Source organism: Ovis aries, chromosome 11 (assembly GCF_016772045.2).
Source record: "Ovis aries strain OAR_USU_Benz2616 breed Rambouillet chromosome 11, ARS-UI_Ramb_v3.0, whole genome shotgun sequence".
NCBI lineage: Eukaryota > Metazoa > Chordata > Mammalia > Artiodactyla > Bovidae > Ovis > Ovis aries.
In genome coordinates, this window is record NC_056064.1 from 54,631,527 (window position 1) to 54,770,340 (window position 138,814).

Sequence of the window (138,814 nt, forward strand, 5' to 3'; positions counted from 1 at the left end):
CCATTAACAGGAAGAAAGGTGAGGAGACGAGCAGGCCCTGGATCAGGACACATCCCAGAACCCAAGTACTGGACAATCAGCAGCATCTCCTACAGCCAAGCGTGGAGACAGGAGCTCAGATTCTCCTAACAAGGACACCCCTGATGGACTTTACGAGTCCTTCCAGGAGAGGGGGTGGGGGAGGGTGGGGAACAGATGCAGGGGAGCCACTTTATGGTGACAGAGCAGAGGCGGCAGCAAGGCAGAGGGCACTGGCAAAAGGCATAATGACCTGCCGGCGTGGCCAGGGCCTGAAGCCTCCCCTCACCCGGTCCACCCCACCCCCAGCACACAGCGTGCAGCAGCTCAGCTGCACCTGGAGGGCCTGGCACAGGGTGGGGCTGCACCTGATCCCCGCCACGTGTGACAGCTGCCCGGTTCCCACTGCAGGACCCCAGGGAATCCACCTGGGGGAAACTGAGAGCTGGACCCCATGAAAAACTCCAACGATGCCTCTGAGACCCCAATTTTCCCACCAGAGCAACTGAAAGGCCCAGACAGGCAAGGAAGACAGCGTTCAGTTCAGGCACTTGTGAAACTGTAAGAGCTGTGTTGTTTGGTGGTTTTGAGGGTAGCATCTTTCTCTCATTCTTCCCCTGCACTTAAGATCTGCCCTGCACAGAGTGCACAGAGCACATTTTGCCTAATCATATTTACCTTTCCAGCCTTCCCAGGTGGCGCTGTGTTGAAGAATCCGCCTGCCGATGCAGGAGAGGTGGGTTCGATTCCTGGGTCAGGAAGATCCCCTGGAAGAGGAAATGGCTACCTGCTCCAGTCTTCTTGCCTGGAGAATCCCATGAACAGAGAAGCTTGGCGGGCTACAGTCCATGGTGTTGTAAAGGGTCAGACACGACTGAGAGACTGAGCAAAAATTGACCTTTCCAAGCTTAACCTGTCACTAGATGATTCTCCAGGGGATGGAGACCGAGATGGAGCATTGTGTGCAGGAGGGTCACCCGGCAAGCTCCCAGCAGCTTATAAAGGCCTGGAAAACAGAGATTGCATTGAATGCGTGGCAGCGAGCTAGATACATAGACTAGATTCTCTCAGCTAGGTGTTGATTCTTCTGCTGATGAGGATGACGCTTAGCTCCTCGACTGCCTGTGGATTTCTTCTGAAGCCTCCTTTGGATAGATAGCTCCTCTCAGCTGCCACCCCTGACCTCGGACGTGGGGTGGCTGTTCCTTGTGCTGTCGCAGGCTGGCACTCTCGGATGCCGCCCCTGACCTCGGACATGGGGTAGCTCCTCTTGGCCGCCGCCCCTCAGGCATGGGGTCCTCCCGGCTTCTGCCCCATGTCCAAGGTCAGGGGCGGCGGCCGAGAGGAGCAACCCCACATCCAAGGAGTGGTGGCTGCGCGGGCATAGGAGGGCCTAGGGGAGCTACTCCACGTTCAAGGTCAGGAGGGGCGGCGGTGAGGAGATACCCCTCGTCCAAGGTCAGGAGCAGTGGGTGCGCTTTGCTGGAGCAGCCGTGAAGAGATACCCCACATCCAAGGTAAGAGAAACCCAAGTAAGACGGTAGGTGTTGCAAAAGGGCATCAGAGGGCAGACACACTGAAACCATAATCACAGAAAACTAGCCAATCTAATCACACTAGGACCACACCCTTGTCTAACTCAATGAAACTAAGCCGTGCCCTGTGGGGCCACCCAAGACAGGTGGGTCATGGTGGAGAGGTCTGATAGAATGTGGTCAACTGGAGAAGGGAATGGCAAACCACTTCAGTATTCTTGCCTTGAGAACCCCATGAACAGTATGAAAAGGCAAAATGATAGGATACTGAAAGAGGAACTCCCCAGGTCATTAAGGTGCCCAATATGCTGCTGGAGATCAGTGGAGAAATAACTCCAGAAAGAATGAAGGGATGGAGCCAAAGCAAAAACAATACCCAGTTGTGGAAGTGACTGGTGATAGAAGCAAGGTCCGATGCTGTAAAGAGCAATATTGCATAGGAACCTGGAATGTCAGGTCCACGAATCAAGGCAAATTGGAAGTGGTCAAACAGGAGATGGCAAGAGTGAACATCGACATTCTAGGAATCAGTGAACTAAAATGGACTGGAATGGGTGAATTTAACTCAGATGACCATTATATCTACTACTGTGGGCAGGAATCCCTTAGAAGAAATGGAGTAGCCATCATGGTCAACAAAAGAGTCTGAAATGCAGTACTTGGATGCAATCTCAAAAATGACAGAATGATCTCTGTTCGTTTCCAAGGCAAACCATTCAACTTCACAGTAATCCAAGTCTATGCCCCAACCAGTAATGCTGAAGAAGCTGAAGTTGAATGGTTCTATGAAGACCTACAAGACCTTTTAGAACTAACACCCAAAAAAGATGTCCTTTTAATTATAGGGGACTGGAATGCAAAAGTAGGGAGTCAAGAAACACCTGGAGTAACAGGCAAATTTGGCCTTGGAATAAGGAGTGAAGCAGGGCAAAGGCTAATAGAGTTTTGCCAAGAGAACGCACTGGTCATAGCAAACACCCTATTCCAACGACACAAGAGAAGACTCTACACATGGACATCACAAGATGGTCAACACCAAAATCAGATTGATTATATTATTTGCACCCAAAGATGGAGAAGCTCTATACAGTCAGCAAAACAAGACAGGGAGCTGACTGTGGCTCAGATCATGAACTCCTTACTGCCAAATTCATACTTAAATTGAAGAAAGTAGGGAAAACCGCTAGACCATTCAGGTATGACCTAAATCAAATCCCTTATGATTATACAGTGGAAGTGAGAAATAGATTTAAGGGACTAGATGTGATAGATAGAGTGCCTGATGAACTATGGACTGAGGTTCGTGACATTGTACAGGAGACAGGGATCAAGACCATCCCCATGGAAAATAAATGCAAAAAAGCAAAATGGCTGTCTGGGGAGGCCTTACAAACAGCTGTGAAAAGAGGAGAAGCGAAAAGCAAAGGAGAAAAGGAAAGATATAAGCATCTGAATGAAGAGTTCCAAAGAAGAGATAAGAAAGCCTTCCTCAGCGATCAATGCAAAGAAATAGAGGAAAACAACAGAATGAGAAAGACTAGAGATCTCTTCAAGAGAATTAGAGATACCAAGGGAACACTTCATGCAAAGATGGGCTCGATAAAGGATAGAAATGGTATGGACCTAACAGAATCAGAAGATATTAAGAAGAGGTGGCAAGAATACACAGAAGAACTGTATAAAAAAGATCTTCAGGACCCAGAAAATCACGATGGTGAGATCATTCACCTAGAGCCAGACATCTTGGAACGTGAAGTCAAGTGGGCCTTAGAAAGCATCATTAGGAACAAAGCTAGTGGAGGTGATGGAATTCCAGTGGAGCTATTTCAAATCCTGGAAGATGATGCTGTGAAAATGCTGCACTCAATATGCCAGCAAATGTGGAAAACTCAGCAGTGGCCACAGGACTGGAAAAGGTCAGTTTTCATTCCAATCCCAAAGAAAGGCAATGCCAAAGAATGCTCAAACTACCGCACAATCGCACTCATCTCACACGCTAGTAAAGTATTGCTCAAAATTCTCCAAGCCAGGCTTCAGCAATACGTGAACTGTGAACTTCCAGATGTTCAAGCTGGTGTTAGAAAAAGCAGAGGAACCAGAGATCAAATTGCCAACATCCACTGGATCATCGAAAAAGCAAGAGAGTTCCAGAAAAACATCTATTTCTGCTTTATTGACTATGCCAAAGCCTTTGACTGTGTGGATCACAAGAAACTCTGGAAAATTCTGAAAGAGATGGGAATATCAGACCACCTGACCTGCCTCTTGAGAAACGTATATGCAGGTCAGGAAGCAACAGTTAGAACTGGACATGGAACAACAGACTGGTTCCAAATAGGAAAAGGAATATGTCAAGGCTGTATATTGTCACCCTGCTTATTTAACTTCTATGCAGAGTACATCCCGAGAAACGCTGGGCTGAAAGAAGCACAAGCTGGAATCAAGATTGCCAGGAGAAATATCAATAACCTCAGATATGCAGATGACACCACCCTTATGGCAGAAAGTGAAGAGGAGCTAAAAAGCCTCTTGATGAGAGTGAAAGAGGAGAGTGAAAAAGTTGGCTTAAAGCTCAATATTCAGAAAACTAAGATCATGGCATCTGGTCCCATCTGGTCCCACTTCATGGGAAATAGGTGGGGAAACAGTGTCAGACTTTATTTTTTTGGGCTCCAAAATCACTGCAGATGGTGACTGCAGCCATGAAATTAAAAGACGCTTACTCCTTGGAAGGAAGGAAAGTTATGACCAACCTAGATAGCATATTCAAAAGCAGAGACATTACTTTGCCAACTAAGGTCCGTCTAGTCAAGGCTATGATTTTTCCAGTGGTCATGTATGGATGTGAGAGTTGGACTGTGAAGAAAGCTGAGAGCTAAAGAATTGATGCTTTTGAACTGTGGTGTTGGAGAAGACTCTTGAGAGTCCCTTGGACTGCAAGGAGATCCAACCAGTCCATTTAAAGAAGATCAGCCCTGGGTGTTCTTTGGAAGGAATGATGCTAAAGCTGAAACTCCAATACTTTGGCCACCTCATGCGAAGAGTTGACTCATTGGAAAAGACTCTGATGCTGGGAGGGATTGGGGGCAGGAGGAGAAGGGGACGACCGAGGATGAGATGGCTGGACGGCATCACCGACTCAATGGACGTGAGTTTGAGTGAACTCCGGGAGTTGATGATGGACAGTGAGGCCTGGAGTGCTGCATTTCATGGGGTCGCAAAGAGTCGGACACGACTGAGTGACTGAAATGAACTGAACTGAACTGAACTTGGATAGATAAGCTGAATGTGGTCTTGTCCTTATTTAGGGTTTTCAGTATCTGCCATAGTACACAGTTTCCTAAGGAACCTTCCAGACCTTTCTGGAACGGAGGCATCAAAAGCAGGGAGAGATCGCCACCTCCTGGAGAAAGAAGGGACCTACAGCTCCCTAAGGATCTGGAGCCCTGCTGATTTTCCAACAGAAAAATCCTTGGAGCCCCACACATGACATTCAGTTTTCTAGTAACCACATGAGAAGATGCCAAAAGAAACAGGTTAACTCGATTTTAATAGGACATTGTATTTAACCCAGTAGATAAGAAGTATTGTCATTTCAACAAATAACTGATATAAAATTATTACACGTATTTCATATTCTGTTTTTTTTCCTTATTATACTGAGTCTATAGCTTGGTAATAAAACTATCTTGAATCATAAAAAAGAGTACATAGTACAAATTTATGGTATGGTGTGGTGCCAATTATATGTGAATCTATACTTGACCCTTTTGTTTTAAAAAAATATATCATTTCTATAGTATATAATTATATATTTATTATAGAATAAATACAAAATACAGATGAAGGATGACAAAAAAAGTCGTGTGTATTTTATATTTACAGCACACGTCAGTTCAGACCAGCCACATTTTTAAACGATGCCTAAATAACTGTATTTATTTATTGGCTTCACCAAGCTTTAGCTGCAGCACAGGGACTCTTAGTTGTGGCATGTGGGATCTAGTTCCCTGACCAGGGACTGAACCCAGGTCTACCTGAATTGGAGGCACCGAGTCTTAGCCACCAGACCACCAGGGAAGCCCAAGATCAGCCATATTTCAAGTGCTCGAGAGCCACGTGTGCTTAGGGGCTCCTGCAGAGGGCAGCCCAGATCTAGAGACTGAAGTTTAATGAGACAGCAAAATCTTGGGGAAGGGGCAGCGCATATGTATGTGTGTGCATGTGTGTGTAGGGTGAGTGTGCCTGAGTGGGGTGTGTGTCTAGGAAAAATGGAGAACTGGGGACTTGAGCAAAGACAGAGGTATGCAGTGACCTGTTGGCATATTCGGGGCCTTTGAGAGAGGCTGGCTTGTTTTGCACAATCATTTAACATAAATATTTTTTTTAATTGAAGTATAGTTGATTTACAATGTTGTGTCCACTTCCGTTGTACAGCAAACTGATTCAGTTATACACAGATATACCTTCTTTTTCATATTTTTTCCATTATGGTTTATTACAGGGTATCGAATATGGTTCCCTAGGCTCTACAGTAGGACCCTGTTTTTTATCCGTTCTATATGTAAGAGTTTGCATCTGCTGACCCCAAACTCCCAATCCATCCTCCCACCCCTCAGCAACCTCAAGTCTGTTCATTTTCTATGCCTGTGAGTCTGTTTCGTAACAAAACTCATTTGAGCACCTACTATGAATCAGACCTGTGCTAGATTTGGGAATACAAAGGTACAAAGAAGACACAGTACCACAGGAGAGACAGGCATGCAAACGAATGGTCCTAATAGAGTGAAATAAATGCAGTCAGGCAGGTATGATTAGGTAAGTGGAGGAATTAGTGGGCACATGGGGCTCTTGGAAGACGTCATAAGATGAAAAGGAGTTTTTTACGCAAAACCATGGGCTGAAGCAGAGGAATAAAAAAAAGCCAAGCAAAAGCACAGAGGCACTGGAAAGTCAGGATCCTGGCGTGGGCAGCTGAGGCTGCAGCATGGAGGGTGTGAACTGGGTGCAGAGGTGGAAGATGTGATGGGAGGCAGCTGGGAGGAATGAATGAAGGAATTCCTGAAGGGCCCTGAGTACCACTCTCTGAATGACCGTGGAGAACCACGGAAAGACACTAAGCTGAGGAGTGTTTCTATGCCAGTCTTCCGGGAACAAGGTGGTGAGGGGTGGAGATGAACTAATAGCAGCAGCTGACGTTGATCAGGCTCCTATAGTGTCCAGGCACGGGCAAAGCATCTCCGATCCTTCATAACAGTTAAATTCTAACTGCCTTATCTAGTAGATATTGCTAACATTCCCAAAGGAAACCAAAGCTCAGAGAAGTAAAATAAGTTGTCCAAGGTCACCTAGTGAGTCAGCGGCAACACGAGCTTCAAACCCAAGTTCACTTAACTCCAGAACCTCAGCCGTAACCACTGCACCATCCCATCACCCCAGCCCCATCGACCCTTACAGTGAAGCAGCCAGGGGCTATTTGCGTGTGAAAAGGGAGGGTGGAGGGACCAGGTTCTGGGCTTAGCTGACTTACAGAGCTCCATATCAAAGGCTGACCCTCAGGTGGCCAACTTGGTACCTTGGACACTTATCCAGGTAAGTGTCCCTGCCATCAACCTGGATGAAGACTCTGGGAGAAGGAAAGGGTTTTAGGGAGAAGATGCCACTTTGCTCCCGTGGCTGGTCATCCAGGAAGCGCCCATGCTTTGGTGGTGGGGCAGTGGTGGTGAAGAGTGTGGCATGGTTAAGCCACAGCAGCCCTGTTCCTGTTCTGCAAGCTGGTCTGCCAGATTTGCTGTCCTTGGGCCCTGAATCCTCAGGAAGGAGGGAAGCTGGACGAGCCTGCCAATCCTCAGCTCACCCTTTCCACTGTCACCCCCAGCACAAAGGGTTTCACCCTGTGGACTGCAACCCATCCTCATGGTCAGGAGTGAGCGGCCAGCCAAAGACCAGCTGCTCCAGGTCTTCATTCTGATTGTACTGCAGGGTGACCTTGGGCGTGTCCCACGGTTAGTTCACCCAGGGCATCAAAGCAAGGAGGAGTGAGGCTCCAGGAACAAAAAGAGCCTTTAAAAAATTTTTTTAATGATGGTACTGATGAACCTCTGGAGGAGGAAATGGCAACCCACTCCAATGTTCTTGCCTGGAAAATTCCATGGACAGAGGAGCCTGATGGGCTACAGAGTCGGACACGACTGAGTGACTAACACACACACGCACACACTGATGAGCCTGTTTGCAGGGCAGCAGTGGAGACGCAGACATAGACGACAGACTTGTGGACACAGCAGGGGAAGGAGAGGGTGGGACAGATGGAGAGAGTAACAGGAAACATTAACACTACCAAATGCAAAATAGATAGCCAGTGGGAATTTGCTGTACAACGCAGGGAACTCAAATGGGTTTGGCGACAACCTAGAGGGGTGGGAGGTGGGAAGGAGACTCAAGAGGGAGGGCACATATGAATACGTATGGCTGATGCATGTTGGTGCATGGCAGAAACCAAAACGGTATTGCAAAGCAATTATCCTTCAATTAAAAATAAATTAAAAAATTTTTTTTTGCCTGAGCTGGGTCTTTGTTGCAGCATGAAAGCTTAGTTGCCCTGCAGCATGTGGGATCTTAGTTCCCCAAACAGGGATTGAACCCATGTCCCTTGCATTGGAAGGCAAATTCTTAACCACTGGGCCACCAGGGAAATCCTAAGAGCCCATGGTTCTAGAGCAAGCCGCTGGTGGAGCTCAAAGGCATTTCTCCAGCCAGCCACTGAGGGTGTGGGACGGCTCCTCAGGGCCACACCCTTCCTGTCCCCCTTTCCCAACCAAAGACCCCAGTGCTGCAGGCAGCCTAGAGCTCCCAAACACTCATTGCAAGGTGGAAGGGACATCTCTGGGCCCATCTGGATTTCCTCCTACTCAGAGGTTTGGAGAGGCCAAGCAGGGTACGGTTCCAGTAGGGGGCAGCGTGGGGCTCACCATCACTCGACGGTTCTGGAGAGGCAGCTGTGGCCAGTTAAGGCAGGGAAAGACACAGCCTGCTTCACGGGGATCTGTTCACTTGGCTGCCAGTGACTTAGCAGCAGCAGCAGCAGTGCTTACTAGGCACCAGGTTACACATATTAGTGCGAGGATCCACCAGCTTGAAACAGGTTGAGCAAGGGAGGGATCAGCATTTGAAATCAAGGGCTCTTGCCTACAACCTAGCATGTTCCTGGTAGTGGTGGGGGAGTGGGGACAGCCCAGTCTGGGGCGGTGCTTCACAAAGTGGGGCTGATAATTCCTCACTCACAGGTTAAATCTATGTAAAGATGGGTAATCTATGTAAAACACTTATCATAGTACCTGGCATTAAGTTACAGCTCAATACATGGTAGCTATTATTAGCCATTATTGTAAGAAGCTGCAGAATAAACATGGCACGTCTTCCTGGAGTGCTAATTTTACTCAACGATTAGGGAGGAAAGGACATTCTTATTATATTAAAAAAAACACTGGCATAAGCTGGAGAAGAATGCAAAACTCACTTAGATTTTTGACATCAAACAAAGATCTGCCCTGCCCCTTCTAAGATCTTGCTCACCCCCCATCCCTTGATGGATACAGAGACTCTGAAGGAACTCCCCGGCAGTCCAGCAGTTAGGACTCTGAGCTTTCACTGCCAAGGGCCAATGTTCAACCTCTGGCTGGGGAACTAACATTCCGTAAGCCTGGAGGCCTGGCCAAAAAAAAGACAAGACTCTTAACTTGAGTCAGGAAAGCTGGGTTCCAACCTGACTCTACCAGTTGCCCTTAAGGCACTGAATTCCTTGGGCCCTGCTTCTCACTGGTAAAATAGAGTTAATTACACCTGTATTTAGAATTGTGAAAACAAATAAGATCATGTGGATGTGTCTGCCACAGTTCGGGTCAATAATAAGTTATCAATAAATGTTAAGTGATCAGGGGCCAAGGAGACAGAGCTAAAGGGACATGGTAGATGGAACAGAAGCTACTATGTCACTGCTACTAAGCCTCCCAAGTCTTTATGGGGAAAGGAGTAGGGAAGTGTGTCTTTACAGCAATAATTCCAGATGGATATTCTGCACTGTGGTCTGGGATAGGAAGGCCATGACTTGGGAATCAAGCTTTGTCTCGCCATCATATCCTCATTTCCCCTTAAGTCTTTTTTTCCTGTACCTTAGTATGTGAATTTTCCAAGATATATGTCCACTGACAACCACTCCACGCTCAGTAATATATCAATACTCTGTAAGTACTTAACTCAGGGCATCTCAAGTACTCAGGTTGCCATCTGCACTTCATGTGTGCTTTTTTTAAATTAAAAAAAAAGTGTTTTCCCTTTCATGAATGCTCATAACTTTTCCATGAGTATAGTTCTATATCCTCGGTAGCCTATAAACTACCCAGTGCCTTTTCTGAAGAACCTAAATACTGAAATATTGACTTATCTTGCTAATTTACCACTTGTGGTCTTGCAGAAAATTGTGAAAAAAAAAATGATTTAAACTGAGAAAGGTGAGGAGGGCCATATCTTGAGTATTCCTAATTTCCTTTCAACAACCCAGCATGAATCTGTCCTCTGAGAATGTATCTAAATCTTTTGGAAGTTACTTAGGAGAGACACATCAGTATAATTACTTCTGTTTTATAATTACTTTTAATATTTTAAAATGGCAATCTGGAGCAGACTGTAAGTCTAAGAATTCTGCCAGTCTAGAATGTTAGTCTAGGCAGGGGGTTTGAAATATTATAATAATGTAATATATAAAAAATTCCTTTATTGGGGAACTATATGCCAGGCACTGTTCTATTTCACTTAATCCTCTCAACTGCCAGATCACAGAGGTACTGCTATTACCTCTCCAATTTTACAGATGAGAAAATTAAGGTGAAAAGAAGTTTATCAGCTTGCCAACTTTATAAGGTTAGTGTCTATGCCCAAAATTGGAATCGACAGCTTACACTCTTAATTACCCCTCTCTCCTCCTTCTTGCAACACATAAGCCTCAAGGAGCTTTGAAGTCATCTAGATGAGTTTAAAGCCAAACCATAGGGGCCACTAACACTTGCTTACGTTTCCAATCTTTCTCTGGGACTTCACCAATTCCTTGACCAGTCCCTAAGGGGTCATGACCTTCCAGGCTTTGCAAAGAATTCCCTAATGCAGTACACTCTAGATACACTCTATATTTAGCCTTGCTTACAAGCTGCATTGGAGTTGCCTTTAAGCTATTTAATGTGTGTATGTTTCGTCTTCCTAACTAGATTGTAAACACCTAGAGGACAGAGGCTGTATCTTGTTCCTTCTGTATCCCTCCCAGTACCTAGAAGTAGACTGGAGACGTCTAGGGAGCTCATTAAGTGTTGCGGACGGTCTCCGGACCATCCTCCGCCCTGCCTCGACCCCTCCCCTCTTCCTCGGTGAGCACTCCACTTCCCACTCCTGGGTCCCCACCCCTGTCTCCTCTCTCCGTCCTTTTACTCCCTCTGGCCCCGCCCCGCCCTCGTGCAGTGCATCCCTTCCCACCCCGCCCCTCGCCCGCGGCAGAATCTCCAGCGTCCCCTAGCGACCAGACAGTAGCCCCTAGCAACCGCATCTCGGTTCCCTGACGACGGCGGCACGCAGCCACGTCAGCGCGCCGTGGCCCCGCCCCCCGGCGCCGGCAGGCCCCGCCTCCCCGTGCCTTTTTCGCCGCCGCTGCTGCCGCCGTCGCCGCCGCCGCCGCCGCCCGAGACTCGCGCAGCGCAGTTATGGCGGATCCCGCAGCGTCCGCGCCCGCAGCCCCGGCTCCCGCCCAGGTCCCGGACGCGCCCCCGAGCCCGGACGCAGTCCCCGCCCCGGCCCCGGCGCCCGCCGCGGACTCGGGCTCCGGGCCATCCTCGGACTCCGGCCCCGAAGCCGGCTCGCAGCGGCTGCTCTTCTCCCACGACCTGGTGTCGGGCCGTTACCGCGGCTCGGTGCACTTCGGGCTGGTGCGCCTCATCCACGGCGAGGACTCGGACTCGGAGGGCGAGGAGGAGGGCCGTGGGAGCTCGGGCTGCTCGGAGGCGGGGGGCGCGGGCCACGAGGAGGGCCGGGCCAGCCCGCTGCGCCGCGGCTACGTGCGCGTCCAGTGGTACCCGGAGGGCGTCAAGCAGCACGTGAAGGAGACCAAGGTGCGGTGGGCCGGCGGGCGGGGGCCGGGCCAGGGGCCCGGCGGGGAACCGAGTCGGCCGCTCGAGCCCTGGGCCGAGAGGGGAGGCGTGCAGGGCGCTGCCCGGTAGTGGTGCCACACTGCAGTGGGGCCGAGATGGGAGGACAAGCCTCCGCGGCAGGGACGCTCCGGTGCAAAGTCATTGCACCAGCCCTGGGCCACCGGGCCCCGGGCTTCCCCCACGCGAAAGACTGGCAAGCCCGTGCCAGGCTGCTGCGGTGTCGGCCTTAAGATCCTGTATGTGAACCCAGTCCGGTGGGGGAACTCCTGGGGCAGGCACGCTCTCGGCCTTACACCAGTGCGGCGTTCTTGTGACCCCCCAGAGCAGCTACCTACTGCATTGTGCATCCAGAAAGGAAGGCCGTGCCGGTCCGTGCAGGGAGGGGTTGTGGGCATTCCAAAACAAAAGATAGAAGTGAAAATCTCGGCCGACCTGAAACCCCAGGAAGTTCACTGGATTGCAGAATGCGTTATTATGGGTGAAGAAAACCAGCCCCTTTGTGTTTTAGCTTGTTGCCTGGTTTTAACTGCTGCAGGGAACTTTGAGTAAAATCATTAACAATCGGAGCCGTGATATTAATAGCCCTGGTGGTGCAGGGAGGGATGTGGCAGCTACTGACTGGAATTGATGACTCTCTTAAGTATAGTTGGACTTTCTTGGGGGGGAAAAAAATACTATAGAACCCTGGATGGAGAGGAGCCACCCATTTGGAAACCTGAAGGATTTGTCTTACCTGAGGCCATTAAGCAAATAGCAGACTCCCCCGTTCATCATCATAAAATTTAAACCGTGAACCAGGGTTGGTTTGGTGGCTTTTCACATCTTGTTTTCCCCGAGTGTTGAACTCCTATCAGTAATTCACAGACACACACGCCTCTTGTATCTTTCACCCCTTTTTCATCTCCTCCTCCTCCTCTCCTTCAAGAAAACATTTCTTGGCAAAAATCAGGCCTGGACTGTTTTAGCTGCCCGGGATGTTGAGTGGTCTGATTTCAGGGGAGGGCACTTGAGAAGTTAATCAGGGTTTCTGACCCAACGGGAGACGAAGGCGACCTGCACAAGGGTTCTGTGATGACCGGTCTGGCTGGGAAGAAGTCCCCACTCTCTGGAAGAGCCTGTGATCTATTTCCTAGTGGCAGAAGTCACCACTGATACCAGCAGGGTCTTTTTCCCAGCCAGTACATGCGCATCCATGGGCACAGAAATCCTTGCACAGGACCTCTGGCTTCCCCTCAGAAAAATAGGGATCAGGCAGTAGCTTCTCTGAGTCGGAGAGAAAATGATAAGTTCATGCAGAAGTATGTGGAATAGATGACCTTTTGCTGCAGAATGCCAGTTAAAAATCACTACCAGTATTGTTGGGGAGACAAGACTTTTTGCTCTATACACCGCGTTTGTGTGTGGTCACACTAGCGAAGGTTGTCACACTGGTGAAGGGTTGCCACCGTCTTTCCATTGGTTCTTAAAAAACGTTTTCCCTAACCATCTCCTCTAGAGGTTTGTGACTTCTGGGATGGAGCCCGCTGGACTCTGTCAGGGCCTCCTGCCCTGGGACTCACGGCGGCAGGCCCGGCTCACCGCTGGGAGCTGCAATGTTTATCCGTTGTTGTTCCTGTTCATCTTGACTTTGGTGGTTAACTTTGTTTACAGTTATGGTCAGTCTGTCTCCTCCCCCAGTGTGTAATTATATGAAGTTTGACTTAAAATAATCTATTTTGGAATTAAATAGAAAATAAGTTTAAAGCCCCAGGTTGGGTATATCTTGAAGCTGCCCTCTTGCGACTTGCTTTGAATTCGGTGAAGTCCATCGTGGCCCCAGTGGGGATGTTTTCTTTGCTCTTGTAGTTTCTGCCACTTCTGAGCTTGGCGGAACCTCAGGGACTTGGGGATTCTAGGATGGGGTGACACGTAGTGCCCATTCGTGGATGGCAGGACGTAGTGCTTCTGTCTGGACTTGAGAATAGGTTTATTGGTGGGGAAGAGGGGAGTTATACCTGGTAGGTAGCTCTTTATTACCGTGAACCATAGGCACAGATGGCCCTGACCAGTTCTGCTTCTGAGGTTTTGCTCCTGAGCACCCATTGGGTGGTGGGGTGGGGCCTGGGACCGTGTGACATTATGGTTTAGGAAGATTTTCCCTCTCACTTCCCACTGCTCATATACCCATTGAAGTGACAGTGTGCTGTAAAGACCATTAGACCGAGAGTGAGCTTTCAGGTTCTGATTCCTACTCCATCACTAATCTGGTTATGAGACTTGAGAACCCAGTTATTGATAGGATGAAGCAGTGACAGTCTTGGGAAACTTCTTTTTAAAGCTGCCAGCCATTGCCATTTTATAAATAGTGTCCTTTTAATGTGAATTGTTTGGTAGGCTGTGGAGTGTTTTTTGTAGTTTTTGTTAATATGGCAGACAGTGAGTACTCTTAGTTTCTTAATTTCTTTTAAGTTTTTAATGAGCAAATTGAGAAAGAGAGATGAAGAGGACAGTCAACAAGTCCTGTCGCCTCCTGGCCACTACCGTGAAAGTTATCAACAGAAAGATAAATTGTTCTTCCTGGAAACTGCAGGATTTCTGGTCTGACTCCTGAGGCTTCAAGCAGCCAAAGTTATAAGCTTCTTTAGGACTTAAAAAGAGGCACGCAATCTGTGCCCCTTCCTTTCCTTGCGCTCCCGACCCCTTCAGTGTGATAGCTGATTTATCCATTTGAGACTTGTCCCATTGGGCTAGGGGTGTCCTGTGTGGAGACTTCGGCCTTCCCATCAATGGTCATCCTTTGAGTAGGTTTTTGGAATGAAGCCGAGTGCTGACAGCCTCTTGCCCTTCTTGCGCGTTGGCTAAACATGGTGGATCATTCTGATCTCCACCTGTCATGGTTGGACAGAGCAGCCTCTGTACAGAAGAGCGCCAACTGCTGTTTGTCTGAGCAGGTTTCGGGCCTTCCTGTTTACCCTCCTTTGCTTTCCTGTCTCTTGTGCGTCGTCTGTTGCTCTTAGCTGCCACAGTTTTCACGGTCTGTCTTTCATGATCACCCTCCTTTTGTGAGGTGGTGTGTGTTTTTGTGTGTGGCATTCCTGGTGACAGGTCCCTCTGGAATTGGCTGTTGGGTTTATTTTTGGCTCCTCCTCAGGCCAGCATTTCCACGGGGAAAGCTATTTAGTGTAGCATCATAGCGTGTGAGGTTTGCTTGCCTCACTGGTCCAGTGCTGGACCCATTAAAAGCAATTGTTCTCAGTGATGTAATAGGAAGAAGTTATGTAAGGTTAACCAAGGTGCAGGACTGAGTGCATCGAATTGCATTTTATTCAGGTAGGATCACAGTGCTGTGGCATCTCACCACTATGCTGTGATTTTAACCTTTGTCCCTTGGCTTCTGGTTTCTAACTCCTAGGCCCCAGTGTCTTCCTGGCTTCTCTGGCCCACTGCCTAACTCAAGGGCACTTTCACCCGATGAGGGACATGTGTTTGCGTCCTGTGATTGGAAGTAAAAACCTTTGGGTACTTTTGCTGGCTGTCACCTACTCTGAATGACCTTGGTCTCGTCACTGCCTTCTTTTCTCTGTCTAAAATAAAATACAAGGTCTGTCTTTCTCGCCACTGAACTGAGCCTGCACAGGTAGAATAACCAGAAGCTTAGCTGGGTGGTGCCCGGAGCAGCCTCTTGGCTGTTGGCAGACACTATCCTGGTGTCCATCAGACAGGGCCAGCCCTGTCCCTTCAGGAGATCACATCCATGCGTCACAGGGTGATGCGCAGTTTGTTTCAGTGATGTAGGAATTCCTGTTTGATGATGTTGCAGTTTACGACCTGGTGGATTACACCTTTGACGACTTCTTTAAGCCTCTTCTATAAACACTCATGATCTTCACTCTTGTTACTTTACAAGAAAACAGTAATGGACATTTAAAGTAACACCTGGCAAAGTCTGCCAGCCTCCAGGAGGGGGATGGAATGAATGTGTGTATGTAGGTATATGTATCTTCTAGAATCCAGGGGCATCTTTTGAAATTCCCAAAAGACAGGAAATGAGATTGTGAATTACAAGGATGGCAGAGTATTGCTTTTGTATTTAAAGATTACATAATGCTGGTTCTTCTTACTGTGTTACTGTGTGCTGGGCACGCGATAAGTGCTTTATGCGTATCGCTCACTTAAGTGTACAACACCCCTGGGAATTAGGTACTATTATTATTGTTTAGAGGAGGAACCCGAGGAACAGAGTAGTTGTGTAACTTATCTGGTCACACTGATAATAGTGGAGGAACCCAAATACAAGTGGAAGTAAATATAGTTTGCTGTCACCTGAGGTTTCATAGGTCGTTAACTAGAATCGAGTACCCCCATCAAACATGAGTCACTGCCCTGTGGTTGGCATTAATCATCCAGTCTTTTCACACTTGGATGTCCCAGTGGGCTGGGAGGGAGCCACAGGCGAGGAGAAAGGGCAGGGTGTTGGGATGGGTGGAAGGTGGGCCAGTGGCCACAAGGGAGGCCATCTTGGTCAAGAGCAGAAGTGTGGGGGAAACACCCTGTCTGTGCTGCAGGCTGCTTCCCGCCTACTTTTGTCATTCATTTCCTAGCCCCTTGGTCGTTATCCAAACAACTGTCAGAAGACACTTTATTTCTAGAGAACCTGTGAATACCCCTAGATGTTGAGTGAAAGAAACCTGTGCAAATCTGATTCCCTGCCCGCAGGTGACCGGCCTTCCTGTGTTGTCTTAGACGAGGGCGCTGTCAGGAAATCCATCGTGACCTCCTGGCCCGTCTTGCTGCCATCGTCACCCTCCCGCTGGGAATGCTGAGTCACGAGCCAGGTTCAGGTGGACTCCCTCAGTCCCCTCTCCCGGGCCAGCCCCTCCCCCGTCAGGCTGAATCCGCTCCGCACCTGTTTTTGCTTTAGGCCACTGAGGTCCTCTGGTGCTTTCCCCTTCCCCGTATCCCTGGCAGTCCTGCCTTTCTGTTTGTCACTTTCCTGTTCTACTGAGAGGAACTTTTTCTTTTACAACTTTACCCATGGGGCCTCATGGACTCCAGTGGGACATCCATGGGGCCAGCGCTTTACAGAAGGGCTGCGGGTGTAGTGGGTGATGTGCGTTGCCATCGCAACAACGCTGGACCCGTGAGCAGTGCAGCCGACCCTGCGGTCCCCTCGGAGTTGAATTTACGGTGATTTTGGTGATGAGCGGGTTCTCTCTTAAAGAGTCTTAACCCTTGGAAGACAGAGTCTGTGCTCCTGTTCTGATTGAAAGAAGCTTTTCGGAGTTTGCTGCCCAGATCAGAGTGGGAAGATGCTCAAGGGGGGAAATGGCCAGCAGGACCGTTTCCAGAGTGCTTTTCGCTTTACATGATGCTGTCACTCACATCGACTAGCAGTTTGGTGTTTTTAACCGTAGCTCCTCCCTGAGGCTCCAGCGGCCTGGCGGCTGGATGCCAAGCCCTGAGAAGGACGAGGTTGTCAAGCTCCTGAGCCCACAGTGGCAACTCTGACTGAGCTGGAACACACGTTCAGAGTTGCTTCTCTCACTGACATTTCTGCCAGCCTCAGGGGGCTCTATTAGGAGCCACCTGACACGTGTGGTTACCAACAGCGAAGAGCGAAACGCTTACTGGAATTTTTTGTAGTTCAGAATAGAACTGAATCATGTTAGTGGATGACCCTCTGAATGTATCTACTCCAAGGTTATTTGCCCGTGTTTTGCTCGTCAGCTACACCCTGCGGTTGAGGGTTTCATGTCCTTCGACCCAGGCTGACTGATTTGAATGGATCTCTTGGTCCATTGGGTCCGCAGGTCCACTGTGTTCTTCTGAAGCAGGATTGTGAAAAAGGTCTTAGGATTTAAACATTGAGGCAAATGATAGCTGTTCAGAGGGGTTCAGCTCAGCAGTAAGTCCTGGGATGTGTGTCTTTTGGGGGTTAAATCTAGTTGACTGGCTGAGGGGTTTTTGGTGTGTTTGCATATTTTGAAAGACTGAAACATTTTATTTTCTGCAGCAAGATGAAAGGAACTAGACACCAGATCACTTATGGTTTAAGTTGATAGCATAGCTATATCTGGTAAAAATTCATTCTGACTGTGACAATCTGAGCAATTAAAAAAATTCAAGATACCGAGTAGTGCTTTACAAAAACAAAAAAAACAAACTGCAGTCAATCCTATTCAACAATAAAATGAAAACCCCCAGCTCCTGGAGAGATTTCCTGCAGTCTGAAGAGCGTTCTTCATTTGCATCCTGCAAGTGAGAGCTGGTCCTTCACACTCAGCAGCTCTGATGAGGTTCTTCCTCCTAGCTTTAATTTTAATCCTTTTTTGTGGGAGATGCTGCTGTGATGAGGGCTGGCTGAGCTGCCTTGACAGGCATGTCCACGGGACTATACTTACTGGCCCCCTAAGTGCAGGTGGGAAGAAAGACAGACACACACATCTGTGTCTCTGGTGTGGCTTCCGGGAGCATCAGGACCTGACATACTCCGGGCTGAAAGCAGCTCTGACTGTTTAATTACTTGAGGGAGTTTGAGGGCCCTGAAGGCTGATGATGTCATCTTCAGGACAAGGGAGAAAAAGCAGCTCACCCTCCCCCAGAGTGCTTTGGGGGCACCCACCACCCCCGGGTGAGAAAGGGTGTCTGCCTCCATTTCCCCATGACCGGAGCATCCCAAAGCCTTTCTCCTTCTGGCCTCCCACTGAAGCGTGTGAACAGCTCTCCCGAAGGTCACAAAGGCCTAGGGAATTCCTGGTCACGGTACTTACAACTTTTTCTCAGTCCCTGCCCTGCTGACCCTCCAGCCTTGTCACTATGGTCCATCAATCACCCTCTTAATGGAAACTCTCTTCCATTGAGTTCCACTCTTCTGGCTGAAGTGAAGCAGGTAAAACTGCTTTCCTCTCAGGAAATTTTGGAGAGTCCCCGCTCCTCTGGGCTTTTCTTCAGCGCTCTCATCAGCCTGCTCTGCTGTGTGCTGTGCTTAGTTGCTCTGTCGTGTTCAACTCTGGTACCCCTTGGACTGTAGCCCGCCAGGCTCTTCTGTCCATGGGGATTCTCCAGGCAAGAATACTGGAGTGGGTTGCCATGCCCTCCTCCAGGGGATCTTCCCAACCCAGGGATCAAACCCAGGTCTCCCACGTTGCAGGCGGATTCTTTACTGTCTGAGCCAGCAGGGAAGGGCTGCTGGCACCTGCATGTCCGTCCGTACTTGCTCATTCCCAGCTGCTTCCTCGATGTCTCCATCCTGTCATCTAGAACCTCCGACTTTGCGAGTGTTACCTGCCCTCTCCACCCGCAAGTCTGTCGAATTTTAAACATTTCTTTTCCCAACTTTTTATTATGAGACAGTTTTAAACATACAGAGAAGTTGAAGGACTAGGCCAGTGATTACTAATCACCAGCCACCGTGAGTCAGCAGTTCACCTCATGCCAAGTTTGCTTTATCTGTGTCTGCAAGAGTATGTAAATACACTTCCTCCAGAGCCCCTGGTGAGTCAGGAGCAGCCGCCGTGACGCTCACCTCCAAGTACTCAAGTGTGCATCTTCCAAACATCAGAACACTTGGGACCATTTAAAATTCTCCTTTTGGGGCTTCCATTCTGACCCTTTTTCCCTGTCATAAATAATGCTGCTAGGAAAATGGGTGTACAGATATCTCTTTGAGATCCTGTTTTTCAGTTCTTTTGGGTATATACCCAGAAGTGGGATTGCTGGATCATTTGGTAATTCTGTTTTTACTTTCTTGAGGAGCTGCCGAACTGTTTACCCATTGCAGCGATACCATTTTACATTCCCACCTATTGGGCACAAGGGTTCCAATTTGTCCACACCCTACATTTGTAATTTTTGTTTATTTATTTATTTTTTGATAGTAGCCATCATGCTGAGTGTGAGGTGATACCTCATTGTAGTTGTGATTTGCATTTCCCTAACGCTTAGATGAGCGGTGTTGGGCATCTTTTCACTTGTGTGTCTTCTTTGAAGAAACATTCATTCAGGTCATCTGCCCGTCTTTGACTTGAATTGTTTTCTGTTGCTGCTGAGTTTTAGGGGTTCTCTCTATATTCCCTGGTAGCTCAGTCAGTGAAGAATCTGCCTGCAGTTTGGAAGACCTGGGTTCGATCCCTGGATCAGGAAGATCCCCTGGAGAAGGGAATGGCAACCCACTCCAGTGTTCTTGCCTGGGAAATCCCATGGACAGAGGAGCCTGGTGGGCTGCAGTCCACGAAGTCTCAAAGAATCGGACACGGCTTAGCGACTAAACCACCACTCTATATTCTGGACGTTAATCCTTCGTCAGATGCCTGATTGCAGGTGTCTTCTCTCTCCGTGGGTGTTGCATGTTGCTCTCTTGGCAGTCTCTGGATGCATAAAGCTTGTTTTAATTTTCCTGAAGCCCAAGTTGTCTGTTTAGTTTGCTTTGGTCGCCTGTGCCTCTGGTGCCAGGCCCCGTTCTCGTCTGTCATCAGATCTTTGTTGGAAATGCCCCTTGCGTGCCCCACAGGTCCTCTCTCCTGCACTGGTTCTGCGCTCTGACTGCCCCAGCCCAGACGCGCCTCCTGTCCTCCGGACCCCTTTTCAGCCCAGCATGTAGGCTGAGCTCCCGGGTGAGCTCTCCACCCCCAGCCTCCTGTCCTGCCTTCGAGTGGCTTCGGGGCTCCTCACCTACTCTCAACAGTCTTCTGCCCCTTCATTTGAACCCCAGGTCACCTGTGCTGTTCCCTGGAGTTATATGATCATACAGCTGAACACCCCGCGTTCTCTCCCCGGGTGGGGTGCTTCTTGAGAAACGGGGCTTTCTGTGAAAGCTTACTTTCCGAATGACTCACATGGAGGAGTAACTCCTTCAATTAAAAATGGATGTAACCACCCTGTTTACCTGTGGGGCTAGGGGGAGTAGGGAGAGCATGGTAAATGATCCCTAGTCACACCTGCGAAAGCCGATGGCGTGGAATCAGCTGGCTCTTGTTAACACAGGTTCTTCTGACACTCAGACTGGGTTGGGCGGGCCCAAGGACCTGGAGGGGAATGTCCTCCCTGTGATGCAGAGTCTGCTGGTTGGAACTAACTACCCTTTGAGTTGGACTGATGTATAGGTGCTTAAAAACCCTGTTGTAGTAGATTCAGTGTTTTAATCTGCCCCACACCCCAAGTTTTAAGTATATATATATCTGATTTGGGGTCTTGTCTCCCCTCTGCTTTGTCTTCTAGTAATAGTGTTAATGCCAGAGATTGCAAAAGATGGGCCACAGGAGGGAAGGGACATTGAGTTGCCCTCGATAAGCAGGCAGTGCTTTCAGGTCCTAGTAGCAGAAAAACCTGTTTTCCTCCCCTCTACCCTTTCCCCTGGGCTTCCCTGGTAGCTCAGATGGTAAAGAATCCGCCAGCCAAGGCAGAAGACCTGGGTTTGATCCCTGCATTCGAGAAGACCCCCTGGAGAACGGAATGGCAACCCACTCCAGTATTCTTGCCTGGAGAATTCCACGGACAGAGGAGCCTGGCGGGCTGCAGTCCCTGGGTCCCAAAGAGTCAGACCCGGCTGGGTGACTAAGCACACACACACTCCCTTTTCCCTACTGACCGGTATTTATACGCAGCTGTCTCTAAGACGTGTCGTTGGATTTAATTTCTTTTAGGGGTGAAACTGTATGACAGTTGTTATGAGTAGAATGCAGCCAGTCTGAGAGGAGAAGGGCTGGAATTGCTGTCTTGTGTCCAGCCCGTATCCGTGGATTGCCAGCTCTGCGCCAGGCAGCATCATGGTTGCTTTGAGTGTGTCATCTTTCTCTTTACCTAAAGTGTCAGAGACCCGGGTTTCCCAAGGGCTCAAGCAGGTGATGCCCCTCCCGTAACAGCACCGTGGACAGAGTCTTGGTTGTGCTGTGTCTTGGGTGCCTGGAAGCAGCCACGTGAAGAGGGATACCCGCTGTGGAAATGTGTATTCAGCCTGTCCCCCATCTTTCTTTTATTCTTATCATTGTCCTATTGCATGTCTGCATTATAAACTCTCTTGAGGTTTATAGGAAAGTTGTAAGGACCATGGTATACCCTTCTCCCAGCTTCCCCCAAGGTTGACATCTTATGTAATATGGTACAATTGTCAAAAGCAAGAAGTGAGTCCTGGTTCCACACCATTAACTGAAATACGCACTTCTGTTTGGATCAGTTTTCCACTCCTGTCCTCCTTTTGTTCCGGGATCCAAATCTATGACTCCACATTGCACTTAGCATAATTGCCTTTTGAATGTTGGAAAAACCATTCTAATTGCTCTTGCTCTTTATCTAATCCACACTCCATCCTTTGCCCTGAGTCATTGTATTGAAGAATTTTGCTCAACAGCTTTTGATGCCGGAGAGAAGGGGTCAAGCTCTCTAGAAAGAAACAGTTGGAAGCCACAGGAACCATGGACGGCGCCGGAGGAGAGCAGAGGGCAGCCGCGGGTGGACAGGTGAATGCAAGGGCGTGGGAGTGTAGCATCCAGATCAGGTGTGCGGGGAAAGTGCAGGCTCAGTGGCCTCTTGTCAGTCTCTGTGATCATCACTGAAGAAAAACCGGTAGGGTTATTCTCTTATTTGTCTTAGATGACAGTCTGTTTTGTTTTGCTTTTTTTTCTGATTGCTCAAGTTATTTTGAGTTACTTATACATACTTAGTACACAGTTGCAAGAACATACAAAAACTGGTTTACAAAAGTCACCTATAATTCCACCACTCAGCTATAACTGCTACTTATCATTGCAGTGGGTGGTTATTCTAGTCTGTTATGAGCATATCCATATTTGTTTAGAAAAGTGCTTACAGTGCTCAATCCTGGCCCCACGCCACTTAACAGACTTAAAATGGACCATGTAAATAGACCGTTTGCACGTGTCCAGGGGAGTTCAAGTTTGCAGTACTTGGGTATCTCCACAGAACAGGGGAAGCTTTAAACCCAGAGAATCGTCTCCTCTTTGCTGGTCTGTGTTCCGGAACACAGCATTCCCACGACAGGCAGTGCCGTCTGCGTGGAAGCCCGGTCACGTTTGTTGCTGGGCAGGCGACCCCACCTGCTTTGTTTGATGTACACTGATTCTCTTGGGCTCGAACCTAAAGACTTACTCCTAGGTTGTATTTTATGAAGTGAATTTTAAAAATGTATTTGGTTATTTTATTTTTTGCTGCCCTGGGTCTTTTCGCTTTACGTGGCTTTTCTCCAGTTGTAGCCAGGCGGGGGGCTACTCACTAGTGGCTGTGCAGGGCTTCTTGCTGCAGAGCGTGGGGCTGAAGGTGCATGAACTCGGAACTTGTGGCTCATGGGCTTAGTTGCCTCACGGCACGTGGGATCTTCCTGCATCAGAGGCCAAACCCATGTCCCCAGCATTGGCAGGCCGGATTCCTATCCACTGAGCCACCAAGGCAGTCCCCAGATTGTATTTTAGAAACACCACCAGTGACGGATACTTCGGCCGCTTCCACCTTGCTTCAGCCTCGGGGCCTCAGTTCCGAACCTTCTGCGGAGCCCACACAGCGCACCAGCGCCACCGTGGGCGCCTCACAGGCTTGTTCAGCCCTTAAGGGTCCTGTCCTCTGTTGACTGGCCCATCCCATAAACTACATTCAGGTGCAGTTCCCCCTGCAGTTTCTGCACTCTCTTTATTAGAATTGTCGCCCATACCTTGGGGCCTTCATATGCTCCCCGGTTGGGTGTTCAGAGGCAGATATGTTTCTTTTTGGTAGCATTTTCATTTCACAAAGAATTTTTGATACCGTGATTCTTAATGTCCATAATTCCATCCGATGGATGAAGCTGTTTCTTGGATCCGTCTCTGTCAACCAGCTCAATTGTTGTCAGGTTTTCAGTTTTAAATGATGGGACTAACATCTCGTACTTTTTCTCTCTCTTTGTCTGGCTCTGTAAGTTTCTTAGGTTAAATTCGTAAATGAAATCACTGGTCAAGGCGTAGGAGTACATTTTTAAGACTTGATTCACTCTGCTACACTGCCCTCCCCCAAGTGGTCTCCACTTAAACTTCCATCTTAGAACGCCTGTTTCCCAGCATGATGCTGAAGCCTTTTGTAACTTAGGCAGGAGCACCCAGCTAGTTGGCAGTATCTAGAGGACTAGAGCACAAGTCAGCTGACTGTGCCCCGGTTGCCAAGAAATAAGCCCTTCTTGTGCCAGGGGTTGGCCCTGAGCTCTGCAGGCCGGGCGGGCCAGTTTGTCGTGCCTTCAGCTCATGGCGAGCATTTTCTGCAGGCAGAGGGCTGGACGAGGGGGCAGTGGGTAAAGTTGGGGTGCAGGAAGTGCTCCCTGGGGCTTGGAGTCGTCATGGAGACCTGTGATGGCTCCATGTCCACAGCTCGCCCCGTAGACAGAATCTTGGACAGTTTCTGGGACTGGACGAGATCACCCTGAGCACCACTCAGCATAGCGCTGGCTGGCAGCTGCCGCTGCCGGGGAGTCGTTCAGCTCTGCTTCAGTTTTCTGGTCATGTTTGGGAGCCCGCACGGTAAATATGATTGCAGTTCCGAGGGGGGATATTGCTAATTAGCTTGCCTGCCCTTTAAATTGAAATCTTAATGCTCTTGTGTGTGTGTTTAAATAGATAATATATGCAGATGGAACAACATTCAAAAGGCTTAAAGAGGATGTCATGAAGTATTTCCTTCCTAACATTTCTTCTCCCCAGAGACCATCACTATGACCAGACATAGTCTGTTCTAAGCATATATATTTAACAAGACTAGGCATATATTAACACCCCGCTGAGAATGTCTCTGTGATGGTTCTGCAGCAAGACTGAATTAATTAGATTTTTTTTTCTTTTTTCAATATTTATTTATTTGGCTATGTGGGGTGTTAGTGGGGTCTTAGTTGCGGCATATGGGATAAAAATGTTCCCTGATCAGGGACTGAACCCAGGCCCCCTACATTGGGAGCATTGAGTCTTAGCCACTGGACCCCCAGGAAGGTCCCTAATTAGATTTTTGAAACTATTTGCTACTTCTTTCTCCCTGCTCCTGCGTTTTACTGAGATGCGATTGATGTGCAGTTTTGTATAAGTTGAAGGTATCCAGCATAACGGTTTGACTTAAATATATCATGACATGGTGACCAGATTAAGTTTAGTGAATATCCATAGTCTCATAGATACAAAATAAAACAAGAGGATTCTTTTCCTTGTGGTGAGAACCCTTAGGATTCACTCTCAACTCTCATAGGTAACATACAGCATGTTAGCCACATTTGCCATGGTGAACATTGCGTCCGTAGTACTTACTTACCTTATAACTGACAGTTTGTACCTTTGACCACCTTCGTCCAGGTCCCCCTCCGGATTGCCCCTGGTAACCACAAATCTGATCTGTTTTTCTGAGTTTGTTCTTGAAGGGTATTTGACCTACAGCGCTGTTAGTTCCTGGTGCACAACATCCAGCTTCAGTATTTTTGTACATTTCAAAATGGTCTCCGCTTTTCTCTGCTTGTTCTGACGTGTATGTATATATATTTTCCTCCACACCCCCCCCTTTTTTTTTTTTAAATACGATGGCTTTCTGGACAGCTGTCTGCACTTGCCAGGTCATACTCCAGGCCGGCCTGGGTGGGGTTCACCCTGTTAGCTTTGCGATGTTGAGTGATGGACTTAAGAGTGTCCCGTCCCTGGCCTGTACTTCCCCACTTTCTCCTCTCTGCACGGGCAGTGTGCCATGTTGAGTTGGGTACCACAGGGAGAGACCACTGTGCTGTTGGGGACAGTAGGACCAGCGTTTATTTTCTCTTGGCACCTGCCCCCAAGCCCTCTGTCTAGGGTCTTCTCAGTAGCCAGAGGTGCCACTGATGTGAGTGGGGGCTATTGGCGGTCCTTGAATCAGAAGACCCTTGGTGGAGCCCAGGATGGGTGGGGTGCGGAGGAGGGGAGGGGAATGACAGTTGTGGTTTGGTTTGTTTGTTTGTTTTCAAGTTTAAACGAAAAAGCATTCCCGGAAACTTCGTAGTGCCTTTTGTGTCCACTCTTGGCATTTTGCTCACGAGGCTTGAAGGTTCAGGCTGGGGCCACCCCAGAAATCCTTCCAGAAGCCAAGGCTAAATAAACTCTTGCAAGGACCCTCCACAGCCCCAGAGCAGACCGTGCCACGGGCAGTGGGCTGTTGCTGTCTCCAGGGCAGGCCTGATCCTAGCGCCCAGGCTCTCTTCCCTGTGGCTCCAGTGAGACGTTGCCCAGGTGGCGCAGCGCACAGAAGCATTGTGTCCTTGGCAGTAGTTCCCAAGGTCGGCGTGTGTTTCCTCCATAGAGGGGCTTCCAGCTTCCCCGCCTCCCATGGACACTCCTTAGGTTCCCCTCTTCTGTGCTGGTGACCCTGGACCACAAGGGCGTGATCAGTGCAGGTGGGTCGGCTGAGGCCTGGGGACGGTTGCTATTGGCTGCATCCGGGTTTTAGGGTGTCGAGGTCCATGGCAGCAGGGAAGGGACTGGAGGGGTGATCAGATTTGGTTTGACTCCTTAATTTTGTAATCGAGGCACTAAGACCCCGAGGGGCTAAGTGGTTGAGATCAAGGTTGATGGGAGCTACAAATGGACACCAACACTAAGCCTTAGGAGAGAGAAGTCCACAGGGGGCACCCGTCTAATTCTGAGTAGAAGTCGAGGGGGTCAGTGGTGTTGATTTTAGTTTTCTGGTGATTTTAGTTGTAGTGGAGACAGTTTCTGGTTTTTGACTTGGAAAATAAAATCTATAGTACAGAGGATTTAGGGGATTTACACCATGACTCAAGAGACATATTCCAAGAAAACTTTCTACTCAAGACCATACAACCAGGCAGCTTAACCTGGGCTTGGAAAAAAAAAAAAAAGAAAAACAACAGCCACCAGCTTTCAGTTCAGTTCAGTTCATTCACTGTCATGTCCGACTCTTTGTGACCCCATGAATTGCAGCACGCCAGGCCTCCCTGTCCATCACCAACTCCTGGAGTTCACTCAAATTCATGTCCATCGAGTTGGTGATGCCATCCAGCCATCTCATCCTCTGTTGTCCCCTTCTCCTCCTGCCCCCAATCCCTCCCAGCATCCAAGTCTTTTCCAATGAGTCAACTCTTCGCACGAGGTGGCCAAAGTACTTTATTGAGATATAACTCATATGCCCAGGTGGCACTAGTGGTAAAGCACCCGCCTGCCAATGCAGGAGACATAAGAGATGTGGGTTTGATCCCTGGGTCGGGAAGATCCCCTGGAGGAGGGCATGGCAACCCACTCCAGTATTCTTGCCTGGAGAGTCCCACAGACAGAGGAGCCTGGCAGGCTGCAGTCCACGGGGTCGCAGAGTCAGATGTGATGACGCAAGTGACTTAGCTCACAGACCATAAAATTCACTCTTTAAGGGAAGACAGTTCAAATGGTTGTTAGTATATTCAGAGGTTTGTACACCCACCATTACAGTCTAAATTTAGAACACTTTCATTACCCCCCAAGAAAGAAACCCTATACCCATCAGCAGTTACACCACATCCCCCTCTCCTCTCAGCCCCTGGGAATAACCAACCCCTGGGAATAACCACTTTCTGTCGTTGGGGGTTTGCTTGTTCTGGACGTTTCATATAGTTGGAAACATAAAGAGCCAGCCTTCTGTGTCTGTGTGGCCCTGTGTGTCTGACTTCTTTCCCTTAGCCTGTTTCCGAGTTTCCTTCACGTCGCAGCACATAACAGTGCCTGCGTGCTCAGTCATGTCTTCACAAACCCATGGACTGCAGCCCGCCGGGCTTCTCTGTCCGTGGGACTCTCCAGGCAGGAATACTAAGAGTGGGTTGCCGTTTCCTTCTCCAGGGGGTCTTCCTGACGTGGGGATCAGACCCACGTCTCCTGCATTGGCGGGAGGACTCTTTACCACCGAGCCACCTGGTAACGGCACAGAACAGTGCTTTGTTCCTGTTTACAGCCAGGTGGTCATCCACTGTGGGCTTCCCTGCTGGCTTGCTGTTATCAGGCTTTGGATGACAGCCATCCTAGTGGGTATGCAGTGGTGCCACATTATGATGCCCTGTGCATTATGACTAATGATGCTGCGTCTTTTCATCTCCTTGATCGCCGTTTATGTATTTTCCTGGGAGACATGTCTGTTGAGGTACATCCTTTGCCCATTTTTTAGATCGGGTGATGTGTTGACTTGCCTCTGAGACCCTGCATTTGGGTCTTGTCTCTCCTTTAGACCCTGGCAGGTGGGCCCCCTCCTGTGGTAGGTGCCCTGTCTGTGTCCCTGGGGTCTGTGCGAGGTGTCTTGCTTTACACTGGGATCTAACTTCCTTTCCTGTTTAAGTAGCGTTAGGTGATTGAGACCCGTATTAAACTGAAAGATCTTTAGGTTCTGCATCTTTCTAAGAGCAAAGTTCTGATTGCGGTGCCTCTGGCGCTGCACAGTCACTGTAGAATGAGGGTGAGGTTGTTGAATGGGGCGTCTTAGACAGCGGGGCAACCTTGCACATATGTTCCAGTCACTTGGAATATGCATAGTATGCCACTTACAATTGAAGGTTTTCAAAGGCATAGATGGTACCATCTTTTCTTCCCCCTTGACTCTCTCGTAGTACAGATTGTAATATTTCTTATGCGGTAGGTGATGAAATGGGGTTCTCCGGATAAAGAATTCATCTGCCAATTCAGGAGACGCAGGTTTGATCCCTGCATTGGGAAGATCTCCTGGAGAAGAAAATGGCAGCCCACTCCAGTATTCTTGCCTGGAGAATTCCATGGACAGAGGAGCCTGGCAGGCTACAGTCCATGGGGTCCAAAAGAGTCGGACACAGATGAGTGAATAAACAATAGCAACAGTGATGATGAGATGCTTGTTGGTTGACGTTAATGTGCTTTGGTCCCCGTCGTTTCTGGAGCCGTTTGGCAGGTGGCCGTGCTGAGACAGTGCAAGGATGCCTGTGTGTGACACGGGCCTTTGTCTGCAGAGGCCCTGGGCTTTCCGAGCGTGTCTTGGCTGCCGCCGCTTCACAGATCCTCCCTCCTCGAGCGGCATGGCCGGCTGCCGAGGGGCACATGTGCTGCTATTTATGCCCTGCGACTTTCTCAGTGGTTGTTTTGAGGTTAGCATGTAAGAATCTCATCTCATTTTGTAAGTGTGTGAAGTGTTGATTCCCCACGCCTGTTGGCTAACAATGACTGCAAGTCCCTCCCTCCCAGAGCCCAGCTTTGTCCTGGATCAGTTCTGATTGGAAATCACAGCCATCTATGGAATTTAAAGTTTCTTTGACATTTGAAACAGAAGCCGTTTGTAGGAGCAGACAGGTGGCCCTTTCAGAGCATCAAGGGAGTTTCAAGCGGAGTTGTGCTTTCTCTTCTTGTCCCCCATTTCGAATCTTGGCGCTGCCATTACTGGAAGAGCCTGTCAGAGATGCCCTGGTGTCCAGTAGCTGGTGTGCACGTACTTGTAGGGGAGTGTTGAAACTGGAAATTTCTAATTTGAGTTTGTGATTTCTCGTTTTTGTTGGCATGTTACCATCTCTCCATCTTCACACACGTCCCATTGTTGCTGCTGTTCAGTCGCTGAGGCATGGCCGACTCTCTGTGACGGACTGCAGCACGCCAGGTCCCCCTGTCCTTCAGCCTCTCCCAGAGTTTGCTCAAGCTCGTGTCCCTTGAGTCAGTGATGCCATCTAACCATCTCATCCTCTGTCACCCTCTTCTCCTCCTGCCCTCAATCTTTTTTAGCATCAGGGTCTTTTCCGGTGAGTCAGTTCTTCGCATCAGGTGGCCAAAGTATTGGAGCTTCAACTTCAGCATCAGTCCTTCCAACGAATATTCAGGGTTCATTTCTTTAGGACTATAAAAGTGAAAGTGTTAGTTGCTCAGTTGTGTCCGACTCTTTGAGACCCCATGGACTGTAGCTTGCCAGACTCCTCTGTCCATGAAATTCTCAAGGCAGTAATACTGGAGTGAGTAGCCTTTCCCTTCTCCAGGAGATCTTCTCAGCCCAGGGATCAACCCTGGGTCTCCCCCCATTGCAAGCAGATTCTTTACTATCTGAACCACCAGGGAAGCCCTTTAGGGCTGTGGTTGTGTGTAAATACTTTGCAGAATTCAGGTTAAGGAGCTGTAGTTGACGTGGCATGCTTGGGTTAACATGGGTGATTGAACACATTCATTTATTTCCACTTCCTCCAGAAACCCTTCTAAAATGACAGTAAAAGAATTATTTAAATGTCTAAACCCAACGAGGACCAAGAATAGGAGAGAAGACAATAGACAGGAGGCTTCCAGCTGTGGAAGATTGTTGGTGGAAGGCAGCAGAGCAGGCGCTGAAATCCGCAGCTACCTGCCCAGGGGAGCAGTATGGAAGCCTGGGGTCCCTCAGTGCTGGGACTGTGTCTGGGCCTGAAGATGGGACGATTCGCTGACAGTCTCCATGGGAGGAAATGAAGCTTCCCAAGTTACCTGTCTGCTTGTACCAGCTAGAGAATAATTATCTCCTCTGCTCATAAGAACAGAGGCTGATGCTCTGGAGAAATCCTCAAACCAGACACTCTGGACGAGGCACCTCAGCAGAGCAAAGTGGGCAGCCAAACCCTGAAAGGGGATTCAGGGAAGTCTGTCCAGTTGAGGGGAAATCCCAGAGCCTGAGTCCAGGCAGGGCCCGGGGTTGGAGGACTCCCCTCTGGAAGAAGAAGTGGCGTCGGAGACAGACCTGTGGTCGCTAGCGCTTGGCAGGCCCACAAAGCAGGAGCTGGATGCGTCAGCTACATGATCAGTACGACTCCAGAGGCTTGCTTGTGTGCACAAAGCTTCCATCATCTTTTTATTGCCTCAGCTTTCCAATTTTTTTATTTTGAAATAAATGTAAATTCCTAAGAAGTTGCAATAAATGGTCCAGAAAGGTCCCCTGCACCTTCCATCCAGTTTGCCCCAGTGGTTACATCGTACGTAACTACGGACAAAGCCAGAAAATTGCCATGTCCCGGATGCTTGTGTATGTAGCTTCACGTAACCACCACAGCAGTCAAAGTACAGGCCTGTTCCATCATCACAAAGAATTCCCTGATGACTCATTTAAAGATAGGGATGGACAGCAAGGATCACTGCCTGTTTTCAAAAGGTTCCCAGCACGAAGGGTAGAGGCCAGAACAAGCAAAGACAAAGATATATCAGAGGAAACAGCTGATAACTGCAAACAGAAAAGCCCTCAAAACACATAGTGAATAGCCTCAGAGAAATAAGAGTCAGTATTTTGTCAGGGAAATAAAACAGGATGCTATAAAAGTCAGAAGAGGAAATAATTCTTAGAAATTAAAAACACAACATTAGAAGGGGAAAAAGTGTTGACAAAGACTCCCAGGAAATAGACCATCTGACATCTAGGCAATCTGTAAAGAGAGGGAAAACAAAGGGCAGAAATGTATCAAAGAAAGGAGAAATGTTTCCAGAATTGATGATCACAAGGTTCCAGGGTGGTGAATGGGAAAAGTCCTAACTGGCACATTCCTATAATTCCAGAACACTGGGGATAAAGCTTCCAAAGTGACCAGTCACTAAACAAGTCTGGGAATGAAGATGCATCGGATTCTCAACTTCATGGGAAGCCAGAAGGCGACGGAGTAGATTTCCAGTCTGACGTGGTAGATTAAGCTAATGTACAATAGAACCACTCTTAAGTGCAGTCATTTAGAAGTGCTGTGTAAAATATAACAAAGGTGTTAAATATAACTGAACATATAAGAAAGAAATGAGATAACAAGACACAGAATCAAAGAGGGAGCCTGAAACCACAGCAGGCTGGTAATGGCATGGCAGCTCTGGGGTGGGGGTGTGTGTGTTAGTCACTCAGCCGTATCCAACTCTTTGAGACCCCATGGACCACAGCCTACCAGGTTACTCTGTCCATGGAATTTTCCAGCCAAGAATACTGGAGTTGGGTTGCCATTTCCTTAGTCAGTTCGGTTCAGTTGCTCAGTAGTGTCTGACTGACTCTTTGTGACCCCATGGACTGCAGCACACCAGGCTTCCCTGTCCATCACCAACTTGCTCAAACTCATGTCCATCAAATCGGTGACACCATCCAACCATCTCATCCTCTGTCATCCCCTTCTCCTGGTTTCAGTCTTTCCCAGCATCAGGGTCTTTTCCAATGACTCAGTTCTTCACATCAGGTGGCCTAAAATATTGGAGCTTCAGCATCAGGCCTTCCAATGAATATTCAGGGTTGATTTCCTTTAGGATGGACTGGTTTGATTGCCTTCCTGTCCAAGGGCCTCTCAAGAGTCTTCTCCAGCACCGCAGTTCAAAAGCATCAATATCTTCAGTGCTCAGATTTCTTTATGATCCAACTTTCACATCTGTACATGACTGCTGGAAAAGCCATAGCTTTGACTGTAGGGACCTTCATCAGCAATTCCTTACCCAGAGGTTAAACCCACATCTGTGTCTCCTGCATTGCGGGCAGATTCTTTACCCGCTGAGCCATCAGGAAAGCCCCGGGGATGTTTACTGGGCCCTGAAACAAGCCCAACAATAATGTAACTTTGGATTCTTTTAAAGATGTGTAGAATTGGAATAGAAATCCCCATTAAAGGGCTGTTAAGGGGGAAAAACAGACATGAGAAAATCTCCCCCATGGAGCCAGAGAAACGATGAGGAAGTTTATCACTGTCTTGCACTCAGGTGCTGGGGGAAGTCTCCTGTGAGTGATCGAAACATCCGAGTCTGAGGTCTGTGTTATAATCCCTACGTGATTTAGGAATCCCCAGGCCCGCACCAGGCTGGTGATACTCCTGGAGCCACTTGCCGAAAGAAAAGCAAAGAGTTTGTAGAACAACCCTTGCACAGCTCAGGCCACCTGGAATCCTACAATTTCTACAAATTATGAGCTCATGCCAATAAATTATTAAACATATAGAAATCATAAGCTAGAGTCAGGTGTCACAACAAACAGGAGGATTTCCAACATTTTACAACTTCAGATGATAGAAGAGATCTTAATATAATGTTTACGGTGATCACAGGGCTTAAAGAAAGATTAGAAATCAAGAAAAGATTAGGATACAGTACATTTTAAAGAGGCTGTTTTTTTTTTTAAGGACCACATACAATCTCTATGATAAAAACTCTAGCCATTGCATATAAAACCCAACAGAGATGTTAACCAGCAAAATAGACACACCCCAGGAGAGAATTATGCATGAGCCAGAAAAGAGATCTGAAGAAGTTAAGTGGACTTAAGCACAGAGATCCAGAGAGGTGGTGCAGAGGGGAGGACGCAAGGAGGACCCGGGCCGGCTCTGATGGAGTTCCCAGAGGGCTCAGCCACATCTTAAAAGCAGCTTGAGAGGAAAACAGAGATCGCTCCCAAGGCTCAACAGTGAAGCTCAGCAAGTGTCTACAGAGTAATAGGGAGGTCAGTCCACGGTGGAAGAAAATCTTCACGAGGACGGTAAGACCAGCATATCATTCTGTCGTGAGAACAGAATGCAGGCATTGATTCAGGAGAGAGGGACATGTGTATGCCTGTGGCCGACGCATGTTGGAGTATGGCAGAAACCAACACAATACTGTAAAGCAACTACCTATCCCCCAGTTAAAAATAAATTAATTTTTAAAATATATAAGCATTTTCATAGAAAAGAAACCCAAGTTGATTCACTCACAGACTCTCACTGGACTTCAGGAAGAAGGAAACTAAACCCAGGTCAGAGACGGCAGAAACTCGTGGTCGAGCTGAATCATGGTCAACGTGTAAAACTGGGGTCGTTACTGACTTGAGGAGAGTTAGAAACTAAAATGCTGACACAGCGGTCAGTGGAAATGCAGGAGAGGGTCATGGGAGTGAATACGAAGATCTTTGAACTGTTAAGGAAGAATGGGAGGGCAGCTGGTTTCCTCTAGACTTTCTGAGTCGGTCGGACACGTTAGAATGTTCATAGTAGAAACAGGATCAAGAGCCTTCAAGCCAATAGAGGGAGAATGTTCAGAATTATAAAAACTAGGTCATCTCACTGGAAAAAAAGAGGAAAGAGTGCGGTAGACAGAAAGACAGGTAACGGAAGGAAATCCGCACAGATCACAGTGAATATAATCGGAGCAGCATCGCCAGGTCACACCGGAGGCTCTCAGTTTGGACGAGCAGAGCCCTCGACGCTCTGTGGGAGCATCACAACCAGCCAGTCGCCTGGCAAGTGTTTCTGCCCAGCCCACAAGGACTGGAGGGGCATGCTCCCGCGGACCTTCCTCCAGAAGCTGGGGGGAGGTGTGCTGCACCCAGACCAGGGGGTGTCCTGGGATCCAGGCCACGAGATCCATCCAGGCAGGCATTGGAGAGGGGCTGGAATCTGCAGGAGGGAGAGGGACAAGACCAGAGCCGTCCTGTTAGACGGGGCCCCCCGGGGGTGGGGTGGAGGGCTGATCCCTGGGCCGGGCCGATGACCACAGTCCACGTGTGACGGGACCCTGCCCTTGAGCAGTGGCTGTTCTAGTTGGAGGAGCAACTCACATGTTCAGAGGTGGCTGCCAGCAGAGGGTCTCTCGCTGGCCATGCACGACATTTATGAGGCTGAAGCCTAGCCCTGCAGCCTGCCTGAGCTGGCACAAGGCTCGGCTGCCCTGTGGGACAGCCAGCCTTGTGGAGGAGGCTGGACCGGAGGCGCCGCCCTGGTTACCTCACAGGCTGCACTCTCGAGAGCCTCCCTGGGCAGCTCCCACCAGACCTGTCTTCGAAGTCTTAAAGAGAGGCCCTTCCCCAGCCCATGTCCCCTCCCTGGTCCCTCCTTCCAGCCTAGTTCCTGAAGGAGCTGCCACCCTCCACTGCCTGCTTCCTGGGGGGCCAGTGGCTCTCTGGTGGGGGTGCTGCTGACCACTGCCTCTGTCCCCAGCCCAGTTCCCACGGGTTCCCCCAACGCTGTCTGCTTCCAGGGCGGGGCAGGTGCTGCGGGAGAAGGAAGCGGGGCGGTCAGAGAAGGCCTTCCTGATGGGGTGACGCCCAGGCAAAGACTGGAGTCAGCTGTCTGGGCCCGTGTAAAAGCCGTGACTGTCACCGTGGAGGTGCCTCGTGTGTGACTGCTCATTGCACTTCATGCCCCCGCCTCCTCCTGGCTCCTCCCAGCCTGATGTTTCGTTAGCACCAGGCACACGCAGCGTCTGGCATCCTCGTAGGTGTGCAGACTGTCGTGTTAGTGTGTGGATAGATGGATGGCTGGTGCACAGTCGCTTGAGCAGCCTGTGACAGATGTCAAGGGAAGCCAGCCCAGGCTTCTGCAGGGCGGGCTCTGTCCCTGCCCCGCCGCTGGGGGAGGAGAGGCGGGTCTGGAGCCCAGGCCTGAGGGAAGCGGGGTTCACGCTGGGTGCCCAGTCGCACCTTCTCCCTGTGTGGTTCACTGCACAGCTCTGTGCTTCACATCCCGTTTCAGGGCCGTTCAAACTGACCAGTGAAGTAAGCCCTGCAATCGTTGGCAGAGCATAAGCAGGGGCGGGCAAGAGAGCTGCCATTTCCATTACTCGCCACATGCCACTCGTGTCCTGGGGGCTTCCGTCTCAGAACCATCACAGACCTGCCACCTGCCATCACCCTCACGTGACTCAGCTGGGCCTTGGAAGGATCGTGGCAGAGTGCTTGTTCCATCTTCCCCCACTTAGATTGATGGGGGTTCCTGGATGCAGCCTGCAGGAGGTGGGGAGGATTCTTCAGACGCCAGCCTGGGGTCGTCTTCTGGTTCTTCTTCACACTTCTGGTTCCGCGGCCTGTTTGCCAGTGATGAGGGCCCAGGGATTAAGAGAAATAAGGCCAGCCCTGGTCCGAGGGGTGGGCTTTCCTGGTGGCACAGTGGTGAAGAGTCCCCCTGCCAATGCAGGAGATGCGGGTTCAATCCTTGGATCAGCAAGATCCTCTGGAGATGGAAATGGCAACCTCCTCCGGTGTTCTTGCCTGGGAAATCCCATGGAACAGAGGAGCCTGGCAGGGTACAGTCCATGGGAGGGCAAAGAGTTGGACACACCTGAGCAACTTAGCATGCATGCAGGTTGGAGAGAGAGCAAGGCTGAGACGTTTCTCGTAAAAGGTATATACCGTGTACCCTGGCAGGTCTCCAGCCCTTCTCAGGCAGGGGTGCTAACGCTCCAGGGCGTCCACCGAAATGTGTTAATGCATTTTCATCGATGCTGATTGCTCCGGTCCCTCAGAGAACAGAAAATAGTCACCTTCTGTGCCCTGAGGGTTCAGGTGACATGACTCTGGCCTTTCTGTCTTTGGAGGAGTTGGGAGCTTGCAGGACCGAGCTGGGTCTCTGGCACCTGTAAGTGTTTCCTCCTCAGTGGATGGTGGCGAGCCCTTTCCTTGTTCCCAGCCACGCCAGTTACCACACGCTCAGCCCAGAAGCCGGCTGCTCAGTAAGCATTTGTGCTTCGTTCTGTTAGAAATCTTTGCCCAGAGGGCAGGCTACCCGATCCTCCCCTGGTCTAATTCTGGTGACATGGGGTGGCTGAGAAAGGAAGACGTGACTGTCGAGGTGGGCGCTGGTGAGCGGTGAGGCCAGTCAGCTGCTCCCCGGCGGGGGCAGCCTGTCTGTAGGGCTCCGGGTGGCTATGCCGTGGACTGAGGGCATCAGGCCAGTTCAGAAGGCCGTCAGCACTTTGGGAGCAGCTGGCTGTGGGACCGTTGTTCAGGGATGTGAGGCCCTGGCTTGCTTTCCATCCCAGGGCGGGGCGGTGCTCACCTTGCTTCCTCCTCGTCTGTCTGTGCCTTGGCCAAAGCTCTTGCTTCCTAGGCGGGGGGCGGAGAGAACATGTTTGCAGCCCCCCACCCAGTTTGTGTTAGAAACATGGAGTTTGGGAGTTGAGGAAGGCAGAGGATCACAGTTACTCCGGGGCGAGTCCTGGAAGTCCCTGCCCCCTGGTGTGGATCTCCCTTACCTGCCCGCTGGGCGGCTCAGGGAGTGGGTGGGATGGGGGCACAGAGCCCTCACGGATGATGGAGACAGAACTGCCCAGGAGGCCAGCCCCCCGCCACCGCCCAGCCCACCTCAGTGAGAACCTGGCCCTGGAGGAAAGACAGCCTTGGACCAGGGCTCTGGTGTGTATTTTTACTGCCTTTTCCTCCTGTATCTGCATTTTTAAAAATAGCAATGCTGAATGAATCCCTGTCAGTCTGAGTCTGCTGTGGAAGGTAGGATGCATTTCGCAGGGAGTGTGGCTGTTGATCAGCAGCAATTCTCAGCATTTGGGAGCATGGACCACAGGAGCTGTGGGCTCTCCTGGGGAGAAGCGTCCCCAGCCTACCACTGCAGGAACAGGCCCAGCTCTGCCGGCCAGCAATGACATCATCTTGAAGGTGATGTCACTTTTCTTCGGGTTTGAAAGGAGGGAGGTGAAGAGAAGGGGGCAGGAACATCTGGGAGCTGAGGTCCCGGTGGTCATCCCTGAGGACTGGACCAGGCAGAGACTGGGCTTCCTGCCAGGATGGTTCTTTCTCAGACTCGGGGTTCTTACCTGCAAGGAGAGCTGCGTTCAGTGCACCAGCTCCTGCCCGTCCGGTCACCCAGCTCTAAAATCCGCGTGGTTTTTATGGCTGTAGTGTGGGGCCCGGAGCTGCCTTCCTGCCTGGAGGTCTCCACCGTGGGAAAACCAAGTCCCCTGGGTGTCCGGGGACACGTGCTGGCAAGTTCCGCTCTTTGCCCCCTAGGCAGCAGCCCGCCTGGGTCAGGTCCCAGGGCTCTTGGCCCCCAGGGTCTAGGGCTTTGTTCTTGGCATCTGTCTGGAAGCTGACAGAGGCCAAGGTCTGGACCACCTGAACAGAGGTCAGAGTTGGGGCCACATCATTTAGAGAACCTGGTCCCTGTGTGTGCTCAAGGGCTGACCCACTGGAGTGTGTCAGGGATACTGGGGGAGGTGTTGGGGGTGTGGGTGTAAGCCCAGCCTCACTTTGCTTTGCTAGTTTTTGTAATCCACCTCACTTTTGCATCTTGATCCCCAGGTTTTTTATCTTTAAATTTAAAAAGTTAATAACAGGGACCTCCCTGATGGTCCAGGGGTTAACTACAGGGGACAAGGATTCGATCTCTGGTCAGGGAACTAAGATCCTGCTCAGGCCATGGTGTGCGGCCAAAGAAAAAAAAAATCTAAAAACAAATGTCCCTGAGTAGTCAGGGCCCTCTTTTGTTTTAGAAGAAAGCAGAGCTGTTTTAACCAGGCTGGTAATCGGACTCGCCCAGGGAACATTAAATAGATTGCTGGTTTCACCTAGAGGTCCATTCAGTAGGTTTGGGATATCAGGAATCTGTATTTTTGAAAGCACTCTGCAGATTCTGATGGTTGCTTTAAAACTTAGTCCTCCTCCCAAGGGACCTGCCAAGGTGGCATCCGCTTTTCTTCATAATCTTTTGCTATTTCAGCACTGCTGGGTTAAATATATCTAGACTTCTCCATTGTGTTTTTATGGGGCCATTGGTTCGTTTCTACCAGTTGCCCTTCAGAGATCAAACACAGTGGTGGGTGTTCAGCCAAAACACTGCCTTGCTGTTGCTGATTTTAGGGCTTGGCGTCTGCAGGTGGGTGTCCAGTGGTTGAGACGCATTTTGAATCCCTCACTCTCAGAATCGTGTCCTCCTTCAGACCTGTGATACTGTGAATTCTAGCTGAGACGTCCTTCCTGTGTGAGACCTAGAGGAGCTCAGAGGAAAGAAGTTTCGTGCTTCGTCAGACAGAAAAGAAAATCAGGCCAGGGCCTCGTGTGCTGGCATCTGCTCACTGGTCACCCCTTCTCCTTCGACAGCGCAGGGGCTCCGTGAGGCTCCAAGGCTGGTCCTGGTGGGGGCTGGGGACGAGGCTCACTCCATGAGTGCCAGCTCTGGGACCACCCCCTGCACGCCATCTCCAGGCCCTTGGTGCTGAGCGGGCCCTGAAGACTCCTTCCCTCCCACCCCCAACCTCACTCCCCCGGGCCCGAGAACGCCCGTGCTGACCCCTGGCCCGGTGCCGTCTTCTCCTTACCGGGTCCCTGGATCACACCTCTCCCAGTGTAGTCATCTCAGTGCCGCCGTGCCACCAGCTGAGCTCTCTGTCTCCTGCGCGTTCTGATTCACCCTCGGCTGACTCTCCTTGATCCACCTCACTCTTGAGTCATGGAGATGGGTGTGTCTGCTCTTATTGAAAGGGGAGGAGAATTGTGACCATATAAACAAGAAGGTGGTGACTGGCAGACTCCGTGATTTCCTGAGATTTTCTTTGAAAGAGCTCCCTGATACTGAGATCCTTTCAGTTTATACAAGACTTTTTAGAAATGCCCTCTAAATCAAAATGCACCTGTATGTTAATTTTTCCCTCTGTTTCTGTCTTTGTAGATGTTAATTTCGTGTATATGTTTCGTGTATATGTTTCCTCCAGCTGAGGTCTGAGTTCACGGGGAGAAACCTTCAGGGGTCTGCCTGTGGGGTTCCCAGCCTGGGTCATCGTTCTGGGAGCTAAGCTGACATCAGACACGTGGGGGTGGGGGAGGGGTCTGGAGAGCAGCGCTGAGCCCTCTCTGGGCCTGCTCTCTATGCCCACTCAGGGATGCCCAGCAGCCTAGCCATGAGGACAGGCCTGAAACCATGCTGCTGACTTCTCCTTTATCTCGAGGAGGGAGTTCTTCTCACTCTGAAGCTTCCTGTCTCGTACCCTCCTCCTGAATCCAGGAATCCTGGGCTCTTTGGACCTTTTTGGAGCCAGGCTGATCAGGCTGGGGCCAAGACACTGAGGGCAGTGCTGAGTTCTTGAAGGTGGGCGCTGCCCTCCCCCTGATGCTGTAGCATGAGAGACCCAGCTCTGCTGCCTGGGCTTCCGCTGGTCCACTGCCAGGCACAGCTCCCCAGTCCTTCCCTCCCACTTAGCAGGCGCTTGGACTCGGTCCCCTTTCTCTGTCCCCTTGGGCACGCTGCGCCTTGGGCCGTCTTCGCAAGCTGGCAGGCCACAGCTGCAGTTTCCAGGCAGTGATGCAGTCATGATGGATTGCCTGGCCCTAATTGCAGGCTTCTGGTCTGCGGCATGCCATCAGAGCAAGGGGGCCCTGGGGACAGGGCCACCACCCTGGGAGGTGAGAGTGTAGACGCCTGGCCAGCATAGCTTTCATCTGAAGGGGTGTGTGTAGGGGGGTGACCTTTGCCTACATCTTTGATGGACGTCTCCTCTGCAGCCTGGCCCTTCCCACCTGCCCTTTGGCTACAGGAGTTTTTGTGTTATTTACTCGTATAAGTGTTTTTCAGGTATTTTCATTTTGTTTCCCCCCAACTAAATGTAAGTTCTGTAAAGCTGGGACACATACCTTCGTATTTGTACTCTTATCTTGTTCTGAAATCTATAGGAAACACTACAGAACTATTGCATTGATCGCCCTCAGTCTTCAAATTCGGCGGAGCTTCTGCCGAGTGGTTTCTGTAGCATGTGGTTGACAGAATTTTCCAGCGAGGGGCACCAGTGTTGGTCTGTTCTCCCACTGCCCAGCCGTTTCCAGCTTTTCTCCTGCAGGCACGTGAGGCCCTCTGGCCATTTGTGTTTGCTAGGATCGAAACCTTCAATCCTCAGGTGGGCAGCTTGCTGATGGCTGGATTTTTAGGGACTTTCAGTCACATGATGGTCAACTGCTGTGAGAAAGTCATTACTCTGGCATTCGCTGGGCTCACTGGCCAGTCAGGTCCCCAGATCCATTCAGAACTGAACGCTGGCAGTGGAGCCCGGCTCCAGCCCATAGTTAGTACCATTCGCTGCCACGCCCAGTGGGACTGTTCTGAAAGCCAGCATACTGACATTTTAAGTAAGGTCAGAAAGAGTTAAGAGTTTCCCCAACCCCACAGTGTCTCCGTGTAAACGTTTGGATCCTAGGATTTTTTATCGTTTGCTTGGTTCTGGCTCTGGACGAGCTTCTGACTAGAAGAGATGTCTCCCTCCGCTTGATATAACTGGCTGAAACCCAAGCCAGAAAGGACCCAGCCAGAGAGGATCCTCAGGGCAGCTGGGTAGGGTGGGGGCTCTCAGACGCCTTGAAAGTGACCCACCATTGACTACACCTTTTACGTCGTGACCCAGGACTCATGTATGTTATTTATGCAACTGGAAAAGTTTTCTCAAGACAGTACTCACCCTTCCTGTATGTGATAAGCCCAGTGTTGGCCATGACCCACTAAATTGATTTCATAACCCACTAACAGGTCCGAACCCTCGGTTGGAAACAGTGTTACTCAGGAATTCCTGGCGGCCCAGTGGTTAGGGCTTCCCACTTTCACTGCCGACGGCCGGGGTCAGGGATGGGGATCGCACAGGCGTAACTGCATGGCAAAAGAGAAGAGAAATCTCTGCTCTAGGGAGCATCCATTCTAGGGTTCCCAGGGCTCTTTCAGGGTTCTGCCCCGAGGGGCAAACTTCCAGTCTGCCAGCACAGCTTCTCTGGCCTCCAGATTGCATTTGTGTTGGAAGGAAGGAGTCAGTATCCCTGGGCCTGCCCTTCTTCTTTCCCCACCCATCTCTGCACCAGATCCTTCTACGTCCTTAAAAGACTGTGTACATCCCTCGTTTCACATTTTGTAATCTTATCAAGCCTTGAATCCATAGGAACATTAAAAAGAGTTTCATTAACCTCAGTCCTAGGTTTTAGCAAAGTTCCTATTGAATAGTTTTCCTCTAGTCTCACCCCCCAAACTGAGCTGGGCTTCTCAGCCAGTGGCCAGTGTGCCCCGCCCCTGTCTCTGCAGTGAGCCCGGGCTCTCACAGCCAGGTGGACCCAAGGGCAGCTGGACTGGGACCTACTGCAGCCTCTGTGACCTTGGATGAGGGAGCGAGGGGAGCTGGTTAGGGGACCCGAAGTCCCTCACCCCGCAGTGATCACTGTGCTGGCTCAAGGGGCAGGAGGGATCATGTGTCTCGGATTGTTTTTACCCCTTGGGAATAGCAGGCCTTTAGAAATTTCCAGCACTGGTCTGACCTCATCATATTTCTTTGAGGAATCGTTCTTTGAGTCCTGGCCTAGGTAAACAGCCTCATCGCCCAAGTGTGTCTGCTGGACCTGCCACTTCCCCACACCACCCTACCCCCCCCCAGGAAGGGCCTGACTCAGTCCATTGACTACAGCCCAAACCGGGGTCACAGCGGGCGCATCCCCGCCCCCCAACACACACGCCATCTTCCACGTCTTCCACTCACTCGCCAGGGGCGCCGTGTGGGGCTGGCAAGGGGCTGGCCGACAGCTGGTCCTTGAGCTCCAGGTTCAAAGCTACCCGCATTATCAGTTGAGGATCTGGTGCGGCCTACATCACTAACCCCTGGAGAAGCCCCCATGGTTCTCTTGCTGTGGGTCTGAAGGACACGTCTCTCCTCCCCCATGTTTTGGCCTCCAGAGTTTGACAGGACAGTGGTGGGTGGGTGGCTTCCAGCCTCAACACAGACGTTCACGCTCCTTTCAGGGCCCTCCTTTGCCTGTTGTCCAACTTCCTACTGCTTCTCCTCTCACGCTAGGGGCCCCGTTAGTGGGTGCTGATCTTAGGGACCAGGCACAAAGGCCCCTTTTATCCCTCGAGCATGTGCTTGGCCCCCACTGAGCATGCCAGCCCGTAGGACCACCCAGTCCTACAGGATGTGATGTTCAGATCCACTGGAAAGGAGCATCTTGTTTCAGCTTCCTTGTGTATTCAACCAGTTGATCAGCCTTAGTTTGTCTTTTTCTCTCCTTAGAACATTTTTATTCAGTGATTTAGGTTCTTCCAGGTCAGCTGGGAGCAGTGTTGTGATTGAGGGTCTAGACCCTGAGCTGCGCCAGCATCAGAGCTGTAGCGCAGGGGAGCTGTGTGCGCCTTGAGCGGCCCAGGGGGAAGGGCCAGAGCCCCTGGGAGCCCAGAAAGGGGTGGGGTGGGCATGTGAAGCCTCCCTGCAGGTGGCGGTCCCCCGTGGGGCCCCCTCCTGTGCCACCACACTGCTTTCCAACTTGAAGCTCCCCGTTAGTTCTGACCTCAGGAAGCAGCCGGAGAGCGATCCCTTAACCCACCCCCGGTGTCCGCACCACCGCACTCCCCTGGGGGCAGCCTCGGGGCTCCTCAGCCTCCGCACCGATGACGCTTTGGGCTGATCATTCTCCGCCGTGGGCTGTCCTGTGGTTTGTTGGATGTTTAACAGCATCCCTGGCCTCCACCCACCAGGAGCCCCTTCCCCCAGCCTCAACAGCCAGGTATCCCCAGACATTACACGTGTCCTCTAGGGGTGCAGTTGCGCAGTTGAGAACTCTGGGCTGCCTGGTCCCATTGCCTGCTCTGCAGCTTCTTCTCTGCCCAACTGCCTGGTGATTCTCCCAGCATGCCCCGCTGCAGAGACCTGCAGGGGCTTCCGCCTCGCTCAGGGTGGACTCCCCCCTGTGCTTTCTCTGAGGCCCAAGACACCCGGCCTCGCCTCCTGTTCACTGTTGCTGTCACAGCCTCTGCTGGCCATTGAACACTCTAGGCACACGCCGCCGGGTCTTTGGGGCAGTTCTCTTGTCTGCTTGGCAAGCTCCCTCCCTTAATACACTCAGACCTCTGGTCACACGTCACCTTGGAATGGCCTTTCCTGATCACCCACTTAAATAGCTTACTCGTGCTCACCTCGTTCCTGTGCTTCACTGAACGGAAGCTGAGTCAGAGCAGGACCTGTCTCAGCAGTGCCTGTTCTCCTGAAGCCTGGCTCCCCCACCCCCAAAGGTGCAGGAATCCCGCCCCCCCCCCCAAGGGTGGCAGGCATGTCGTTTGCTACTCGTTTCCAGAGGAGGCAGTGGAGGCAAAGGACGTATGTTCTTGGATTCCACCAGGCACATCCCTCAGACATGTCCCAGAAGTGTCTAAGCACAGGGAATTAATTATTATACCCAGGATCTTATAATAAAATAAATGTACCAAGGAAAAAATCTCACAAAAACAAATTTCCATGCTATACACTTGAAACTAACCCAGGATTGTAAACCAGCTGCTGTTGTCGTTGTTCAGTCGCCAAGTTGTGGCCGACCCTTTGCAGCCCCATGGACTGCAGCGTGCCAGACCTCCCTGTCCCCCACCATCTCCCGGAGTTTGCCCAAGTTCATGTCCACTGAATCAGTGGTGCGGTCCAGCCGTCTCATCCTCTGTCGCCGTCTTCTCCTTCTGCCCTTCAGTCTTTCCAAAGTAATGCGTGTTCGTTTTAGAAACCACCTGTAGCCCCTCTTCACTCAGACACTGTGTCATTTTGGTGTGGTGTCTTTTTTTTTTTTTTTCTGTTCAGAAGCTTCTGACAGCTACAACTCTCCTCCAGAAATGTTAAACCATAGTTGACCACCTCAGAGCTCGTTCAGAATTCTAGAGCTGATCATGATAAAAACTACGTCAGAGTGCACCCAACAAGGAATGAGACTGTCTGGCTTAGTCTTCCTGTGATCCTGGCCGTTTCCTGGAGCAGGCACAACGCCCCCTGGTGTCAGCACCGTGTCCGGCACCTGTGGTCTGGGTACTGGATCTCTGGAGGGCGGGAGGAGCAGAGGGCACTCTGCTGAGAGAGACCAGGAGGCTTCCCCCACCTGTGGCCTTGGCCTTGGTGGGTGTTCAGGGGCCCTCATGACGTCCACCAGCTGAGGCCACGACAGCTGCCTGCCATGTGTTCCAGAGATGAGCAGAGCAGTTACTGCTTTTACAACCAGGACAAGGATTGCTGTCTTGCAGAGTGCATGGAGCTGCCAGAAAGGTGGTCTGCTCCGTTCTTGTCTCTACAGCTCTGGGAAGGGAGGAGCTTTTTCTGTGGTTAAGAGAATGGACTCTAGCTGGACTGCCCGAGTTCAAGTCCAGGCCGCACCACTGTGGAGCCGTGTGCCTCTGCATGCGTGACTTCTCTGCTCTTTGTCCCGGTCTCCTCTGTAAGGCCAGGATGGTGTACTGATTCTGCGGGGTTGTGGAGGATCTCTCAGGTTAAAACATGTGAACTGCTTGAAGACCGCGTGGAGCGTGACACACACGAGGTGTGCTGTCGCTGTGGAGAGGCCTCCAGAGCAGGGGTTCCTTCTAGAGCCTGTGAGATGCCGGGAGCACATGCCCGGAGCAGGGAGAAGTGAGGAGGACGAGGGGAAGGCCCGGTCCGTGGGTGGCACCCGGCAGACGTGCAGAGAGCCGTGCCTGGTGTGGGGGCATGCGGGCGCCCAGGAGGCAACACTGTGGAGCAGAGAGGAGAGCCTGGCAAGTCATCCTGCCCTCCCGGGCGTCTTGTGCTCTTCTGGGATTCCCAGGGGAGGGCACAGGGACAGAATCGTGGCTCCGGCGCCCTGCTCTCCTCCCTGCTGTCCCTGCCACTCCCACTCGGCACGCACTGTGTCATTGTCATTGTCCTGCAGGATTAGAAGAGTCTGGAGACCCAGCTTCATGGTGGGAGGGAATCCGGCTCTGGCAGGAGGCCGAGTGCAGGTCGGGAGAGCCCCACCCGGGGACACGTTGGCTCCCCAGCCCTGCCCCTCACCCCCCGGGAACTGTGTGACCTGCCTGCCCCGCGTCCTGGCAGCACTTCTGCAGAGGGAGGAAGGAGAAAGCCCGGCCCTGGCCTGGCCGTGATGCCAGCTTTCATGAGCTGTGGCATTCTTGCTTGGGCCTCCGAGCAGCAGCCTCAGCGACCCCTCCGCCCACAGGGGCAGCAGGGCTGGGCCACGTCCCTGCCAGGACTGCAGTGACTCAGGGTTCGCCCCGGGCCGCTGCCATCCTTTCCTCAGGATGCTCTCAGGGACCGACCCCGACGTGAGGTGGGGCTGCTGTGCTTCACGGCCAGACGCAGGGTCACCTCCCACCCCTCGCAGCACAGCCCCTCTCCAAGAGGGCTTCCCCTCGCTGCAACTCCTGGTTTCCATGGCAACTTGGAAAGACCTGTAGTTGTGGTTTTTTGAAGTCTGAAACGAGAGCCGAGGTTTGAGACAGAGCAGGACGGCACGCTGAAAATACCGTGTCCTCCCCGGGCGTCTGGACCCAGAGAGTTAGAGGACGGGAGGTTGGCTAAGTTAGCAGAACGGCACCATCGTTCCAGTACCTTCTAGGCAGAGTTCCACATGGACCCTTGAAGCCTCCTGGTGTCTCCCAGGAGACCCCTCCTGGGGTCTCGGAGCCTGAACTTGGGGTCATCAGCCTGCACCTGGCGGCAGCGGAGGCGGGTGGAGGCATCATAGTGGGCGTTGGCTGAGCGCTTACTGTGAGCCAGGCCCCCGGTGGCTCTCTGTGTTTTCACCACCTTGTGAATCTTCTGAGCCCCCGGGGGCTGCAGTGCCGTCTCTCAGATGAAGGTCCGCTGTGCCTAACCCGGGGCTCCCTCCCTGTGGGAGCATCTCCGTCACCTGTTGGTGGCAGGCCCGTTGCTTCCGCTTTCCTTGTTTCATAAGTTACATTGCACGGATGCCAGGGTTTTGGTGACCTTGAGTGTGTCTCCCTTCTCAGTACCTCAGGCCACCTCATGGAGGTCACCTTTCCAGGCCCCAGGTTCTGCGGTGGTGAGAGTAACCCTGAGGGTCTTCAGCTGGGTGTCTGTGGGAACAGCTCTTCCCCCCTCCTCATTTGGGGTCTTGGAGGTTCTGAGCTAGGAAGGTGGGCAGTCCCAGAGCCCCTTCATTCCCAGGATGCAGTGAAGAACCCCAGAGGAGCTGCCCCAGGCTTGGGGGCCCAGTGCAGAAGGTGGGCTGGCTCAGTGGAGAAGGTTTGGGCTGTTGTGGGGATCCTGTGCCCAGGGGCGGGTGGGGGGACAGTCGTGGAGGGAAGGGGTCAGCGCTTGCTGTGCAGCCGGCCAGGCTCCAGAAGCTGGCGTCCTGAGTTACTCAGCAGCCTGCAGTGCTCCGCCAGGCTGTCGATAAGGAGCAGGCTCCGGCTAGCTGTGCAGGATAGCCCAGATTAGAAGGTGGTGCAGCTGATAGCCGCCTCGGGGTGTCCTCTGGCCCTACGTCATGCTCCTCCTCCAGCCCACCCTCCCCAGCACTCAGCGGCAGGGGCGCGGGGCAGGCAGAGGTGGAGGTAGGACTCCGCTCGTAGCAGAATGTTTTGCTCTCATTTAAGTGAGGCTGTCCGTGGTCTGTCGCTTAGCCACCCTTTCCAGTGTGATCAGTTCCCTCCGATGAGCCCGACTTTCGCCTTGGACCGGGGAGGCTGCCCCTGGTCTGTCCCTGATCAGAGTGCGGTCCTGTCCCCTGATCCGGGTGCCGGGGAGGGGCACGTGGGATTTGGGAAAGCCTGGGGGAACTTGGGGTTTTTGTGCTTGACTGCAGCTGGGAGGAGACCATGCCCCATGTGACTGGAGGCCGAGCTCTCACTCTCTGCCCTCTGTTCCAGCTGAAGCTCGAGGACCGCTCCGTGGTGCCCCGCGATGTGGTCCGGCACATGCGCTCCACTGTGAGTCCCCATCCCACCCGGTGGGCGTGGCCTGGGGCAGGTCGGGGCGGGTCTGGGTGGGCCCCTAGGGTGCCTTCCCTGGGCCTGGATGCCTTCCCGCCTGCAGGACAGCCAGTGCGGCACCGTGATCGACGTGAACATTGACTGCGCTGTCAAGCTTATCGGCACCAACTGCATCGTCTACCCCGTCAACAGCAAGGACCTGCAGCACATCTGGGTGAGCCCCCCGCCGGCCTCCCCCCATGGGGCTCTAGCGGCCAAGCCCAGCACTCAGCCTCTCCTTGCAGCCTGGTGGCGCTTCTTGCGAGTCAGCCATCCGGACTTGAGGTCAGGTGGCGCTTTATGTCTCTAGCAGACAAGGCTGGTTTCCTTTCTCTTCTAAGACTTTTTGTCATCATTTTTGAAACAAATTTTTTTCCAGTAGTTTATTTATTTATGCGTTTACGATTCCAAACTTGCTGAAGGTCGTAGGTGCCGTGTCTCCCGCAGCGGCACATCTGGTGCGTGTCAGCACCTGCTCCTGTCTGTTCTCCCTCTTGCCCACCCCTCTCTCCCCCACTCTCTTTTCTCCTCTTTTCTGAAACTTTGTTTTTAACCTTTTTTTTTTTTCTTTTGCACCACCATGCAGCATGTGGGATCTTAGTTCCCTGACCAGGGATCTATCCCGTGCCCCCTTGCATTGGCCATGTGTTAACAACTACACGGCCAGGGAAGTCCCTGCTTTTCTGAAACATCTGAAAGCAAGCTACAGTTACGATGCCGTCTGCCCCCTGAGTGTGTATTTTCCCAAAACAGAAAAACTCTCCTATTTAACAACCATTCAGACCCCCACATTAGGACCTTGACCTGTTACTGTCCATCCGCAGACCCCACTCAGTTGTCCCAACAATCTCCGTTTTCCCCTTCTGACCCGGACTCCATCAGGAGCACACACTCAGTCGTCAGCTCTTTGATCTCCCCCAGGCTGGAGCGGTTCCCGGTCCTGCTTTGTCTCCCTGTCTCTGGTGACCCTGAGCATGGGGCCATCCGGTAGTGCCCATGACAGCCTCGGGCCCCACGCTTTTGGCAGAACTGCCCCAGAAGTACTACTCAGCTCTTCCCTGGCCCTGGAACGTGCCTGGGCCGCAGTGTGGGGATGTTCTCTTTGCTCCCCAGTCGTGCTGAGCTCTGCTGAGCTGCCTCCCAACAAAGTCAGAATTCATCCCTTTGCCAGTGATCATATTGGTTTTGTGGGGAGATATTCCAGGATTGTGTCAATAAACTGGTGCTTCTCAACCCCCATCCACCAGCCTTAGCCTCCATTAACAACTCCCACCTGACCCAGCCGGCAGTCTGATGGCTGCTAAATGGTGATTTCATGACACCATCACTGCCTGCTTTGTTATGAGTTTGGCATTCTACCACATGGAAGAGCTGTACTTTCTGTCCCATTTATTTCTTCATTTTTTACATCAGATGCAGAGACTCCTGTTTTAGTCATTGGTTGTAATCCATTACTTGTTTTGTTGCTTCAGTGATCCCACCCAGATTTGGCCGGTAGGAACCCCTTCAAGCTGGCATCTGTGCTCTTTTGACATGTCTCTACCATTTTTTAAAATAACACTTTCTTACTTTCCCTATTGTATTATTTCTGATCCAGCCTAGAATCAGCTGTTCCTTTAGCAAGCCCTAGTTTCTTTCAAAAGCCACGGTCTGGGTGCAAGCTGGGTGTGCTAATTGCTCCTGGGCCCCATTCAGGGCAGCACTAGGGAATCCACGTATATGTACGTAGGTGGATACGCACACATGTCTGAATATGCCTGTGCCCATCCTGTGTACGTATTGAGATGTGTGAGTTCATCTTGATGCCTCTGACCCCAGTCCAGCTCCTCTGTCTTCCCTTGCCTGTGTTAGTGACTGCTGTCCCCAGCAGGGAGAGACTTGGCTCTTGATATCCTCCATATAGTTATCTGTTTATTTAAATCATTTTACTGTGTAACCACCCACCCCAGCCCACTCCCACTCACGTGTCCTGTGTCCTCGGAAGGCTGTCCAGCCTCTGCCTCTGTGGGGGCAAGCAGCTGGGGACTCTTGGGGCAAGCTTGCTGCACAGTTACTGGGTCCGACCCACATGGAGCCTTCCTGCCCTGTCTGTGGGGCCAAGAGGAACGGGGGTTCCGGACACCAGAGTCCTCCGTCGTCTCTCACCGCCTGTCTCCCTGTCTGCAGCCCTTCATGTACGGAGACTACATCGCCTACGACTGCTGGCTGGGCAAGGTCTACGACCTGAAGAACCAGATCATCCTGAAACTGTCCAATGGCGCCAGGTGCGGTCTCCCCACCACTCAGGAGCCCTCGCAGGGCGGGGCCTCTGGGGAAGGGGCCGGGGTGTGTCCTAGGTCCCCCGAGGGCCATTCCAGGGGCTGCGGGCCTCGCGTCTTAGGGCCCGACCGCGGGCTGGTCTCCTTGTTAGCCTGGCTGGATTCTCTGGCTCAGTTCCTGGTCTTCGCTCTACCCTGGCTTGGGGAGACCCTCATCGTCGCATAGGACCCCCAAGAGGGGCTGATGCTCTCCTTTAGGCACTTTAAGGGAATGAGCGCTGAGATCTGCTGGCTGAGTCCTGTTTGTTTTAGAGAGTTCCTTGTTCCAGTGCAGGGACTGAGGTGTGGGCGGAGGGTGAATTACCCATTTTAAGGCCCGTGGAGGCACTGACGCCTCTGGACAAGTCCTGTAGACACTGACCAACCCCTTCTGGGGTCCTGGCTGCCTCGCCTCCCCTGAGACTCAGGCTGGGTCAGGTGCCCACCAAGCCCCCGCCCCCTATTGCAGGTGCTCCATGAACACGGAGGACGGCGCCAAGCTTTACGATGTCTGCCCACACGTCAGCGACTCTGTACGTTGGCTCCACCCCAGGAGCCTGGGAGGCGGGGGTGGGGGGCACATCTCCTGTTCCCCAGCCCTGGGCTCCGCAGGAGGGAGCTTGGGCTTCTCGGCAGAGTGTGGGGGGCTGGCCCGGGGCGACCAGCGGTCTCGGCCAGTGCTTTCCTGGAAGGAGGGGCTGTGTGGCCGAAGGTGAAAGCTTGGGTGTTTGCAGGAAGCAGTAGAACTTTCTTTGCATTTTGTAAACTTTTTATCTCATCCTTTTAAAATCTTCCTTTTTCTTGGAGTGTATGCAGTATTTTACTGTGATATGACATTTTAGAGCAGTGGTAAATGACAGTTTGTAAATAACACTAGGAGAGTGTGTGTGATCAAGCAGGTTTGGGGACCCCCGGCCTTAGAGCTTTGTCCCCCCAGACCAGCAGCATTGTTGTGGCCCGAGAGCTTGTTATAAGCAGAATGGGTCAGCCATGCCTTTTAGTGAGTAAAACCCCTGGTGGTTTGTGTGCATCTGAGGTCTGAGAAGTGCTACTCTGCAGTCTTGGGGGTGTGGAGCATGGAGGCCTGGGGTGGACGGCAGGTGCCCAGTAGGGGATGCAGGTGTGAACACTGCTCCCCCGCCCCCGAAGAGGCAGCGCTCACGGGCCCCCCTCTGGCCCCCAATCCTGCAGGGTCTCTTCTTCGACGATTCCTACGGCTTCTACCCGGGCCAGGTGCTCATTGGGCCTGCCAAGATCTTCTCCAGCGTCCAGTGGCTGTCAGGCGTCAAGCCGGTGCTCAGCACCAAGAGCAAGTTCCGCGTGGTGGTCGAAGAGGTAAGGAGAAGGCGTGGTGGGGAGTGAGGCCCTGGCACTCCCGCCCAGCCTCCCTCGCCTGGAAGGGGGCTGCTCTGAGGACAGGGGGAGCCTGGGCTGAGCGAAGGAGGGAGGTGGCCAGTGGCAGGTACGCTGGGCCCATCTGGAGGGGAGGAGGCCTCCGTGACCTCTGGGAGGGTCTGAACTACGATGAGGACCTGCTTCTCGCTCTGGAGGACAGCCGTGGAAAGCGAGAGGCAGTAGGGTCTGCTGACTGGGGCCCTGTCCCACCCCCCTTCCCAGGTGCAGGTTGTAGAGCTGAAGGTCACCTGGATTACCAAGAGCTTCTGTCCAGGGGGCACGGACAGCGTCAGCCCCCCACCCTCTGTCATCACCCAGGAAAACCTAGGCAGGTGAGCGGCCCCAGCACGCCCCCTGCTCCAGCACCCCCAGAGGTGGTCCCCAAGCAAGTCTCTGGGCCACAGGCACAGATGCCAGGGGGGCTGCCAAGGACCCCCTTGCCCAGCGCCCGCCTCTCCCCTCTCCTGCTCGCCTCCCAGGGTGAAGCGTCTCGGATGCTTTGACCATGCTCAGCGGCAGCTTGGGGAGCGCTGTCTGTATGTCTTCCCAGCCAAGGTAGAGCCGGCCAAGATTGCCTGTGAATGTCCAGAAAAACACTGCGCCCAGGGGGAGGGCTCTATGGCCAAGAAGGTATGTCCTCGGGGTTGGGGCTTGGCGGGCGTTTGAGGAACTGGCCTTGAGCCATTTCCACAGCAGGAAGGTCTGTGCTTTAGGCCTTGGGGGGCAGCCCTGATGACCCTTGCAGGCCAGTTAGGTGTATACAGCCGTCACCCCTCGAGCGAGCTGCCTGGAGTCAGCTCTCCATGGCACCCACCCTCCCCTCTGCCGGCAGGTGAAGCGCCTCCTGAAGAAACAGCTTGTGAGGATCACATCTTGCTCCCCGGACGTCCAGTGCTCCAGGGACCATTCCATGGAAGACGCAGGCAAGAAGGGGGTGGCCAAAGCCAAGAGCGAAACGGGCTCCGCCAGCCCCGAGGAGACGCCCGATGGGTCCTCCAGCCCAGTGGAGATGCAGGACGAGGGCCCAGAGGAGGCCCACGAGGCGGGCGAGCAGCTGCCCCCCTTCCTGCTGAAGGAGGGTGGGGACGACAGGCTGCACTCGGCTGAGCAGGACGCTGATGACGAGGCCGCCGACGACACGGACGACACCAGCTCGGTGACCTCCTCAGCCAGCTCCACCACCTCCTCCCAGAGCGGCAGCGGCGCAAGTCGCAAGAAGAGCATCCCCTTGTCAATCAAGAATTTGAAGAGGAAACACAAGAGGAAGAAGAATAAAATCACGCGCGACTTCAAGCCGGGGGACAGGTAGACTTAGGGGCACCCTCTTTCCCGGCTGGGTGTCCAGCCTGAGACCGTTCCCTGGCACCCGCACGCAGGCGGGCTTACGGGTGCACACGTGGTCTGAAGCCCCATGCGGGCTCAGGGGTGCCTGGGGTCGGCCAGGTGGGATGGAAGGATCTGAGAACAGGAGAGGGAGAGACCAGGGTTGAGGGATTCTCCGGAAGGAGATGCTGGGCATGGAGACTGCAGGGGAGCAGCGCTGTTTCCTTCCTCCTGCCTGAAGCTGAGTTCCAAGTTGCCAAGCCCACAGAGGGGGAGGGAGAGTCCCTGGCCTTTGCTCACGGGCCCGCCTGCAGGGTGGCTGTGGAGGTGGTGACCACGATGACCTCGGCGGACGTGATGTGGCAGGACGGCTCCGTGGAGTGCAACATCCGCTCCAACGACCTCTTCCCTGTGCATCACCTGGACAACAACGAGTTCTGCCCGGGAGACTTCGTGGTGGACAAGCGAGGTACTGCCAGGCGGGGCTCAGGAGGCAGGGTCATGAGGTCTGGCAGCAGGCCTCCCCTGGGAGGTGGCTCCAGCTTTTGAGGACAGCGCAGCCTTTCTGGGTTTCTCTGACCAAGCCAGGGAAGCAGTGGGTCCTGGGCCCCTGTGCTTGACGTGCAGCCGGTTGGGGTGGCGGCCGGTGCCCCCACCGGGGTGCCTTAGCTCACCCCTCGCCTGCACTGGGTCCACAGTCCAGAGTTGTCCGGACCCCGCTGTCTACGGCGTGGTGCAGTCTGGGGACCACGTGGGCCGCACGTGCATGGTGAAGTGGTTCAAGCTGCGGCCGAGCGGGGATGACGTGGAGGTGAGCAGGGGCCGCCCCCGTGTCTCCTTCAGGGTGGGCTCTGTTGAGCTGGGCGTAGAGCCCCCGGGCTCACGACCGCCCATCCCGCCCTAGCTGATCGGAGAGGAGGAAGACGTGAGCGTCTACGACATCGCCGATCACCCTGACTTCCGGTTCCGCACGACCGACATCGTCATCCGAATCGGGAACACTGAGGACGGAGCCCCGCACAAGGAGGACGAGGTAGGGCGTCCTGCGCAGCCGCTGCAGTACCTGTCGTTGCCGCCAGGGGGCCTGCGCGTCCACCCTGCGTAGGAGGCGCCCTGCCCCGCCCTGCCCCCTGTAGGGCCCGCCTGCCGGTCTGCACAGCTGCTCCCGGAACTCCACGGGTGGTTTCTTGGGGGCGCCCAGCCCTGTCCTTAGTGCTGTGAGCGTGGTGGCAGGTGCCGTAGGAGCACAGGAGAGGCCTGGGGAGGTGACCCTGAGCTCGGCGCCAGGGAACAAGTGGGGACATGCAGTGAGTGCAGTGAGGTCAGGCAGATTCTGGGCAGGGGAAAAAGGGGTACCAGAGTCCCAAGGCTGGAGCCTCATCCTGGGAGCATCCAGAGAGACCAGGCTCAGTGGACAGCGAGCATTGGCGGTGTTTCAGCCGGAGGGCCGTGCTCTCAGTGCTCACGGTGGCCTCTGGGCGGCGCCCACATCGCTTCCATTCTCACGGCCCTGCCTCTGCCCTCACCCTTGGAGAGCTTCCCCTGACCCTGTCCTGTTTGCCCTACAGCCATCGGTGGGCCAGGTAGCCCGCGTGGATGTCAGCAGCAAAGTGGAGGTGGTGTGGGCTGACAACTCAAAGACCATCATCCTGCCCCAGGTGAGACCCCCGCGAGCCCATGGTTCAGCTCCAGACTGTGACAGACAGGCTGAGAGCTCAAGGCCTTCCTGGCAAAGGAATCTTCTTTTGGGGAGCAGGGTCTTGGGGAAAGGAAGGGCAGTGTTACACCCAGAGCCCTGGATGAGAGTCGGGAGAGCGGAGAGGCTTCCCGCAGCGGGCCCGACCGTCCCGCCCCGCCCGGCAGGCTCCTGGTTTCCAGACATGTCTAGGTTCTCACAGATCTACCTGGATCCCTATCTCACTGCGCTCGGAATGCGCAGGTTGTGCCCTGTATCTTACAGGGCCTTCCCCCAACACTTCTAGGAAACTATCACAGATCGGGGGGGAGGGAATGGACGGGGCTTTTGCAGCTCCATTTCTGTGCCCCCTTGTTTGATCTGATGCTCACACCCCAGCTTCCCTCTCCAAGCGCCAGTACAGGATGGACGAGGGGGTGGCTCCCCCTTTGTCCAGGAGGCCATTCCAAGAACAGGAACAAGAGTCACAGAGTCTGCCACGGTCCAGCGGACCAAGTGCACTCAGTGACGAGGCGGCTAGAACTGGCATTTGCTGGGCCCTGGACCCATGGGCTGGGCTGGGGTGCCTCCCAGAGGCCTAGGGACCACCTAGCGCAGAGGCCTAACTGCGAGGCCAGAGCAGGAAAGGGAGGAAGGGTGGCAGGGCCGCTGAGGCCTCAGGGCCCCCAGTCGGTGTCAGCTCTGAGGCTCGGGGTCCCTGGCAAAGGGCCTCTGCCCAGCCCACATCCCATCTCCCCTCAGCACCTGTACAACATCGAGTCTGAGATTGAGGAGTCGGACTACGACTCGGTGGAAGGCAGCACCAGTGGCGCGTCCTCGGACGAGTGGGAAGACGACAGTGACAGCTGGGAGACGGACAACGGGCTGGTAGAGGATGAGCACCCCAAGATAGAGGAGCCCCCCATGCCCACCGCCGAGCAGCCGGCAGCCCCCGAGGAGGACAAGGGCGTGGTGATCAGTGAGGAGGCTGCCACGGCCGCCATCCAGGGGGCTGTGGCCATGGCCGCCCCCGTGGCCGGGCTGATGGAGAAGGCGGGCAAGGATGGGCCCCCAAAGAGCTTCCGGGAGCTGAAGGAAGCCATCAAGATCCTGGAGAGCCTCAAGAACATGACGGTGGAGCAGCTGCTGACAGGCTCGCCCACCTCCCCCACGGCGGAGCCTGAGAAGCCCACGCGGGAGAAGAAGTTCTTGGATGACATCAAGAAGCTGCAGGAGAACCTCAAGAAGACCCTGGACAATGTGGCCATCGCCGAGGAGGAGAAGATGGAGGCGGCGCCGGAGACGGAGCGCAAGGAGGAGAAGCCCGAGGGGCAGTCGCCGGTGAAGGCTGAGTGGCCCAGCGAGACGCCGGTGCTCTGCCAGCAGTGCGGCGGCAAGCCTGGAGTCACCTTCACCAGCGCCAAGGGCGAGGTCTTCTCGGTGCTGGAGTTCGCACCCTGTGAGTTCGCCTGGCCTCATTCCAGGGCCAGGGCACCGTGTCCCTGGAGGGGCCCCCAGTCCCCATGCCAGGAGAGGGCGGCGGGGCAGGGGGGCTCTGTCCACCCGTCTGGGGAGCACGTTCAGCTGCTGCTGCCCCTCCAGTTGGCGTTCCCAGGCCTCGCCTAAGGGACTGACTACCCTCTTTCCCCCTCTAGCGAATCACTCTTTTAAGAAAATTGAGTTCCAGCCTCCAGAAGCCAAGAAGTTCTTCAGCACAGTGCGGAAGGAGATGGCGCTGCTGGCCACCTCGCTACCTGATGGCATCATGGTCAAGACGTTCGAGGACAGAATGGCAAGTAGGCGGGCGTGGGCGGGCACAGGCATCCAGGTGGGCGCTCAGGAGGCTGCAGCCTTGGGCCCTGGGCCTGCAGGCCTGGGGGCCACCCGTGGGGCTGGCTGCCTGCCTGCAGCCCTTCCTCACAGGGCAGGAGAAGCTCTGACAAGACTCCCACAGCTGTCTCTAGACCAGACGGCCATCCTTTTAAAGCTTAGTTTAAAATTATGTGATACATTACTTGACTTTTTTCTTTTTTTGAAAAATTAGAATGTTACAGGAAAAGCTGTATTATCTTTTGACCAGTCCTTGCCCCGCCCCCAGGGGCAGTGATTTTAGGAGGCTCACCTCTGGCCCAGCCCTGGAGAAAGGGGCCATGGGAAAGGGACCACAAAGAGGGATGCTGTGGGAAGGGGCCTGCCGGCACGCCCGCTGGTCCACTCAGCCCCGGCAGTCACTCAGCTGGTGGCTCACCCAACACGTTGCCCTGGCGATGGTACCCCTGCCCCAGCCCTCAGCCTGGGTCTCTGATGTTTGTGCGGAGTCTACTTAATGACTGACAGAGCATTTTCCTCGAGTCCAGATCCTCTTACCCCTCCAGTTCCCTCGAAGCCAGTGCAGTCTTGCCATCCTGGAATGATTTTTTCTCTTATTGGCCGTCACTGTTGCTGCCTTCATGGGGTGGGGGGGGAGCAGGGGGGAGGTCACAGTGGTGTTTTGAGGAATGCAACTTACAAGTAGTAGTTTATTTAAAAAAAAACCTGGTAAGATAAAAACCAATTTGGAAAATTCCTTTCACGCCAGGAGTTAAAGAGGTGCCAAGTGGGTCTGTACAGAGGTGTCTGCATTCAGCTTCTCTGTTGCTGTCTGCGGGTGTCTGGATCCCAAGGCCGCTTCCGCTCCCACCACAGCCACACGGCGCCCTGGAAGAGACTGGAAGCGGGCTTCACGTGCGGGTGCCCGCTGCTTGCGTCAGCCTCCCTGCTCTCTCCCTGTACCCCCCTCTAGGACCTCTTCTCGGCCTTGATCAAGGGCCCCACTCGCACCCCCTACGAGGACGGCCTGTACCTGTTCGACATCCAGCTCCCCAACATCTACCCGGCCGTGCCCCCCCACTTCTGCTACCTCTCCCAGTGCAGTGGCCGCCTGAACCCCAACCTGTACGACAACGGGAAGGTGTGCGTCAGCCTCCTGGGCACCTGGATTGGAAAGGTGGGTCGGCGCTGGTTGGCAGTGAGGGTGGGGGCGGGCCAGTCCCGGCAGGTGTCTGGGACACAGCTGATCAGTTTGCACCATGTGTGTGTGCTGCAGGGGACAGAGAGGTGGACGAGCAAATCCAGCCTTCTCCAGGTGCTCATCTCCATCCAAGGTACGGTGGGCGGGGCGCGGCTAGAGGGCACCGTCACTCTGGCCGTGGCTCCCCTTGACCTCCCATCTGGGGGTGGAGGTCGGGCCGGCCCTGAGGGACTTCCCCTTCTCTCCCGCAGGTCTAATCCTGGTGAACGAACCATACTACAACGAGGCGGGCTTCGACAGCGACCGAGGCCTACAAGAGGGCTACGAAAACAGCCGCTGCTACAACGAGATGGCCCTCATCCGCGTGGTGCAGTCCATGACCCAGCTGGTCCGGCGGCCGCCCGAGGTCTTCGAGCAGGAGATCCGGCAGCACTTCAGCACCGGTGGCTGGCGGCTGGTAAACCGCATCGAGTCCTGGCTGGAAACCCACGCCCTGTTGGAGAGGGCCCAGGCGCTGCCCAATGGGCTCCCCAAGGACAGCAGCTCGCCAGAGCCACCGGCCATGGCCGAGCTCTCAGACTTCGGCCGAGAGGAACCTGAGGACGGGGGACTGGCCCCTGGGGAGGCCTCCCAGGGCTCAGACTCGGAGGGCCCGGCCTCAGCCCCCAGAGACCGCACGGAGCAGGCCTCAGAGGCCCCACCCGATGCCTCGGTGCCGCCCAGCGTCAAGCCAAAGAAGAGGAGAAAGAGCTACCGGAGCTTCCTGCCCGAGAAGAGCGGCTACCCTGACCTCGGCTTCCCCCTCTTCCCGCTCTCCAAGGGCTTCGTCAAGAGCATCCGGGGAGTCCTGATGCAGTTCCGGGCCGCCCTGACGGAGGCGGGCATGCCCGAGAGCGCGGGGGACAAGTAGCCAGCAGCCCCGGAGAAAGGCACGTGGCCGCAGGGAGAGGCCGCCCCCCTTCCCTCTCCTCTTCTGTCCCCAGTGCAGGCCCCCCGCCCCCCGCCCTTCGCCCCCTCCTTCCCAAGGTGAGTTTGCTGCTGACGTGCAGGAAGTTTCTTGAGATGCTGCCATTTGTATTCCGAAGCAATCTTCCAACAGGCGGGTGCCCTGTGGCAAAGGAAATCGGAACCGCGCGGCTGATTTTCCCCTGTAGTCCCAGGCAGGGTGCCCCTGCACTTCCTTCCGCGCCTTCTCACCCTCAGGACAGGGGTGGGCTCTCCCTGGGGTCTGACACAGGAGAACACGGGCCGCGTGGACGTGCCTTGCATGAAGTGTGGGTTGCCACGGCGGTCGCCCCGGTCGACTCTCGAGTCCCAATGACGCTTCCTGGTGTCCCGGGCCCACCTGTCGCCACCGCCTGCCAGGTCTTCCCTTGCCCCCCAGCTCCACCACCCTCCCCCAGAGCGATGCCGATGCCGCTGACCCCCGGCTGGGCCCTGGCCTGTTGAACTTGCTCTGTGCAAGACGTGGGCACCAGGCCAGGTGCAGTGAGACGCCCGGGAGGTGATGGCCCTCGCATGCTGCCACGGGGTGAGGACAGGGAGCTGCTGCTGGGAAGACACGGCTCTAGGTGCCTTGCCCTTCCTGCCCCTCAGGGCGAGGGGGACCACAGCTCTGGCTTTGAGGTCCCCGGAGGCGGGGGCAGCAGCACAGATGAGGGCCTCTCCCGTGGAATCGGGCCCTCTCCCCTCCTGTGTCCAGTGCTCACGCTGGCAGGGGTGGCACGCAGCTCACGGAGCTCAGAGCGGGCCAGCCCTCTCCCCGCCCCGGACAAGAACACAGCCTGTCAGCGCTGCGCTTACAAACTGCAGGCTCGACGTGGCAGAGTGGCGGCCAGCAGGGTTCTCCCTCGCAGAGCTGGGCCCAGAGGTTTACAAGTTTTCTAAGCGTTTGATAATGTGAAGCTCCAGGTGAAGGGGATGCCGTTGAGCACATTGCAGCTATGTAATTTTTGGTGTATGTAATGTAATATTTAAGGTTGAAAGAATAAAAAAATATTAACTCTTACTAGGAAAAAAAAAGAGACAAAATAAGAAGCCAAAGCATGACGTGTCTTGTCCGCCTTACGCTGGCTCCACACCTGGGCCGCCGCGAGCACGCAGCCGGCGGCAGCGCGGGGAAGGCCAGGGGCCAGGCTGGGGCTGCGGTGATCGGAGCCCAGAGTCGGGGTCTTATTTGAGGATCACCCAGAGTGACTGGCGGGGCTGTGCTTCCCGGTGCGTTGTTCACGTGGAGATGTGAATGCCTATTGCTTAAGATATCTGTATAAAGTGCTGTGTGATTAAACTTTTTTTTTTTTTTACTTGCATTTTTTTCGGTTTGGCTCATTACAATGTACAAAACAGACAAGGTGGCACCATTAAACCTGCCTCTGCCATTCATCTGGGCTCTGTCGCCTTTCTTTCCCTCGGGGGCACCTCACACACCCTCCCCAGGGGAAGGAAAGGTCCCTGTGGCTGGGGGGCAGGGGGTGGGGGGCATCTCAAGGCAGCAGCCCCTTCCCCACCTAGCCCACTCCCAAGCCTCTTCATCTCCCATCAAGGACTCACAGGGGCCGGGAGGTGAGGGTCTAGAAGTTCAGTGGGTGGGTGCTCTTGCCTCTGAGCAGGGCCTGGGTCCTGGAGCCACCTTTCAGCAGGGCAGCAGCAGCATCTCTGGTCCCCGGGGGCCTCTGACCAGGTCCACCAGTTCAGCTCCTTCCAGATGCTGGAGGGGGCTGGCCTGGGCTCAAAGCCACTCTGGATGGCTGGAATCTGCCCCTCCTCACCGCTGCTTCCATTTAAACCCCAGCCCACTGCTCCCCAACAAGGACAGATGAGGGCAGGGGAGCCCCAGAGCCTGCCCTGGACAGACGACAGACTCCTTGTAAAAAAGGGGACAGCTCTCTGCTATTTTGACCTCTGTTGCTCCTTGCCAGTTTTCCCCAGTGCCCCTAACTCCGGGACAGTCTCCCTTTTGGCTGAGATGCGCTGGCTGTATGGCCCTAGGTAAGACTTGCTCTAAACCTCAGTCTTCCTACCTGTGCCAAGAGGCAGTTGGCTCCAAACCAGACAGGGTATAATCATCACTGGGGCAGGGCCCCAACTCCTGCAAAAGCAGCCTGGACCAGCTCTGGTCCTGTGCCCACTACCAAAATGACTTCCCAGGGGCTAGTACCACACACTGCCCCATCCAGGAGGGACCACTGGGCTGGTCATCAGGTTAAATTCTAGAGCCACGGCAGAAGCAAGACCCCACTCTCTGCACCCCCTAGGATAAGACCAGCAGGCTGGGAATGTCACTTTATTCAGATCTGATTTGAGGGTGGCTTCCCTGCTTCTACCCCAACACCATCTGGCCTTTGGTGGGCAGAGCCGGTCTTTCCCACCCTCCTCCAGCGTCTCCTCCTCCTCCTCCTCCCAACTCACCACGTGTGCTGTGGACAGGCCCTCCAGTCCTGGGGGAGGAGGGAGAGAGGGGTGGGGGGCCTGAGCACAGAGTAAACCAAGTAGACAAAGGCACTGGCAAAGCCCACGGAGTCACCGGCGCTCTGCTGGGGGCGGCCTCTGCTGAGACTTCCTGCGGGGTGAGGGCTGCGGTTTCAGAGAGGGTGGGGACTCCCTGTAGCCACTGACCATCCAGAAGTAGTTGGGGAGAACCTGGCCCTGGACAGCCTCACTGATCAGCAGTTCCCCATCCACAGCAAACACACCCTTCCCATCCTTGGGCTCCAGGCGGAAGGCAACCACGGGCACATACACCAGGTGGGGGCAGTGGCACTCCATGTGCCTGCCTTTCTCCATGGCCAGGAAGAGGCGCAGCAGCGTGGCCCGGGACACGCCGGCGCGCACGTAGAACAGATGCATGGTGCCGGCTGAACAGCGGCCCATGGGGGCGGTGAAAAGCTCACTGGCCAGGTGGGAGTGCAGGAGTGCCAACACCAGCACGAAGTCCTGCTCCGGCACCACCGTCCAGTGAGGAGGCACTGGCTGCTCCAGGGGCACCACGTGGGTGTCCGCGGGGGCCTGCGGGGCCCAAGCCGGGGAGGGGCCCCTCCTGGAGGCCAGCGTTTCTGCGGGCAGGTAGGCCAGGGTGCCCCGGTAGGTGCGCAGGGCCACCAGGCGCAGGCAGGTGCCTAGAGTGAAGCGGATCTCGCCCAGGCGCCGAAACTTCTCGCTCTCCAGATCCACATCGGCGATGAAACCCCATGCCAGGCTGAGCACGGAGAAGAGGCGCTGCCCGCAGGCGGTCTGCAGGGATAGCAGGTCCATGGGTGCCAGCAGCCGGCGGCACAGCAGCTGCGTGCAGTTGGTCAGGAGGTCTTCCTTAGTCACCTGCTCATACCTGCAGGGGAGGGAGTCAGATGAGGAGGGCCCTCACACGACCTCCCCTTCCTCCTCCCGGGGAGCTGGGGCAGGCCAAAGTGACCCTGAGCCCCTGGAGGGAGTTGGGGAGAGAGAGAGAGAGAGAGAGAGAGAGAACCCTGGAACAGAGGCTCAGGGCTCCAGAGAGGAGTGGTGGTTCGCGGGCACTCATAAAAGAAAGCCCTGAGGGGAAATAAGGCCGCTTGGACCCTGGCTCTCACCCGGCGTAATAGTTCAAAGAAGCGGCCACCGCATTGCCAGAGCCGGCCGGGAGGCTACACAGGGGCTTCTGGATGGCGGTCTCCCAGTCAGGCCGCTCCATGAGCCCGTTCACCACCTGTTAGAGCACAGGCGGCCTCAGCCTGGGAAGCTCCCCCCACCCGCCTCGGCGCCCCCACGACCCAGACCCAGGCCCAGCCTCTGCTGGGAAGGCCTGACCTCATGGATCAGCCCGTCCCCGGACATGACCACCAGCGCGTCCCAGCGTCTCAGGTCCTCGGCGCGCACCAGCTCCCGGGCGTGGTTCCGCCGCTCTGTGCAGAGGGCGCGGCTATCAAGGTGGGAGGTTGGAGGGGCGGGTCCCCTGGCTGGGGATGCTCCCCGCGCCCGCTCCCGGGGAGACACTCACCAGTGAGCATCAGCGTGAAGGAGACGTCGGCCTGGGCCAGCAGCGGCTGCACGTGGCTCCAGAAGAGCTGCAGGGCTTTGCCCTTGCCCCCGCGCGGATTTAACAGCACCAGCACGTGGCAGGGCCTTGGGAGCGGATTCCGGGAGCCTCCCGCTGTAAGCATAAACCAGAACCCGCCACTAGGGGCTGAGGATCACAACGCGGGCACCCGGGTGGAAACGCAGCGCCTGAAATCCACGGGTAATGGATCCAACTGAGCCTGGCCAGCGGCAGTGGCCTCCAGCGGGGCGCTCCAGCGGGAGCCCCACGCTCCACACCCAGCCAGTTTGGCTGGACTCAGACTCCCAACCAGCTTCTGGTCTCGTGGGGAAAAGGGCTTCTCTCCAGGGTCCCCAGCCCCTCTTTTGTTCAGTTGACTCCGGCCAACTTTCCTCACCGGGGAGAGAAGGGATCCCCCTACAGGCCTTCCCCGCCAGGCCCCCACAAACCTGCATCCATGACCTCGCCCCCTGGCCCCCGCTGCCGAGGGGTCCCCGGCACTGTCCGGACGCTGTCCGCCGCGGCGGCTCCTGACTTCAGCTCCTTATCGGTGCTGCCCAGGCGGGCCTCTCGGTGACGGCTGTGGGGCTCGCCCTCCCCGCCCGCGTCATTCCCTGCGGTTGCCGGATCTGAGGGAGAGGAAACCGCGCTGGTGGAGTCTGGAGCGGCCCCCTGAGGTGGGGGGCGCCCCGTTAGGTTCTGGGACCACGCTCTGGGAGTCGCGCGCACCGGCATCGCCTAGTTTTCCGAGAGGTCCAGAAAGCCGAGGTCCAGTGCCACCAAGAGCGCTCGGGTCCTGGAACTGAGCTCCCACCCCCCCAGGGGGAAAGGGTCTTTTCCTGAGAGCCTGTCTTTTCTAGGACCTCAGGTTCCGGCCCGACGATGAGTCAGAGCCCGGGCTCTCTCCGTGGGATCGGGTCTTCAAGCCCCTCCCCGGGGGCCGCCAGGGGGAGGGGAGTCCAGTTGCGTAAAAAAATCCCAGAAGGTAAGTGGCCATCGCCGCGAGCGAAGTTCTGGGAGAGGGATCCTCGGCCCGAAACAGCCGGGTCGCCGTGTCCTCTACCCCGAGCTCTGGAGCTGCCCGGATCGCCGCACGCGTTTCCAAGGGCCGGGCTCTGCGGTGCCGCGCGCAGCGCTCGTGGAAGCGGCGCCGAAGTCGCGCGGAGGCTGAGCCGGAGCCGGGCCACCAGCCACCACCTCCCTCAGCCAGAGCCGAGTGGGCGCGGAGGCCATGTGCTGCACGGCAGCTCCCCCGGCCCCCCCAGGAAGCCAAGAAGGGCGAGACAGCAGGGCAGGCGGCCAGCCCTACCCAGTCGGTCCAGTTTCCTGGGGAAGCGCTACCTCCGTTCCCCACAGTGGCCTAGGGCAGAACACAGCCGGTCCCGGGCTCAGCCTCGCATCTGCGGAGCAACCGGAGCGCCGAGTAAACGCTGACTGCGCGGCCTCGCTGCCTCCAGTCTCAAACTTTTCGCTCAACTTCGGGGAGGGCGCCGTGCCTAGCCTCCCGGCCTGGCCACGCCCCGCGGCCCAGGCGTTCGCGGGGGTGGAACCCGCGCCCGGCACGGCGCAAGCCAGCCGGGCCCCGGCCTCGCCGCTCCGCCCCCGCCCGGTCCGCGCCCACGGTTCGGCCAAGCGCGCAGCCCTTTGGCTAGGTCTGGGGACTCTCGGACCCAGAAGGAAGGCGAGCGACGCGGCCTGGCGGGAGACCTGGAGGCTGCTGGCGAGGCGCGGAGCCCCAGGCCCGGCCACTAGCGGCGCGCCGCGAGCGCAGCGTCCCGGGCGCGCGAGGGTGAACGCGCATCACAGGCCGCGGCGCGCAAAATCTGAGGGGCCCCCTGATGGGGCTCCAGGCGCGCGTGGCTCAGGGCTCTGGTTAGACCCTTGCCTGTCATTGGATAGTCTCCTGGTGGAACCTGCCCCGCTGCCCGCGCCCCCCAATCCCACCCTGATTTCGAGGTCCAGGCCCCGCCAGGTACCCCTCACTTCGTGCTGGGGTGTCGCTGCAGCCGCTCCCATCCCCCCCCCCCGAGTTATTTTTAGCCTCCTGGACCGCACGGCCACGGAGCCTGAGACAGCCGGAGGAGCCATCCCCGGAGTGAGGGCCAGCAGCGCGGGGGGGACGCAGTCCGGAGGAGGGGGCCTTGGAAACCTCAAAAGTTGGGTGCTTTTCCCAGAGGACAACATCGAGGCTCGCCTGAACCAGCGAGCGCTCCAGGCCCCGCGCCCCTCACCCACCTGAAAGGACCTTGGCGGTGTAAACAGGCCTAGGCGACCCCATTTGGATTGGGGAGCCAAGCATGGGGGCGTGTCCTCCGTCGCCCCCGCTGGCTCAGCGGGGAGCTGCAAACTGGCCCGGGCCTCGGGTGTCAACGGGGTGTGATAAACACATCACCGGCAAGTAAGTGTCCGACCTGAAAGTGTCCACGACCCGCTCGAGTAGGCTCCCTGTGCCGGAGGGGTGGGGGGGGGGGTGGGTAGTGTGTGGCGACCCAGAGGAGGAAGTTGCCAAGGTCAAGTTACCAAGTTTCTAACTCTCTAACCAAAATTAGAAAAGAGCAAACCGCTGTAGGAGGCTTAGCTGGTGCAGGCCGGGGCTGCAGGGTGCTCACGCGCCCACACCTGCCCCCACCCGACACCCATTCGCAGACGTCTCGCTTCCCATCGCCCCTGAAAGTCGAGAAGAGGCAGGTCTCGGCACGACTCCGAGGTACCCCTTTGCGAGAGAACCCAGGCGGCCCTGTTCCCCAACACCTGGCGGGGCGGGGCCCCGGGTAGGGGAGAGGCTCAGGTTGGGACGCGTGGGTCCCAGGGCCGTTGGCCTGGCACACGGCCGGGTGGTGGCCACCTCCGCCCTGCGCAGCTCTGGGGGCTCTCCTGGCTGTGTCGTGAGTGTCCCGAGCGCGTTCCGGGAAGGTGACTCAGCGATGCTTTCACGGGTCGAGAAACTGCGAAACTAAGAACCCGAGCGGGGAGCGGGGCGGGGCGTCATCACCCTCTAGTAGCGCCGCGACCGGAGTCCACCGAGGTCTGATCTTGAACCTCCAGGCTCCCCACCCCCCGGCCAGGAATCCGGCGCCAGGAGCCGAGCGCCGCGCTGCAGCCGCAGTGCCGCGGTCACGCGACGCGGGGACGCCAGCGCCGGCGGGAGGAGGGGGCTCCTTGCGGGAGCCCGGGCTGGATCCCTCGGCTCTCCTCTTCCCCTCCTCCCTCGCCTGCCTGCTCCTCCAGCCAGGACTACGGTCAAAGTCAGGGCTTTGGGCGCCTGGAAGACCCAGGACGCGGCGTGATGCTCCCGGGGATCTCGGATCTTGGAGGGGGGCGGCCTCCCTCTTCTCCCCGCGAGCGCTTCCATCAGTCCTGAGAAGCCGCTGCTTAAACCTCGGAGTCTGGTGGGACTCAGGCCCGGGAAGCGAGGACGTGGCCGTGCACGAGCCTAGTGAGAAAGCCCACCTGCCGCAGGGTCCCTACGCCTCCCTAGCTGGAGCCCCCGGGGTCGTGCGGCCGCGCGGGGGCGGGGTTAACTGGAAACCCAGCGGCGAGGGAGGCGGGGCGGCCTGCTGGGCTGTTATCCGGCCTCCGAGAGCCCAGTGGGAGGGAGGTGAAGGGCAGAGCCCTCTGGCCCCGGTTCCAATCCGCACAAAGGCTCCTCTGTCCTCCCGGCCGCCTCTCCCCAGCCCCCGTCCCCACCCCCAAGGTCCCTGCTCTGCCCGCTTCATTCTCGTCTGTCACCTCCTCCCTCCGGCCTCCCTCCCTCCCGGCCCGCCCCACCCCCAGCCCCTCTCTAAAGAGCTTTATTTCATCTCCAGAGACCCTCGTCAGTACCCATGGCCCAGGAGACCGGATTGGGCAAGAGGAAGATGCTTTTCCCCTTTTGATAACTGGGGGAAGTGAAACCCTAAGAGGTGAAGGGTCTTGCCTAGCTAAGCCACTGAACAGCTCCCTACAGAGCTGAGAAGCAAACCCAGAACCCAGCCCCCAGCCCGGGAGGCCCAGCTGACCCCAGGCTTCTAGCTGGCGTTTGAGTATCCATCCGCTCCACGTGTTGCTTGCCACAGAGCTGCCTCACCCACCCCGCTGCTCAATCGCTCTGAGAAAGAGGAAGCATCTGGAAGCCCTCTCCAGGCTTCATCCTCCAGGTTCTGATTAAGCAACTGGCTGCTGTGGCCACAGGCCTGGCATGAGGCTTGATCTGTCTCGGTCACCAACCATCAGGTACACCTGTCTCAGAGGGGAAAGAGACTGCTGTTCCAACTCCCCCAGTCACCCTCCCTCCTCCTTGAGGGCAGCCTTCCCAGAACACACCTGATCCTTTTTTGTTCTTTTTTTTTTTTTTTAGAAAAAAGCAAGTAGGCATGCACTGGGCCCAGCCCAGCTCTCTGGAAACTTGGAGCCAAGGCTGCCAGATGGCAAATGACTTGCTTTTATTAGGAGAGGTTTCCTGCCATCTCCTTGACTACCCACTCCAGTATTTATTCTTGTCTAGTGAATTCCATGGGCAGAGGAGCCTGGCGGGCGACAGCCCATGGGGTCGAAGAGAGTTGGACACGGCTCAGCAACTAACATTCATGTCTTCATTCCTGCCATCTCACCTGTTCCTGAGGTTCCAGCTCCCAGGCTGAACTGCAGGACCCGGCCGCCTGCCTTGACCTCAAGGGCTTTCTGCCTGGAAGGCTGCCAGGGCAGGGAAAGGGAGATGTCCAGCCTGACAAACTGTTTTTAAGACTGGTCTCCTGGGATGGACCCAGATGTGGTTTTCCATTCTGAAATCCCAGTGACCCTGCCACGCATTGAGGGTGGCAGGCTGTGGGTGGAGAGGTGTGCCCTGCACGGGCATGCAGGAGACCAGACTGGTCGCATGAGATTCCTGACTTGCAGGCAGTGTTCCAAGTTTCTGTCTCCGTGGTGGTTCAGCTGCTCCAGGTGTGGTGGGGTGAGCCTGGCTTTACCTCGGAGGTGGCCTCCTCCTCCTCACAGGCGTCCTTGTCGAGGCTGCCAGCCAGCGTCTCCTCTGGGTCTCTGGACTCTGCCTCCCACACACCCCGCATCTGAGCCGGCCTGCTCAGAGGGACACATCCCTTTCAGGGAAGTTCACTAACACAGCCTCCCCGAAAAGACCTCACCCCCACCACTCATTTTAGCTGCTGGTCTGGCATCTGAAGGCATCTGTGTTAGTTTCCTCGAGTTGTCATAACAAGGTACCACAGACTGAGTGATTTAGAAATTTACTGTATCACGGTTCTTAAGAAATCCAAGATTAAGATGTCAGCAGGGTCGGTTCCTCTCAAGCCCTGTGAGGCAGTGTCTTGTTCCAGGCTTCTCCCCTAGCTACTAGTGGTTGACTGGCCAACTTTGGTGTTCCTCACCTGTATGTGCTGGCTTCCCAGGTGGCTCAGTGGTAAAGAATCCACCTGTCAATGCAGGAGATGTAGGTTTGAGTCCTGGGTCTGGAAGATCCCCAGGAGGAGGGCATGGCAACCCACTCCAGTATTCTTGCCTGGGAAATCCCATGGACAGAGGAGCCTGGCGGGCTACAGACCATGGGGTCACAAACTGGACGCGACTGAGCACGCTCCCATAACCTGTGCATGCATCACGCAAGCTCCGCCTTGGCCACCGCGTGGCCCTCTTCCCTGGTGAAAGATCTGGCTGAAATTTGTTGTTTCAGGGTCTGCATTATCTTCTGCGGGCATGTTCTTTTTCGAATGCAAATTACTCTGGGAGGAAAACCCAGTTAGTTATGAGGACTCTAGTGTAAATGGATGTATCACTTTTTAAACTAAAAAAAAAAAAAAAAACAGTACTAGGTGTCTCCAGAGAGGGCAACAGTGTAGGCTCCCGTGGGTGTTGCAGGAAAGGGATCTGGGAACTGGCCCTGCTCGCCTCCCACTGTTGGGGGAACTTGTTTACACCTGTGCTGCCGGGTGGCCTTGCCCAGGCTTGCACACCACCCCAGCTCCCCTGACTTTCAGATCTTACCCTGCACCTCGGCTTATGGCATCTCTGGTTTTCTGAGCAGATGGGTTTCTTCCGCAGTCCTTAGAAGAACAAAGCTGGGTTTTGTGTTAGTGTCCTGGGCTCTCATTGCTGCACCGATTTCTCATCTTGCAGTTCTGGAGGTCACAAGTTTAGAATGGATTGGCAGGGCTGAGCTATCTTCCTGTTCTAGCGTCTAGAAGCACCTGCATTCCTTGGCCGCGGATCCCTCCTTTCACCTCCGTGCTGGCAGTCTAGCATCTCCAAGTCTCCGTCTGACTTTTGCTTCTGTTGTCACATCTCTGACCTTCCTGCTCTGTGCTAAGTCATTTCAGTTGTGTCTGACTCTTTGCGACCCTAAAGACTGTAGCCTTCCAGGCTCCTCTGTCCTTGGGATTCTCCAGGCAAGAATACTGGAGTGGGTTGCCATTTCCTCCTCCAGGGGAATCTTTCCCACTCAGGGGATTGAACCTGAGTCTCTTACATCTCCCGCGTTGGTACGAGAGTTCTTTACCACTGCTGCCACCTGGGAAGCTCCCAGATCTTCCTGAAAGTGAAAGTCGCTCAGTCGTGTCCAACTCTTTGCGACCCCAAGGACTATACAATCCATGGAATTCTCCAGGCCAGAATACTGGAGTGGGTAGCCTATCCCTGCTCCAGGGGATCTTCCTGACCCAGGAATCAAACTGGAGTCTCCTGCACTGCAGGCAGATTCTTTACCAGCTAAGCTACCAGGGGAACCCCCAGATCTTCCTGCCTCCCTCTTGTAAGTTCTTCCATCTGTGATGACATTGGCCCCACCTGGCTAACCCAGGTTGAGTTCCCCTTCCAAAAGCCTTAATTTAACTTGGTCACAACTGCAAAATCGCTTTTGCCATATAAGGTAACATACTCATGGGTCGCATGGAACTATGACACAGACATCTTTGGGGGCTATTATTCTGCCAACCACAGTGGGGTAGGGAATGTCTGGGAATCATGTCCTTACTTGGCGCCAGAACCTTCTTTCTAGCATTCCGCATATCCGCAGTGGTACCAGCTGAACACAAACCAGGAACCTGGTTTCCCTCAATTCGCATTCGTCATGGTGGGGCCGAAAACATTCCTGCTGAGGTCATTGACACATGATTCTGTAGACTTTGTGGTCTTTGACTCATCAGACAGAGGCCCCCGCAAAGAACACCGGTTTCCATTTTTTAAAACTGCACAGGAGGAAAAAAAGAAATTGCCCGAGAAGGAGCAAGTGGCATATTCACTAAACATAGTAATTATAGGATTGCAAATGACTTTTCACCTGAGGAAAGGGTGGGGCGCAGACCTGCCCATTCATTTCGAGTTTGGCAGAATTCCCCACTCTGCAGGAAGGGCTTGCCACCGGCCCAGCCCACTGGGTACCACACAAAAGACGTGGTCCTCACAGCTCCTGTCATGAAGCCTGGCAGTCCAGCTACTTTTACACTCTGTGGTGAGGCTGGACCAGGCCAGCCACATGGAGAACGGTGGCTAGGAATATTTCATAGGTTCTTGCTGACATCAGCTCTGGTTTGGGCTCTCTACAGCGAGCTCTGGCCTGTCTCCAGCACTCAGTCCCACATCCTGGACACGCGTGAGGGGAGAGAAGTTCCCCTTCTGAGGCTGCAGCCAGCCCCTGCCCTACCCAACTGTGCTTTTCTTTTTAAAGAAATAATTTTATTTTTCTGTGTGGATCTTTATTCCTGAGCAGGGACTTCTTTCTCTAGTTGCCACTCCTAGTTGTGTGCAGGCTTCTCATTGCCGTGGCTTCTCTCGTTCTGGAGCACAGGCTCTGGAACACACTGGCTTCAGTAGTCTGGGCGTGTGGGTTCAGCAGCTGCAGCTCCCGAGCACAGGCATTACAGCTGTGGAGCATGCGCTTAGGGGCCCCGCGGCATCTGGCGTCTTTCCAGATCAGGGATTGAACCCATGACTCCTGCATTGGCAGACAGACTCTTTACCACTGAGCTACCCGGGAAGCCCTCAACTGTGCTTTGAAATCACTTACTCATTTATACTGGTTCGGCTTCCCTGGTGGCTCAGACGGTAAAACATCTGCCTGCATTGGTGGGAGACCCAGGTTCAATTCCTGGGTCAGGAAGACCCCTTGGAGGAGGAAATGGCAACCCACTCCAGTACTCTTGCCTGGAAAATTCGATGGAGTGAGGAGCCTGGTCAGCTACAGTCCATGGGGTCGCAAAGAGTGGGACACGACTGAAGCGACTTCACTTCACATATTGGTTCCGAGAGACGCTGTGTGACTGGTCGTCTCCTTCAAGGGAAGAGCAGTCAGCAACCGTGTCAAACTGCTATGGGTGATTCCCAAAAGGAGAACTTCTGGAAAGCAGGAAGAGAGACCTGGCCGCTCTGCAGCCAGGCAGCAGGAACGCTGAGCCGCTTTTATTTGGTCCCCCACGTCCAAGCCAAGGGGATGGGTGTGTACACAGGTTTCCGGGCCTTTTTTGTTGTGCAGAGTGTTTTCCACTTTAACATCACTCCAAAGCTAAGCCGTGTCCTTGGGTTGTTCCCAAAGCAAACAGGCTGGACGCAGCGCTTTGGCGCTAATGGTCTGGGGTGGTTTCCTCCTACCTGGGAATGGACCACTTCCACAGAGCAGAGGTGACATCCTCTCTCACCCACCTCCGGAGATGGGGAACGCCCTTTCAAGGCATCCTGCTGGCCCCTGGTGGGCACCTGGGGTTGCATCCCTCTAGCCTCTCAGGCCTCCTTCACAGAAGCCAATTCACTGGAGGCCAAAGAGGGGCCAGCGCCCTACTTTGCCAAGCTGCAAAAAAAGATGGGTGCCTGGAGTGGGGCTTGCCTGCCCCTGACGCTCATTATCCACATCCCGAAAATAGACATTCCCCTTCCCTGGAGGCTGGCCTCCTGAAGGTCAAACCCTTCGATTCTTTCCAGACAGAACCCTGGTCATTTAAATAATGATTACACAGGATGGGCTGGACAGCTGGGGCTGAGGAGAGGGGCCCTGGGGCAAGGGACATGGTAACCTCATTCTACACGTGTGCCCCCGAAGCTTTGTGCTGCCAAGGGAGTGATGCTGGGCCGATCCGACAGGAGAGCCACTTCCAAAAGTGGCTTGTTGTCCTTTTTGCTCCTTGCCCTAAAGTGCTGACCACGGCAACGTGACCGGCATCTTGAAAATGAGTCGAGATGTCATTTCTCCTTCAAGGCACCATCAGATGATCCTAGTAGCCTCCTCTGAAACTCCCTGTCTCAAAACAGAAGAGGGAGCCGAGTGATTACCTATCAAAGCTTATAGACTATAGGAGTAAAGTTATTTTTAAAGAAAACAAAAGATGGAATGGGCTTGGGAGGAGCATATAATGGGAAGCATATACGAAGAAAGTATCCTTTCTTTTCTGTGTCCGTCTCCTTCCTAGAGCTGCCATGAGCATGGTTCTGTACACAGAAGTCCTCGAGAGAAATGCTTGTGGGCTGACCCCTCCCAACCACAGCAGAGGATCCAGGGGAGGGAGCCCCATCTGGGCGCCAGGTGGCTGTTGCAGCGATGCAGAGAGCCCAGGAAGGACACAGTCAAACACCCCACCTCCTCCTGGCTCTGCGCAGCAGACTGATGGGTCCCGGGAGGGAGGGACAGACAGACGGCTCTGATGAGAGTTTAAAGGACGTATCCATCTTCTGGACTCGGCATGACCTAGAAAAATCCACAGCATCAACTTGGCATTTGCCAACAAGCGCAAAGGTCCTATCATTTTAGGCTGAATTCCAGTTGCCACGTGACAAGTATCTGTGACCACTTGGTTCGCAAATTGAGGACTTGGAGCACTTAAGAAGGGAAGACAATCTAACTGTAAAACAGGATTAGCATGGAATCAGATCTGCCACCTGCATCTCTTGGCAGGAGTGCTATTCCTAAGGGGAGAGGCGTGTTGAGTCCTTGGGGGTGGATCCGTGACCCCGATTTGCAGCCATTAGCGGTGCAGGAACCACACTGACTGGGGGAAGGCTGGCTGGCCGCCAGGAGCCAGGCAAACCCTAGGACAGTAAGGGCTCAGGCAGGACCCTAAGTGGAAGCGCAGGCTTCAGGCTTCATTGTACTCAGTTGCATCTGGCTCTCTTCAACCACATGGGCAGTAGCCCGCCAGGCCCCTCTGTCTACGGAAACTTCCAGGCAAGAACGCTGGAGTGGGTTGCCGTTTCCTCCTCTGGGGACCTTCCTGACCCAGGAATGGAGCCTGCGCCTCCTGTGTCTCCTGCATTGGCAGGTGGATTCTTTACCATTGAGCCCCCTGAAAGAACAGCAACATCATTTTAATTCTAAACCGAGACTTGGATATTATGTGTACTTAACAAAGACAGGCTGGTCACCCATGAAAAACTGGTCGTAACAGATGTGGAACAGGGTCTTCCCTGTAGCTCAGATGGTAAAGAATCTGCCTGCAATGCAAGAGACTTGAGTTCAAACCCCAGGTCGAGAAAGAACCCTGGGGAAGGGAATGGCTACCCACTCCAGTACTCTGGTCTGGAGAATTCCATGGACAGAGGAGCCTGGCAGGCTACAGTCCATGGGGGTCACAAAGAGTCGGATAGAACTGAGCAGCCAACGCTACTACTACTAATAGATGTGGAAAACGAATCTGGAGTACCCACCCGCCCTTGAGGAAAATATATGTTAAAAAAAATTTTTATTGAAGTATAGTTGATTTACAATAGTGTGTTAGTTCCAGGTGTATAATCAAGTGATTCAGTTATACATATTTTCTGTTTCAGGTTCTTTTCCGTTCTGGTTATTATAATACATTGAATATAGTTCCCTGTGCTGTACAGTAGGTTGTTATTTTGTGTATATATCGTGGTAGTGTTATGTATCTGTTAATCCCAAGCTCCTGATTTAACCTCCCCACCCTGCCCCAGGGCTTCCCTGATGGCTCAGTGGTAAAGAACCCTCCTGCCAATATAGATGTGGGTTCAATCCCTGGGTTGGGAAGATCCCCTGGAGAAGGAAACAGCAGCCCAACTCCAATATTCTTGGCCTGGGAAATCCCATGGACAGAGGAGCCTGGCGGGCTACAGTCCATGGACTCACAAGAGTCAGACATAGCGACTGACCAACAACAACCCTGCCCCAAGAAAAATATCTTTTTTTTTCCCTCTCTTTGGCTATGCCGGGTGGGTTATGGGATCCCAGACCCTCAGCAGTGGAAGCCTGGAGTCCTAATCACTGGACCACAAGGGAAGTCCCAAAAAATCTCTTTTACAAAGGAGAGACCTGGGACTTCCTGGCAGTTCAGTGGTTAAGGTTCTGAACTCCCAATGCAGGGGATAGGGTTTCAGGAACTAAGATCCCGCATGCCACACAGTGTGGCCAAAAAAAAAAAAAGAGAGAGAGAAACTCAAGGTTCCTCAAAAAATTAAACATAGATTTACCATGTGACCCAATAATTCCACTCCTAGGTATTTACCCAAGAGAACTGAGAACATGTGTCCACATAAAACCTTGTACACGAATGCTCACAGAAGCTCTGTTCACAATACCCAAAAGGCAGAAACAACCCAAGTGTCCATCAGCAGATGAATGGCTAAAAGAAACGTGGCTTATCTACATTAAGGAATAGTGTTTGTCCATAAAAAGGAATGACATCCTGATCGGTGCTATACTGTGAGTGAACTTTAAGAACACGTGAAAGAAGTGACAGAAGGCAGACAAAAAGGCCATATATTGTGTGATTCCATTTAAATGAAACCTCCAGAATAGATAAATTCACCAAGACAGAAAGCAGGTTGGTGGTTGCCAGGAGGACAATGCTTAATGGACATGGGTTCTATTGGGGATGATTTTATTTCTGGTGATAGTTTTATTGTGGGTTTTATTTTGAAACCAGATAGAGCTCATTGTTGCACAACGTGAATATGCTAATTGACTTGTTTATTTCCTGTTATATGCATTTCTTCCCCTTTTTTTTTTAAAAAATGAGGGACTTGAACCAGCAATGTCCCTTTCAGGATCATTCTTCTGTGATGCACAAAAAAGTCCATTTCTAATGATGCAGTTTAAATTATGATTTGACGGGCTGTTAAAGAAAAACATTTATTCTGTCATGCCCAGAGTCCGAGTCCCCAAAACTGAGAGAATAAGACGTCCACAGCAATGCAAAAGCATGAAGGGGTTTTATTTCTAGCTCGAGCTAGGGCTCCCGCCACATCCAACACAGTGGAGTGGAGCAAGGAGCCCCGAGCACAGATTTACAGCAGTATTTATAGGTTTTAGAACAGAGCATCGGCAAGGGCTGATTGGCTGCAGGAGTTTCCTAGTATTTACTAATTGGCTAATCTTTATTGGCTGCAGGGGTTTCCTGGTATTTACTAATTGGCTATTGGCTGCAGGGGGATGTCTTTTACATCCTGATAAACTCAAACCAGGTTCCGGGGAGTATGCTGATTAGACAAGTCCTGGCATCCGCAGGGATGACCTCACTGGGCAATGACTCAGCTTTTCCCGTGAGTCCTACCTTAGTCCCTGAAGCCTATCATGGCGTTTGTTAGGTCCCAACAATTCCAGGCACTTGTTAAAGAAGGGTAAGCTGGGCTATATTCAGACCCTCTGTGATAGGGGCAGGGACCACTACCTTGGAGTCTTACAGATGGGTGGGAGGGAGCAGAGATTGAGTTCAACTGTCAATACAAAGACAAGTGGGAATATAAGCCAAGGAGTAGGGTAGGCATCAGTGGGTGGAAGATCACTAAAAGGAACCATCAGGGATCAGGGTAGATTCTCACTAAACTGACCTGGCAGAACTTCCAGTGGCTAGGATGCCACACTCCCATTGCAGGGGGGCTGGGTTCGATCCCCTTTTAAGGAACTGGATCCCACATACCGCAACTGAGAGTTTGCATGCCACAACTAAAAAACCCACATGCCTCAACTAAGACCCGGTGCAGCCAAATAAATTAATTAATTTAAAAAAAAAAAAAAAACTTGCTGAAGGCAGGCCAGGAGGCTCAGACATCACCCGAGGATGCTGGACAGTGGGGAACCCAAATATTTTGAAGGTGACCAGACCTGGAGGATGGGGGTTCTGGCTAAACTGACTTATCAGGATTCTTGTTACAACTGGACTTTGCATGGAAGGACAAAAGGGCCCAGGGTTTGAGACCTGGTCAAAGAGAGGGCTCAGGTGAGCTGGATTAGATCAAAGAGAGAATCTTGCTCCTTGGCACTGAGTTATTCGGAGTCCAGTATGTCAACTTCATGGAACCTCCCAGGGGCTCCTTCCTTCTCCTTACAGGGTGAGAGGTGGCCACCAGCACTTTGGTGGCTTTATTTGGAGGGACTTACCTTGTCTCAAAAGTTGTATCACCTTGTGGAGGCCCTAAAGGGCAAGCCTTGGTTTTCACTGGTTCTTTTTTTTTTTTTTTTTTCATTTATCTGTATTTCCCTACATAGTTATGAAGTATGTGTGGGGTTTTTATTTATTTTAGTTTTTAGGGGTTTTTGGACCCCTGCCGTCCAGCATGTGAGATCCCTGACTAGGGATCAAACTTGTGCCCCCTGCAGCAGAAGCACAGAGTCTTAACTACTGGACCAACAGGGAAATCCCTTGGGTTTTTTTTTCTGAAGAACGTACATATCTGTATAACTGAATCGCTTGGCTATGTGGGGTTTTTATTGAGGTATAACTATGTACAGAAAAGCACACATTATAAACTATGAATTTATGAACCAACACACCCGAATCAATAAAAGAACACATCCTAGAAACCCCTCGTGCTCCCTCCCAGCTCCTCCCCACCCCCCAACCACAATAACTACTCACGAATGTATATTGGGGAAAAAATACTTAAAATTTAAACAAAGCAAACACATATTAGAGATGGAAAAAATTTTAATCCAGCACTTTTTATTTGTGAGTGAAGTCGCTCAGTCGTCTCCGACTCTTCCTGACCCCATGGACTGTAGCCTACCAGTCTCCTCCATCTATGGGATTTTCCAGGCAAGAATAGTGGAGTGGGTTGCTATTTCCTTCTCCAGGAGATCTTCCCAACCCAGGAAGGGAACCTGGGTCTCCCGAATTGTAGGCAGACGCTTTATCGTCTGAGCCACCAGGGAAGTTTATTTGTGAAGGATCTTCCAAATGGCTTAGACCTGGTAAAGACAGAGCTGTCAGTTTGGCCTCAGGTTGCTCCCAAGGGAAAGCAGAAGGAGGCAGCTGGTAGTAGCCGTGGGATCAACTGATGGCCCCATCGCCTTCCCAGGTCAACTGGGCAGCACTTTGGCACCCCCCCCCCCCCCCCCCCACACACACACACAGGGAGGCTTCCGGACTACAGATGCCTGAGCTCCATCTGCAGAGATGGTGATTTCACTGGTCTGGGCTTCAGAATTTTTCAAAGCTCTCCAGTGATTCTAATACGTAGACAAATTTGGGAACCACTGACTTAGCTTACAAGGAGGATGTGAAGCCTGCCTTCCAAGCAGGTGGGCAGACTCAAAAGCCTCCCAGAGATTCTGTAACTACCACAAAAATCCATCTTTTTCAAGAGCATCATGAATTGTCATGGTCCCCTTGACTATTTCACTTCTGGAAATGAGTCAGCTGTAGTACACAAGTGACACACACTCTTACAGCCTCTCCCCACATCCTCCCGGACGCCGGCGTGGGACTATGGGAACAGTGACAAAGCTGGCTGCCACCCAGGCTCCAGGAAAGTGGGGCGCCCGTGGGGGCTGGGAGGGTGGGGAAGGGAGGCTCTACTGTTATTACAGTCACTCCCACTAGGTGGCGCCAGATCAGATGCTCTTGTGAATATCTTAAAAAAAAAAAAAAAAACTCAATTAAACCTTATTTCCCTGTGCTCCTTCTTAGTATTGAATTAGTATTTAATTACTGGTGGGATTCTGCTTTCCCTGAAAGGAAGATAAAGTTGCCTTACTCTCCCCAACTCCTCCAACCCCCCACCCCCTGAGGATTCTCACTGGCGGGGGTCGGGGTTAACCTCTGATATTCCTGTTCCTCCCACCTAGACACACTATACCTTCATGATATGGGTCAGATTTCTAAGAACCTGACCTTGGCTCTATAGTGGTTGTTTGGAATAGTGGTTTAAAATTTACGGAAGAATGGGAAAGGCTTGACAGCAGGAAGAAATGGGCAGGGAGGGGAGAACAAGGAGTGGGGGGCTGGAATGCTTTCATGTCACCCATCTTATCAGCTGATACTGTGCCTAAGCTACAACTTGGGATTGGAAGAGTGTTTGGCGTGTATCTTTCCACCAGCCTGGATATGCCATTTATGCAAACCCTTCCTGGACAGTCACTAGAAAGACAATTAATTTTTCGTCCAAGAAAGCACCATATGTTTCTGAGAGTTCTTGACTCCCTAGGGAAGTGTTCTAATTACCTGTTTCCGAGTGATAAATCACCCTAAGATGTAGTGGCTTGAAGCAATAATTTACTGGGTCCTCTGCGGTATGGATGTGAGAGTTGGACTGTGAAGAAAGCTGAGTGCCGAAGAATTGATGCTTTTGAACTGCGGTGTTGGAGAAGACTCTTGAGAGTCCCTTGGACTGAAAGGAGATCCAACCAGTCCATTCTAAAGGGGATCAGTCCTGGGTGTTCTTTGTTTTTGTTTTTTTTTTTTTAATATTTATTTTTATTTATTTGGCTGCATAGAGTCTTAGTTGTGGCATGTGGGAACTAGTTCCCTGATCAGGGATCGAACCCAGCCCCCCTGTATCGGGAGCACAGAGTCTTAGCCACTGGACCACCAGGGAATTCCCCTGGGTGTTATTTGGAAGGAATGATGCTAAAGCTGAAACTCCAGTACTTTGGCCACCTCATGCAAAGAGTTGACTCATTGGAAAGGACTCTGATGCTGGGAGAGATTGGGGGCAGGAGGAGAAGGGGACGACAGAGGATGAGATGGCTGGATGGCATCACCGACTTGATGGACATGAGTTTAGGTGGACTCCGGGAGTTGGTGATGGACAGGGAGGCCTGGCACGCTGCAGTTCAAGGGGTCGCAAAGAGTTGGACACGACTGAGCGCCTGAAGTGAAGTGAACTGCAGGATGACTGGACTCAGTTGGGTGGTTCTCACTTAAGGACTCATGTGGTTGCATGTCAATGGTCTGAACATCTGAGATGGGTCCCTCCCGTGGGACCCTTGAGGGGGGCTATCAGCTAGTTCAACTGGGGCCGGTAGCCAGAGCTCTTGCGTGGCTCCTCCAGGTGACATGGAGCCTGGGTTCCCAGAGCGACTGTCTCACGGGCATCATTCCAAGATGCCCAGCGGAAGCTGTGCGGCGTCTCATGCCCTGGCTTTGGAAGTTCCAGGCTGTCACTTGCATCACATTCTACAGCTCAAGCAAGTCACTAAGGCCAGGGCAGATTCCAGGGAAGGGAGCCAGGGCCCCTCCCCCTCGGTGGGGGAGGACGGGTCTATGGAGGCCATATTTAGGGACTCAGTTACTTATCTCAGGAAGTGGGAACTGGGACAAATTTAGGGAACTGCTTCACCCTGAAGGAAACTGTTTTTCAGTTTAAGAACAGACACCTTCAAATGTATTTTCAGGAACCCCCAGTGCCTGGTTGATCAAACCCCAGCTTCCTTGAGTGTCCGTACTTTAACTGGAACCAGCTACCCAGCCAGACAGCATTCATCCTTAAGCCCTCTCTCTCCATTGGAAGCTGCTGATTTTCCACTTCCTTCTTAATACAAGTGCTAACATTCATCACGCTCTTATTTTGTGCCAGACACTGTGCTGAGCAATGCATGCACTTAGCCCGTTCCATTAAGAAGACTTGTCTTGTTGAAGTGCCTGTTAGGAAAAGGTTGCTTGCTTGCTTGTTTGTTTCCAATAACTACCACCAGCTGTGTTCTGTCCAAACCCCTTGGTCACTTGAGTGTAAGGCTCCCTCTTAAGGCACCTCAATCTGATTCCACTTTTCCAGTCATTTTGTTTTTGTTGTTGTTATTAAGGCAGCCCCACTTGGGAGTTTAAGGCTTGTGCATTTAAAAAGTTAAACTTGGGACTCACATGTAGAGAACAAACTTACGGATACCAAGGTGGGAGAGGGGGGATGAACTGGGAGCTTGGGATCGACATATGTATACACTAGCGATAAAACAGATAACTAAGGCGCACCTACTGTATAGCTAGGGAACTCTGCTTAATGCATGACGGTGACCTGAATTGGAAAGAAATCCAAAAAGAGGGAATATATGTATATGCATGAGCTTCCCAGGGCTTCCCAGATGGTGCTAGTAGTAAAGAACCCACCTGCCAGTGCGGGAGACATAAGACATGCGGGCTCAATCCCTGGGTCGGGAATATCCCCTGGAGGAGGGCATGGCAATCCACTCCAATACTTTTGCCTGGAGAATCCCATGGACAGAGGAGCCTCATGGGCTACAGTCCATATGGTCACAGAGTCAGACATGACCGAAGAGCCTTGGCACACATGATCTGCCCAGGTGGCTCATTGGTAAGGAATCGCTGCCAATGCAGGAGACAAAGGGGATGTGGCTTGACTGCCGGGTCGGGAAGATCCCCTGACGTAGGAAATGGCAGCTTACTCCAGTACTCTTGCCTAGAGAATCCCATGGACAGAGGAGCCTGGAAGGCTACGGGCCTTAGAGTCGCAAAGAGTGGGACACAACTAAATGCCTGAGCACAGGCATACGTATCCTCAGAGCCGATTCACTTTGCTGTACTGCAGAAACCAACACGACACTGCAAAGCGACTCTGCTCCAATAAAAATTAAAGAGTAAAAAGAAATTAAAAGTCAAACTCGGGAATTCCCTGGTGGTCCAGTGGTTAGGACTCTTCACTTTCACTTCCGGGGCCACAGTTTCCATCCCTGGTCAGGGAACTAAGATCCCAAAAGCCACCTGGTATGGCCAAAAAAATAAATAAATGAAGTCAAGCTTGTCTCAGATTACCCCTACCCCTGCCAAAGCACAGGCCTGAGGTTTCAGCAGTGAAGCAGGGACCAAGCATACCTCTCACACCACCCTGCTCTCTGCTTACTTGAGGCACTGGGGAGAGAAATGGAAAACAGAGGTGCTTCCTGTGGTCACTGGCCTGGGTCTTTACTGCTGACCCAACTCGTTCTCTGGAGCAGGGTTTCTCATCCTCAGCACTACTGATGTTTAGGGCTGGATTATCCTTTGTTGTGGGACCCTGTCCTATGCATTGTTTGGCAATATCCCCGGCCTCACCCTATTGGACGCCAGTTGTTCAGTCCTAAGTCTTGTACCACTCCCCAAGTTATGCAACCAAAAATGTGTCAGCCATTACCAATATGCCCTGGTTGAGAACCAGTGCTCCTTAGACTTGGTGTGCCCAAGGGGGTGCCCCATGGGCCTACTGACAGAGACTTTCTCCCACGGGGCTCCCCTGGTTACATATTCTTGCTGACCCTTGGCCTCATGTCATATTGCTCTGAGGTGTTCCCCTGCCCCCAAACCCCAGAATCCAATTCTAGACTGCCCTGGTGGTCCAGGGGTAAAGACTCTGCCTGCCAACGCAGGGGATGTGGGTTCGATCCCTGGTCTGGGAAGATCTCATATGCCACAGAGCAACTAAGCCTGTGCACCCCAAGTACTGAGCATGCGCTCTAGAGCCTGTGTGCCACAACTACTGAGCTGTCATGCCTAGAGCCCGGACTCTGCAACAAGAGAAGCCACCGCAACAAGAAGGCCAAGCACGAGCACCAGAATAAACCGTAGTCCCTGATGGCTGCAACCAGAGAAAGCCTGCATGCAGCAATGAAGACCCAGTGCAACCAAAAGTAAATTTTTTAAAAAGCCTCAAAAAACCACAAAGACTCTGCAATTCTGTCCGTACTCTGGATCCAGCTCTGGGGCTGTAGGGCAGTGGGGGTGGGGATCGCCCCAGTCCTTCACCTCCTGGCTGACTGCCCACCACCCCAGCTCCCCTGAACACTCTCCAAACTTCAGGAGCCCTAGGACAGAGCCACCAGCCCATGGCCAAGTAGACAGCCAAGTGGGAGACAAGGTGTTCCTCTCTGCTGTCCCATCCGCTTGACAATGACTCCACTGTGTCCCCAACCCCCTTCACTCCCACCTGTTTCCCAGAAAAGCCTGTCAAGTCTTCATGAAGAAGCAGCCTCTCACCCCTCCTCCCTCCCTTTTCCTTTGGAAGCACCAACTACCCAGGGTTGGGCCAAACTTCACAGGTTAAGGGCTCCGTCCTCTGAAAGACCGTCTTCACTCAGACACCAGCCGCCAAGTCTGGGGGGTCCCCAGGCCACACTCACTTTTTACCATTTTGCTACAAACCTGGGGGTTCCCCCTACTCCCTCAGGTTTAATAATTCACTAGAGTGACTCACAGAAAAGTGCTGTACTTGCCATTACAGTTTAATGATCGCAAAAGGATACAAATCTGAACCAGTCTCGAGCAAGGGCTGGTGGGGGGGTGGTCCCAAACTTGAAGCTTCTGACATCCTCAGGGACATGTTACGCTCTTGGCACACCAGTATGTGACAGTATGCAGAGCGCTGCCGACCGAGGAAGCTCGCCAAGCTGAAGTGTCTCGAGTTTCTATTGCTGTTGCTGTCACTGTTGTCCAGTCCCTAAGTTATGTGTGACTCTGAAACCCCATGGACTGCAGCATGCCGGGCTCCCCTGTCCTTCATTATCTCCCGGACTTGGCTCAAATTCATATCCACTGAGTTGGTGATGCTGTCTAACCATCTCATCCTTTACTATTCCCTTCTACTTTTGCCTTCAATCTTTCCCAGTGTTTTTACTGCAGTTTCATTATATATGTACCCCATTGACTGAATTCGATCTCCAGTTCCCCTCCCTTCCCCAGAAAGTGAAAGTAAAGTCGCTCAGTCCTGTCTGACTCTTTTGGACTGTAGCCCACCAGGCTCCTCCATCCATGGGATTTTCCAGGCAAGAATACTGGAGTGGGTTGCCATTTCCTTCTTCAGGAGATCTTCCCAACCCAAGGATTGAGAACCCGGGTCTCCTGCATTGTAGGCAGATGCTTTACCATCTGAGCCACCAGGGAAGTCTCCCTTTCCCCAGAGATTGAGCTAACAACACATGGTTTATCCTAAACCAACAGGTCAAGTTGGAGGAGTCCAGTGTGAATACCAGACACTCCCATCACTTAGAAAATTCCCAGGATTTAGAGGTGGCCTCCCAGGAACCAGACAAAGACCATCCAAATGCCAGGTTATACACAGGATTCACAGAGTCCGTGTTGCGTGGCATCTCCCAACCAGCCCCTGGCTGCTAGTTCTCTGAACGTACAATGTGGGGTGCATTTCACTCTTGGCAGTTGTTGTTGCTAAGTCACTTCAGTCGTGTCCGTAGGCTCTGGCAATTCTTGGAGAGCAGGAAAGATCCTGCAGGGTGCCTGCCTCCATCTTGTTGCATATACATCAGCTCATTTAGTCCAACCAGTCTCCCACCCCCATGCCCCTAGGCAGGTGTTATTGTGATCACCCTTCCACAGATGAAGAAACGCAGGTGCAGGCTGAGAGACTCCCCAGGTGAACCAGCAGAACAGGACTGAGTGCAGGTCTGTCTGACTCCAGAGCTGCCCACTCACGAGGAGCGGAGCTCTGGCTCCCCCCAAACCCCTCATCCCCTGCCCCCCTGGTGTAGTCGTGCCAGCTCCCCTCACGGCCTCCAAAACACCTCCCTTCCTCCTGCAAAGCCGTGTCCTGACCCTCTGCTACGGGGCTCACCACTCCGAACCCTCCGCCTGTGGTCACCCACTCTTCGTCTGGGGCGTCTCTGGCCTCTGCTCTTAATCTTCCTAACTCCAAGTTCCGAGAAAGTGTAGAACATTAGGTTCTGGGAGCTGGACGCCTGCCATAATCTCTCTCCGATCTAGAGCGTTTTCCATCCGCGTCCGACCTCAGCCTTGACTCTCGCGGCCGCCCCGGACCACCAAGCCCTTCTCCAGGGCTGAAGTCCACGTGCCAGGCTGTCCTGCTCTCTCCCTCCTGCGGCCGCGCTGTCATTCAGGCCTACCTTTAAACCCTTGAGCACCTCCTCTCACTCCTCCGATCCGCCGCCGTCCTGAGGCTGTGGGGAGGGGGAGGAGGCGCAGCGTTTAAAGTTGGGGCCACAAGCGGCTCCGTGATGCTGCCGGGACTCCGCGAACCCCCGTTTCTCCTCGGCCACGGCTCCCTTCCAGCCTCTGCCGCCAGGGGCGCTAGCCGGGCCCACAGGGCCGGCGGAGCGGGTAGGGCTGTGGCTTCCAGTCGGCTCCCTGATCAGGCTCCCGAGCATCACCCTGATGTTTGGTTCCAGGCTCCAGGGTCCCTGTGCTCGAGAACCAGCCTCTGTGCCTCACAGAGATACCGCACCAGCTGAGCAGTGACCCCTCGCCAGAGATCCGAGTCCCAGCTCCCTGGGACCCCCTCTTCCCGGCTTCTAAGGATCTCATAACCCCGACCTGTCCTCTTGGTTCCCCAGCCAAAGGGGTGGGGTAGCTGCTTCCTGTGGTTCCCCCAGAGTCTGCTTTCTGCTGCTTCTGTCCTGCAATACCCATTTAACCAATTCTCTGTTCTAAATTCTTTGTTAGAATAATGAATGTGCTTGTTTTCCTGGTTGCCCGTGACTAATAAATACGTATGAACACTTCCCCTCTCCCTTCCCTGGGAGCTCAGAATCCACCAGTGCAGGAGACCCTGGTTCGATCTCTGGGTTGGGACGATCCCCTGGAGGAGGGCATGACAGCCCACTCCAGTATTCTTGCCTGGAGAATCCCATGGACAGAGGAGCCTGGCGGGCTGCAGTCCATGGGGTTGCAGTCCATGGGGTTACAAAGAGTCAGACACAATTGAGCCACTAATACTTTTCACCTAATTACCTCCAACATGCCAGACCCTGTTCTGCTTGACATGGATGGGCTCACTTAACTCTCACAAAACCCTTCTAAACAGCAATTACTATTATCCCCACTTCAACAGGGGAGAAAACTGAAGGGCAAAGGAAGACAGAATTATTTGCTCAGGGTCACACAGCTGGAAAGAGTTGGGCCCAAGATGGCACACACGTATGTACCCTCTCAGGGTGTCCCTGGGGCATTAAGTGAACACACAGTTTCCCAGTTTATGGATGGACTAGAGCTATTTTGGGATGTTTATATCATGTGGAGGTTTTGGCTATTAGAGATCCTGAATCACCTTGAATCTGATAAATTTAGTTTACTTGAGCCAGGAATCTTGCAGCTTTCCGAATTATTTGGTCCATGATTTGTTGCAACCTACCTCTTTAACATTTGTTTGTTTTTAATAAGGTTGTTTTTGTTTATTTACTTGGTTGTGCCAGGTCTTAGCCCTGGAACATAGGATCTTCACTCTTCATTGATGTGGGATCTAGTTCCCTGACCAGGAATTGAACCCAGGTCCCCAAACTCCAGTACTTTGGCCACCTCATGTGAAGAGTTGACTCATTGGAAAAGACTCTGATGCTGGGAGGGATTGGGGGCAGGAGGAGAAGGGGACTACAGAGGATGAGGAGATGGCTGGATGGCATCACTGACTTGATGGACGTGAGTCTGAGTGATCTCCCAGAGTTCACTGGTGATGGACAGGGAGGCCTGGCGTGCTGTGATTCATGGGGTCGCAAAGAGTTGGACACGACTGAGTGACTGAACTGAAATGAACTGATCCCCTGCACTGGGAGCTCTGAGTCTTAGCCATTGACCACGAGGAGAGTCCGCTGTCTCCTTAATGTTTATCTTCTATCTTATCAGCCCCTACTGACCTTTTTCCTCCCTTCATGTCTTTCACTATGAGCTCCCCCACCACCTTGCCAGTGCTGCTATAAATCTGGAGATATGGGCAAGGAAACATCTCGTTTGGCAGAACTCTAGAAGGCACTATGGTCTCACCTTGAACCAAAGTCTTCAGCAAGTATGGGTATTGGTGATGCCCTGAAACGTCTCTGACTTCCCAGGTAGAGCTAGTGGTAAAGAACCCACCTACCAATGCAGGAGACATAAGAGACACTTATGTCTTCACAGGTTCGATCCCTGGGTGGGGAAGATAGCTTGGAGGAGGAAATGGCAGCCCACTCCGGTATCCTTGCCTGGAAAATCCCATGGACAGAGGAGCCTGGTGGGCTACAGTCCATGCGGTCACAGAGAGTTGGACATGACTGAAGCTACTTAGCACGTATCTCCAAAGGCCTTCACCATGAGTTCCTGAAAACCCCACAACAGAGCGGTTCTGTCCTACTGAGACTCCACGCTGGATTCCATTTCAGACTTCCCAGTGGCCGTCAGGGCAGCTGCTCTCCATCACTGCCCTTGCTCGAGTTGGGAAGGGTCACTCCCGGCGTGCTTGGCTCTGTCTATGCAGTACTTTGCCCTCGTCCCCAGTGTGGTTTCTGGTGTCCTATGGAGAGAATCAGCTAAGAGATCCAAATCGGTATTATTTTTAGAACTAAAAATCATTTGGTCTCAGCTTGCTTAGTCCTGTTCAGGGAATGAAAACAGGGGGAAAATCTCAATTTTTTTCAAAGTTCAAGTCAGAGTAGTGCAACCTGGAGGCAACACTTCTGAATCGCTGCCTCAAATGTTTTCCTTTGTTGCAGAGACTGACCTTGTCTTCCAAAGGATTCATTCCCCGGGGACAAGGCTGAGTCTTTTGAAACACACCCCTCTTTGTCTTTGTCTGCCTGTTCTCTCGGACAACTCTTTGTGTCAAATCTGAACCTGTGCTTTCTCTTCCAGTTTTTAGAATAGATGAGATTATGTTTCCATAATTTATGCTGAACCTGCAGCCCAGTTAACAACAGGTTTTTTTTTTTTTTTAACTTGAAAACCGAAATTGAGTTGAATGCGGAAAATGTCATCTTGCATTGGACAGAGAGAAAGCTGTTTTTTTTTTTTTTTTGCAGGAAGTGTCCAGCAGATCTGGAAGATCAGCCTGTTCTTATAGAGAAAACTTAAAAAAAAAAAAGAACTGGGCAAGAAAAGTCTCATTTCAAAAAGAAAAAAAAAATTATCTACAAAATTGAGCAGAGGTATTTTTTTCCCTCGGTTCAGACCTTGTATTGGTCAGGGTTCTCCAGAGAAGAAACAGAATTGATATGATTATCTATCTATCTAGAAAGCAAAACAATTTTTAATATTTATTTATTTGGCTACGCCGATACTTAGTTTCAGCATATGGGCTCTATTATAGTTCCTTGATCAGGGAACAAACCTGGGCCCCCTGCATTGGGAGAGCAGAGTCCTAGCCACTAGACCATCAGGGAAGTCCCTAGAAAGCAAATATTAAAGAACTAAAAGGAAATATTAAAAACTCCTCAATCAGATAACAAGCAGATGAAGAATAATTAAGGTAATAAAGAATTTGAATACAACTAACAAACTTGATCTAACCAACAGATATAGGACATGCACTTCCAAACTGCCGAACACCTGTTCTTTTCAGGTGTAGGTAAGACATTTACCTACATAGATCACGTGCCGAACCACCAAGAGTGTCTCAGCACATAGCAGAGGACTGAGTTCACTTAGAGTGTGTTCTCTTACCAAGTGGAATTAAATTAGAAATCAGTCATAAGTCTCTAGAAGTTTCTCAGAGTTTTAAAGTCAAGCAACACACTGCTAACAATTCACATGACAAAGAAGAAATCATAGTGAACATTCCAAAGATTCTCAGATGTAAAAAACCACATCATTTTCAGTAAATGGCAAAGAGTTGAGAAAGCCACAGACCCAGGGCGTGGCCTATGGGGGGAGGGGGAGGGGAAAGCAGGAGATGGAGAGGGAGGCTCAGACCATGTCAGACTAGGGAGTCTAGCCTTGTAGGCAGTGGACAGCCCTGAAGGCTTTTTACCAGGAAATCTGCTGTGTGTGTGGAGGGTGGGCTAGAGCCATTGGAGGGAAGGAAGGACAGAATGTGAAAGCGTGAGGCCAGCTCCGAGACCTCTGCCCAACATCAGAGATCAATAGCTATTTGCTGTGTCACATGTCAGGTCCATAAATACAAGCAGAGCCCTTACTACGTGCCCGAAAGGCACTACCGATCCCTGCTCCAAGTGGAGCGGGTGAAGCATCTTGGCGCCACGTAGATTGTCATACACAGATCGCTAACTGGGAACACTTCCAGCAGTGTAACCGAAATGTTCATTCTTTATGAAGCGTCACATTAAAACAGAGCATGTAGTTCTTGATGCCAGGCTAAGAGTAAATGCCTAGCTTGACGGCACTTCCAAAGACATTCTGTACATAAAGCCCAGCCTCCTCCCTCCATGCCTGAGGCAGTCTGGGAGGGCAGCTGTTTCTCATCAGTAGCCCCCCAAATAGTTATTACAAATTCATCTCTTTTTTTGAAGGCTGTTTTTGGTGTGGACCATTTTTAAAGTCTTTACTGAATTTGTCACAACTGCTTCTGCTCCATGTCCTGGTTTTTTGGCCATGAGGCACGTGGAACCCCAGCGCCCCAACTAGGGATCGAACCCAGACGCCCTGTGCTGGAAGATGAAGTCTTAACCGCTGGACCACCAGGGAATTCCCCCTAATTCATTTTTTACAACCCTTCCAGCCTATCACTGGAGAAATAAGAGAAGTTTGTAGGAATTTAGACATTGAGGCTTTGTGAAGGTGAGGACTTCCAATCTCAAATTTTGTACATTTTTTTCATCAGAGACTTCTAAACATGAGATGTGCTGGCTAAACATGGTCTGTCTGGTCGAGAGACATAAGGATGAAAGAACACAGAGTCATCCGTGCCTTTTGGAGCTAACAGTCTGGTGGGGAGATAACTAATCACCCCAAAATGGGGACCGGCTGGGGACAGGCTAAAAGGCTCTAAGAGAAAGCTCCTAGCATACAGTGCTTTAAATTAGATAGATGGTGATCTCCTGTTCTCTGTGACCAAGCAGAGGTGGATGGTCCAGACCTGGCAGGGCAGGTCTGCTGGGGTCCAGCCCCGGTGGATCCAGGGTAGTTCGGAGGTGGGGACGGAATCGGCGTCCTGGAAAAAACTTATTTAATTACAGATATAGAGAGAGATTAGAAACAGATAGTGTAGTAGGAGAATTAGTGGAGAAAAGAGGCTGAATAACTGGTTTACATGGAATACCAATCACCACCTACGTAGGCCACTGGCGTCTTTCCATTCTCCCAAAGGAGAGGAGGCACTGAGGCCTCCCCGGTCCGACCTCAGAAGCCCAGGCAGAATTAGCAGGCTTGGTGAGTACCCACATTTCAGATGGGAATTCAGCCAGGAAAACGGGGAGCGAGAAAGAAACGACACGGGGGAATCAGTCTTTCCAGAAACGGATCCGATTTCTTTATTTTTCAGGTTTGTTTATATACCTTTTTGTTATACATAGGGATGAATACAGAGTCACGTGGGGGTCAGAGGACCTGACCCTTGTCACAATCAGGTGCTTCATATAAAATTATACAAAGATCTTATGAGTTTCATCATCTTTTAGCCATGAGGTCTGCTGACATTTTATGGCCCTTTCTGATGTCGGTCAGTTAACCACAAAACTTATTTTTCCAGGGGTGATTTTTTCTTAAATCAGGCGCCACCCTCCAAATAAAGTTGCATTCCTATAGGGTGAGGGTGTAGTGAGTTACAATCAAGAAAGGAATTTACTTAACCTAAGGTTTAACATGATTAATCTTAAAGGTTAATACTTATTTCTCCCATACGCTGGTTATATTCATTATAAGGGCAGGGAATATGGAGATTTAGCAGCAAATATTGGCTCAACAAATGTAAACCCTTCACCAATGTTTCCCTTAAGATCTATTTTGTCTTATGATAGTGATAAAGTTACATTTTTGCATAGCAAGGACACAGTGATTTATAACAAAGTACAGTGGTCTATAATAAAAGAGAAAATTCATTAACTCAAAAAGTCTAGTATTGCTAACATCAAAAACTACTGTATTTCCTTTTCTATATTCCAAATACATTGATTAATATATTCCTAGGTGCCTAAGGATATGGAGGCCTGATGGCAATCATTGACTCATCAATGAAAAAAGCCCTACGTTAATACTCCAAACTCTCTGTGCTGTTTATGATTGAGGGGTTGTCACACAAGCTAGTCTGTCAGCAGAGAGGTTTGACCTGAGACATCCTTGTCACACCCAGGGCAGGGAATTAGCAGTAATTATTGGCAGGACAAATGAAAAAACCCTTCACCAATATAATTCTTAATCAACCTACTATACTATACTAATGATCTTCTAACTTCTCAAAAGAGTCTGTATTTAGAAAGTTTTAAAACATCCCGTGCCTCTCACAGTTGGGAGGCTGTAAACAATCACATGCGGCCGGACGAGCCTGATCAGGCAGGCCAGGGAACCCTCAGAGTTTGTAAGTTGAAACACTCTTATCACGCTCAGGAATTTTTATTAACTGGAGCTGCAAGTTAACTCCTTCTCTGAGAGAAATGGTTATGGGGGAGAGCTCCCCGTAAAGTACTCTGGTTTTGGGGGTAGATGCTTGGGAACGGGGTTTCCTGAGGCTTGATCATGCCTCTGTGTATGCCAAGCTTCCTTCCTGATGACCTTTGCCATGGGCGGAGTTCCTCGCGCTGGCTCCCAACACAGGTCTGCTTCCTGAGGTCAGCCAGCAACTCAGGTGATAAGCTGACTCAGCCGTTCTCAACACACGGCCTCCACCTCCAGGTCCACGGGGGTTGCTACAGTGGTTGTCATTTCCCAGCAGTGAAATGACAGACCAGGGGCACCAGATGCCAGCACATTGCACACATTGCTTCTATTCTCATTCCCTTGGCCAAATGTGTTCACGTGGCCACCCTAGCTGCAAGGGAGGCTGGGACCTGACACTCGCTGGGCTGGTTCAATACTGAAAGGAAGAAGGGAGATTGGGTACAGTCTCATGACTAGTGATCCTCACAATATACACATTTCTGAGTGTGAGTTCAGTTCAGTTCAGTTCAGTTGCTCAGTCGTGACTGACTCTGTAACCCCATTAACCGCAGCATGCCAGGCCTCCCTGTCCATCATCAACTTCCAGAGTCTACCCAAACTCATGTCCATTGAGTCTGTGATGCCATCCAACCATCTCATCCTCTGTCGTCCCCTTCTCCTCCTGACCTCAATCTTTCCCAGCATCAGGGTCTTTTCAAATGAGTCAGCTCTTCGCATCAGGTGGCCAAAGTATTGGAGTTTCAGCTTCAACATCAGTCCTTCCAATGAACACCCAGGACTGATCTCCTTTAGGATGGACAGATTGGATCTCCTTGCAGTACAAGAGACTCTCAAGAGTCTTCTCCAACACCACAGTTCAAAAGTATCAATTCTTCTGTGCTCAGCTTTCTTTACAGTCCAACTCTCACATCCATACATGACTACTGGAAAAACCATAGCCTTGACTAGAGACTTTGTTGACAAAGTAATGTCTCTGCTTTTTAATATGCTGTCTACTTTGATCATAAACTTCCTTCCAAGGAGTAAGCATCTTTTAATTTCACGGCTGCAATCACCATCTGCAGTGATTTGGGAGCCCCCCAAAATAAAGTCAGCCACTGTTTCCACTGTTTCCCCATCTATTTGCCATGAAGTGATGGGACGGGATGCCATGATCTTAGTTTTCTGAATGTTGAGCTCTAAGCCAACTTTTTCACTCTCCTCTTTTACTTTCATCAAGAGGCTTTTAGTTCTTCTTCGCTTTCTGCCATAAGGGGGATGTCATCTGCATATCTGAGGTTATTGATACTTCTCCCGGCAATCTTGGTTCCAGTTTGTGCTTCATCCAGCCCAGGGTTTCTCAAGATGTACTCTGCATATAAATTAAATAAGCAGGGTGACAATATACAGCCTTGATGTACTCCTTTTCCTATTTGGAACCAGTCTGTTGTTCCATGTCCAGTTCTAACTGTTTCTTCCTGACCTGCATACAGATTTCTCAAGAGGCAGGTCAGGTGGTCTGGTATTCCCATCTATTTCAGAATTTTCCAGTTTATTGTGATCCACACAGTCAAAGGCTTTGGCGTAGTCAATAAAGCAGAAAGAATGAAGGGACAGAACCAAAGCAAAAACAACACCCAGGTGTGTATGTGACTGGTGATAGAAGCAAGGTCCAATGCTGTAAAGAGCAATATTGCATAGGAACCTGGAATGTCAGGTCCATGAATCAAGGCAATTTGGAAGTGGTCAAATAGGAGATGGTAAGAGTGAATGTTGACATCTAGGAATCAGCAAACTAAGATGGACTGAAATGGGTGAATTTAACTCAGATGACCATTATATCTACTACTGTGGGCAGGAATCCCTTAGAAGAAATGGAGTAGCCATCATAGTCAACAAAAGAGTCCAAAATGCAGTACTTGGATGCAATCTCAAAAACGACAGAATGATCTTCTTTGTTTCCAAGGCAAACGATTCAATATCACAGTAATCAAAGTCTATGTCCCAACCAGTAATGCTGAAGAAGCTGAACAGTTCTATGAAGACCTACAAGACCTTTTAGAACTAACACCCAAAAAAGATGTCCTTTTCATTATAGGGGACTGGAATGCAAAAGTAGGAAGTCAAGAAACACCTGGGGTAACAGGCAAATTTGGCCTTGGAGTACAGAATGAAGCAGGGCAAAGGCTAAAAGAGTTTTGCCAAGAGAACGCACTGGTCATAGCAAACACCCTATTCCAACAACACAAGAGAAGACTCTACACATAGACATCATCAGATGGTCAACACCAAAATCAGATTGATTATATTCTTTGCAGCCAAAGGTGGAGAAGCTCTACACACTCAGCAAAAACAAGACCAGGAGCTGACTGTGGCTCAGATCATGAACTCCTTATTGCCAGTTCAGTTCAGTCGCCCAGTCGTGTCCAACTCTTTTCGACCCCATGAATCGCAGCACGCCAGGCCTCCCTGTCCATCACCAACTCCCGGAGTTCACTCAGACTCATGTCTATCGAGTCGGTGATGCCATCCAGCCATTTCATCCTCGGTCGTCCCCTTCTCCTCCTGCCCCCAATCCCTCCCAGCACCAGAGTCTTTTCCAGTGAGTCAACTCTTTGCATGAGGTGGCCAAAGTACTGGAGTTTCATCTTCAGCATCATTCCCTCCAAAGAAATCCCAGGGCTGATTTTCTTCAGAATGGACTAGTTGGATCTCCTTGCAGTCCAAGGGACTCTCAAGAGTCTTCTCCAACACCACAGTTCAAAAGCATCAATTCTTCGGCGCTCAGCTTTCTTTGCAGTCCAACTCTCACATCCATACATGACCACTGGAAAAACCGTAGCCTTGACTAGACGGACCTTTGTTGGCAAAGTAAATTCAGACTTAAATTGAAGAAAGTGGGGAAAACCACTAGACTATGCAGGTATGACCTAAATAAAATCCCTTATGACTATACAGTGGAAGTGAGAAATAGATTTAAGGAACTATATCTGGTAGACAGAGTGCCTGATGAACTATGGATGGAGGTTCATGACATTGTATAAGAGACAGGGATCAAGATCATTGCCAATAAAAAGAAATGCAAAAAAGCCAAATGGCTGTCTGAGGAGGCCTTACAAATAGCTGTGAAAAGAAGAGAAGCGAAAAGTAAAGGAGAAAAGGAGAGATATACCCATTTGAATGCAGATTTCCAAAGAATAGCAAGGAGAGATAAGAATGCCTTCCTAAGGGATCAATGCAAAGAAATAGAGGAACACAATAGAGTGGGAAAGACTAGAGATCTCTTCAAGAATATTAGAGATACCAAAGGAACATTTCATGCAAAGATGGACTCAATAGAGGACAGAAATGGACCTAACAGAAGCAGAAGATATTAAGAAGAGGTGGCAAGAATACACATAAGAACTGTACAAAAAGATCTTCATGTCCCAGATAATCATGATGGTGTGATCACTCACACTCACCTAGAGCCAGACATCCTGGAACGTGAAATCAGATGGGCCTTAGGAAGCATCACTACGAACAAAGCTAGTGGAGGTGATGGAATTCCAGTTGAGCTATTTCAAATCCTGAAAGATGATGCTGTGAATGTGCTGCACTCGATATGCCAGCAAATTTGGAAAACTCAGCAGTGGCCACAGGACTAGAAAAGGGCAGTTTTCATTCCAATCCCAAAGAAAGGCAATGCCAAAGAATGTTCAAACTACCTCACAATTGCACTCATCTCACACGCTAGTAAAGTAATGCTCAAAATTCTCCAAGCCAGGCTTCAGCAATACATGAACCGTGAACTTATGTTCAAGCTGGTTTTAGAAAAGGCAGAGGAACCAGAGATCAAATTGCCAACATCCGCTGGATCCTGGAAAAAGCAAGAGAGTTCCAGAGAAACATCTATTTCTGCTTTATTGACTATGCCAAAGCCTTTGACTGTGTGGATCACAATAAACAGTGAGTGTGAAGTGAAGTTTTAGTCGCTCAGTTGTGTCTGACTCTTTGCGACCCCATGAACTGTAGCCCACCAGACTTCTCTGTCCATGGGATTCTCCAGGCAAGAATACTGGAATGGATCGCCATTCCTTTCACTGGAAGATCTTCCCGACCCAGGGACTGAACCCGGGTCTCCTGCACTGCAGGCAGATTCTTTACCATTTGAGCTATGAGAATGTGACCAAGGTATATTGCAGGGAGAGGCAATGGGAGGAGACTTTGACCTTCTCAGAGACGTCAGAGTAGACTCTCCAGGGCTGAAAAGGAATGAGTGCTGACTGGGTGAATAGAAGGAGGCAGAGCTTCCCATTAGAAGGAACAGCACATGTAAAAATCCTGCAGCAGCAGGGTACAGGACCAGAGCAGGGCTGGAAGAGAGCCAATCAGGTTGATGCCAAAGGGAAGAATATAAGGCATGAAACTGAAGCCACAGGCAGGGATCAGACCTTAAGCTTTGGCTCTATTCTAAAAGTGACAGGGAAACTCTGATTCCTTCTGGGAGGAGTCACTATCAGATCTGTATATGTAAGTCCCAGGCTGGCTTATGTGGAGAACAGGTGAGCATAAAGAAGTCATTATGAATGGAACCCAGTAGGAAGGAGCTGGCTACCCTAGTGAGACACCTATCACAGGGCTAAGAAGGTGGGAGGGCTTCCAGAACTTTTGGAAAGTAGAAAACACAAAACTTGGTTGGTACCCCACCCCAGAACCCTCTTCTTCTGCTCTTTGTCCTATTTTTTTTCTTCTGTGGTAGCAAGGATAACATTCCTCCAAAGATGGTGACCTCCGGATCCCCTTGTCGATGAAAATAATCAATAAAGAATCTAAGGGACTTTCCTGGTGGTCCAGTGTTTAAGGCTCTGCACTTCCACAGCGGGAAGCAACGGTTTGATCCCTGGTCAGGGAAGTTCCATATGCCTTGGAACAAAACTAAACGGAAAACAACAACAAAACACTATAATAGGAAAAGAAAATAGTATTATTTGAGCCAAACTATAGGCTGAAAGACAGCCTCCCAGATAACTCTGAGGAACTGCTCCAGAGAAGCATGGTTTTCAGCACAGTTTTTTGTCTTATTAGGACAAAGAACATCAAACAAGTCAGCAAGACATTCTTTCAAAATTGAAAAAAAAAACCAACAGATCAGCAGGAACACAGTGACTCATGGCCTTGTGCCTGGGAAGGGAGTCTTAGCATCGAAAGAGTAACCAACAGTGGCATCCCAGAGGGAGGCATTCAATCTTTACTTTTAACATGTACATTCTTTACTTTACCCCGATAAAGAATCTGCAACGTGGGAGGCCCGGGTTTGATCCCTGGTTTGGGAAGATCCCCTGGAGAAGGAAATGGCAACCCACTCCAGTATTCTTGCCTGGAGAACCCTATGGACAGGAGCCTGGCTGGCTACAGTCTATGGGGTCGAAAAAAGTCAGACACGACTGAGCGACTAACAGTTTTACTTTCATTCTTCTGGTCAGTGTGCCCTTTTCCTTAATAATTAAAACAGATGTACACTGTAATTTTCCTAGGCCACTAACAGACTGTTACAGTTAGTATAAAATTCAAGTTAACTCATGTATAAGCCAGAATGACTTTCCATGCCTCAATATGTGAAAATTTATTTTATCATCCAAAACCAGCGAGTCGATTACGGTAAAAGTGACTTCACAGATGAGATGAGGTTAGGTCCTTGAGATGGGGAGATTTTACTGGATTCTCCAGTTGGATGCAATGTCATCACAAAAGTCCATAACATGGGGGCAGGGATGTCAGAGTGGGTAAAGATATGTGAATGGAAGCAAAGATGAAAGAGAGAGATTGGAAGAAGATAGGTTGTTGGTTTTGAAGATGGAGGATGGGGACCACTAGCCAAGGAGAGAAGTGGTTTCTAGAGAGTGGAAAAGGCAAGGAAATGCATTCTCTTCCAGAAACTTCAGAAGGAAATGAGCCTGCCAACACCTCCACTGTAGGACCTTTGACCTCCAGAACTGTAAGATGGTGTAAGTTTGTGTCATTTTAAGCCACTTCATGGCTCAGATGGTAAAGAATCCACCTGCAATGGAGGAGACCCAGGTTTGACCCCTGGGTTGAGAAGATCCCCTGGAGAAGGGAATGACAACCCACTCCAGTATTCTTGCCTGGCAAATCCCATGAACAGAGGAGCTTGGTGATCTATGGGGTCGCAGAGTCAGACACAACCGAGTGACTGACACTTCACTGTTTTACTTTTAAGCCCCTTTGTGGTAATTTATTACCGCTTCAATAGGAAATAAATACAGCTTCTAACATACTATATAATTTACTCAATTATTATGTTTATTTTTCAATTTCTCTCCCCATGAGAGATGTTCCTCTCCAGGGTAGGAATTTTTGTCTTTTTTTTTTTTTTTTCCTCTTTGAAGAATCCCAAAATACTTAAAATGGGCCTGGCAAACAGCAGATGCTCAGTCCATGTTGATAAATGGATATAGAAAATGAAGGAAAGGAAAGTGTCAAGGCTTCTCTGGCGCTTGATTGACTAGGAACCTCATGTTATGTTTACTCACAGAAGGAAGAAAGCAGCAGGTCAGTTTGAAGAGAATCAAGAAAATAAAGATGGGTTTAGTTTGAGGTTTGAGGGCTTCTGTGGGAGATATAAATAGACAGATATGACCTGAGGGACTTCCCGGCTGGTTCAGTGGCTAAGACTCCGAACTCCCAATACAGGGGGCCTGGGTTCACTCCTGGGTCAGAGAACTTGATCCCACATGCCTCAACTAAGAGTTGGCATGCCGCAACTAAAGATCCCAAGTGCCACAACTGAGACTCAGTGCAGCCAAAATAAATAAATATTTACAAATATATATTGCTTAAAAAAAAGAAGAGAAAAATGTGTCAGTAATTCTGCAGAGGCAGCTGGAATGTGAGTCAGGCTGCTAACAGGCCCTGGGGCAGTTCAGTTTCCAAATCCTGAAGCTTGAGGCTTGGGAGGCTTCACAAGAGTCACAATCAACTGATCCCTCAGGCTTAATGTCACAACAGGGAGAGTCCTCAGAATAAGAAACAGGAGATCAGCCTTCCTCCCCAATCCCGGGGCAACTGATAAACAGTGACTCAAACGTTTCCTCATCCTTTAACTTTCTTCTTGGATCTTAATTGACAGGGATAGATTGTGTGCCTCTGGAACTCATAACACCGCCCCAGACACTGGGAAAGACAAGCACTAAGTGGTACACGGTCTTGCCCTAAGAGGACTTACATCCAGACATTCACAAAACTAAATTAAAATAGAAGCAACTATACACGGTGTCATGCATGGTACGGTCCAGCCGGCGAGGGTGGCTTACTGTGGCTGAAGTACCTAGAAAGACCCAGTGGAGCAGATGTCACGTGACTGGGTCTTCGAGGGACAGGGGCACAGAGAGCAAAGACTGCCAAGAATGCTTTGACTTGTTCAGATAGCCTTGCCTAACGTACAGATTCCAGATTGCAGTCTGTTTGGGGAATAAACACTTGATACACCACCTTTTGGGTATTTTAGTATCCCAGGCAACCTCCCAGCCCAGCGCATGCGCCTCGCAGGGCTCTCGCGCAGTGTTACCATAGAGGCTCAGGGCTAGATCGTCAGCCAGCGCAGAGGCGGACATTTTGGGTCCTGGCAGGGAAAATTTGGACAGGCTGGCACCATTAAAAAGTCAGGCTGCACCGCCCAAGAACGTGAGAGCAAAAGAACCCCCTTGGGGCGACAAGATCAAAGTGGCGAAACGAATCTTTAATGTCTTTCTAGGAAAAAAATAAGCTTGTGGAGAGTTGCCCACCGCCCTGCCCTCATCTAAGATGGCGACCGTGCGGGCGCTCTAGCTGCGCCCTTCAGATTCCCAGAGGGGGCGGTGTCCTCGTCGCTATCTTTGAGGTGATCGGCGGCGCAGGTTGCTTCGCTCTCTCGTCGCGCCTGATTCCTCAGCGAGTGGCCTTTGGTACGAGGAGGCTGGCGGTCTCGAGACTCTCCCCGTCCCCCGCCCCCCGTGCCGTTTTCTCGGCGCCTTCGCTGCGCTGGCCTCGCGGCCGCCTCCGTCAGAACCGCTCCTCGGTGCAGCCCCGCGCGGGCCGGCTGTAACCGCGCCCCCGGGCCGGACGATGCCTAGGAAGCTGCTGCTGCTGCCCCCGCTCTCCGTGTCCTCCGCTTTCCGCGCCCCGCGAGCCTGCCCCGCCGCCCGCCCCGCCATGAACGCCGCCCGCAACGGCTACCGAGTCTTCTCTGCCAACTCCACGGCCGCCTGCACCGAGCTGGCCAAGCGCATCACCGAGTAAGGGGCGGGGGACGCGGATGTCCCAGGGGCCCCTTCCTTTCCGGGAGACCGTCCTTGCTACTCTTCCCCTCCGCATCCCCCGACTGGGGTCAGGGGTGATTTGGTCCCTTCACCGTGCCGCCCCCACCCTCACCCCCCACCCCAACTCTGCAGCTGAAAACACGTTGGGCTGGTTGACTCTTAACTGACTTCTCCCCCAGCCCACCCCTCGGGTCCTTGGAGCGCCCTCCCTGCTTTCGGCTCCCCACTCCCACCTCCCAGGCGGTGGACCCCCCCCCAGATTAGAGCTTTGTGGGAGCGGGGGCGGCTCTGGGTTTGGCTGCTTTTCCCACGGTTGGAGTTGACCTCTGGATCTGATCGCTGCGGTTCCCAAGTCTCCCCACCCCGGGAGACGGAGGCCGGCACGTAGTTACAACATCGGGTGCAGTAGATGGGGGTGGCAGGGGGCGGCCTTGCAAGTGAAAGACCCGAGAGGCCCAAGATGCACGGACTGAAGCAGACGTGTAGGGGAGGGCCGTGAGAACAAGGCAACCCCAGGGGAGCAGATTTATCGCAGCTGATGATTGAAACGACAGGTCTAACCGTAGTCTGTAAGTCAGTTAGGTTCGATCAGTCTTAAGTCTTTGCTCTTTCACCTGTTCACCTAAGGAAGCCTCCAGCCTCAAGTGGCCTTTTGGAGTCTTAGGACCTTGGCCGTCTTGCCCCTGGGCAAGGGACTTGATTTTCCTGAACTTCATTGGTAAGATAGAGACAGTTCCTTCTACTGGACCCAGAACATTGTGAACATGAACCAGATAATGGTTCATGCATTCAAGCGTCTAGCAGAGCAGAGGTTCATAGTGGCCCTCTGAATAATACATGCTTGCTAAATGGCCTCTTTTCTAGTTGGCTCTTGTAGAGAGTTTCAGAGCCTATTGTAGAGAAAGAACCTTCTGAGCCCTTTGCAAATAAAGTTGTTTAAAAAATAAGCTTGTTTTTTAACTTGTAAAGTCATTTTCACGTTTTAAACAACTTATTAGAATTCTGTGGGGTTTTCAGAGTTTATAAATCATGGCATGAATATATTTTAAAATTCTAGATGAAAGATGTAGAAGAAAGGGGAAACTTTAGTCATATTACCTCAGTAATGCCTGTGTTCTTTTTAGTTAGCTTTAAATGAGATTAGAAGAGTGTAAAAAAAACAAACAGTCCTTTTGCAGTCTACTACCTGGCTTCCATTCCTGACCGCTGATTATTTGTCTTTCTTTTTGAGGCCAACTAAAACACTAATTTTAAATATAAAGCTTGTGTTTGTTTATTTTGGGTCAGATTTACCACAGTGGCCTTGCTGAGAGAAACCAGAGCGGGGAGGGCAGAATTAAATAGTCCGTGGTTTTGCCTTGGTCTTGTATTTGGTTCTTGAAAAAATTGTTCCAGAAAATTTTTAAGTTTTGACCATTTTTAAGTGTGCAATTCACTGGCACTAAGTACATTCACAGTGTTGTGTGATTATCAGCACTGTTCATTTCTAGATCTTTTTAGTCATTTCAAACAGGAACTCTGTACTCCTTAAGTACTAACTCCCCTTTATCCACCCATCCCAGTCCCTGGTAACCTCTGTTCTATTTTCTGTAGCTGTGAATGTTCCCATTCTAAGGTCCTCCTATACATGGACTCATACAATATTTGTATTTTTGTGTCTGACTTTTTTACTTAGAGTCTGGTTTGTTTTCTTTTTTTTCAGTCGAGGTTTATCAATAATGTGAGCTTCCCTGGTGGCTCAGTGGTAAAGAATCTGTCCACAATGTGGGAGACCTGAGTTTGGTCCCTGGGTTGGGAAGATCCCCTGCAGGAGGGCATGGCAACCTACTCCAGTATTCTTGCCTGGAGAATCCCTATGGGCAGAGGAGCCTAGCCGGGCTGCCATCCAGGGGGTCGCAAAGAGTCAGACACGACTGAGCGACTGAGCACACGGCACAGCATCTGTATTGTAGCATGGACCAGAATTCATTTCTTTTTAAGACCGAATAATGTTCTGTTGTATACTTGGCTGGAGTGTTTTTGAACAGATTGCAGAACATAACAACCATTATCAACAGCCCTTATTTCACTCATAAGAATGGTAATACTGACCGATAAGAACTGAAAACAAACAAAAACCCATCATGAATTCCTTTGTCTACTCTCTTGTCTAGTCCTAAGGTATTTCACTGTGTGTGTTAGTCACTCAGTCATGAATCTTTGCGACCCCACAGACCATAGCCCACCAGTCCATGGGGACAAGAATACTGGAGTGAGCTGCTGTTTCCTTTTCCAGGGGATCTTCCCAACCCAGGGCCTGAACCTGGGTCTCCTGCATTATAGGCAGGTTCTTTACTATCTGAGCCACAAGGAAAGCATATTTCCTAGTTTGTCTCGGAAATGAGTTTTCCACTTGGTTTGTTCTAATCAGGATCCAAACAAGATTCATACTGCGTTTGGTTAATGACATGGAAGTCTGATGCTTTTGACCACTGAGGCATTTACCTATGGCTTGTGTTTTTGGAATTATTGCTGCTAACCACGTATTTGTTGGCATCGATTTTGCAAGACAATTATTATTCGAAAAATGATGGAACTAGATGTTAAACTTTGGTTGTGGGCTTTTCCCAGTAAAGCGGTGTGTTACAGAATGGTGAGCGCTGGAAGCTGCTCATGGAATGACAGCGGATTTTTAGTTCTTAATGAGTTAAATTTTCTAAATTTTTTTTTTTGGTAAGAGAATGCTGATGTAGTCGGAGAAGGCGATGGCACCCCACTTCAGTACCCTTGTCTGGAAAATCCCATGGACAGAGAAGCCTGGTAGGCTGCAGTCCATGGGGTCTCTAAGAGTTGGATATGACTGAGCAACGTCACTTTCACTTTTCACTTTCATGTATTGGAGAAGGAAATGGCAACCCACTCCAGTGTTCTTGCCTGGAGAATCCCAGGGACGGGGGAGCCTAGTGGGCTGCCATCTATAGGGTCGCACAGAGTTGGACACGACTGAAGTAACTTAGCAGCAGCAGCAGCTGATGTAATTATTGTAGTCTTTTTGTTAAACACATGCCTGTGAACTGGAGTTTTTCTAAAAAGAGCCTTCATTCTTCTTTTTCAATTAATCTGTTTATTGTTTGGCTGAGTTACGCAGCATGTGGGATCTTCGTTCCCTGACCGGGGATTGAACCCCAGTCCCCTTCACTGGACTTGTGACTTCTCTGATGGTCCAGTAGTTAGGACTGTGTGCTTCTAAAAGGGCCTTAATTGCTTTTTTTCTCCCTTTAGGCGTCTTGGTGCTGAATTGGGGAAGTCTGTGGTTTATCAAGAGACCAATGGAGGTGAGTTAAACTTAAACGTTCTTTGTCCTTCAGGCTCTGTTTAATTGACTGGCATGTTTTTAAAAGGCTAGTGTTACTCATCTTTAACACAGAAGTCCGTTGCTCTTTAATAATAGGGTTGGAAGGTTTTCAGTACTTCTAAACCTTGACTGGCGAAGGCGATGGCACCCCACTCCAGTACTCTTGCCTGGAAAATCCCATGGACGGAGGAGCCTGGTGGGCTGCAGTCCATGGGGTCGCTAAGATTCAGACACGACTGAGCAACTTCACTTTCACTTTTCACTTTCATGCTTTGGGGAAGGAAATGGCAACCCACTCCAGTGTTCTTGCCTGGAGAATCCCAGGGATGGGGGAGCCTGGTGGGCTGCCGTCTGTGGGGTCACACAGAGTCGGACACAACTGAAGTGACTTAGCAGCAGCAGCAGCAAACCTTGACTTCTTGTTTTCTCCTTAAGTCTTCTTTCCTGTTGTTCCAAGGTAATACAAATATCTTGTCATTTTAGAATGAAAAAAGCAATGGGAGGAGATTTTTCTTCCTTATTTTGCTGTATTTGATACATACATTCTATGTTTATCTGTCTCACTAAGTCATCAAATGGTGTTAAGAGCCATCTGTACTAGACTGGTAATGACTTACTTTAAAAACCTCTTGGAGTTAGTTTTATCTCTCATCTTTTCTCTCAAGTCTTGTCAAAGCTCACCACTCTTTTGTTGCCACCTAAGTTTTTTGTTCCGAACCAGGAGTAGGATGTGGGGCTCTTTAATTCCCAGCCCAGGGATGGAACCCGCACCTCCTGCAGTGGAAGCATCCTGGACCTCCAGGGAAATCCCCTGCCTGAGTTTCCAGGGAGAGCTGGAACATGAAATAATACTGCTTGAAGGCTCTTTGTTGATAGCCGTGTTCCAGGAATAAACCCCCAGCTGGGAATTATTTTTGCAAAGTTGAAAGCCTTGGATTCATGTTTCTGTGTTTGCTCAGGAGATAATTAAGATGAAACTGATGTTTGGGGAGCTAGAAAAGCAAAATATTGGGTAGTAATGTAAAGCATACGTTCTGGAGTGTGTACAAGTTACATCTGTGTTATATAATTAACCCCCAGAAACCCTTAATCCAGCTTCCACACTCAATAGCTGTTAACTTGATGACTTCAGAAGCTTTCTTGCCAGGGCAAGTCAGGAGATGCTTATTTTGCTGTTGTTAAACACATGCCTGTGAACTGGAGTTTTTCTAAAAAGAGCCTTCATTCTTCTTTTTCAGTTAATTTGTTTATTTTTTGACTGAGTTGTGCAGCATGTGGGAATCTTAGTTCCCCGACTGGGGATTGAACCCCAGTCCCCTTCATTGGAAGTGTGACTTCCAGTGAAGGTGAGTGCATATAGGTGAGATAACTTATTTAACAGTAACAGATTTGGTTCATTGTGATGGCATTTGGGGGTCTCATAAATGAACCATTTGAGGAAAGGAGGGAGGTTTAGGGAGGGCCTTTTTCTCCATCTTCCCATCACTGTTCTAGGCCTCCTCTCTCTTTCTCGTCAAAGTAGCTTCTTAACAGGTCTTCTTACTTGCGTTTTCAGCCTTTAGTTTGTTCTGCTCCCCTCCAACAGGTTATTTCCACAATGCAAACGTTTTTTACTTACCTCTGTTTCGCATTTTATAGGCTAGAGTTCAGTCTCCTTAGCAATCATGTTGGGGCCCTTTGGGACCTAGTTTCTGCGCATCTCACCTGCTTCATCTTTGATCACACCCATCAGCATGTCTCGTGTGCTCTGATCAGGAATCCGTTTGGAATCTGCCTGCTTCTCTCACCACCTCCACTCCTGCTGCTCTGGTCCAGCGCACTGTCTGTCACTTGCCTAGGCTCCTTAAAAAACGTCTTGGAGTGGCTCTCTCCAAGTAGCCACTCCTGCTTTGCCACCATTTTCTTTACACAGTAGCCAGTGATCACATGAAGCCTCCAGTGGTTCTCCTGTCTACTTTGGAATAGAGTCCAGACTCTTGGGAAGTCTGGTCACGGTTGGCTCCCTGCCCTCCTCTCTGTGTCCTTCTCTTTCAGGCTGTCTCCAGATGCACAGTGACACCCCTGCCCCCGCTGTTCCACACTTGCGTTCCCACTGCATGGTCCAGCCTGTGGTGAGGCCATCGTTCCCAGGCCTTTTCTCCTTTCTCATGGCTGGGCTTTCTCCTGCACGTTGGCCTGGAGCGTTTGCCAGTCTTTGGCATTGCATTGTCTCTCCCGGGTCAGGATTTGTCCCCTTGGTCCAGTCCTCCTCTTTGGGACCCCAGCTCAGGGCCTGACACAGAGGAGGCCACGGCCTTGGTAAAAGAACAATACGGATATTAACCTTTGGCCACCTTAATTGCTGAATACTTTTCCCTGAGCATCTTGTGTTTATTTAGTGATGGATTTTCTTTTCTGGACCCTGAGATTTTACATAGACCTGATTATTGCTTTTGCCTTCTAGTCTATTTTTGGCTTATTTTCCCCTGAGCTTGACTTTTTTTTTTCCCAGTACATGTCATTCCCAGATCTATTAAGAATTTATTTTGGTGCACTAAATGAAGTGTTGATTTCAGTTCAGTTCAGTCGCTCAGTCGTGTCTGACTTTTTGTGACCCCATGGACTGCAGCACACCAGGCTTCCCTGTCCATCACTAACTCCTGGAGCTTGCTCAATCTCATGTCCACCTAGTCGGTGATGCCATCCAGCCATCTCATCCCTGTGGTGCCCTCTTCCTGCCTTCAATCTTTCCCAGCATCAGAGTCTTTTCCAGTGAGTTGCTGTTTAGATTCCCCTTTACTCCCTCCAATTGCTGCCCAATTCTTACAGCATTCTTACAACATTCTTACAGCATGAAGTACTTTTCCTTAAAACTATAGAACATTTTTATTTTTCAGAAACAAGAGTTGAAATACAAGAATCTGTTCGTGGCCAAGATATTTTCATTATACAGACAATACCCAGGTAAGAGCACGACTTTATCCCTTTTCCTCTAAAAATCTTAGTGATGTACCTTGCTGTCTCTTCATGTGAATGTCAGTTTTCTCTAAATTGTAAATGTGTTTGTATGTTAAATGCTTTCTAAAATACGATATGTATGTATGTGTTTGCATGTATACAGACACACATATTGGGTCTTCTGGAATTCTTTCCATGCTTGTCACACTGTACTTAACTGCTGTGTGTTTACTTGATCATCTTTTCCAAGCTTGAAGCTCCTCAAGGACAAAATATCCTCCCTGCATTTGCCAGGGTCTGTCTGTTCCGCTCTACTGAAAGCCTTTGTTGTTGTTAAATGCAGTGCATAGCTGCTCTGGTTCATATCCACTGAGGCCCGTTTTTGCACTGCATTTAATTTTGCACAGTGGCTGGTACCCCCGACCATCTCTGTTGCAGATACCATCTACTGCTGCTCTCCAGGCAGGAGGACAGGCCCTGGGAGAATCCTGGCATGCCTGAGTGTGAACTTCCCCCGTGGGCTTGTCTCCTCTCAGCTCCTCACTGGGAATGGGGTAGGCGTCTTTGAAAAATCCAGAGCTTCACGTCTTGATCAGTTCAGTTCTTGAGATTGTGCCCAAGCAGGGCACTGGGTGCCGCGGCACACAGGCGCAGTACACGCATCGCTTTAATCCTCGTGTGTCAGTCCTACATGGCCGCTCTTGTTTGGCCTCTGTGATTCTGAGATTTATAATAAGAAATATGGATTTGGTCTTCCTGTCCTGGCACAGAGCTCCTAAAACTGTTGGAACTTCCTCCTTAAGAAAAGCAGTCAAAGTATCTCCGTTATTCAGAACAAGCCCCCTTTAGTTACTCCTGAATTATGTTAATGCAGGGAGTTTTGGAAATCCCCTGGATAAACCCAGGATGGGGGCTGGTTCCTAGGGGCATCAACCTTGTGATGAGAGGGTGGGTACCTTCAAGCTAGCCCCCATGACCTCTGGGGAGGAGTTGAATCCATCTCCAGTGGCCAGTGATTTGACCACTTAGGCCGGTATCATGAAGCCTCCATAAAACCCCCAGAAGGCCTGGGTTGGTGAAGACGAGGGTGCTGGGAGGTGGGTGCACACAGAAAGGGTGGGGATGCTCTGCACCCTTCTCCCATACAGCATGCAGGATCTTCGTTCCCCGACCAGGGATCGAACCCGTGCCTCCCTGCAGTGGAAGTACCAAGGCCTAACCGCTGGGCCTCCAGGGAATTCCCTGAGTTCTTTTATTATTATTATTATTAATTTGCTCTAGCAAGCTAATCAGAGCTGAGGAGTGGGTCCTAGGAACCTCTCAATTTATAGCAGGTTGGTTAGAGACAGGTGACAGCCTAGACTTGCCCATATTTGAAGTGAGGATGGGCGGTCTCATGGGACTGGGCCCTTAAGGACACCCAGGTGATGTCCCCAAGATTCTGAGAATTACGTATCTATGGGAAAACCCCTACACATTTGGTGACCAGCAGTATTCAGTGTTGTGAATGTACAGAGAAGGAAAAAACCTTTTTCTTACAGTCCCCTCTGAAGGGATTGAGAAAGTTGGGCCTGAAGGAAGCTGAGGACCACAGGGTCATGGAGAGAGTGATCTGAACCCTAGTATAAAGAGTTTCCTTGTACACTGATAACTGGTAGCTACTCAGTATTTCATTTTTAATATTTTTTTCTGATTATAGAAGTAATATTCATCTCTAAAAACACAAGCTTTATAGAAACATGTATCAGAAAATAAGAATTCCCCAGCCCTCATCCACCCCGCTAGTCTTCTGAGATAACTAGTTTAAGCAGGTGTTTGTTCCTGTCTGTTGGATATGTACAAATTTAGGCTCCATCATTCAGGCGATCCTCAAAACCAAAATAAAAGCCATTTTAATTTCTCTGCATGGTTCAGATTTCAAAAGGGTGTGTAACGAGGCCTGCCTCTGCCCTCAGCCCCTCCGATTCCCTCCCTGGATGTGGCAGGTGTCACCAGGTTCCTAGGCATCCTTTCAGAGACTCTGTGTGTTCAAGCAGTTGCATGTATGTTTTTCTTAATTTTTTGCGTAGAAGGAGTTCCCTAGTGGTCCAGTGGTGAGCACTGTACCCTTCTACTGCGGGGGGGTATGGGTTTAACCCCTGGTTGGGGAACCAAGATCCTACAAGCCTGGTGATATGGCCAAAAAGAAAAAAAAAAAAAATGCTGTTGCACATTGCTGAACTTAAACAAATAAAGCCATGTATCATATCAACACAGAAAGAGCCACCTCATCTTTTAAAGATTCAGATTTTGAAACAGTCATAGACTTAGAGAAAACTTGCCTGTGCAGTACAGCCGCTTTAGACAAGCTTGCCAGTCTCATATCCCCGCCCCACAAATCACACAGTGTGTGATTCCTACAAAGGAGAGCTTGCTTTCTCTCTCCCCCCTTTTTTTTTTTCCTGCATCACATGGTCTGTGGGATCTCAGCTCCCTGACCAGGGATCAAACCTGGGCCCATGGCAGTGAAAGCTTAACCACCGGACCACAAGTTAGTCCCCAACGAGGGCATTCTCCTATACAGCCACAGTGCTGCCATCAAAATCAGGATACTGAGACCTCTATGTCATTATTACCTAAGGCTCAGACACCATCCCCAGTTGTGTGCTGTCCCCCTGGGCTCAAGCTCAGGCTGCACTTACTTGTCATGTATCTTGTAGACAGTCTGGAACTGTCCCTTAGTCTTTCCTTGACTTTCAGAACTTTTGACACTTTTGGAAGATGTTGACACTTTGGGCAATTGATTTTGTTGAGTGCCCCTCAGGGTAGGCAGTTCGTTTCCTTGGTGGCAGGAAGTTGTGCTTTATCTAATTATTGGTTTCCATACCTCATGGTAACCAAGAAGGCAGTAGAAATATTAAGACATGCAATCCAGGGTGAAGTTGGGGCAGTACTATAGACTGACCTTTATAGAAGTGGACGTGTTTTCCAGGGGAAGGACAAAATGAACGTGGAAAAACATGTTGGTTAATAGCTTATTGGGAAATATTTGTTGTTTTTTTGTTTGTGTTTTTTCTACTCATGCTTAGTTACAGTGGGGAGAGTGACTCTTAAAGGATAATATGACAGTAATTTTACATACTCACCATGTGGAAAGGCTTCTCTTTGAAGCAGCAACACAGATACGCGTGATGCTTTTAGAAACCAGAACCCCGTCCTGAAGATGGTGCTGTTCCCTGTGTGTACTTGTTTTGAGATTATTTTAGAAGCCACAGTTGTCTTCCCTGGGGTTCAGTTTGGTGGTATCAAAGCAAAAACACCTTCACCGGACAGTTCCTGTATCTTTCAGGATGATGGGGATGGGAGAGGAAATTTGGAGAAAAGACAAAGAGAATATGTGTGTGTGTATCCCATGAAGAGTTATTGGGTTTGTCCCAATAAACAGTGTAAAACAACATTCTGTTGCCTAACTATAGAACATTTGAATGACAACAAAATTTAGTTAATTTAGTGGGGAATTTAGTTTTTTAGTCCTATCTGCCACACGTGGTTATATAGATTGCCAATCGGTGCAAAATGCACAGCTTAAAAGTTGCAAGTTAAGTTTTATTTGAGGACCTTACTCAGGACTATAGCCTTGGAGCCAGTCTCAGAGATGATACTAAGGAACCACTCTGATGAGGTAAGAGAGGAACCAGGATATGTGTGAGTTTTTTTCCAGGTTGGGGGCGGGGTGGAGCAGGGGGAAGAGGGTAGGTGAAACATCAGAAGATTATCACTGATCAGGAAGCAGAGACATCACAGTGACTTTAGTGCTTTTCTGTACTTGGGAAGACAAGGATTTGGGGTCATTGAAATTAGCCCTTAGGTATGCATCTTTTTATCTAGGGCCTGTTACCCAAAGCCTAGAGAGCTACTTGTTTTTCTCCATCCTGAATTCCCCTCAGGGCTTGACTCTGGTGGAAGTCAAGAGGTGTCCTGGGCAAGGCATGCAGGAAGGGGTCTGGGGCGTTTGCCTGCTCTCTCCCCAGCTCTCCAACCCGGAAGTTCTCTGAACCCCCTCCTTTTTGGGTTTTTACGGAGCCTTCATTACAGAGGTATGATCTATTAAATCGTTAGCCTTTGGTGATTGATTGAATCCAGACATCATGGGGTAGGACTGAAAGTTCAACTTCTCTAACACGTGGTCTGTTTCCCAGGCAACCAGTCTCCTTCAGGTGCAGTCCAAAAGTCACCTCATTAACATAGCTAAAGACACCTTTACTTGTCTCAAAGCTTAGGAAATTCCAAGGGATTCCAGATGGAGCCTGAAATGGCAACCAAATAGGTATTCCTTACCATAAATCACACTGTCACAGGGAGGTACTCAGGGAGTTCCCGGGTAAACTGAGCACTGGAACCAAGTGAACTAGATGGTAAGCTTTAGAAAGTGTTGTTTGAAGGACAAGTTTTCGTGTTTTATGTCACACATTCTAGTTTGTTGATATAACTGTTGGTGTTTAGTCGCTAAGTCATGTCCATCTCTTTGCGGCCCCACGGACTCTGTGGAATTTCCCAGGCAAGAATACTGGAATGAATTGCCATCTCCTCCAGGGGATCTTCCCCACTCAGGAATTGAACCCATGTCCCCTGGATCGGCAGGTGGATTCTTTACCACTGAGCACATAAGACCACGACAGCTTACTTGCTGCAAGTGATTAATTGTTGGAGGTGGAGGCAGCGTACATCCTGCTCCCTGACCCTGTTCTCAGTACTTCCATCTGTGTTGCTGGTCTGTTTTTGCAGTTTTAACTGATAGGTATAGACGGTGTCCTTACGTTGCACTCACTTTTTGCCCATTGAAAATGAGAGAGCAGTAAGAGCCAAGGCTAATAGATGTGATAGTCTTAGGGAAGAGAAAAAGAGTTGGTAAACAATTAAGATTGTTCTGCTTAGAGATTACAGGCACTAGCCAGAATGTGCTGGGAACAGATAAACAAAGCAGAAGCTGCCAGCCAGTTTCTCTTGGCCCTGCTAACTCACACAGTACTGCCTGGGATCCAGTTTGTCCGGCGTCCCTCAGAGAATGGGTAAACCCCCTGTGACAAAGGCCCTTTTGTCGCCTTCCTGACCGAAAGGGAGTAGGTCATGGGAGGCTTTCCTTAGCCTTGATGTAGAGAATGTTGAATCCCCTGGCGCGTAGGTCATTAGGAAACGGAAAAAGTAAAAAAAAAATAAAAACCTCATGGGAGAGATTTAGTAATTAGTGGAAAGAAAGTTACTCTGAAATCAAGGCTTCTCCAAAACTTTTGTTCCTCTTGTTACACTCAATGTCTTACCATCCAGCCCTCCCTTAAGTGGTGCCTAAACCTTGTGGTGGATGGTTGTGTATTGTAAATGCTGTCACAAAGACAGCTGAAAACCCATGACCCAGATAGATATCCTTCCAGGATCTGTTTAATTAACTTCAACTCTCCACGTATTGTTGGCATTGGGATCTGGTATAAGAAACCACCACATCCAGTGAAGCTTTTTTAATGCCACACACTGCACCACACCAGTGGAAGGTTAAGAAAGCTTATCTAACGTCAGCAAGCAGTCTGTATGTGGAAGAGGCTTTTGATAGAGGGTATATGATGCCTGATGTTTACAGACGAACTCCTGAGTTACCTATGTTCTATCCTGAGTGCCGTGCTGGCTTCATCTGAATCCCCAGAGCCCACGGGCATCCATTGAGATGATCTGTTGTGGACTGGGAGCTCTCTTCTCTGGGCTGAAGGATCAGAAGGGGAAGGGGACGTTCTCAGGTGAGTTAGTGTGCTCCTTCTAGGGACAGATTATTCCAAGGGTGATGGTGGGGGAGAGCCAGAGGACTCCCCCACCCTCAACAAGATGAGGTCAGCCTCTTTTACCATGTTACCTCCCCACCTAACACAGTACCTGATGCAAGGTGCTCAGTAATTATTTGGTAAATGGATGATGCAGGATGAAAATTGTTGAAGAGTGTGGAAAACTGACCGAATATTATGAATTCCTAAGTGTTAGGTTGATACAAATGTAATTGCAATTTCAGACCATGAATTTTAAATCATTATAACTGGGTTCAAACACATCTTTATTAATCAAAATAGGAACCATTAAAATCAACACATTTTTGTCAGAAGAATAAGTTGCCAGGAATAAGTTGGTATATTCCTGTAGTGTAAAAATCGGTGCTTTGGGATTCTACAAACTCTTGGAAAGCATTTTCTGCCTTCTGCTGGTCGTGGAAACTTTCCCTGCAGAAAGTTGTCAGGATGATTAAAGAAGTGGTTGTTGGTTGTCGAGAGGTCAGGTGAATATGGTGGACGAAGCAAAACTTTGTAGCCCAATTCATTCAACTTCTGAAGCGTTGGTTGTACAATGTACGGTTAGGTGTTGTCGTAGAGAAGAAATGGGTCCTTTCTGTAGCCCCAGCTGCAGGCGTTGCAGTTTTCGATGCATCTCATCGGTTTGCTGAGCATACTTTTCACGTGTAATGTTTCGCCAGGATTCACAAAGCTGTAGTGGATCAGACTGGCAGCAGACCCCCAAACAGTGACTATGACATTGTTTTGGTGCAAGTTTGGCTTCGGGAGATGCTTTGGAGCTTCTTGGCCCAGCCACTGAGCTGGTTGTTGCTGGTTGTTGTATAAAACATACTTTTCATTGCATGTCCCAATCAATCCAATCGAGAGATGGTTCATTATTGCTGCACAGAATAAGAGAAGACATTTCAAAATGACAGTTTTTTTGTTGTTGGTCAGCTCATGAGGCATGTACTTATTGAGCTTTTTCACCTTTTCAGTTTGCTTCAAAGGCTGTTTGATCATAGAATGGTCATTGTCGAGTTCTTTGGCAACTTCTTGTAAGGATCAGCTTCGATGATGCTCTCGGTTGGTTGTTGTCAACTTCCGATGGCCAGCCACCGCGCTCCTTGTCCTCAAGGGTCTCGTCTCCTTTGCAGAACTTCTGAACCACCACTGCCCTGTACGTTGTTAGCCAGTTCCAGGGCCAAATGCATTGTTGATATTGCTAGTTGTCTCCACTGCTTTATAACGCATTTTGAACTTGAATAAGAAAATCGCAGGAACTTGCTTTTTGTCTAACGTTGTCATTTCCCTAGTTTAAAATAAATATAAAATACACAGTAATATGTTATTAGCAAAAAAACATAAAGTGAGAAATGTGCATTAAAATGATGTATAATATAACCACATTTATTTAAGGAAGTATTCCAAAACAGTGAAGTTCAACAGTGCAAAACTGCAATTACTTTTGCACCAACCTACTAACCTTGAAAGTATTTGATAAGTGTATTGTCACAATTATACCAAAAGGTTGTGTGTCTTCTGACCTTTTGATGCCAGACGTGGGATGTTATTAACTTGGGAATATGAGGGAGAAGAAGACTTCAGTTTATTTCAGAGGAAGGAAATGATAACTGGAAAATATGTAACCTGTTAGCAATCCAAAAGGAATGTCTCAGTTGACAGTTGCATCTTGAAGTTGAGCCCAGAATCAACTCTGCCTACCCTGTGGGAGAAATAAACACAGAAGCTTGTGACTGAAGCTTGAAGTAGTCGTGAAAAGTCCAGACTACAAAGGGGAGGTAGGAAGCCCCCCCAGTGAGCGTGGGCGCAGAGATGGTGTCAGAGTGAAAGGGTGTCTTTGTATCGTTAACTCCCAGGTGCTATTATTAAGTTTCTGCTGTGTTGATGGCAGGCCTTTCCATTTTGATCAGGTGATTCAAGAACTGAATAAATAATCCAGGGATTTCCCTGGTGATCCAGGGGTTAAGACTCCGTCTTCCAAATCAGGGGTGCAGGTTCGGTCCCTGGTCAGGTAACTGAGATCCCACATACCACAGGGTATGGCCAAAAATTAACATAAATAAATAAAACTTTTTTTTTTTTTGTAAAGTATAATCTGAAGAGCCTGTTCCTCACTTGGGTGGGAACTTGGACATGGGAAATGATCTTCTTTATCTTGGAAAGGCAAGGGAAATACACTCCTAATGCAAAAGAAAGGGTGTTTGAGGACACTTGGACAATCCCAAGAAGAGCTGGGAGGAGGCTCGAGAGGGGGGTGAACTTTGGAAGGTCATCCTGAAGGATTTCAAGGCCCTTTAAGAGCAGAGCCTTACCTTATACTTGATCAGTCTTGGCAAAGGGTGGCACTCAACATTCATTAAAATTTGGAAATAGCCTTTCCTTTGAATACCTTTCAGATTCACATTTCCTTCTTTGTCTGGGTAATCTTTGTATCGCAGGAGGCTCAGTGGTAAAAGAATCTGCCTGCCAGTGCAGGATCCACAGGAGAGTTGGGTTCAATTCCTGGGTCAGGAAGATTCCTGTGGAGAAGGACATGGCAACCTGATTGGGGATTCTTGCCTGGGGAATCCCATGGACAGAGTAGCCTGGTAGGCTATGTCCATACCCTCTGCCTGGTAGGCAAAGGGTCTGACACAACTGAGCGACTGAGCACGCACGTGAGTCTGTATCTCAGGGAAAGAAGGAGTGGGGGAGATTTGGGGAAATTAACACCCAAGACCTTCCTGCCCCGCTCACCCTTCTCTTCACCCCAAAAAGAAAACAAACAAACAAACTATTTCAGCTAAATAGAAGGCCTGGTGGATTTTCCCTGGTGTTCCCAGGAAAAAGAGGTGCCAGCACCCTGGCCCGAGTTCAGATCCTGGGCATGGTACCAGCAGGTGTGGGTTAACTCTGGTCATCAGCAGTCAGCATCTGCTTCACCTGCCACTCCCATGACCGTGTCACTGACAAGATCCAGGCAGAGATGAGTGTGGATGATGGTGCTGTGAATGTCAGTAACCTCAGATGCAAACTAGAGTTCACGCAGCTCAAAAGAAAAGCGAACCAGCTTCTCCCTCTATTCAGGAGGTGCCATCCTAAGCTACTGAGATGATTCACATTAACACCCATCTTGGCAACCCAGGTCAGGTTGCTGGGATTGAGATCCTTGCCAGGGGTTAATAAATGACATTAATAATCCCAAAGGACAAATCTCACCTGTTTCAGAGACGTGAACACGGCCGTGATGGAGTTGCTGATCATGGCATATGCGCTGAAGACCGCCTGTGCCAGGAACATCATTGGTGTCATCCCCTACTTCCCCTACAGCAAGCAGAGCAAGATGCGGAAGAGGGGCTCCATTGTGTGCAAGCTCCTGGCGTCCATGCTGGCAAAAGCGGGTGAGTGCGGCCCACGCCCAGGGCCCTACACAGGCGGTTAGGACCCTCCCCAGGCCAGAGTAGTCCACACCCCACAGCCATAGGTGGTTGGTGGATACCTATTTCTCTGAGTGTTGTTGGGTAGTTTCTTTGTCTTGCTTGCTTTTGCATAATTCTGGTTAGGGATCGTGAGCTTAGGTGTACATTTTTTTTCCTCTTTGTCCCGCTTCAGAGTGACCTTGCTGGCTTCAGGATTCTTTTCTCTCAACTTGGACTTTTTCCTCATTCTGCGTCCTGTTCATCTTATCATCATTGAAATTTTGGCTGACAGTCTTGGCATTCAGCTGTGATCTTTTGAGCTTCAGGTCTAGATTTTGTTTAAACCTTAGCTACCAGGGGGATCAGTGATAAAGAATTCCCCTCTGCCAATGCAAGAGCCGCAGGAGCCACAGGAGACGTGGGTTCAGTCTGATCCCTGGGTTGGGAAAGTCTGTTAGAAGACGAAATGGCAGCCCACTCCAGGATTCGTGCTGGAATAATCCTATGAACAGAGGAGCCTGGCGGGCTACAGTCCATGGGGTCACAAGAGTCAAATGCAACTGAGCACGCAATTCTGTGCATACATAGTAGTAAAGCTGGGGTTTTCTTTTACCATTTCTTCAGCTTGTACTCTCTTCTTCCTCCCTGATTGTCTTTCTGTACAGCAGATCATAGCAGGGCATTTTCATCGTATGTTTTTGTAGTGACCTACTTTCTGTTCAATGTAACAGCCTTTCAATTGTTGGGATTTTATTTGCTTCATGTTTATTTAAAAACTCAAATATAGATCTGAGTCCTCAGAAAACATACTTGAATTCCATTCTTTAAAAATGTGTAATGTTTTTGGAAAGAACAAGTAATTCTGGTTCTTTCCAAAGAAACCAGAAATTTTGCTCTGGAAGTTTTTCAGTGAGCTTGGCCGCTTGCCATGAATGTACGTTTTCTTTTGTTTAGCGCTGTTGATTAAAAGAGTATGTTTTCACTGTTTTTCTGTAAGCGTACTTCCTAACCCGTTCTCGTAGGACATAACACAGATTTTTCTGGACTCTTCAGTGTCTTATCCTTGTGTTTTGTGGTTTCTTTCTTTCTAGTATATATATTACTTTGCTTTTGCTTTCCTGCTCCTTCTGCATTTACCTACACCCCTTCAACATTTCTTCCTAGATTCTTTAATCAAGGCCTTACTTGTTTTTTACATCTATTTTTGCTCCAGTATTTAATGCCCTATTCATATTTTTGCTTCTGCCTGATTTTTCTTTTCCTGGTTTTCAGGCCCAAGCTAATGGTTAGAGTAGAAGAGAGCACTGTTTTTTCTAGGTTTAGTTTTCTAATCCACTTGGAAGGTTATAGGCTCCTTTACATCAGGCTTACCATTGTCTTTACTAAGTTTCGTTAAGGTTGCCAATAAGGTATAGAACCGGCGCACTTGTTCACAGTAGCCCCTGCCTTCAGTCTTCCGTGAGGAGGCAGGTATTGGGCATCTAGTTTGTGTCCACTGTAGCTGTCAATTTGTAGGGGTGAACTTTGTAATTTTGTGTTTTAAAATTTCAGGTTTAACTCACATTATCACTATGGATCTTCATCAAAAGGAAATACAAGGCTTTTTCAGCTTTCCCGTGGACAACCTTAGAGCCTCACCTTTCCTGCTTCAGTATATCCAGGAAGAAGTGAGGAGCACCAGCAAATACCCCCTTGTCCTCAAAAGAGACCCCATGTAGTTCTTCTCTGGTACCAGGTTTCCATGTTGGAAGGCGCAAAGGGTGATCACATGATCTCTTGCTGAAGTCTTAATGCCTGAGGCAGCCAGCCAGGGTTAGCGTTGAGGCACAGAGGATCTTTTATTTTTTGAAGACATTAAAGACAGATTTCCTTTTAAGTGTCTTTAGCCATTTGCTTATGTTTTCTAAAATGAAGGTTTTAAGAATTATTTTTTATCTTCTTGATGTAGCCTACTTTGGCCATGATGCTAACTGATAGGGATTAAAAAATGGTAACTGTGTGAATGAGATTCTAGCATACTTATTTGCTAATATGGATCATTTTTATAAGAGGAAAAAAGATGTAGTGCCAGCACCCAAGTATTTTTATTTATTTATTTTTTAATACCTTTTCAGTATTTTCTTATTTTTCCTCCAAATCTAGATTCCAAATTACAGAAATGCAGTCATTGTAGCTAAGTCGCCTGATGCTGCAAAAAGGTAAATAAGCCAGATACACTCATCCCTTTCGGGTGCTTCTGAAGTCAGAATGGGCTGTGTTAGTATCTGGGGTCTGTCCTAATAACAGCCTCTGAAAGTTCACAAGTCCAGCTTTCCCCCAAGTCATTGTCATACTCCAAACCACAGCTTTACCTCTAGTCTCCAAATAACATGAGTGGTTCTTGGAATCACTCAGTTTTCCCTTGGGAGAAAATGAAGTTCTTCCTTCAAGTTCTCAGCAAAAGGAAAACAAGAATGCCACAAGCGCCTTTCAGACAGTGGTTTTTGAGACCTTTTTGAGCAGAATTCTGAAGATGAGTGACTTCCCTGGCAGTCCAGTGGTTCAAACACTGAGTTTCCACTGCCGGGGTCTCAGCTTCCCTCCCTGGCTGGGGAACTAATATCCTGGCATGAAAAGTGGCCAAAAAATAGAGAAAAAACAAAGCCAAAAGCAACTAAAGGTGAATGTGCGGCTGTTGGGCAAAGAGTAGAACCAACATGACCAGAATCAGATGCCAGCCCACTTCCCCCCTAGGGTGCCTCTTGAGACATTTGCATTCTGGCCTGAGCCTCACATTCTGACTTGTAGAAACAGTTACTTTGTGTGTCCCTAAAAGGTGGACTGGTATTTTCATTCTGTGGTTAATGAAGTGATGAAAAAGCTGCACCTGGGTCTTCCTTCCCATGCGACTCACCCTCTTCCATTGGCTTCCTCTCAGGGCCCAGTCGTACGCGGAGAGGCTGCGTCTGGGCCTGGCAGTCATCCACGGGGAGGCCCAGTGTGCGGAGATGGACATGGATGACGGCCGCCATTCCCCGCCGATGGTCAAGAACGCGACTGTCCACCCAGGGCTGGAATTGCCGTGTAAGATCAGTCATGTCTTTTTTCTGTTTGTAAACTGAAGACAGTTTTGAATAGTATGAGTGGCTAGGAGTTCATTCCTACATGGATCTATTCTGGTATTTTCTGTTTTTCAAGTTTGAAATTTTATTTCTTTTTTTAGTATTATTACAAGTTTTAAACTTTATTTATTTTTTTAGTATTAATATGATTTAAAAATTATTTTATATTGGAGTACAGTTGATTTACAGTACCATGTTAATTTTTGAGTGTACAGCAAAGTGGTTTAGTTATTTGTGGTTGTTGCTGTTTAGTTGCTAAGTTGTGTGTCTGACTTTTGTGACTATATGGACTGTAGCCCACCAGACTCCTCTGTCCATGGGATTTCCCAGGCAAGAATACTGGAGTGGGTTGCCATTTCCTTCTCCAGGGCATCTTCCTGATCCAGGGATTGAACCTGCATCTCCTGAATTGGCAGGTGGATTCTTAACCACTGAGCTACCAGGGAAGCCTAGTTTAGTTATACATTTACTATTATATCTATTTCACGTATTATACATATATATATGTATATGTGTATATATATATGTGTGTGTGTGGAGTGAAGTCGCTCAGTCGTGTCCGACTCTTTGCGACCCGTGGACTGTAGCCCACCAAGCTTCTCCGTCCATGGGATTCTCCAGGCAAGAATACTGGAGTGGGTTGCCATTTCCTTCTCCAGGGGATCTTCCCGACCTAGGGATAGAATTCAGGTCTCCCACATTGCAGGCAGACGCTTTAACCTCTGCGCCGCCAGGGAAGCCCAACATGTATCTATTTTTCAGATTCTTTTCCCTATACGTTATTACAGAGTATTGAGTAGAGTCCCCTCTGCTATATAGTCCTTGCTGACTATTTTAAATACAGTAGTGTATAGATAACATATCTGTTAATCCCAAACTCCTAATTTATCCCCCTTCACACCTCTCCCCTTTGGTAACCATAAATCTGTTTCCTAAGTCTGTGAGTTTGTTTTGTTTTATAAATAAGTTCATCTGTGTGCTTTTTTCGATTCTATTTATAAGTGACATGCTATCTTGGCATTTTAAAATAATTGAATGGTATTACAGTGATTTCATCTTTTGTGAAATACTTCGTTACACGAATTTATAGGCATTGAGGACAGCAGAGCTGATCTGGGTAGCGCTTGGCTTTCCGAGAGTATGAAATCATTTTGGCTTTAGTAAAAAGTGGTATGTGTAGTGGTGTGAAATCTTAAGCGTTTGTATTTTGGTAAGATGGGTGATGGCGCTTCCCAGGTGGCACTGCTGGTATATACCCGCCTGCCAGTGCAGGAGACAGATGAGACACGGGTTGGATCCCTGGGTCGGGAAGATCCCTTGGAGGAGGGCGTGGCAACTCCAGTATTCTTGGCTGGAGAATCCAGTGGACAGAAGAGCCTTGTGGGCTACAGTCTGTAGGGTCGCAAAGTGTCAGATGTGACTGAAGCGACTTAGCACACTTGCACACAAGATGGCAAACATTTGTCAAATATCAGGCTTTCGTGATCAGGTAACTAGCATCTATTTTAGTGATGTAGCTCTTTTGACCTGATACCTGTTTTTTTTTTTGTTTTTAGTGATTTCATTTGTTGACTTATTTTTGGCTGTGCTGGGTCTTTGTTGCTGCGCGGGCTTTTCTCTCCTTGTGACGAGCAGGGGCTACTCTCTAGTTTGGGTGCTTGAACTTCTTGTGGTGGCTTCTCTTGTTGCGGAGCACGGGCTTAGCTGCTCCGTAGCACGTGAGATCTTCCCAGATCAGGAATCAAGCCCATGTCCCCGGCATTGGCAGGCAGATTCTTAACCCACTGCGCCCCCAGGGAGGTCCTGTGAGGGCCTGTTCTCTTGATGCTCTAATGAAGTCTGTCTCTTTTTTTAAAGTAAAGTGAAGTCACTCAGTCCTGTCCGACTCTTTTCGACCCCATGGACTGTAGCCTACCAGGCTCATCCGTCCGTGGGATTCTCCAGGCAAGAGTACTGGAGTGGGTTGCTGTTTCCTTCTCCAGGAGATCTTCCCAACCCAGGGATCGAACCCGGGTCTCCCGCATTGCAGACAGATGCTTTACCATCTGAGCCACCAAGGAAGACTCTGTCTCTTTTTTTAGTCGCAACCAAATTGCGTGTTGAGTTTGTGCTGCTCCCAACGCCAGTTTTGAGCAGGCACTGAGCGTACCAGGAGTGAAGCTTTTGTTTTCTTAGTCTTTTTCTTTTTTAAGCCTTGACCCTAGCCATGCCTGTTTTTCATTTCAAACTGACAGAATTTTGGGGGGGAAAGGTAGCAGCAGTAGCAGCAGCAGGCTCACCAAAGAGTCAACAGGAGAATCAGACTAGAGCTGAGTTTCTGTTGCGGTCTGACAGGAGATACCAGCTTGCAGTCTTTTTCTTTTTTTACAGAGAAAAATGGTCGAGAAGGGACCACATCACTTTAAGAAGTGGGGAGGTCAGCATAAGTACCTACCCCTGTGGTTTAATTTACAGACAGGATTTGAGGAAGGCTTTTCTGGTGTTGGTTGTTTACTTCCTCCTCTTTTAGGTAATGCTTCTACGCAGAGCCTTTGTGACTGCCCAAATTCAGGAAATTGCCCTTGTTTCCGGAATGGGAAATCAGGAAATGTCTGTTGAAGTTTGCCAGTAACATAGTGTTGGATTTCAGCCTGGCTGATGTGCTGGTATACGCAGACGGACACCTGTTCTTCCAGGTTTATAGCACCTGTCAAGAGGAGTCAGCTCTGGTGGATGGCCTGCTAATTACTAACCTGTAGAATTACCCTGAATTTAGCCTCTTCCCCTTCCCTCACTACTCCTACAGTAGATACTTCAGAATTAAGCTTCCCAAGACTTCCCCTGTGGTCCAGTGGTTAAGACTCCACATTCCCAGTGCAGGGGGCACAGATTGGGGAACTAAGATCCTGCATGCCATGCAGAGTGGCTGGAAAAAAAACAGCTTTCCAAAAAAAGCAAAATGTCTATTCTGAAATACTAATGCCCGCTCAGTTTACTGGGGCTTCCCTGGTGGCTCAGCAGTAAAGAATCTGCCGGCAGTGCAGGAGCCTCAGGAGACGCGGGTTCAGTCTCTGGGTTAGGGAGATCCTCTGGAGGATGGCATGGCAACCCCTCCAGTATTCTTGCCTGGAGGATCTCCCCGTGGATAGAGGAGCCTGGCGGGCTGTAGTCCATGGGGTCACAAAGAGTTGGACAGGACTGAAGCACACCGCATGCTCAGTTTACTTAACCCCCTTTTCAGGGAGAATTCCTCTGTCCCTTTTGCATCCTGTAGTTGGCTTTGTATTGGGGATGGGCCTTTTTCACATGTAAATTTTGTAGCAGATAAGAAGTCTCAGCTTTAAGGACCAGTTAAATCAGAAAAAGATGATGGACTTGTGATTATTGTCTTCAGCTTCCTAATTTTCAGGAAACTGATTATGTCAGTGGTTTAGTTATCTGATTGTGAGGTTACATTCTTTGTCCCAGTAAGGTCACCTTGGAAGAAAATGAAATCAAGCCAGCTCTTTGGCAGCATTTCCCTGTTTACTTTCTACTTAGCGGCATTTATTTATGTTTGTCTACTGGAGTGTTTCTGTTCTGAGTGGCATTGCGGTGGGGCTCCTTCTCTGTGCGGGTGAGATCTTTCTAGCTCTGCTCCTCCACCCTCCATCCGGAGGTCCCCGTGCACCCAGGGTGGTCTGGGTCTTGGGCACACGGGGCTGCTGAGCCCTTGAAATGCCGTTGGTCCCAACTGAGAATCACCACGTGTGGAGAAGGCACACCAAATAGGAAGACAGTGATGAAAAAAAAAAAAAGTAAAATGTCTGTAATAAAGGTGCATATCGCGTATGTGTCAAAATGATAATATGTTAGGTATACTGAGTAAAGGAAAAATCTGTGAATTTCACCTGTTTCTTTTTGCTTTGTGATGTGGGTATGGAACATTTAAACTCGGCTTCCTTGCTGCTGGACGGTGCTCCTCCAGATAACCCATCTCTGGGAGGCCCCAGGTTGATTAAGGAAAATCCACACATTTTTAAATTGTCTGTCTGGGCTCTGCCACCCGTTCCAGGGAATGTGATGCGATGACGTCATTCACCTAGTGACCCTTGGATGACCGGGGTCTTGTGATTTGTTTTGCTTTCCTAGTGATGATGGCCAAGGAGAAGCCGCCCATAACGGTAGTTGGAGATGTGGGAGGACGCATCGCGATCATAGTGGTAGGTCACCGTCCCCCTGCTGTGCAGAGATCACATCACTTTTAGTAGGTGTCCACCTTGGGATGGGTGTCCAGTGGTGATGGTACATTTAAATGGATCCGTCTAGTCTTGAACCCTCCCTAGCGCAAGTAGCAGAAACCTTTAAACCAGATGAACAGGGATTATTATTACAACTTACACATGTAAAATGAGCACAGTGGCAGCACCTGTAAGTAAACTCAGTTCCACAAATAACCTTTGTCTTCAGGGCTCTGGGTTCTGTGAAAGCAGCTGACCCTACTCCTCGCCCTGAAATCTGTGGGCCGTGGAGTGAGCTAGACGGGCCTCCATTTCCACCATTGGGAACGTGTGTCTCCTTTGTTACTGCAGCACAGTGCCTGTGCTCCCAGCTCTCAGCTGCTTCTGCTGGGCCACGGGGTCCGACCTTTACTATGGCTCACTTCATTGCTCTGTTGCCATCAGTTAACTTCCTCTTGGGCAAACAGTAAATGGGACACTGGCTGTGCGGTTTTCATCAGAAGTGTGAAATTGGGAGAGGAGTCTTGGGAGATCTCCTGAGCTGAAGCCGGGATGTCACGTGGGATTGTAAGGCTTTGCCGCACTCTCCTCAGAAGTTCAGTTTGCGTGGCTCTGTTGCCGCTGCCGAGGGCTGTTCAGTCCTGTCTTTGACCCGGGCGATGGCTCTGTTCTTCCACTGGACACCCTCGGAAGCGAAGCACAGAGAGGCATGTGTTTACAGACAGGGGTGGAGGGACCTCCTCGAGCCCGAGTGCGGGTCTCTCCGCAGGATGACATCATCGACGACGTGGAGAGCTTCGTGGCGGCTGCGGAGATTCTGAAGGAGAGAGGCGCTTACAGGATCTACGTCATGGCCACCCACGGCATCCTGTCCGCAGAGGCCCCCCGTCTGATCGAGGAGTCTTCCATCGACGAGGTCTGTCTACTCTCTTGGAGGTTTTAAATCTTGATATTATATGGAAAGAGCTAACGTTATTCCTGTGTAAGGGAGCCATCCTGGGTGAGCCATTCAGGGAGCGTCACTCAGTCCAGCGTAGAGGTCTGTCTGCTCCTGAGTCGTGGTTTGCTGCTGTCTTCTGGGAATAGTTCAGTGGCTCAGTCCGTGTCACTTCCTCCCTCTCCAAAGGACTGAAAGCACGTTTTGGGTGGCTAGCAGTCTGTCTGGGCAGATGTCAGATTTACAGTTAGAAATATGGGCTTGCCTGGAGCTCAGCGGTATAAAGAACACACCTGTAGTGCAGGAGCCGCAGGAGACACAGGTTCCCTCCCTGGGTCGGGAAGATCCCCTGGAGGAGGGCAGGGCAACCACTCCAGTATTCTTGCCTGGAGAACCCCATGAACAGAGGAGCCTGGTGGGCTACAGTCTATAGGGTTGCAAAGAGTCGAACATGACTAAAGTGACTTGGCACGCATGCATGCCCGGTTAGGAATATATGTCTATTTTCATAAACACTTGCTCTCTGTACTTCAGTATAATTTGATTCTAAAGTAGCATGTCTCTCAATACCTAAACTCTTCTCTAATAGGAAGGTTTCTTGCAGAGCTGAGTCTCACCCTATCATTTCTGCATACATAGACCAAGACCTCCATAAGTTTCTCTTTTGAATACCTTCCCTTGTGTAGTGTTGGTTTTGTTTGTATAAACACACCCCGTAAAGTAAGGTTTTGAAACTTGGTCTGTGGGTACCAAATGTCAGATACACGTTTCCAAGTGACCACATCAGGCCACACAACATCAGTGACGTGTTTATTTTCTGTTACTGCGTCAACCAGGTGGTGGTGACGAATACTGTTCCTCACGAGGTGCAGAAGCTGCAGTGTCCCAAGATAAAGACTGTGGACATCAGTCTGATTCTTTCTGAAGCAATCCGGAGAATCCACAACGGGGAGTCCATGGCGTACCTCTTCCGGAACATCACGGTGGACGACTAGCTTTCGCGGCTGCCTTGGCCCTAGAGCTCCTAAGGAAAACATGTGAAGAGCAGTGCCATCAATAATGTACACGGGGTTTCCTTTCAAGGGAGGCACATGGTTTCTCTTGCCAAGCTTGGTGGGTAGGAGGCATTAAGATAAGATAGTCCAGGGGACAGCAGGGGTCGTGGGGGCGTGGCCTCAGCTGTCTGCTGTCGCCATCCTGTCTCTTAAAGTTAGATGCCTTCCTGAACAGGATCTGAAAATCTTGCTGATGTTGAAAGAGAGTGAAAGGCAGGTGAAATCCTGACTCGCTAACTTTCGTTCAGTTGTTTCCACCGCAGGGACACGTCCGTGTTAACGTTGAACCCGGTTAGGGAAGCTGAGCACCGTTCCTATTCCGCTTGTCGTCTCGCCAGTCAGCTTTCCCCAGGTCTTTTCTAGGGAATCCTATTTTTCTTTAAGAACCTGCTTGCCAACAGCCAGTGAACAAGGAAGCATTGGTGGTAGTGCTCCTAGGGAGGGCTTCACATTAGCAAGTCACGCCTATCTCTGGATCCCCACGCTGCTCTTAAATTGCAAATAAAGGAATTTGCTGTGTTGTTAGTGTCTTCGCTGCAGCGCTCCCCACTCTCCTGCCTTCTGTCCAGACGCTGCAGAAGCCAGTGCCTTGAATGCAGGCGGCCCAGGTCCATGGCTGGCCCCAGCCCTGGACAGACGTGCCCCTCTGCACATTCCATCCCCTTCCCCTCACGTTCCCTGAAGTTAAATTCTTGTTGAATAATAAGTGATATTTGAATGTTTGAATATTCATATCTGAATATTTGAAGGTTCTGTATTTGAAACCTAAGTAGTTGTTATTCTAATAGACCTAAACCGAACTTTTTCCCTGTGTGCTAGGTGACACTTAGGTTGGTTGCGTTACTTAGGACTGCACTTCATTTTTCTGCCAACATTTAAAATGACACAGTCCTAATTCTGTTATAGTTGATATCTTATTTGTCAGGTAGACTTTTTCTAGTCTGATCCAAGTCAGAACTGAATGAAATAGGAGGGAGCAGTGTCTGCCCGGAAATGAACTGCAGTCACTCATTTGTTCCATTGGTTCCTGAGAGATAATAAACGCCGATTCACTTACTTGTACCATTGCATTTCTCTGCGGGGAAGTTTCCTGGACATTTTTCTCCCTTTCCTAACAGCTAGGAAAGTTCCCCAGCCCACCATGGAGACTTGAGCACATTCCCTTTCTCAAGCACACAAAAAAGTTGCCTTCTGTTAAGAGTCCAAGTAGGAGGATCTTGAGAAAAGAACTTAATTGTGAAATAATTTCCCTGGTTGTAGAGGAAGTGCCATGGACTGCTGTTACTCAGCAGACTGGTTTTGTCCTGGAGGTTGGGCCAATGACCCTTCCCGGGTCTCTCTCATCAGCTGTCGAAGGGGAGGTTTGGAATTGAAAGCCAAGGTCCTTTTCAACCCCAAATTCCATTTATACCTCCTGTGAGTGTTCTCTGTGTCTCTAAGAGATTTTTAAATGTACTTATTTAACAGAAGCACTTAAGTGTACATTTCCTGGGATTAGATTTGGAGTATATTAGAATAAGCCCTTTGCATTGGCATTTGGTGAGTCCTGGTGTGTGCCTGTCATGATAGCAAGGCTCAGGGTCGGGAGAATGGAAACATGAGAGCCCAGAGAGGTGATGTTCTGGCCTCAGCTAGTGTAGCAGCAGCCATATTCTTCTGGAAGGTTCTGAGCTTAGAGTCAATTCAGCCCACACATCTCACCCTGCAGTACCGCCAACACTCAATCCGAAAGCTTCAGCTATGACTCCGTGGCCTGGCTTTATGTCTTCTAATGTAGGAGTTTATGTGCACAAGAGACTGCAAAGAATTTTTCCCTATTCTTTGGCCACTCCTTGCGGCAGGTGAGATCTTAGTTCCCCAACCAGGGATTGAACCTGTGCCCCCTGCAGTGTTGAATAATGTCTCAACAACCCATCTGAAGGCCTGTTGTGTGTCAGGCTCTGGGAATATAATAGTGAGCAAAAATCCTTGGGTGGTTAACCCTCATGGAGGTTACAGACTCGTTTAGCTCCATTTCCAAGAAACACTGCTTTTATTTTGGAGGGAGGTAGGGAGTGAACATGGAGGCTTTCGATTTTACCAGTTCAAACTAAAAATTTGACTTTGAAAAGTAGTGAAAATCATGTCTAGTATAAGTGTCGATGCAGGTTTTCTGTATCTGGAAGGTCAACACTGAAAGCGGTACCCATTTCCTGGGGGACTCTGGTATGGGAGAATAAGCTTCAGTTGCTGAGAGCATCACTGTCCCCCTGGTCCTATCTCATCGGCCCTGCCATGTAATAGGGGAGATGCTGGCACGTGACCACGTGAGTCTGTTCTGAGATAAGTGAGGCCAGGGCAGCACAGAAAATTCTGTCAGCTGGTGGCTAACTGGAACCACCTGGGTACTGTGACTGGTCTTTAAGTTACCTTCCCTTCTGATTGAGCAAAGATATGGGAACTGTGCCCAAGGGGCCAAGGTCTCACGACTGTGTCTCTTAGATTGCCATTGCCCTGTGAAGGGAACACACAAAACCCAGTGGCCATGAGGCCTCTTAAATCTTTGCATTATTGTGACCCCCACCCCCCACCCCCGAGTGAATCAGCTGGAATCTAGGTGAGCCTTAGGGGGCCTCCACCCTTCCACCCCCAAATTGACGTGTTCCCTGGGTGGGGGTGGGGGGCGTTTACTGAGAACAAAAATTCGTGGCACTTTGGGGTGTGACCAGGCCTTTCCCGACCCACTAGAACAGGCTTTCCTTGGGTCTGGGGTGGCTTCAAGGACCTGCAGGTCTCCGCGCAGAGGCCAACTCTCCGCGAGGCGCATTCTTCCGTGGAATCCCCGAATGCGCGTTGGGGCATCCACAACCGGGCAGCGAACGGGGGCCACAAACTTCGTTCCAAACGTCCGCCGGCCGCCTGGACACTGCACTCCCGAGTTCGAGCTCGGTGATCGGATGGCGGCGGGCTGACGGCAGAGGCTCTGCGGTCCCGGCACCCGGGTTTCCCGGGAGCGAAGAGTGGGAACTCAGGTGGCCGGGCGCTACCTCTCCGGCCTCCAGAGCGGCTCCAGACCGAGACTGGTGCCCAGCGCGGCTGAACGCAGGGGCAGGGGCAGGGGCGCCCCGGGGCCTCTCAGGGGCCCGGAAAGGCCCGGGAGGCGGGGCGAGCAGTAAGGCGGGCAGGGCCGCCAGAGAAGGCGAACGATGCCGCCCGCGACGGCGGCTCTCTCGGTCTCCCTCCGGGAGCTGGCCGACCTCGCCATCGGCACCCCGGAGGTGGGAGCTGTCAATTTCACGGCCCTGCACACGCTCCTCGTGGCCATGCTCAAGAGCCTCAACCTGCAGGAGACGCGGATCGACTTCCAGTCTCCCATGCTCGACCAGAGCCGCTCCTTTGAGTCCCCGCGGGTGTCGACCAGCACCCCGCAGCTGGTGGCGCCCAAAGAGAGGCGAAGGAGCAGCGTGGCCAGAGCGCAGACCCTGGAGACCCAGGTGAAGGACCTGGGCGGCCAGGTCCAGGACCTCGGCCGGCAGCTCAAGACCGTGGGGAGCCAGGTGCAGGCCATCGTGGCGCACGTGCAGCACTTCCCCACCCAGACTGATGGGCTGGACGACCGCGACTGGCTGGAAACGAAGGATTTGGCCCTGGTGACGCAGGAGAAGGGGCAGACAGGGCCGACGAAAGGCAGGAGTGACAGCAAGCCGGTCTTCCAGGTGGGTGTGCGGGCGGCCCGCCCAATCCAGGCCGCTCTCCAGCGCCCCGCCCCCAGGGAGCTGGGCTTCTGAGACACGCTCCTGGGAGGAGTCCCGGAGCCCGGAGGCAGGCGAGGGAGGGACAGGCCCAGGCCAGGAGCCCCACGGCTCGATTTCTACCTCGCAGGGCCCCGAGCTGCTCCAGGACCTCATGAAAGACATGAAGATTTTGAAGGAAGCCCATCAAAAGAAGGCGCAGCCTGAGTTGCAGCCTGAGGTGAGGGCGGCAGGGACCCCACCTTGGGGAGCTGAGTGACCCCCTTCCTGGGCAGCCTCCTTCCTCTCCTCTGTTTACCCAGGGCTCACCCACCACTTGTCAGACACCCATGCGTCCTGAACAGACCCAGAGAGGGCCCAAGAACTTCTCAGAATGTTCTTTAAGTGACTTTCCTTTAAACTAGAATAAAGGAGCAAGGTGGTGGGTGTTAAGGGATAAAAGTTTGGTCCAAGAAAAGAGAGCTAGAATGCAGAGGGTCATGAGTCACCACCCACAGCTCCCCAGGCAACAACCTCTCTCTCTCACTTGGATCTTTGTTTCCTTGGAGAGAAGCCAGGAGCCCTGAGCGTAAGCAAAGAGTCAGACATAACTGAAGCGACCGAGCACATTTTTAGATTTGGGGTTTGTCTTTGGTAAAGGCTGTTTGACCTTTAGATTCGTAGTTTCTGAAGGTTTGCCAAAATTCTAAGGAGCCACTTGCTGTTGATTTGCTAAGTTGTGTCCAACATTTTACAATGCCATAGACTGTAGTCCACCAGGCTCCTCTGTCCAAGGAATTTCCCACCCAAGAATACTGGAGTGGGTTGCTATTTCCTCTTCCAGGGAATCTTCCTGACCCTGGGATTGAACCCGTGTCTCCTGCACTTGCAGGTGGATTCTTTACCACTGGGCCACCTGGGAAGCCCCAAGGAGCTGCTTTAAGTGGTAGCGATTTGCTTTGATCCTTCAGAGGCACTTTTCCCTTTAAACAGTGCAGACTTTCAGATACCCAATCATCTTTGTTCTTGAGAGGCGAGGTCAGTCTGATTCCAAAGTCCCACTAGTGGGTTGTATGAAATGCATCCTGGGACCAAACAAAGGGTCCCACCCTCACACCATTTTTGTCCAAGGCACGTAGCCCCCGGGTACCACTCACCATGCCCCATGTCCCTTCCTCTTGTTGTCTGGGAAGAGAATGGGGAGCCTGGCTTGGCAAGCTTCTCTGTACCTTGAGCTCCTCTAAGACCCAAGGACCTCCTTTCCTCTTCTGCCGTGTGTGTGTGTGTGTGTGTGTGTGTGTGTGTGTGTGTGTGAGTGTGTGTGAGTGTGAGTGTATGTATAGAGGCCACTGGAGGGGCTGTTTTGATCCTCAATCTCTGAACTCTTCTTCCAGCAACTCCTTCAACGGATTGAAGAACTGGAGAGGATAAATAGAGAAAGGGACGAATTCCTGGTAATATCAGCCAGTTCTGCGGGAAAGGGTGGTGAGAGAGGGGATTAGGGGGTAGGATGGTTGCCCAGAGCCTGGCCCCTCTCCTGGGGCTCACCCGGTTTCCCACCCCAGGGGTCTGCATGCCTTCATTCTAGGGTGATGTATGTCTCCTGCCTCTTGGGGTGCCGTCCCTGGCATGTGGGAACATTCTTTCCCTGCTCATTGGTCCATCTGAGGCCCACATGGGACAGGAAACCAGCCGCCCAACATTCACTGGTTTCTTGAAGGACAGTACTTCTCCTTGGGGCTTTGGAAAGACCCACCCCATCTTGTTCTGTTCTGTTCCTAAAGAGTCCTGGGATTAAACTAGGGGTGTGTGTGTTGTGTGTGTTCGGTGTGTGTGTGTGCTTGTCTGTGCGTGTTGTCTTTCACTGTCAGGAATTATTAAACCGGAAGCTGAGTAGGATGCCATCTTCAGAAGAAGCCACCATGGTCACCTGGGAAGAGCTGGAGCAGGCGATTACTGATGGCTGGAAGGTCTCACAAACAGAAAATAAGGGTGGGGGGTCCTGGGGGTGGGCAGTGGTCTTGGAAGGGGCCCCTGAACCTCACAGTGTTCTGTTATGTGGATATTTATAATTTCCTTCACGAGTTTTCTATCAATATTATGGATAGTTTTAATGTTTTTCCCCAAGCTATAAGGAACCCTGCTCTAATGCGACATTCACACAAGTGAAGGTATTCATAGGGTAAATTCCTAGAACCAGAATACATGTTTATAGTTTGGATAGCTTTGGCCAAAATTGCCTTTCATGGCTGTGGTTCTGATTTGGAGTTCCACGAACAGCAGAGCAGAGAACTTGTTTCTCAGTACCGGATTTTGTTTGTTTTTTTAAAAAATATTAATTTGCTGCATCAGATCCTGGTTGTGGCATGTGAAATATTTTTAGTTGCAGCATGTGGAATCTAGTTCCCCGACCAGGGATTGAATCCAGGCTCCCTGCATTGGGAGCATGGTGTTTCAGCCACTGAATCACCAGGGAAGTCCCCAGAGGATAGTTTTGATTTGCTTTCCTAGCTTTTCAAAGTTCCTTTAGAGTCTGTCCTAACACGCATGGGTCCCTTCACTATCAGTGCACAAAGGTGAGCAACTGTGGCAATAAAACCCGTTCAGGGAGCCTTTTGCTGATGGTGACTTGTACACACAGGTGGCATCTGCCTCGAGGCAGTGCATAGGATAACCAAACCAAGCTTTCTTTGTCTGAACAAAGGGGGTATTTTCAAATGACCCTCAAGGACAAGGATCAGGTGTCCTTTTGGTCTTGACATTCCTCTTCCTCTGACTTTGTGTATCTGGATTCCTCAGAAAGGGTCCCACAAGCAGGGGAAAGAGAGTGAGGCCTTTGGCGCCACCAAGTGGCCATCTGGGGTGCGCCGAATACCGTCTTGGTACAAAGACACCCTTCTAGTCTCCTTGTTTTCTGAGGTCAGGGCCCTCTTCAAGGAAAGCAGCATCAGAGAGTTCAAGGAAGAGCCTGCAAACCAAGCGACCAACCTAGAAAAAGGTGGCCTCTGCTTTCACTGTCATTTTTTTTTAAGCCAAAGCTTTTTTGCATTTACCCACATATCACTATTCTATGTTTCGAGAGAGCAGCACATTCTTGGGGGTGCCAGCAGAAGACACCCGCAAGACCTAAAAATAAGCCTCGACAGAAGCGCCTCTTGACTTCTCACTTGTCCAGAAGTGAGAAAGTGTCAGGGTTCTGACGGCTGCTCAGAATCACGAACAGCCCCAGAAGCAGATGAGAATAAATTTAAATATTAATTTCTGAGAAGCAAGAGTCAGTAATGATCATAATGAAAGCAGTGGAGAGTTTCACTCTCTCAAGCTGAGGAAATACAACACACTTGAGCCCAATTTTTTTTTTTTTTTTGCTTTGTTGGCAGTAACTCTAAGGTGATTGTGAGGTACACTCTCCACCTGCATCATGAGTAGACAGGCAGGATTGAGGCTTGGATGTGAGTACAGGGGGTGGGGGTGTGTGTGATGAGTACAGAGGAGTAGATTATACGCTTGGAGATGCAGATGTGAGGAAGGACACTGTCCATGTAGCAACTACAGTTCAAGGAGCTCAGAATTCATGTGGAAGACGCTCATCCCAGGACCTGAGTGTGGAAGGACGCTGACCGCTTGTTCCCAAGGGTGTGTTCTGATGGCCGATGGGGCAGGTCTTTGCAGCTTTGCTCATATACCCAGCGGTGCTGCTGATGCTTCTCTTCCACCTTCTTTTTCTCTCCTTCCTCCTCCTCCTCATGGTACTTCTTCAAGCAATTCTTGTATCAGTTGCATCCCTAGGGGAGAGGTCTTGGAGAATCTTCTGTAAAGCAGAGTGGACTGCCTCCCGTGATTCATCTTTTAGAATTTGATTTATTCTTGATTGCACGGGGTCTTTGTGGCTGTGTGCAGTCTTTCTCTCGTTTCAGTGAGTGAGGGTTGTTCTCTGGTTGCGTGGGCTCCTCACTGTGGTGGCATCTCACGTGGCAGAGCCAGGCTCTAGAGTGCGGGCCCAGTAGCTGTGGTACATGAACTTAGTTGTTCTACGGCATGTGGAACCTTCCTGGACCAGGGATCAAACCAGTGTCCTCTGCATTGGCAGGCAGATTCTTTAGCACTGGACCACCAAGGAAGTCCAGAGGCATGGAATCTTAACCACTAGACCACCAGGGAGCCCTCTTGGTCCCCTATAGATAACCTGTTTTCATAAACAATGCCTCAGACTCTGTCTCTGTACGTGTATGCCTGTTCTTTCATGAGAGTCAATACAGACAGTTCCTATCTATGGAGTTTCTGAGTCTGTGCTTTACATTTTAAATGCATGGTTTACTTTCTCTACTGTGTACACTTCTGCGGCCAGCAATGGGTCAATGGTGGAGTAGACTTTATATTGTAAACTCAATAAATTACTTATGTCCTTTGTTTCTAGACACAATAAAAGTTGGAGTTGATCACATGATTTAGCAGGTTTCCCCCCAACCTTTTTTTTTTTAATTTATAGTTTGGCTGTGCTGAGTTCTCATTGCCATGTGTGGCCTTTCTCTAGTTGTGGCGAGTGGGGAATATCCTCTAGTTGCAGCGGGTGGGTTTCTCACTGCGGTGCCTTCTCTTGTCGTGGTGCATGGGGTATCTATGCCCGTGGGCTTCAGTAGTAGTGGTGTGCAGGTTTAGCTGCCTCACGATATGTGAATCTTCCCAGACCAGGGATGAAACCCATGTGCCCCTCACTGGCATGTAGATTCTTAACTACTGCACCACCAGGGATCTCCCCGCTCCTGTCTTCTATGAGGAAAATTACATATAAGGAGACCATTTACAAATGTACAGACTCAAAAATCTGGAGAACTGCCTTTCAAGGGTGTCAAAGGCAGTCTTTGTGTCCAGCTTAGTTTTGTAAGGGTGCATGTTTTTTCCCCAAGGGCTCTAAATCATCTTCATCAGATACCCCAGACTTCCTACCCTCCTATCATGAGTACTTTTTCCTTAGAGACACTGATTTCTTTCTTCCTCTTTCACCAGACCTCAGAGTCATCAACAGGACTTCAGCGGCACAAAAGACAGAGTTCCATAACATCAAGTGACCTAATTGCAAGTGGAGTCTCCACAAAGCATCCAAGTGATGACCAGGCTGTGGACTCTGCTGGTTTTATCACAGACAACACCTTTTCAGGAAGCAGTGGCATAGGATACCCCTTCGATGGGCCTCCTGGCAGGGAACGAAGCAGAGTTTCCTCTGCCACTGGGTTTCCGGCTAGAGAACAGCACTTAAGGGCCCGTGATGAAGCTGGCCTGGCCAGACCCCATCCGCCATCTATGTCCCAGTTGAGGGCAGAGCCAGATCGCCGCCGGTCTAGAGAGAAGCACAGCTCAGGGCATCTACGCAGAGATGAACGGGATGCCCACCTTGGCCCAGTGTATCAGGATGCGTCCTTGTCCAGAGATCAACACCCTCAGATGTCCCCAGATCAGCACAGGGGAGTGTTTGCTAGCCAAGGCCACCTCTATGCAAGGCCAGATCAATATGGATTCGGATCGTTTGATTCAGATCAGCTTGAATTGCTGTATCCCAGCACTTACATGCCTGGCATGGTTCCCATCAGTGTGGATCAGGTTGGAGTGATGCTGCCTGGAATGGATGAGCAGGAATTGGTAGTAGCTGGCATGGCTCAGAGTGATGCGGTGCCACCATTGGTACATGGCAGAGATCAGCCAGGATCAGAACAGCCTGGTACAGTTCCGCTTAGCACATATCAACTTCCTGGAATGGATGAGAGTGGTATGGGACCACTTGGCACGTATCAGTCTGGGGTGGTACCTCTTGGTGTAGATCAGCATGGATTTGTAATATATCCCATGGATCAGCAAGTTTTTGTACAGCCCAGTTTGGGAACATCTGGCTTCATACAACCTGGCACAGAGCAGCATGAAATGATCCAGCCCGGTGCAGGCCAGGCTGGTGTGGTGCAACCCGGTGCAGGCCAGGCAGGTGTGGTGCAGCCCGGCGCAGGCCAGGCTGGTGTGGTGCAGCCCGGCGCAGGCCAGGCAGGTGTGGTGCAGCCCGGCGCAGGCCAGGCTGGTGTGGTGCAGCCCGGCGCAGGCCAGGCTGGTGTGGTGCAGCCCGGCGCAGGCCAGGCTGGTGTGGTGCAGCCCGGCGCAGGCCAGGCTGGTGTGATCCAGCCCAGAGCAGGCCAGGCTGGTGTGGTGCAGCCCGGCGCAGGCCAGGCTGGTGTGGTGCAGCCCGGCGCAGGCCAGGCTGGTGTGATCCAGCCCGGCGCAGGCCAGGCAGGTGTGGTGCAGCCCGGCGCAGGCCAGGCTGGTGTGATCCAGCCCGGCGCAGGCCAGGCAGGTGTGGTGCAGCCCGGCGCAGGCCAGGCTGGTGTGGTGCAGCCCGGCGCAGGCCAGGCAGGTGTGGTGCAGCCCGGCGCAGGCCAGGCTGGTGTGGTGCAGCCCGGCGCAGGCCAGGCAGGTGTGATCCAGCCCGGCGCAGGCCAGGCAGGTGTGGTGCAGCCCGGCGCAGGCCAGGCTGGTGTGATCCAGCCCGGCGCAGGCCAGGCTGGTGTGATCCAGCCCGGCGCAGGCCAGGCAGGTGTGGTGCAGCCCGGAGCAGGCCAGGCTGGTGTGGTGCAGCCCGGCGCAGGCCAGGCTGGTGTGATCCAGCCCGGCGCAGGCCAGGCTGGTGTGGTGCAGCCCGGAGCAGGCCAGGCTGGTGTGATCCAGCCCGGCGCAGGCCAGGCAGGTGTGGTGCAGCCCGGAGCAGGCCAGGCTGGTGTGGTGCAGCCCGGTGCAGGCCAGGCTGGTGTAATGCAGCCTAGAATGTATCCGCGAGGTTTGGTGCAACCTGGGATGTATCCACGAGGTTTGGTGCAACCTGAAATTTATCCACGAGGTTTGGTCCAACCTGGTATAGATCAGCCTGGTTTCATGCAGCCTAGAATGTATCCACGAGGTTTGGTGCCACCTAGAATGTATCATCGAGGTTTGGTGCAGCCTGGTGCGGGTCACCCTGGTCTGGTGCAATCTGGTGCAGGTCAAATGGGTGTGATCCAACCCAGTGCAGGCCAGCCTGGTGTGGTGCAGCCCGGCGCAGGCCAGGCTGGTGTGGCGCAGCCCGGTGAAAGTCAAGCTGGTGTGATCCAACCCGGTGCAGGCCAGGTTGGTGTGATCCAGCCCGGTGCAGGCCAGGTTGGTGTGATCCAGCCTGGTGCAGGTCAGCCTGGGTTGGTGCAACCTCAAGTGGATCAGTATGGTTTAGTACAGCCTGATAGAGGTCGACATGGCTTTTTTCAACCTAATATATCTATGCCTGGCTTGGTCCCACCTGGGGCATATCCTCCTGGTCTGGTCCAGACGGGTGCCTATCCAGGTGGTTTGATCCAACCTGGGGCCTATCCACGTGGCTTCATGCAGCCTGGTGCCGATCAGCAGGGTTTGGTTCAGCCTGTAATAGATCCACATTGGGGGAGGCAATCTGGCACAGGTCGAAGCATAATACCACCAGGCACAGAGCTTCTCGGGTTTCCAACATACCGTGCCGATTTTCGAAGTTTTACATCACCACGCCCATACCAGCAAGGTGTGGCACCTCCTGGCAGGGATCAGTATGGTCAGGTATCATCACTCCTATCCAGTCAAGGTCTGACACCATCAGGTACAGACCGAGAAGCTTTGGTACTACGAGAAATGTATCGACAAGGTTTGCAGCAGCGTGGCCCAAGACCATTAAGCACAGCTGTAGGATCTGCACCCCAGGATCAACAGCATTTGGAAACACCTGAACCAGAGCAGCGTGACCAGGCTGTTCCCGACTCTATCCCAGACTCCCAGGGCCTAATGTATGGTGGCCCAGGGTATCAAGGTGTAGATCAGCACGTCCAGGTAGGTGTGGGTCCAAAAGAACTATATGTTTTAAGCCAACCTGGAGTTTCTATTCAGACTTCCCCAGGCCAAGAGGCCCCCGTTCCCAAGAGCACATACTCCCTTGACTATCTGGACCGAGGCTCATCCGAAAGGAGTGATACTCAGAGTGAGAGACGTGAGTCACTGGATAAACTGGCTCCCAGCTTCCCCATAGCCGTGGAAACATTTCGTATGATGGGAGAGATTATCGCCCTCTACATGGAGCTTAAGGAGAACATAAAGGACCTGAATGAGGAACAGGCTGGCCTAACGGACTTGGAGAAGATCCAGTACCTGCTGGCACTGATGGGTGGGTGCTGCAGGCACAGAGGAGAGGCCATTTTCCTCCTCGGCTGATTTCATCCTTTTCTCCTCCTGTGCCTCTTGCCTGAGACCCCCGAAAATGGCATTTCCATTCTCAGCCATTCTGGGTTCTCCCATAGCCTTTAAGGGTCCAAGTTGTTGGTGTTTAGTCACTAACTTATGTCTGACTCTTTGCAGCCCCATGAACTGTAGCCCACCAGGTTCCTCTGACCATGGGATTTCCCAGGCAAGAATACTGGAGTGGGGACTTCCCTGGTGGTCCAGCGGTTAAGAATCCGCCTTCCAGTGCAGGGGAACATGCGTTCGATCCCTGGTCAGGGAACTAGATCCTACATGTTGCAGGGCAACTAAGTCCGCACACCAAAACTAGAGAGAAGCCCTCGAGCCACACGACTAAGACCCTGAGTGCTACAACTAAGACCTGATGCAGCCAAATAAATAAATATTCAAAAGAAAGAAAGAAAGAAAGAAAAAGAATGCTGGAGTGGGTTGCCATTTCCTCTTCCAGGGGATCTTCCTGACCCAGGGATCGAACCCATGTCTCCTGCATTGCAGATGGATACTTTACCACTGAGCCCCCAGGGGAGCCCTGAAAAGACACTCCTTTCTTCCCATCCCCTCTCTACCCCAGCCCCCAGGAAAAGCCAGATAAACGATCCATGTTGTTCTTCATTGTGAGGCTGGGATTGGGAGCCATTAGAAATCTGATTTTTCTGACTCTAAGATCTCTGTTCTCCATAGTCAAGAAGTCCATACCCCCTGACCTGCAGGAACAGCTGAAGACCTTAAAGGCCTTGACCAAAGAAATTCAACAAGAAAAAGCAAAAGTAAGGGAGGGTCCACCTGCTTTGCCTTCCAGTGCCAACAACCCCACTTCCCATTTTCATTTTCATGGACTGCACAGTCCTTTCACCTCTGTTACTATCACATGGATCTTTACAGTCCCCTCCGATGGGAAACACACCCCAGGTTTGAGCGTGTTTCTTTCCTGAATCTAAAACCTGACATTCAAAGCTATTAAGATTCCACTGAGCCAGCAAGGTGGCCTGGGCTCCTTTCATTACATGTGGTCATTTCCAGTGACCCCCACTGTCCCTGGAGCAGCCTTGGAGTTTGTGGGACTGTCTGGGGCCAGCAGTCATGGCGAGGGGCTGTTAGGTCTTCAGCCCTTCTCTCTGTCTCCTTTTAAGGTTTTTATTTTGAGGTGGATGATATTTAAAGTCATTATTGAATTTGTTACAGTATTGCTTCTGGTTTTTTTATGTTTTAGTTTTCTGGCCCTGAGGCATGTGGGAATCTTAGCTCCCCTACCAGGGATTGAACCCATATCCCTTGCATTGGAAGGTGAAGTATTAATCACTGGACTACCAGGGAATGACTGACTCCCCAGTCATTCTCTTAACGCCAGCTCTCTACATCCACGGGCTTCCCTGGTAGTTCAGGTGGTAAAGAATGCACCTGCAATGCAGGAGACCCTGGTTCAGTTCCTGGGTTGGGAAGATCCCCAGAGGAGGGCATGGCACCCTACTCCAGTATTCTTGCTCCCATAGACATAAGAGCCTGGCGGGCTATACTCCATGGGGTCACAAAGAGTCAGACACAACTGAGCGACTAAGCAAAAGCATCTTCATCCACGGGGTAGACGGACTGAATGTCAGGAAGGGACCTCAGGCTTTGCTAGAGGATTGGATTAGGATTAGGGGGTGGGGTGACTTGCCTGGTGGTCCAGTGGTTAGGACTCTGTGCTTTCACTGCCAGCAGCCTGGGTTCGATCCCTGGTTGGGAAACTAAGATCCTGCAAGCCTCATGGTATGGAAAAAAAAAAAGAAAAAGAAAAAGCAAGGATTAGGGAATGAGGGAGGAGCTTGCTGGGCCTGCAGAGGTACATTCAGAAAGCAGAGATCTCAAGCCTGCCTGACACTCCTCTTCCATTGGATTTGTAGATGGAGAAGATGAGCAAGATCCTGGAGGGTCATGGGGAGAAAGAAATAGGAAAGGAGGAGAAAGGTAGCCCGCTGAACCTGCAGCTGGGTGTCCTCAGGTAAAATCCCCCAGCTGAGTGCAGCTTGTGTCCTGGCATCACGTGTTCTCAGCCAGGGAGGCAGTAGCAGCCTCTGGTCCCCTCGTTCCTGAACCGACTGCTATCTTTGATCCGGATCACGTCTGCTCTTCAGGTTGTCCGTACCTTGTTCAGGTTGCTAGTGGAAGTTTCCCACGTTCTTAAAACAGTTCAGCACCAGGACTTGGAAGAGCACTCCTCTCCCCGGACAAAAAGCTCCCTAGATTCTGTCCACAGTTGGAGGCTTCAAAGCATTTGCTGGAGCCCCTTGGAGCAGTCTCTGCGCAGGGCCAGGCCTCACCCCCTTGAAGCCTTTCAGCCGGGCACACTGGGCACCCGCCTCCACGGCAGGCAGGGCCTTGGATGCTTTAGGCAGAGCTTGGAGAGGGGATGTGAAAGAGCGCCGGGCTGCCTCCTCCATCCTTGAGGGCCGGCGCTCTGCCATGCCGGGCCCCGGCCCCTGGGCGGGTAGTGGGGCTGGACCATCTCTTGCGCACACAGAGTCACCATGGCCGACATCGAGAAGGAGCTGGGCGAGCTGAGGGAGAGCCAGGAGAAGGGCAAGGTCAGCATGGAACATTCGGTCTCCGAAGCCTCCATTTACCTGCAGGATCAGGTGAGGACCTTCAGCCCACAGGGACAAGGGCCCTTCTCAGAGCTGGCTGAGGGCGTTGGGGATGCTAAACGCTTATCTGATATGTACTCGGCAAGTATTTTCTCCCTTTCTGGGGGTTGTCTTTTCACTCTCCTGGGAGTGTCTGCCTTTACATCGTGAGTGTTGGTCACCCCAGAATGTTCCCAGTGAGGACTGTCTGGACTCAGACCAGCTCTCTGAGTGCCCATAGAAGGATCAGATGGGCAAAATCATGGGCCCAGGGGGCTCATGATGGGAACCCCTTTATGCTAGAGGCCCCATTCAGGACCCCCACCAAGTTTGCCAGGACGGCGGTGTGCACCATTTCACAACCCAGAACTGACTGTCTTGGATAGGATGGCAGTAGATGGTGTGTTTGAGAGTCACGTGTTATCCCAAGGCTCAGGCCTGAGCTTAGCCACCTCTGGGGCTCCGCAGGGCCACACCTGGAGGGCATCCACCTGCCACTGGGCAGGCCTAGCTCCTGACTCTCCAGAATAGCGTTGACTCTTCTGGTGGCAAGAGTCATGCTGAGCTCAGGCCCACAGGAACCTGGTTGAAAATACAGACGTGTAGAGGAAATTGGGAAGGGCAAACTTCCAGGCCAAGGGGCCAGTCTGGCCTGGGCCACTACCTGTCCGTCCTTGTGTGTCTTTTTTGAAAAAGCTTTCTTTCTTGCCTGCTTGGCTTTGCTGGGTCTTCTTGGCTGCGTGCGAGGGCTTTCTCTAGTTGCATTGCACAGGGGCTACTCTTGAACGCAGTGTGAGGGCTTCTCAGGGCAGCGTCTTCTCTTGCCGCGGAGCGCAGGATCAAGGCGCGCGGGCTTCAGGAGCGGCTCTAGAACGCTGGCTTAGTTGTCGTGGAGCACCAGGTTAGTGCTCCTTGGCATGTGGGATCTTGCCGGACCGGGGATCAAACCGGTGTCCCTTGCCTTGCGAGGCAGATTCTTAACCACTGGACCACCAGGGAAGCCCTCTGTCTTTTGTGTCTGTCTTTGCCTCCGTGTCACTTTCCGTATCCATCTTTCTCAAATACCGCTGTATCTCTCTTGCCTTCTGTATTCCGTCAGGTTTCTTTTTTTTCCATTTTTTTTATAATTGGAGGATAATTGCTTTACTATGCGGTGTTGGTTTCTGCTGTACAACAACACAAATCAGTAATAATTATATATATATATCCCCTTCCTCATAAGCCTCCCTCCCCCCTCCCATTCCACACCTCTGGGTCATCACGGAATGCCAGGCTGGGTTCCCTGTGTCAGTCAGCTTTCTTATCTCTCACACATGGTCCAAAAGGGCTGCCCCAGGCCTTACAATGTCACATGCTTCCACGAAGGGGGGCCCTAGGTTGGCTCAGCCCCTCTCCCCGAGGCAGGCACCACGTCACAGGTCTTTGGCTAGTCTGGTGTCTACCCAGGACCAGTCCTTTATGGGGACAAACTGGGACCCTGGGATCCAGAAGAGAGCAGGAGGGCCAGTGGAAGGAGTTTGTTCCCACCCAGGCCGTGAGAGACCCCTGCAGTGGCGGCACTGGTCACATTCTCTCTCTTTTTTTCAGTTGAAGTATAGTTGACCTACAATATCACATCAGTTTCAAATGCTCAACATAGTGATTCAGTATTTTTACAAGTTATACTCCACTGAGGGCTTCCCAGGTGGCTCAGTGATAAAGAATCTGCCTGCCAAGCTGGAGACACGGGTTTCAATCCCTGGGACAGGAAGATCTCCTGGATAAGGAAATGGCAACCCTAAACGACTAAACAGCAACATACTCCATTGGAAGTTATTATAAAAGAATGGCTCTATTTCCCTGTGCTACACAATATAGCTTGGCTGCTTATTCACACACAGTAGTTTGTACTTCTTAGTTCCCTCCCCCTGTCTTGTCCCTCCCCTGGCCCTCCCCCAGCTGTAACCACTAGTTTGTTCTCTAGGTCTATGAGTCTGTTTCTGTTCTGTTCTATTCA

General features: G+C 51.1%; 5 protein-coding genes and 1 long non-coding RNA gene across 15 annotated transcripts in view; 3 read left to right on the forward strand and 3 right to left on the reverse strand.

Annotated features, from left to right (window-relative positions):
- Positions 1 to 11,178: 11,178 nt before the first annotated feature.
- Positions 11,179 to 59,169, forward strand: UBE2O (ubiquitin conjugating enzyme E2 O). 3 transcript variants are annotated; one of them, XM_027974121.3, is made up of 18 exons: positions 11,179 to 11,704; positions 46,986 to 47,045; positions 47,152 to 47,262; positions 49,254 to 49,351; positions 49,854 to 49,917; positions 50,576 to 50,719; positions 51,002 to 51,111; positions 51,259 to 51,409; positions 51,612 to 52,084; positions 52,417 to 52,571; positions 52,801 to 52,913; positions 53,007 to 53,135; positions 53,671 to 53,760; positions 54,540 to 55,236; positions 55,433 to 55,569; positions 56,560 to 56,763; positions 56,863 to 56,920; positions 57,039 to 59,169. In XM_027974121.3, the coding sequence occupies exons 1-18, from the start codon at positions 11,300 to 11,302 to the stop codon at positions 57,695 to 57,697; spliced, it is 3,858 nt and encodes a 1,285-aa protein (XP_027829922.1). In that variant the 5' UTR covers positions 11,179 to 11,299; the 3' UTR covers positions 57,698 to 59,169. The 3 variants fall into 3 exon arrangements, with proteins under 3 accessions (XP_027829922.1, XP_027829923.1, XP_027829924.1); XM_027974122.3 differs by having other exon boundaries at positions 51,259 to 51,334; XM_027974123.2 differs by lacking the exon at positions 11,179 to 11,704 and adding an exon at positions 23,923 to 24,216.
- On the reverse strand, positions 27,559 to 38,768 carry LOC132657364 (uncharacterized). Its single transcript, XM_060394998.1, has 3 exons — positions 38,671 to 38,768; positions 37,171 to 38,340; positions 27,559 to 34,022 (listed from the first exon to the last, which is right to left on the reverse strand). The coding sequence occupies exon 3, from the start codon at positions 28,796 to 28,798 to the stop codon at positions 27,791 to 27,793; it is 1,008 nt and encodes a 335-aa protein (XP_060250981.1). The 5' UTR covers positions 28,799 to 34,022; positions 37,171 to 38,340; positions 38,671 to 38,768; the 3' UTR covers positions 27,559 to 27,790.
- An 885-nt stretch (positions 59,170 to 60,054) lies between the features above and the next one.
- SPHK1 (sphingosine kinase 1) lies at positions 60,055 to 65,297 on the reverse strand. Of its 4 annotated transcripts, none has more exons than XM_027974125.3 (6): positions 64,034 to 65,297; positions 62,248 to 62,427; positions 61,760 to 61,912; positions 61,570 to 61,664; positions 61,353 to 61,468; positions 60,055 to 61,111 (listed from the first exon to the last, which is right to left on the reverse strand). In XM_027974125.3, exons 1-6 carry the CDS (start codon positions 64,095 to 64,097, stop codon positions 60,307 to 60,309), a joined length of 1,413 nt encoding a protein of 470 aa, XP_027829926.1. In that variant the 5' UTR covers positions 64,098 to 65,297; the 3' UTR covers positions 60,055 to 60,306. The 4 variants fall into 4 exon arrangements, with proteins under 4 accessions (XP_027829926.1, XP_042112263.1, XP_027829928.1 ...); XM_042256329.2 differs by lacking the exon at positions 64,034 to 65,297 and adding an exon at positions 63,140 to 63,272 and having other exon boundaries at positions 61,760 to 61,986; XM_027974127.3 differs by lacking the exon at positions 64,034 to 65,297 and adding an exon at positions 63,108 to 63,272.
- Positions 65,298 to 97,039: 31,742 nt separating this feature from the next.
- On the forward strand, positions 97,040 to 123,293 carry PRPSAP1 (phosphoribosyl pyrophosphate synthetase associated protein 1). Of its 3 annotated transcripts, XM_060394996.1 has the most exons (12): positions 97,309 to 97,442; positions 100,728 to 100,780; positions 102,039 to 102,146; positions 103,677 to 103,743; positions 104,176 to 104,291; positions 112,755 to 112,927; positions 114,497 to 114,612; positions 115,088 to 115,143; positions 115,863 to 116,008; positions 120,157 to 120,227; positions 121,015 to 121,161; positions 122,019 to 123,293. In XM_060394996.1, exons 5-12 carry the CDS (start codon positions 104,287 to 104,289, stop codon positions 122,175 to 122,177), a joined length of 873 nt encoding a protein of 290 aa, XP_060250979.1. In that variant the 5' UTR covers positions 97,309 to 97,442; positions 100,728 to 100,780; positions 102,039 to 102,146; positions 103,677 to 103,743; positions 104,176 to 104,286; the 3' UTR covers positions 122,178 to 123,293. The 3 variants fall into 3 exon arrangements, with proteins under 3 accessions (XP_027829921.1, XP_060250979.1, XP_060250980.1); XM_060394997.1 differs by lacking the exon at positions 104,176 to 104,291; XM_027974120.3 differs by lacking the exons at positions 102,039 to 102,146; positions 104,176 to 104,291 and having other exon boundaries at positions 97,040 to 97,442.
- On the reverse strand, positions 105,726 to 113,873 carry LOC132657365 (uncharacterized). Its single transcript, XR_009595396.1, has 2 exons — positions 111,174 to 113,873; positions 105,726 to 110,835 (listed from the first exon to the last, which is right to left on the reverse strand). It is a non-coding gene; the product is annotated as an uncharacterized LOC132657365 (long non-coding RNA).
- Positions 123,294 to 125,408: 2,115 nt separating the features above from the next.
- The window catches only part of QRICH2 (glutamine rich 2), a 27,784-nt gene continuing 14,378 nt past the window's right edge, over positions 125,409 to 138,814 (forward strand). For 2 of the 3 annotated variants that reach the window (XM_042256334.2, XM_042256332.2), the window contains exons 1-8: positions 125,409 to 125,932; positions 126,099 to 126,188; positions 127,342 to 127,401; positions 127,819 to 127,917; positions 130,955 to 134,141; positions 134,897 to 134,982; positions 136,099 to 136,196; positions 136,716 to 136,830. In XM_042256334.2, the coding sequence (XP_042112268.1) occupies positions 125,423 to 125,932; positions 126,099 to 126,188; positions 127,342 to 127,401; positions 127,819 to 127,917; positions 130,955 to 134,141; positions 134,897 to 134,982; positions 136,099 to 136,196; positions 136,716 to 136,830 (4,245 nt within the window). In that variant the 5' untranslated portion in view covers positions 125,409 to 125,422. The remainder of the gene's footprint in view (positions 125,933 to 126,098; positions 126,189 to 127,341; positions 127,402 to 127,818; positions 127,918 to 130,954; positions 134,142 to 134,896; positions 134,983 to 136,098; positions 136,197 to 136,715; positions 136,831 to 138,814) is intronic. The other variant, XM_042256333.2, reaches the window with a different exon arrangement.

Bases quoted from the DNA above. Each gene is read 5' to 3' on its own strand.
- UBE2O (XM_027974121.3), top strand. From the start codon at position 11,300: ATGGCGGATCCCGCAGCGTCCGCGCCCGCAGCCCCGGCTCCCGCCCAG. The intron at 47,263-49,253 runs GTGAGCCCCCCG...CCCTGTCTGCAG, and splicing joins AGGACCTGCAGCACATCTGG to CCCTTCATGTACGGAGACTA. The intron at 49,352-49,853 runs GTGCGGTCTCCC...CCCCTATTGCAG, and splicing joins AAACTGTCCAATGGCGCCAG to GTGCTCCATGAACACGGAGG.
- LOC132657364 (XM_060394998.1), bottom strand. From the start codon at position 28,798: ATGCTAACCTCAAAACAACCACTGAGAAAGTCGCAGGGCATAAATAGC.
- SPHK1 (XM_027974124.3), bottom strand. From the start codon at position 62,533: ATGCCGGTGCGCGCGACTCCCAGAGCGTGGTCCCAGAACCTAACGGGG. The intron at 61,469-61,569 runs GTCAGGCCTTCC...GTGCTCTAACAG, and splicing joins GGGACGGGCTGATCCATGAG to GTGGTGAACGGGCTCATGGA. The intron at 61,112-61,352 runs GTGAGAGCCAGG...CCTCCCCTGCAG, and splicing joins TCTTTGAACTATTACGCCGG to GTATGAGCAGGTGACTAAGG.
- PRPSAP1 (XM_027974120.3), top strand. From the start codon at position 97,273: ATGCCTAGGAAGCTGCTGCTGCTGCCCCCGCTCTCCGTGTCCTCCGCT. The intron at 103,744-112,754 runs GTAAGAGCACGA...CACCTGTTTCAG, and splicing joins ATTATACAGACAATACCCAG to AGACGTGAACACGGCCGTGA. The intron at 112,928-114,496 runs GTGAGTGCGGCC...TTAAAATTTCAG, and splicing joins GTCCATGCTGGCAAAAGCGG to GTTTAACTCACATTATCACT.